The sequence below is a fragment of the Prionailurus viverrinus genome, chromosome A2, assembly GCF_022837055.1.
Source record: "Prionailurus viverrinus isolate Anna chromosome A2, UM_Priviv_1.0, whole genome shotgun sequence".
Taxonomy (NCBI): domain Eukaryota; kingdom Metazoa; phylum Chordata; class Mammalia; order Carnivora; family Felidae; genus Prionailurus; species Prionailurus viverrinus.
In genome coordinates this window covers 166,683,860-166,824,649 of record NC_062562.1, presented here as the reverse complement: position 1 = coordinate 166,824,649, position 140,790 = coordinate 166,683,860, and the positions used below count along the sequence as shown (strand labels likewise).

The window sequence follows — 140,790 nt, the reverse complement described above, 5'->3', positions numbered from 1 at the left end:
AAAAATTTTTTTTAATGTTTATTTTTGAGAGAGACAGAGAGACAGAGCACGAGCAGGGGAGGGAGAGGGGGCGGGGGTGGGGGGAGACACAGAATGCGAAGCAGGCTCCAGGCTCCGAGCTGTCAGCACAGAGCCCGACGTGGGACTCGAACTCACGAACTATGAGATCATGACCTGAGCCGAAGTCGGACGCTTAACCGACTGAGTCACCCAGGCGCCCCTCGACCATATTTTGGGGGACGCTAAGAACCATTGCCCCACTCACCCACCGGTCTCATTTAAAACCACAATTAAATGGACAGAAGAGCCGGGCAGTCAGTTTTGGTCTCAAATGTGGCTCTGAGCTCACCGCCAGGCCCTTGTCTCCAGCCACACTTGCGAAACGTCACGTGGTCTTTCCCAAGATCCTTCCCCTCTTTGACCTTAACATTAGATTGATTAGATTGATTAACATTAGATTACATTAGATTGATTCTAAAATGTAGGGGGGGAATTAAGTCCATGAGACAAAACTTACATTGTCTCAAAGATTCTAACACACTGTATTTGGAGACATCAGTGTAAGTAATGAAGAATGTATTTATTAGTGGCGTGGTTTCCTGCTGATGCTAGAGTCACAACGGGCGTAGTTGTGAACGCCGACTGCGGTCCATCGTGATCCCTGTGACCCGCTGGGGAACGGCTCAGTGCCCAGGGGACCCCACCTGCCTTGAGGAGCAGGAAGGTGAGAGGTGGCCTCTGTACCCACTCTCTCCAGCCCACCTTCTCCAATCTGGGCCCGGACCTCTGTCCCCCTTAAGGTGCCTGGTCAGGGCAGAGGAGACAGGCAGGCTGTCTGATGCCAAACAGGAGGTTTGGTTCGATAACCCTAACCCGAATCCTATCCTGTGTTAGTGTGTTTGGGCTGCCTTAGCAAAGGACCACGGGCTGGGCAGTTTAAACAAATACATTCATTTTCTCACAGTTTTGGAGGCTGGGAGTCGGAGATCACGGTGTGGGTAGGTTGGTCCCTCCTGAGGCCTCTGTCCCTGGCGCGTGGATGCCATCTCCTCCCCGTGTCCTCATGGGGTCGTCCCCCTGTGTGTGTGTCCTGACCTCCCCTTCTTATAGGGACACCAGTCACACTGGACCAGGGCCACCCTCCTGACCTCACTTCACCTTAATCACCTCCACGTACAGCCACATGCTGAGGGCCGGGGGGTTAGGGTTTCACCTATGAACTCTGGGGGGACACGGCCCAGCCCACGACACCCCCAAGTTCAGCTCCAGCAGACCCGACTGGAGAGAAGTTGGAGGGCAGAGCCTGGAGACACTGTCCCATCAAATGCCACCACCCTCAGAGTTTGCCCAGCTGGGTCAGGAGCCAGGACCCTCATCGTTTCTGTTAACAGAAACACCAGGATGGCCAGAGACGACATCTCTGAGCACACAGTACGAGTAAGTGTGAGCTGCTCTGAATGCAAAGGGGGAGACAAAACAGAGAGCTGTTGTGCGGCTGGGTGACCCCGTGGCAGCCAGACACGGGCTACCCACGATGGACGTTGTCCTCCAGGGCCGTGGCACCCTCGGCAGAGAGGGCTCCCCGCATCACTCAGGGGCTGCTCGGGAAGGCGAGCACACCAGCCTCATTGACAGACAGAAGCGCGGACGAGCACGGCCAGCCAGCCCTGGACCGCCGACCGCGGGCCGTGGCGGGGTCACAGGGGACGAAATGCACCCTAGACACCCTGGCTCAATCACCATTTGCATTTTCCAGCATTTCCAACCTAGTCACGGACAACTTTTGGAACTGAAACAGAAGCAGAATAACTCATGAGGTGCCACTTCTTCCACGGTGGGGACAGTGTCTCTCACTCTGGCGCATGCAGAGCGTGTCGCACGACGTATAACGTGCCGTCCGGGAGGCGTTAAGTACGTATCGAATGACAACAGCCACCGGACCTGTTCATCTGACAGAAATATGAATAGCCTCAGTAGGAGACTGAAATGAAAATAATGACGTGTTTCTCCAACGAGGGATACGGAATCCTGGGGGAGCCAAGGAGTTTTTGAGGCCACCAGACAAATGTAGCAGATCTTCCTAAAAGTTTCAAGGAAAGGAACCCTTGTTTTTTTAAAACAGAAGACAAACATTGTAATAATGGATTGCAATGACATTCGCGGGCTCTTTCAGATAGATTGACTGAAAAGTTTACCCGTGGTTCTTTTATTTATTTATTTAATGTTTATTTGAGTGAGAGAGAGAGAGAGAGAGAGAGACTGAGCACGAGTGGGGGAGGGGCAGAGAGAGAGGGAGACACGGAATCTGAAGCAGGTTCCAGGCTGTGAGCGGTCAGTGCAGAGCCCGACGCGGGGCTCGAACTCATGAACTGTGAGATCATGACCTGAGCCGAAGTCGGACGCTCAACTGACTGAGCCACCCAGGCTCCCCTTCCCTTGGTTGTGATGTCCCATCTCTGGGCTCCCCTTGTCTGAGTGTAGCCTTCTCTGCTACGAGGTATTGATGAAATTTTAGAAGCTCGTCCTTTATTATGACACTAGAATCTAATAGCATTTGGTGGTCTCTCTGGTTCCAAGTAATAGTGGGGAAGGTAACTGAAGTGAACAATCCGTATTGTAAAATATCTGTGGGTTGGGTGCCTGGGTGGCTCGGTCACTTAAGCATCTGACTCTTGGTTTCAGTTCAGGTCAAGAGCTCACAGTTCATGGGTTTGAGTCCCACACGAGGCTCTGTGCTGACAGCATGGAACCTGCTTAGGATTCTCTCTCTCTCTCTCTCTCTCTCTGCTCCTTCCTCTCCCTCTGTCTGTCTCTCTCTCTCTCTCAAAAAAAAAAAACTAAAAAGAAATGAAAATATTTGTAGGTTTGGCACTTCAAGTTATAAAAACAGAAGGCAGAAAAACCTAAGAATGTTTCCAAGCAAATTCTTCCATGAACTTGCTTCAATGCATAGATAAGAGGTCTGCACTTAGCATCATCAGCCATGACCCACAGAAGCTGTGCAACATTTCCTCATCTGCTCACATTCTTTGAGTAAAGAATCTTGGCAGTAAACGCAAGACTAAACTTCCAGCCAAGACTGCAAATTCACACAGATTTCCTATTCTTGGTATAATTTATTATATACAAAAGAATACATATATATTTATGATAATAATCAAAGATTATTATGAGATATAGTTTTTGAATTCATGCATTGAAAGAACCAGGGACATAGTGGACCACAGGCACTTTTATTGCCCAAGATCTTTTTAAAGTTTTGTAGAATGGCCTAGGTTTTATATGATCATATAAACACCACACCATCACTTAAATGCCTTGACTCACTTATATAGAGGTGTCAACCTGCCGAGGACCGAGGCCACATTTTACCATATTTCTGCTTTTCTCATTAGTTACTAGTAGTGTTGGCCTCAAAATGGGCATTCACACATCAGTAAAAAATAGCAAATTAACCAACTGTCCCTTTAAAGTGTACGTGTTCGGTAAATATACCTTCACAGTCCTTGGTTATGAGACTAAAAGAAGCCGCCAGCTTCATGACACCTGTTTTCCTCTAACCTCATGATCCAAGGATAAAGGTCTTTGTCCTGCAACATTTGAATAAATTCTGTACAAAGAAACTCCATAGAAAATAAGCAAGTTTGACAGAGTCTACAAAACTAGTCTATTTTTCTATGGTTTGTGCACAGTTGCCTCAGAATGGTGGGAGATATTGGTTTGACTTTTAGCTCCTGTTCCAACTTGATGGGTTGGATTTTAGAATAAACTGGCCTTTGGAACATTCACCTCCTCCAGAGTTCTGTGTGTGTGTGTGTGTGCGCGCATGCACACACACACACACACACACACACATGTGGTTGCCACAAACAAAGCTTTAAAGCCAGTATTCACTGGTCTTACAGTTGTGGCCATGTGCTTTAATAGGTTCAGAGACAATATTTTATGGCCAAACCCTGGGACATACACAATAAGTACTAGGGTATATTTAACAGGACCACAGAATGGAACGTTCGAAATAAGGACTATTCCACAAAACTTGGAATTATGGTTTCCTACCCCTCGGATATCGCAGTATGACTTCTAATTCATCATCTTCCACCCATTCTCTATCTGTCCATGTTGCTTTATTTCCTCCCTCTCATCTTCTATGTCTGACTTCTCTGGGGCAAGGACGATGACCATGCTGGAGTGGATTTGGGGGAGGAAAGGGCACTTTGTGGGCAAAGTCCGTGGCTGGTAGGTGCAGGGAGAGCAAGAACAGGTAAGTTAGATTAATAAGGTCACCAAAACTGTCTGGGAAGACCCACATTCCTGCCTTGGAGCATGGAAGGGAGGGCTAGTTCTGAAGACGACCCCGGAGAACTCCGAGGACTTGCCTCTTCCGTGTAGTACTGGGTATTTATGGGGAAGTAGGTAGAATTGGAAATTTGATTGAGTTACAGGACAGCTCCTTCCTATCCCCAGGCCTCGTGCTCAGTGTTGCTTAGAAAAGAAGTTCTTGAAGGCGCTGTTGTAGTTCTTGTTGAAAGCTGTATAGATCAGGGGGTTAAAGAAGGAGTTGGAGTAGCCAAGCCAAAGGAAGATGCTCTTCCAGATGGTGGGGATGTCGCAGGAACACAGGGGGCTGATGAGCTCCGTGGTGAAGAAAGGGATCCAGCAGAGCGCAAACACCCCAATGAGGATGCCCACCATCAGGGCGGCCTTCTGCTCTTTCTGCTCCCTCCACGTGTCCCCTTCTGTCTGGAAGGTGACGGTGGTGTGGCGGACTGTGAACACCATCTGAGGCTGCTGAGCAGAGGTCTTCGCCTGGAAGAGATAAGCAGAAGCTTCATGAAGAGCCACCTTCTTGTGCCTTCCAGACGCTGGGTCCTGCACATCCACTTGAAGAGAAAGCCCTTGATCATTGCGTGCGGGAGACTGACTGCCTGGGGAGCCCACCCTCAGCCGTGGAAACGTGGTGACAGAGCTGGCATTTGCTTACGTCTTAGAAGTGGAAGGAAAATGGGAACACCCATAATAAACATGATGAAGATGAATTTCCCACTGCTGCCTGTTCAACAACAAACTGAAAAAATAAGCCAGTCACATAGTGCGTGTAATTCGGTGACAAAGGCACATGAGTAATCTAAAGTGCTCCGAATCCTTGTCAAACCCTGGGACAATTAAAGTCTGACTTTCTAAAATCCTCACAACTTTCTGAAATCTTTGTAACTTTCTGTGCTCATGTGAATCCTCCCTCAAGGAATTTTCTAGAACTTTTCTCCTGGTGTCAGTTTCCCAGGACTGTTTGGGACAGTTCGCTCACCAGGACACTTACCTCCCTCGGGGCTTCATGGAAAGCAGGCTTTCATTCCCTAGCGGGTGAGACTACGTGGACGTTCGATATCATTCTTCCCAGCCCAACCCAGCGGATTCAGCATTCTGTGATCCCAGTGCATTTGAAAAGGATGCTCACACAGCTCTCTCTCAATAGCACACAAACTTTTAGGCGAAGGACCAGGTCAGAGGGTCATTCTTGTTAACCTAACCCCCTTGACCAGTTCATGGCTACATCTACAGATTGGGAGTCCAAAGGAATCGATTTATCTGTTCATGGAGCATAACGGAGGTATAAATAAGGACACTATGGTTAAGGTAAGATTAGCTGCTATATGAATTCTTAAATTTGCATGATAGCCTTCTTGTTATTTGCTTGAAGAATAGTGAAGCACCAAGTATTGTGCAATCAAAAAAGAAAATCATAAATATTGGAACAAATAGTCTACAACACCACAACCTGGAAAAACGGACATAAAGTGAGAAGTGAAAACCTCTTTCTAGACCCCAGCCTCACCCCGAGATGTGCCACAGTGACCTTTCATATATTATTAGTGCATATCCGGTAGTGCATTGCAGGGAATTCATTTATGGAAATGCAACACAATATTCAGCTTTATTTTTCCGCACAAATGGGAAAACCGACCAATTTCTTAATAAAACTCAGACCCAAAAATGGCATCAGGGAAGCGATTTTTACCCCTTTTCCAAGGGTGGCAACTTGAAGCAACATTCTGGTCCTGACTTTAAAACCCCTAAAAATTCTCCTCCCTCTCAGCACTTTTTCAGGGGTAGCACTGGCCACTCAGGGTTGTGACTCCCCTGTGACCACCCCTTAATTCTCTACAGCACAACTGATATAAAAGTAGAACACTTAAACTAGACTTTGTCAAAGGCTCTGGTCTAACAGTAGAAATAAATACAGCAACACACAGCCAGATATTCTGGCTTTGGAGATATGGCACTCTTTTGGGAAACAGCCAACCCCTCCCATCTTGACTCCCTGTCTGCCTTCCCTGTGGTCATTAGCCTTTTCAGACTGACTCCAGAAGCCCCCGCGTAGTCCTTTATGCACTCAAATTCCAGTTACAAGACATGATGAGCCTCACAACGAAACTACCAATGGAAGACCAGCCTTCTGTAAGGATGAGATATATCCCCGTGTTGGCACATTATGTTTGTAGGAGTTTCCTGTTGCATAATGGGAAAAAGTAGCAAGGTTTCCAGGCATATGACCTACATTTAAGTGTAGGATTTGAATATTTCTATGGAAATTAGTCTTGGGAAAGGGAGCTGACGTTTTATAGGACACTTTTATGGAAGTTCATCACTTTAGTCGCGGTCCCTGTACAGGAACGTGAAGTGCCGTACGTGCAGGCCTGCTTGTATGAGCATTTGGCAGTCATCCTATAAAACCTGATGTTCTTCCAGTTTACCTGGGTTCCTACAGGTGATGAGCTGTTCCCAGATAAAACGGACATTCGCTGGATCTGCAAGAATCGTCCGCTGTGTAATGGTTCTAATGTTGAATGAAGGGCATTCTTAAAGATATCCCAGGGAGTTTATTCCTAAGTCTGTCTTCAGGAGGACTTTCCCCGTGTCAATAGGGGGGCTCAGCTAAACCGTCGCAGGGGTTACATGCATGTTCTTTCCTCATGGAGTTGTTAGTACAGCAGTGGGGAGCCCACGTCCATAGCCCCTTCCAACAGACTCAAGATTCCTGTTTTAACCATTCTCTTTTATGTCCCATGGGAACCCCTTATGGTTCTGCTTTAGATTCAGATTAAATATTTTCTCTGAATACTATCTTTTTCTGTGAGTCAGGAGTTATTTATAGGTTAGTCCTAGAACCCCACGTGACTCAGAAAAGCACATTTTCTAGGACCTCGATATGAAATGTTGACTGTTTAACTGGGCCCCTCTTCATGCATCCTTCAATACCAACTCACCTGACAGAAGAAAGAGGGCCACGGATTTAAAATGGTTCTTCTGGGACAGCAGAGGCTCCGCTGGAAGGAGGATCTTTGTCGTCTGGGAAGTTTCAGGTTTCTAGTGTCTCATGGCTTTTTGTTGCTCGCCCTGTGGCTTTCTGACTCAGGGACTCCTTAGCTCTTTGCTTTCTGCTAATCAATGATTACAATAAAGCGCCTAATTGAGTCTTGAGAATAGAACTCTATTAATTACTCTATCAATTGCTCAACACGCAATTCACAGAAAAAGAAGTAGGAGGATAAAAAATAAAGTGGACATCCAAGCCAAATTAGACTTTTCTTAATCATCTTTGTAATGCTGTATCATTTGAAGCACACATCTCACAATTTAGGATACACATACAAAATTTTTCTAGGTGAACAATTAGCCTCATCTCTCCAAATAAATGCGTTCTTTGGGGGACGTGTACTTATGTGTCAGGCTTCTCATTTTTCTGAAATCGTTATGTACTAAATAACGATTTACGGGTTAATCATAAACCTAGTAGGTTTCTTTCATTTCCTCTAACCACTCAGCTTCGCCTTCCTATTAATATCACACATAATTGATAGATTACCATCGATGGTAGGTACTGCAGTTCAAGGATGAAGACTGTTACCTTAGAAGTGGTTTTGGGTGGTTTGCAGGTTAGACCAGCCCACTGTCAGAATGGAAGATGGACCGATGAACCAGGATGCTCAAACTAGAAATGGTCTTACACGTTAAGGGAGGGCTCCACACAGGGGAGGGTGAAAACATCGCTTGAACTTCCCAACAAACTTAGGAAGACTGATTGTTCTGTGGCTATGGCAACAAGGAGTCTTGCTGTTTACATATCTTCCACTGACCAGGGACAATCCCCCTCTGTGAATACTCATTTGCAAACCACACAATCCATGTCTGGCCTCGAACGTCAGCCAATTAGGATGGGACTCACCCCCAATAAATGCTCCTCTGAGCACCAATCAATTGACAGCAGTCTCACCGAGGAACCTCGTCTTAGGGGGATGTCAGTTCACTGCTCTGAACTCCACGCTGTCCCCAGTCCCCACAGGTGGTGGGCATTCTGCTCCATTCTGGATACGGTGCTTGACAAGTATAGTTTCTTCTCACTGTAGTAAGCAGTTTGGCATTTATTTCTGTTTCAGATACTGTGTGGTGGTCGTATCATCCTTGGACAGTTCAACAGAGTCCACTGAGATCATTTTGAAGACCCTCCACAGGACGCTTGGACCACAGGTGCGTTCACTGGAGCCCAGACTCCAGGGGCACTCAGAATCTGTAGCCAGCTGTGGTGGTCTCAACAGCTCCAACCAGCTCCAATGGGCTCTTTTTGCTCTCTGAATTTTGTTATCCTAGGACTTGTAACCAAAAGTGTCTTTGGTTAAGGTCTTTAGATTTAGGTCTTTGTACCAGGTAACTAGACCTTTGATTGAGATGTATACTATTTGGTAATTGACTTAGATCTTTGTGCAAGCCAATTATATCTCTCATCCTAGAGGTGTACCATTTGGCAAATATGTTTATGCCATTGACGTACTTATTCTACTGCTACTTGCTTTGCTTTTGCTATTATTTGTCTATATGTGCAAAGTCTGGTTTCATAGGGTAGTTTCGTTTGTTTTTCCTAGAGAGCCTTTCTCTCAGTTGAATATAAAATATAAAAAAAGATTGTTCTGTATGGCATTGGCTTGATAAACTTCTAATCCATTCCAAGCCAGACCTGAGGGCTAATGTTCTGAGGACGGATAGACTTAACACTAATTTGTGGAAAAGCAATTGATCAAACTTTGCTTTCGGTCCTTTACAAAATTTGAGGATATTCCCTGTCCTCTCAATTTGTGAAGGAATATCACTTTGTTTAGTTGGTATTCCAGCTCAATGAGTGTTGGGTTGGTGCTTGTATGGCCCCTTGCTAGCATCTGGTCAGGGATCCTTGGGCACTATTCACAGGCACTGACTGTTGGCCAACCATAGAGTCTTTCTTGTGTGTCATGGTTGGTCTAAACCAAGGACTCAACCTTCTCCTTTAGGAACTTTGACTTCCTATTTTAACTTGCACTATAATCTGAACTCCTGTGCTTTTCTCAACAAATGCCTTTTTAAAAAAACTTTCTTGATAAGGAACTTCTGACAAGTCAAAATCAGTAAATTCACCCAGATAAGAGCCCTAGAAAAATCCGGGGGAAAAAGACCAAACAGTTAACAGCTTCCTTCTTTAATTGGTATGCTAGGGCGTTAAACAAAATCTTAACTCTAAAATAGTCTCGAAGGTTTTGTAACATCCCCACACCCACCTGCCTTGCACATCTAGGTCTTGTATATTTCTACCTAGCTGCACCTGACTTCCTAAATGAACTGTCCTCTCTTCAGGGTTTTCTCAGAAAAAGCAAAGCCATATAGTAAATTTGCCAGATAAGGAGTCAAATCTATAGAATTTCCATTAAAACCCTGGCCTCAAGTTAAGTTAAGGGTTATAATTTAGAATTTTCCTAAACTTCAGAGAGAAAATAAAAATAAAAATGGTTATGGAATTCAGAATTTGGTGAGAGTATTGAACAAAATTCTTATTGTCTTGAACTACAAGTCTGTACCAGTGAGTGAAGTAATTGAAGTCCCCTCAGATGGGGAAAAACAGATCCTTAAAAGTAGAAGGATAAAAAAGAGAAGAGCTATATAATCCAGCTATGAACATTTTAAATATAAAAATATATAAAACTATAAAATGTAAAAATCAGAAGCCCTTCTTTTAAGGAAAGATTGACTAGATGTTCCACATTGTAAACTAAATAAAGATAGAAAATAGACTTCTGGAAATGTTCAAACAGTATTCTGGTATAAACCCAGCATCTGAAGTTTAGAGTCTTGCCCTATCTTTCTATAAGTGGGCTCAAACTTGAATTAGGGAATTGAATAATAAAAAATAATGGAAATGTGAAATTACCAATTTAGAAAATATCCATTAAGGGACTAGACGTTTCCAGATATCCTTAGAAAAATAAATTAGCTAGAAAGCAATACAGGATATGTTTCTCTAGATGAAACATCCCAAAGGACCTCTGTTGTCAAAGGTTTGGGAGTCTAGACAAGGACCCTTGTGAGTATTGCCAGCAGAAAAATCCTTGAAAAAATCAGTGTTCCATACTGGCTACAAGTAAAGATGACAACTATCTAAAATCTGTCCAGTGAAGTCCCTCTGAGGGAGACATTATCACCCAACAAATCCCTGCCCTTCTAAATTTACAAGGGGAGTTGTCTATCATTGTAGATGTACAACAATACAGCTTTCTTATAGGCATCACTATAACTGCCATTATCCCCATAATTATAGAACAACAGATCCTTCAGCCTAAAATTTTACCGTTGTCTGAAAAGGAAACAGCAAATTGACTTGAAATAAGTTAAAAGCAAATGAAGAAAACTAGAGAAAATTTTCTTTAAAAAAGTAATTAGTTATACCAGATGGTGAAAGAAGATCATGAAAGACAAATTTGTGGCTAGAGAGTAAATTTCTAAAGGCTTGAGGGAAAGTGAACTTCATTTGAAAAATTCAAGCAATGAAAATCTTTCATAATTTTGTGTGCCAACTCAAGGCTGGTATTTTAGGATCATTATTAGAAGAATAGTTCTTTAGTTTCTATAACACACCTACAAATTTAAGAAGTAAGATCTGCTTCCAGATGAAATGTACTGCAGCCCTTGTATATTATCAGATTATAGCTGATCTACACATGAAAATACTTACACTCTGTGTAATTCCAGACATTATCAAACACATGGCAATAGGTCTAGAATCCTACGAATAAAGGACACCACAGAGAGAAAGATTAATTGGAATAGAATACATAAAGTCCAGATTGATTCTTCCTAGCTTATCATTAATCTGCCTGTTGTACAAATATGATAATGCTGGGCCATGCTCTAGGTAGATGAATTCAGCAACATGGTGCCTATCAGAGAACTGTTGTCTCTTGAAGGCCAACCCTCAGTTCAGTAATAAAGGTTTTTCCCTTTGTTTCGGAGAAATTACATGACTAAAATTAGTCACCACATTTTAAGACCTTATATTAAGCCTTTAAATCTTGTTATTATACATAGACAATCCCTACTGCTAATCAAAACCACCCACATTTTTCTACTCGTTGATTAATCATGATTCATTTTCACCTTCTCTTTCTCCTATTACCACCCATTGGTTTAACACTAACAATCCGGCGACTGTATAATCCTTAGCCAATGAAGGTAAGTCTCATGATTGTGTTTCTGTAACTGAAGAAGTGTCCTTGCCCCAAGCAGAATTTTTTTCACTCTTGTTTGAAATTACAACTTACTATTCTTTGTTGGTGGGTGTTACACTGAAAATAAAAATAATGTGTAATAATCAATTTGATATGTAATAAGTAGTTCAGTCTTTCTCATAAAACGTAATTTCATATCAGAAGCCAAACTGTTCAATGACTCAACGGTGGCTGCTTCTAGGGCATATAAAATTGCTAAAATAATAGAAGAGGAGGTATAGGAACTAACAACTGGTATGCTTTCCAGATAATTCACTTCTTCAACATGCTATAGAAGCACCTTCTTCAGGCGTTCTTTAAAAATGAACAACAAATGTGAATTACTCGGTTGGTGACTTAATGCTCTCTGAAATTATCCTAAACTGCAGTGTTAGGATTCAGGGAGGATGACCTCAACATTAGCTGCAGACAATGCCCAGAAGTAGAGGGGTAGGCGTTGGCTGCTAATCAAGAAGCTTGACCAAGCAGATGAGTACATGAAGACTGTCTGACAATATACCTATAGCTTCACTGAAGTTGATCACATCTCTTGTACACCTCCAGGGTTCTTTATCCCATACGAAACTCACGCTTTTTCATGTCAATCAAGAAACAAGATTGATTGTTCAGTAGGGCCATCGGTTAGGCCATTTCAAGGACTAACTCTCCAATGCCCTCAATGGATTATATCTCCTTACAAAGAGTCCAAACGGTTACAACTCTTTCAGGGAAACGATTCCTGAGAATACTGACCTCATCCATAGGAGTCAGACAACTTGAAGTTTTCATTTAAAAAAAATGGTTGGCACAATAATGTCTACATTGGCTGACATAGTAAATTGTACAGTCTACGCTCTGGGGGCACAACAAAGCAGTTTAAGTATCTTAACTCAAAAAATATTGACTAATAAAATCACTCCAGATTTGCTTTTGGCCAGCCAAGGAGGAGTCTACCCACTAACACTAAGTAAGACTTCACACTGTACCTAGATTAACACTACAGGTAAGATACAACTATTTTTAAACTAAAAGAAAAGGCAAACTAGCGGTCTTGGGTAGACACAGGGAATCTTTGGGACTGGCTTTGATTAGGACTAGAAAATCCTGAGTCATGACTTGGGAGATCTTCCAGGCCCTTCTTATAATACTTCTACTTGTTTGCCTCAGTTGTTCAATGCTTGGTAGCCAGAGCTTAAATGCTTCTGCACTGCCCTGTCCTGAGAAATGATTGGAAATTACATTGACTGATGTGCAATTTGAGCATCAGATCTCCACAGATGAAACTTCATCTTCTGGGAGAATCACCAACAGTGGTCAATATCTGGTTAGTCCTTGAGGGTTTCTCTCAAAGCTTTGGCTGAATAAGGACCAAGAGTGGGAGCCTGAGAACTAAATGTTCCCACAAACTTAGGACAAGACTGTGTGTTCTATAGCCTAGAGCCAGCTTAAACTTGGTCTATTGATCAGGGGCAATTCAACTCAATGGACTTATTTTACAAGCCAACCTAGCAGTGTCAGTCCCAGGTCAACCTGGGTTGGATTCATTCCAGTAAACCCCTACTGGGATGACAACCAACCAACAAATTTAAGACTCATACAGATGATGTCAGCCTACCTATATCTCTCAAAGCCTCCCAATGTCTGAACTCCAAGCTTTCTAAAAATGCTATTTAAGATCAACATTCTTCTCTGCTCAGAGAGATTGTGCCTGGCCAGCATGGTTCAGCCATACACTAGTAAATAATAAATTCAGCATTATCTTTTTATGCCAGATCTTTGGTAGTGTTTTCATCATCCTTTTTTTGAGGGCAAAGCCCATCTCTTGTGTTGCCAGTTCCCATCTCAGTGTCTGACATAGGTTAGGTTCTCAGTAATATCCTTGGAGAAAACTCAGCAGATACAGAAGGAGGAAGTATTGTGTTTCCCTGGGTAACACAGCTAGTTGGTGGTAGAACTGTATTTAGAAATTTTGGCACCTGCTACCATGGAGAAATCAGGAGACCTGGTTTGTAATTAACCCTTCACAGTAACATGAGGACAGAGGCAGCCCCATATTGTATGTGGAACCCTGGATCATTTGGAGGTCTTGCAAAGCCAAGACAAACCATTTTTTAAAAGTTATCTGGCAGAGAAAGGAGAGAAAATGAAACAGTGCAGACTAGTGTATAAAAGCACAAAGATATCATGATGCTTTGTTTCTGTTGTCTCCAGAGCAGAGCGGTAAAAGCCTGCATCGCCTTGCAGTAAGCCTCACAAGAAAAACGGTGACTGCTTTCCTTTTAAAGCTGTATCTGGTACCAATTGTAAACCATTTACCTGGATAAGCATCCCGGCAGAAGAGAGTCTGTGTAAGGAGGACCCTTGAAGGTGGTCAGTCCTCTTGCTCCTGACCTGGGCTTGGGGTGATTCTCATACACATGGAAGTTCCCGACAGTCTGGTGCTGTGAGCACTCTTAGCCATCAGCACTCCTCATTCAGGTTAGAAATCTAATAGGTCAAGGTTTCCCAAATTTGGCATTACTGTCGTTTTGGCCTGAATTATTTTTTGTGGGGGCTGTCCCGTCCACTGTACAATGTTTAGCCCCACCCCTTGCCTCTAACGCTAGATGCCATTAACACTCTCTCCCAAACTTTGATAATCAGAAATGTCTCCAGACATCCCAAATGGAGGGGGCAAATCACCCCTGGTTGAGACCATTGTTCCAGATAAAAGGATAGGTAGCCTCTGACCCTCTTTTCCTTCTTTCTTCCAGAATGATGCACTTTTTTCTCCATTACCTACACCTCTGGTCCCTCTAAGCTTGATTGACTGGTTATTGTTGGAGTTAGCCTCTGATCAGGAAAACAGAACCACATTACAGCATCCACAGTAGGTGTTTACCTCCCTCACTAGAGGGAACTCTTCATGGGCAAAGATGACGTCTTTCATTGTTTCACTCCTACCACCATCCCCATAGTATGTGCTTGATATGCTTAATTGAATTTATGTGGTTGTCCTAGAGCCCCTGACAGAAAATGGGGCTGTGTCGATTTCTGATCTCACTTAAAAAAGTGAATTAGGCTCAAGGGATCACCTTGGCAATGAGTTGGTCAGGGGGGACGCAATCCCCACACCCCATGGGTTCAGTTGTCATATATTTCCTGAATTGAAATCAGGGTTGGATTATTAAGAGTTAACAAGAAACAGAAAAGTGTGGTGGAGAGAGAACTGGAAGAGAGCCCTCACTGTGGTTGTAACGATTGTCCTACAGAAAATGCCACTTGCAAAGAGCTGGGGAATTGTCTGCCTTAGATTTTTAATCCCTCCCCCCGCCCCGTAGCCTGTCTGGGAAGGCAAACAGGTGATCCTCAGCTATACACAGAAGCCTGACAGGGCTGGGGCTAGACCCAGAGAGCAGCACCACAGGCAACGATGGGACATAACAAATGCAGGCTTGGAGACAGACAAAGATCTGTAATCTCACACCAGGGGAAGAGGACGCTGCAGAACTGCAGAGAGTAATCCAGGAGACCCTGTATTCTGCAAAGCTAGCTGCTTTAATTTGCAAAGAAAAAAAAATAGATTGGGTCGAAACATGAATCTGCTTGGCCTGCTGTTTGGCAATCTTTCTGCCAAGGCACCTCACCATCTGTCCCTTCCTTCCTCATTGAGCAGCTCAGTCCAAATGCAGGAAGCTGCAAGTTTATCTAGTATAGCCCCAGACACCTGCTTCTTCAGCCCTCCTACAGGGTGTGATAGAGTCACAGAATTTTAGAGCCAGATGGGACCCTGTGGAAGAATGTAGTCCAAACCCCTCATTTCCCATATGGGGGGAAAAACCCATCATTGATGGTAAAGACCATTATTGGCTCTGTGATACTGAGCGTGTTGGAGCAAAATCAGCCCCCGAGGGTTTCTTCAGCTACCCCGGTCTACCCCTTCCCCTTTGCCCCCACCCCTCCCCAAGAAAGGAAACTGAAAAGCTCACTTCCTACAAACTTTCAAGTCAGCGTGCTGGAGCTAAAGCCCGTAGGAACGCGAGTGAAGTATTTGCAAGGGTCACTAAAACACCCACCTCCACAGCCTCCGATATGGGTGAGACACTGTTGGTCCTGGAGCCCACGCGGAACCTGGCCGCCTTGTAGATCTTCCAGTACACAAAGAGCACGACGCAGAGGGGCAGGTAGAAGGCGCCCACGGTGGAGAACACGGTGTAGGACGGCTCGCGGCTCACCTGGCACTCCTCGCTGTCCTCAGAGTAGGTCTCCCCCCAGCCGAAGAGCAGCGGGGCCAGGGAGATCACGGCGGAGAGCGCCCAGGTGAGCACTATCATAACGTTGGAGACGCGCTTGCGGGTGCGCAGTGTGTATTGCAGGTGGCGGGTGATGGACCAGTAGCGGTCCAGCGCGATGGCCGTCACGTTCCAGATGCTGGCCGTGCAGCAGAGCACGTCGCATGCGATCCACAGCTGGCACAGTCGCCGGCCCAGCTGCCAGCGGCGCCCGGACAGCTCGTGCACCAGGCTCAGGGGCATGACCAGAGCGGCCACCAGCACATCCGAGATGGCCATGGACGCCACTAAGTTGTGCGGAACCCGGTGGAAGGTGCGCACACGGAGAATGGTCGCCAGCACCAGCAGGTTCCAGGAGAACGTGGCGGCCACCAGAAAGCCCAGAAAGGTCAGGATAAGCACACCGAAGACAGAGAGGAGGGGGCTGGGGCGCGAGTCTTCCGCGCCGAGGCCGCTGCGGTTGGTCTCCAAAGGGGCGGGGGTGGAGAGGGAAAAGTAGGTTAGGTTCACAGGCGAATCCATCTCTGGGTCAGGAGGCCGGACCAGGGTGTGTGCAGGAGGGGAGTTCAGGAAGACGGACGGTGGCCACAGCGTCCAGAGCCACTTCGGATGTTTGCAACCTCTGGCTGGGGCTAGGGTTTCTGGGGATTGCCTATGAAACTGGCCCCAACCTTCTGCCGGCGAGCATCCGTGGGAGACGGCACGGCGGAGAGGAGGGCGCTGGGCTGCGTCTCGCAGCCGGGGCCCGCCTAAGCTGTCACATGCCCAGGCTTTTCACCTCGGCGGAGACAGCAGTCTGGTCGCCCAGAGCCGAGCATCTCCCAGGTCGGGGAGGTGGGGGGGCGGGGAAGCTGGGCGACCCTGGAACGTGTGGGTGCCTCTCCTGCTGGAGAGGATGCTGGTGCGTCAGAGCAGTACTCTCGCAGCCTTGCCTCCGTACCCGCCCCTCTCTCCAGGCAGCGGGCTGCAGCCTCAACTCCATGCCAGGGAAGCCAAGCAGGGACCTGCTTTCGGGGACCTGCCTTCCCCCCGCCACCACCCGTCCCCTAGCCCCACCCCGTCTGGGGCTGCGGCTTTTGGAGAACGAACACTGGCGCGCGCGCATCCAGACCTCCCTTATCAAAGTGGGGATCCAGCCTACGTAAGGCATCAGCTGATAAGGTCGCCTCTCCCCGCCTCTCTCCCCAGCACGCTGGTGCTGTCCATGGTGCTGCTGCCTCTCTCCACCGGGGCGCGGGGCTTGGTGCTGTCCTCGGTACTGGCCCTGCTTTCTGAAATGGGCTTCCCTCATGGATCAAGTTTACCAATGAACTTCCCTTGAGACATTCCTGTAGCCACCCCCTGCCCACGATCCTCTAGGGGTGGTCTGCATACCTTCAGTGGGTTCTCAGATTTCCTCAGGGACTTACATTTTGTAAATGTATTCCAGGTTAAGCGTCTAAAATGGTATCACACTGGCTTTTCAACTACTGAAGATTTCAGTATACTATGGCATTCTTCCTACACAACACCCAGTGCTTCCCTTAAAGGGTAGTTTTCCTTTAAAGAGAAAAGGCAAGATAGTATTTACTGCTGTTCCTAGAGACAGTTGAGGCATTGGAACTCGAATGTTTAAACTATTTCCTCAGAATCACAGAAAAGCTGCAGTCTTTTCAGTGGACCCTATTAGATTTGCTCCCCATGAAGGGAAACATTGGAAACAAGTTATAAAAAACAACAACAACAACAACAACAACACTCCATCTCACTAGAAAAAAAAGAGGGAGCATTTAACTCTTTCCCTGTGCATACACACATAACCATATATTCATTCACAGTAATTGCAAAAATATCAAGAGGCCCTACCCAGAAGTTATGATGTAAAGCACTTTGCAGAGACATGATATACAAAGATAAAATAAACTAAGAAAACCAACATGACAGCAAGGAAAATAAGATGGCATTAAGCATTTTTAAAGTACATACAGTAGGGGGGCGCCTGGGTGGCTCAGTCAGTTAAGCATCCAACTTCGGCTCAGGTCATAATCTCACAGTTTGTGGGTTCGAGCCCCACGTCGGGCTCTGTGCTGCCAGCTCAGAGTCTGGAGCCTGCTTCAGATTCTGTCTCCTTCTCTCTCTGCCCCTCCCCCACTTGTGCTCTGTCTCTCAAAAATAAATAAATGTAAAAAAATTTTTTTCAGTACATATAGTAGGTATTATGAAGTCCCATACATTCACAAGTGGCAGGCCACAAATTTGGCCAAAAGCTTTTTAGCTATTTGAAAATGAGAAATACGTTTTGTTATAAGATTCAGTTTCTAAATGAGTATGATAAGCATCAGGAGACTGCACTGGAAAGAGAGAAACTTCTCCACTGGGGCCCATAAGAGAGAATGCTGTTGGGAAACGTTGATGAGAATATTCTTCATTCACACAAGATTACTCACAGAGCTGCTTCACCAAATATTCCTTAAACACACTGGATGGTGGCTGCCCGTATACAGTGCTTCTGTGTGTGGGTCTAGTCAAGGGAAAACTTGTGCTCATTCAGAGCACATGACTTTCTTGGAGCCATAGAACCAATGGGACTGAGATGCATACCATGAATCTTTCATCTTTGAAACAAATGCTCTGAACAATTCTGCATTCCACTTCAGGGGCCCGTGACCTGGAATAATGGGTGAGCTGCATAACCAGTGGGCAGCAGGCCTTGATGATTGTATCTCTGGATACAGATCTTAAATTTTTTTTTTTCATTTTTTTTTATTTATTTTTGGGACAGAGAGAGACAGAGCATGAACGGGGGAGGGGCAGAGAGAGAGGGAGACACAGAATCGGAAACAGGCTCCAGGCTCTGAGCCATCAGCCCAGAGCCTGACGCGGGGCTCGAACTCACGGACCGCAAGATCGTGACCTGGCTGAAGTCGGACGCTTAACCGACTGCGCCACCCAGGCGCCCCTGGATACAGATCTTAAAAGGCATATGGGATCCAAGCATATTCCCCACTGGTACTGTGTGCTACAGCTAGCTGTCTGTTAAGTGAGACGCTTCAAATAGGAGACCAAGCTGGGCGTAACTGAGGTTTTTTGGTAAAAACTGGAGTGTCATATAGGTAAGAATGAAGTCAAATGCTCTCAAAAAGAAGAAGTCCAATGGAGCATTTCCAGAAAAACCTTTTTTTTAAAAGAAATCCTGATTTATCTTTTAAAGAAACACAAAGAGAAATCAGAAATTTCAGTTTTTTATCTTAGAGCATGGTCATAATTTTAGCTCGAAAAACATGTAAACAGGTCTACAACTCTGCCATAAAGCACCTCTGAAATGCCAGTTTTGAGGAGTGGAATTTCCTGGTTTTCTTCCTGGGGGCTGAATTATGTCCCCTTCTCCCTCAAAATTCTTGTGTTGAAGTGCTCACCTCCAGTACCTCAAAACATGATTGTATTTGGAAATAGGGTTTTTAAAAAGTGATGAAGTTAAACAGAGGCTCCTATGGTGAGTTGTGCTGGTGTCCTCATAGGAAGATGAAAGTCTGACATACAAAAGGACCCCAGAAATGTGCACACACAGAAGGAAACCGTGTGGGAACACAGCAAAAGGGTGACCATCTGTGGGCCAAAGAGAGAGGCCTCAGGAGAAGCCAAACTTGATGACACCTTGATCTTGGAATTCTGGCCTTCAGAACTATGACAGAAAAAAGTAAGTTGCTGTTGTTTAAGCCACTTAGTGGTGGTATTTTGTTACAGCAGCTCTAGCCAATGAATACACCATCCAACAAAAGATACGTATGAAAGATACAACCAAGATGATATACCATGGGGGGGGGGATTTATAAACACAATGACAAATTAAGGGACATCTACTAAAACACATCTTTATAAAATGTGCTTTGTGCTCATCCTAGGAATAACTGGACACAAGTTCTGTTGTCTACTAAAGTTACTTACAACTTGTGATTAAGCCATATCATTGGCATATAGAAAGATGCTTGTTTTACATTTTTTAATAGGAAGGTATGCATCTATTTGATTCAAGTATAAACTAAGATTCTCTTTTTTTTCAGAGAGAGAGAGAGAGAGAGAGAGAGAGAAAGCAAGTGGGGAACAGGATCGCAAGCAGGCTCCGCACCATCAGTGCAGAGACTGTTGCAAAGCTCAATCTCCCAAATCTGAGCTGATGTCAAGAGTCAGATGCTTAACCAACTGAGCCTCCCATGAGCCTCCAAACTAAGATTATTAATTACAAGTTTAAAGTGAGAAAAAATCAAAATGCAGAACATAACCTTATTCCACCCTACTTGCAAGGATGGGAGGGATAAGATTTTTCCTATCCACCAAACCATCACAATTTCATGAGATCAATAAATCATTAAGGCATCACCATTATTACATAAAATCTATATGGCAAACCAGGTGTCAAATGCATATCCCTGTGTGGTCCTACCACAAAAAGAAAATTAAGGAATCCTTATCCCTATTTTATAATTGAGGAAATGGAATCCTGGAGATGAAGGAACTTTCCCAAAACCACAAGATTTATTTAAATGTTTATTTATGAGAGAGAGAGAGAGAGAGAGAGAGCATGAGTAGCGGAAGGGCAGAGAGAGAGGGAGACACAGAATCGGAAGCAGGTTCCAGGCTCTGAGCTGTCAGTACAGAGCCAGACAGGGGGCTCAAACTCACGTACCGTGAGATCGTGACCTGAGCTGAAGTCAGATGCTTAACTGACTGAGCCACCCAGGTGCCCCCCAAGTCTATGCTCTTAATTGGTATGTTTTACTACACAAATAATTAGGATTTCACAACAATTGTAAGCTAAGCCCTTGTCTTCATTGCCTTGGGCTGCTAAAACAAAATACCACAGACTGTGGCTTAAACAACAGACATTGACCTCACAGTTCTGGAGTCTGGCAGTCTGACATCAGAGTCTCAGCATGGGCAGGTTCTGATGAGGGGTCTTTTCATGGCTTGCGGAAAGTTGAAAGAGAGAGAGAGAAAAAAAGAGAGAGAGAGATCAATCTTTCTCTTCTAAGCCCACAGTCCCGTTGGATAAGGGCCCTACCCTCATGAACTCATTTAACCTTCTGAAGACTGTCTCCAGATACTGCCACATTGGGGTTTAGGGTTTCAGCATATGAATGGGGGGCACAATCCCATCCATAGCAGCCTTAAGAGATTATTTAATGGTAAGGGAAAAACCAAAGCAATTTACAGAACTCAATGTGATTCCCAACCATTTTTTCCAAAGGTGAGAGAAAATAAAAATAACCAGAGAAGCCAGTCTGAATGGCCTGAAGGCTTACCTTCTCCATATGCTTAACAATGGCCAAAAAATCTAGGCTTGCTGTTTGGTTAGGAAGAAAATGGCAACGTATTGTGGATGGGATGATAAGTATGTATCTAGCCTATAACTGAAAAGACAGTAGTCCCCACACATTTAAAACAACTGCTTGCCCCTATTTATATACAAAAAAAATCTATTGTTTTGTTCATCTAATCTACTTAACAGTAGAAAACAATCACAGGTCACAATAGACTTAAAGCTAAAGAATAAGGTGCCATCAGCCGGTGGAGATCTTACTTTTCATTCAGGATGTCTCAAGCTCCATACATATCATGCAACCAAAAGAATAAACCTGCTAGTCAAAATCCAGATTATATATGATAGAGTGTATTTGTTTCCTTTTTCAAAGGATAAAAGGGCACAGATAGACATTATTTTCAGCCCAACCCCCCACTGATTGCCTTACACACACCTGGGGGCATGTACCTAGTTTGGAGACCACTAACAATGGGTTATTCTCTGGGTGCATCCTCATAGGGCAATACACACAGACTTTGTCCGGGAGAACATGTATCAAGGATGACAGGTTATCATTCAGAGGAGCTCCAGGGCAATAAGCCATTGCTCAACCCTTTCATCTTGACGACAAACCACTGGCCTGTCCTTCCATGTCTTTCTGGATGAGCTACATGAACGGGTTGACTATCCTAGTCATAGGCAATTCATTAGGCTGAATAATGAATATCTCAAGTCAGACAGCTTGTCTTTATTGTTGTTTTCCTATCACACCCAACAAAGAGCCTAAAATGTATTAGGCTCCATAAATATTTGCTGAAAAAAAAAACAAAATCAGAAAAAAAAATGATCTCCCAAGTAAACTACTGGTGTTTGTGTTTGATGTAGGCACAATTAAGGCTATCTGAGTGGAAACATGCTAATATAAAAATGAAGTTAACTTCTAACCTCAGAGCAGTGACGCTGTACTTTTTTTGAAGCCTAGTTATTTCGAAGAAGGTGAAGTCAGGAATAAGTAGATGCTAAATTGTTATTGAAATCCTATAAAATAATATCAGGACGTGGTTGTGGAAGTTGCACCTCTTGGATAATATGGTGCTCCTCCCATAATTACTGTGACAAACAACAAAGTCATAGGGGCAGGTGGGAGGGGCCAATTTGCAGTGAGCTATGGAGATGGTGAAAAGAACACAGTGAACCTCGAGTCTAGATAGATGGGCAGCTGACCAGAGCACTACATAAGGCATGTGCTTAAAATAAACCAAGCGTGGGTGATGAGGAGGCCGATGATAGTTAGCCTAGTAAAAGAGACACAGTCTTATGCCCAGTCGTCACACCTGAACCACTTCTCAGGCCCAGAACCCATGGACTGAAGGAGAAGAGAAGCCAGGTGCCTATGATGAGTGACCCTACAACACAGTACTATGTGTACTCAGAAATATCCTCAGTCCTTCTCCCAAAGAACTGACAGCTATAATCACAGGTAACTGTGCATGGAGGAAAGGAAGCATCCAGACCTTCCGAGGACTGTTGGACACAGTCTGAATTGACACGGATATTTAGGAATCCAAAGAGCTACTATGGCCTCCTCATTGGAGCAGGAGCGATTGGAGGCCAGCCAACAAATGGAGGCCAAGGTCCAGGTCAGAGTAGATGCACTGGGTCAGTGAACCTTCCCCAGGGGTTATTTCTCCACTTCCCAGAAGATTAGACTGCATTTGTGGTAGTTGGCAGAGCCCCACATCGGTCTGTTGACCTGTGGGGTAAAAGCTATTATGATAGGGAAGGCCAGGAGGGAGACTCCAAAACTCCTCCCACAACCGGCAGCCACGACAGCAAATAACAACAACACAGCTGAAGGGAAATGGCAGAGATTGTCACCTCCCTGTCTTATCCACATGGAAGTCACTACTTAATCCCTATAACATCAGCTGGATCCCGGCAGATGACAGGGATCTACCACAAACTTAATCAAGCATTAGTAGCACAGTTGCACAGCCCATGCAGGTGCAGCTGAATTGGCACGCCGGCTGGAGTGGATTAACACAGCTTTCACTACCCGGTATGCAGCCAGCCACTGGCCTGGTCACTGAGCTGTTTTCCACTCCCATCAGACAGGAGAATCAAAGCAGTTCGAACAGGCACTTGGAACAGCCAACGGCAAACATTTATGCTCTTGTTCTGGAGCTATGTTAACTTTCCCTCTCGTGGTCATAAAATGGACTGAAGGATCCTGGATCCTCTAGGTGAATGGTTTTCAAAGTGTGGGTCCACAAACCCTGAGACGCCCCTCGGGCCCTTCCAGCAGGTCTACGAGGTCAAAGCTATTTTCACAATAACACTAAGACACGGCTTGCTTTTGTCACTGGGTTGACATTTTCACCGAGGGTGCGGAGGCAGTGGTGTGCAAACCTGAGAGCGGGGACTGGAGCGCACATCAGAGCAGTGGGATGAGAGTCCTCGCCGCCATGCACTCGCAGGAGGAAAACTAAAGGAAAAATTGCCAGCTTCACTGAAGAATGTCCTAAGGAAGCATCAATTATATTAAATTATATTACTATAAGCAATAAATTATACGTATAAGTAATACTGTATATAATACTATATAGCATGTTTATACTATAAGTAATTTATTATATCAATAGATTAAACTATATATTATTAATTATATCAAATCCATACCTTTGAGTACACATTTTTTTTTTTTTAAATTTTTTTTTTTCAACGTTTATTTATTTTTGGGACAGAGAGAGACAGAGCATGAATGGGGGAGGGGCAGAGAGAGAGGGAGACACAGAATCGGAAACAGGCTCCAGGCTCTGAGCCATCAGCCCAGAGCCCGACGCGGGGCTCGAACTCACGGACCGCGAGATCGTGACCTGGCTGAAGTCGGACGCTTAACCGACTGCGCCACCCAGGCGCCCCAGTACACATCTTTTTAAAACATTTTTAAACATTTTTATTCATTTTTGAGAGACAGAGAGGATCCGAGTGCTAGCGGGGGAGGGTAAGAGACAGAGGGAGGCACAGACTTCAAAGCAGGCTCCAGGCTCCAAGCTGTCAGCGCAGAACCTGATGAGCCTCACGCAGGGCTTGAACCCACGGACCGTGAGATCATGACCTGAGCTGAAGGTCTATGCTTAACCGATGGAACCACCCAGATGCCCCTGAGTACACATCTTTTTATTTATTTTTAAATTAAAAAAAAAATTTTTTTTTTATGTTTATTTATTCTTGAGACAGAGAGAGACAGAGTATGAACGGGGGAGGGTCAGAGAGAGAGGGAGACACAGAATCTGAAACAGGCTCCAGGCTCTGAGCTGTCAGCACAGAGCCCGACACGGGGCTCGAACTCACGGACCACGAGATCATGACCTGAGCCGAAGTCGGCCGCTGAACTGACTGAGCCACCCAGGCGGCCCAGTACACATCTTTTTAAAAGTCAATGTTACAAGTTGGAAGGTACACATATGGCATTTCTAGGATACACTGAAAGAAGATGGTTGTCTGAAGGAAAAGCACGCGTGTGATCATTTGATTTGAACGAAAAGCGCTTTTTTTTTTTAAGGAAACACCATTTTTACTTGAAGGAACTACTGACAGGTAATAAACTATCATTACTGAGTCTTGGGTATTTGGTAGATATTTTCTCAAGATGAATGAAGTGAGCCTTCACTTCAGGCAAAACAACCGACAGCGTTTGTTGCCTATAATGAAATGTGAGCTTTTGAGCAAAAATTAGAATTTTGGAAAACTCATAACCACCACCGTGAACTTGACAGCTTCCCAATACTTAACGACCTTTCTGATGAGATTGGTGGTGAGATTAACAAATGTGAGTCTTTGACATTATATAATGAAAGGTGTTGACATCTGGAGTATCTGGAGAATTCAGTGAGCCGATGACCAGTGCGCGATGGTGCACAATCAGAGAGGAATAAAAGACCCATTTCAAATGGCAAAATAGACCAACGGGCTTTAACCTAACGGAGTCCAAAAAGGGCACCATAGGACTTCAGATTCCGTATTACAACAAACCTTTAAGAAACTACCACTTACTGAGTTTCAATATACCATCACAAAAACATATCCGTAATTATCTGAAAAGACTATTAAAACACCCTCCACTTTCCAGCTATCTATTTCTATGAGGCTGGATTTTCTTTGTAAACTTAAGCCAAAATAACGTACCACAACAGATGGTGTGCAGCAACAAATACAAGGTTCCAGGTGTCTTGAAAAGATTTGCAAGAATGTTAAACAATGCCACTCAAAATTTTTGTTGGAAAATAGAGTCATTTTTTCCTAAAGCTATGCCATTTATGTAAACATGTCATGGCTTTATTACTTTATTTTTAACAGATTAATACACAGATGTGTTTAAAATTTGTCCATTTAAAACTATATTCCAGGAAACATATATAGATGAAACTCACGTAAACAAAATCTCTCCGGGATACTCGAGAATTCTGAAGAATGTAAAGGAGGCCCTGGGACCCAAATTGAGAATGGCTGTCGTCAGTATTCATCAGAATATCACCTCGGTCCACTGTGTTAATGCAGAATGTTAATAGAATTGGATGGCAATTTGTCAGTCCTTGGTAAAGGATGTGTACCGCATAGGGCAGGAAGTAAGCCCTTTGAAGATCCAGGCAACTGCTATATCAGTGAAGATGTCAGGGGTCCAGTTGTCCGGGACTTGGCAAGACATTCCTTCCAACGTAAAAGAAAGATTACTGCATCTGGGATTTCCCACCACTAAAAGGGAAGCAAACTAACTGCATGGTATTTTGGATGCCACAGGCAGCATACTCTATGCTTGAGAATACTGCTCTGATTCCTACATCCAGTGACACGAAGAGGCTGACAGCTCTGTTTGGGGCTAACAGCAGGAAAGGGATCTGTCCCAGACTCCTGGTGGCAGGGAAAGCAGCCCTTCTGCGTGGCCTCGAGACTCGGCAAACTTTATGGTAGGAGACCTGGGATGGGAGGAGACTCCATGCAGATTGTGTGGTGAACACCAGTAAAAGAGTCACAGTATAAACTGCTCTGATGCAAAATCGTGCCATCTGCACAGAAAGCGTTATTGGGAAAGCAGCTTGTGGTGTGCCAGGGCTTTAGTGGAGTCAGAGCATCCGAGCATGAGACATTAAGTGGCGACAGGACAAGGTATCGCCGTCGTGGTCTGATTCGTGCAGACGCACCTGCGAGATTGGGTGGGCTTGGTAGCAAAGCCGCATAAAAATGGAAACACCAGGAAGCTCCACAAGCAGGTGCCCTAGACCACCCTGTCATCTGTCAGCCCCGTGTGAGCGCCTGCCCCTTAGCGCAAAACCGCGGCCACGTGGCTAGTGGAAGGGGTATGAGAGGAGCCGAGAGTGGCTCACAGACAGGTCACCTTGGCGTTCTGCTCCGGGGGTGGGCTCGTGAGACGGTATATCCCCCAATGGGCAGAGCTCTAGGTGGCGTACCAACCATCCGTTTTGTGTGGAAAGAGAAATGGCCCGAAGTAAGAATATACAAAGACTCACGAGCAGGGTCTAAAGGCCTCGGAGGTGGAAGATTGGGACGAAGTTGGTCTGTGGAAGCAGGCACATGGATGAACCAAAGGGAATAACACACGAAATGGGAACATCTCTCTCTCTCTCTTTAAATTACTTTTCACATGCTCCCGAGGGCAACCCCACAGAGCGAAATACTGATGGCAGAATGGCCCGGCCAGCTGGGGACTGGCTGGGGACTGTCACGGGCCAGCCTAGTGCAGGATAATAGTTGTGTGGGGACGCCATGGCGGAAGGGAAGACAACTCCGTATGGGTAGAACAGTATAGACTCCCTCCCACCAAGCCCCATTTAGTCACTGTCCCCGCCTGATATCCAACCTGCCAATAGCAGAGGCCAATCCTGAGCCCCCAGACCGGCACCATCCCCTGAGGAGATCAACCAGTCCCTCACATAGTGTCTCACACTGATTCCCTTGGAACCACCCACCTGCGGAGGGCACCTATTCATCTGCAAATGTGGACGCGTCCTTCCTGCCTGCAGGGTCTCAGCCAGCACCACTCTCCAAGGACTCACCTGAGCTCTGACCCTCTGATACAGCGGTCCACATACCATCCTGTTGAGCCAGCATAGTTCATAGTCCTGGGCCATAGGACCTTAACTGCGGATAGTTCCGTGGGTGAATTAGCACGTTCACCATGGAATACTACCCAGCACCGGACGAGCAGCCTGTGCTACGTCCTACAACGGGGATGGATCTCACAGACAGAATTTTGAGCCAAGGCTGACAGACACAGAATTCTACTGAATACGGCTTTCCACGTGCACAGTTCTACTAACAGGAAAATGACTCTCGGGCCTCAGAAATCAGGGTGGTTAGCTGTGGTCTGGGGGGACAGTGACGAGAAGGGGCTAGTGTTCTAATTCTTGCTCGTTTCCCAGGTGTGCCCACCTTGTGAAGTTCTTTCAGCTGTACAAGTGTGACTTGTGCATGTTACTTGATCTTATGCTTTGTGGATATATTATGCCTTAATAAAAAAAGAACTCGACGGTAGGAACAGCTCAGTATCTTTCAGTTTAAAATGGTCTCTTCCAGTAGCGCCCAGGCGGCTCAATCGGTTAAGCAGCCAACTCTCGATTTCGGCTCAGGTCACGATTTCTCGTTTTTGTGGGTTCAAGTCCTGAGTCAGGCTCTGTGCTGGCGGCACGGAGTCTGCTTGGGGTTCTCTCTCTCTCCCCCCCTCGCCCTCTGCCCCTCCCCCACTCACGCTGTCTCTGTCTCCCTCAAAATAAATAAGTAAAAAGTTTAATTTAAAAAATTGTCTCTTTGGGCCGCCTGGGTGGCTCAGTCGGTTGGGCGTCCGACTTTGGCTCAGGTCACGAACTCGCAGTTGGTGGGTTCGAGCCCCGCGTCGGGCTCTGTGCTGACAGCTCAGAGCCTGGAGCCTGTTTCAGATTCTGTGTCTCCATCTCTCTCTGAACCTCCCCCATTCATGCTCTGTCTCGCTCTGTCTTTCAATAATAAATATTGAAAAAATGTTTTTAGTTGTCTCTTTCAGATTAATTATGTCCTCCAGCAACAACTGCCTTCAGCAGAATGGAGAGCTCATGATGGTCATGAAACCATTTATTTAAAATTATTTAAAAATAAAGAATATTTATTTTAAAATGTCACACGTTTCACTCCTCTTAGCAATATTAAATCCTGCCGTGCTTCAGTACATTATAATAAAATTTTAAAAGCATAATGCCGTATGCCTATGGCAACCATCTGCTGCTTTGTGTATTATTTTGCAGCCTTAAAAAAATTTTTTTTAATGTTTATTTATTTCTGAGACAGAGAGACAGAGCATGAGTGGGGGAGGGGCGGAGAGAGAGGGGGACACAGAATCTGAAACAGGCTCCAGGCTCTGAGCTGTCAGCACAGAGCCCGGCGTGGGGCTTGAACTCACAGACCGTGAGGTCATGACCTGAGCTGAAGTTGATCGCTCAACCGAGCCACCCAGGTGCCCCTGTTCTTCAGCCTTTTTAAAATTATCATAGGGAACCAAGAAGGTGGTCAGCTACAGGTAACTGAATGCCCAATGAGCAGTGGTTTCAACTGGGGTCATCACATGAGTGGCCCTGGGTTAGAGTCGTGACAGCAATACCAACAAGGACTCAGCTCCGTCTTCGCACCCCGCTGTCCTCCGCAGGCAGGCTTGCCCCCTCGTGTGTTCACACTGCCTGCTGCACATCCAAGCACCTCGCCCATGTACAAGAAGAAAGAAAAGGCTCACAAAGAAGGGCAGGGGCGCCTGGCGGCTCAGTCGGCTAAGTGTCTGACTTGGTTTGGGCTCAGGTCATGATCTCAGGGTTGGTGAGTTCAAGCCCCGAGTCAGGCTCTGTGCTGACAGTGCAGAGCCTGCTTGGATTCTCTCTCTCTCTCTCTCTCTCTCTCTCTCTCTCTCTCTCTCAAAATAAATTAATTAATTAAAAAGAAGAAGGGCAACTTTCTGCTCAGCTCTGCCTGTGCACTCCGTACCTAAACCAGGGAACCAGGAATGCAGATTTTCCCCCAGAACGCCTCCATGGTAGCCTCCTACTTCTGTTTTACTGGCAAGAATTGTAGGACGTGGCCGATGCTTGCTACAAAAGGGGCTGGGAAATTTCATACTTAGCCTTCTGGTCCGTGTAGCAGCGCAAGGAGAGGACAAAGTAGGGTTGCTAATGACAGTTAAATGGGAAAGCTTAAAATCATTGGCGCTCTCTCATGTGATTTTTCCTGCTTTTCAGTGATGACGCTGTATTATAAATCTTGCTTTTTTGCTATATACTCTAGCACTGGTCAGTTCTAGAACTCTCAAAGCTCTAACCCACTAAGATCCACAAAGTTGTGCTGGCAAAGTGGACTCTGTATTCTCAGGGGACAACAGTACCACTCTCACAGGGCAGGGGGGCATTACCCTTTCGCGTTCACATGCTTGACGTCCATCCTGCAGATCAACGAACGGCATCGTCTACAAGAACTGAAGAGGAAACCGCGCATTCAACGGCTGCAGGCATGTGCTTCTAACCATAGCCTGTGCTCCGCAGATAATCAGATGTCTTGTTCAAGCACCAAGATCCACGGTCGTGTTGGAACTCTGAGCAGGTGCAGTTGCCTTCGTCATCATTGTCTTAGGGCCCCAGCTCTCTGCGCCCAATTAAGCTTTATGTGCTGCAGGAGTTTTTAAGCCAATCAATGAATCAAACCTGAGTCTGCTGGGGTCCCACCACTCACTGCGGCTCCCCGAGGCTGTTTGTCTGACTCTAAACCTACCTGACCAGTTGTAGCTACTCATGTTAATCTCCGGGGAGTTACTACACCAACAGCTTCCGAAGAATAACTACTGAGCCCTTTTCAGGTAAAATATAAGTAGATCTTTCTGTAAGAAGCATGTTTTTTGAGGCCCATCATGGTGTTACAAGCAAAAATTCTTGTTTTCTGTTTTTTTTCCCTCCTTAGGTCACAAAACTTCTCTTTGAATGGCCATTTTCCTAGATATGTAAATGCCCTTTAAAAAAATTCTATCCGAAGCCCACGTTGGCTAATGAAGATGTTTGTGAAAAACACTTCCTGACATTTTAGCCCGACTGTGAGATCTGATGGCTGACCTTGGTTCTCTTGTGGCCAGGAAGACTTGCAGGAGTCACTAAAAGGTTTTGGGTCTTGGTGACAATAATTGGGTACAATATGGGTACAATAATTCTGGTAGGCTACATGTAACAGTTTTATGGGTTAACCATACAGGGACTAACAATGCTGTAAAGTCTTCATGGACTACCTACCCCCCCTTGGTTGTGCTTAGAGCAGGGCGGCACTGACCGGCCCTCCTACCCTTGGTCTTGGTGTCCTCGGAGCCACCTGTCCCACTCTGCAACAACAATCTCACTTTCGGATGGCAGTGACAGTCCTCGGGCCACCGATTCAGTTATAAACTCTGACTGGCGGCCCTTTCTCCAATGTGGAGGCAACAGAGACTCTGCTTTATGGACCTTTTGTCTGGATCCATGGAGCCCTCCTTTTGGTTAGTCCTATCTTGGGTCTACCCGGCCTGGTCTTAGCAAGAATCCTGCTAGGTCACCCCACCCACCCTTGACGTCTCATCAAGGTCCTCCTCCCCACCTGGTCTGTCTTCAGCCACATTAGCAAGAGTCCCCTATCCTTGATGCCTCCTCTTAGTAGTTTCCGTACCCTGACCCCTCAGTCTTCTCCTTGGCTAGAAATCCCCAGCTGTCTTTGAGGTGTTCGGAGTTGAGCCCAATCTCTCTCCTCTATTGAAAAACTCTTCCTTACTGTTTTAACAAGGGTCAGGGTAACTTTTTCTCTCACAGAGGTTGGGCAGGCAGTTGTTGGTGACCAACCATCTCAGTTTGCTCCAGTCTGAGGGATTTCCCAGGATGCAGGTCTTTCCGATGGCAAATCGGGACTGCTGGTCACCCCGGAGCATATGTGCAATAACTTGGTGCAAGTGCCCCAAGCAAGTCATAAAGAGAGGCTCGGCTGCTGGAGAAGATCTGCCAAACTTTGGATGATCCTTGGATTTAGCTTGTGGGTGGCACTGGAAGGCAGGTGAATACCAAAGGCTGAGACACCCTACAGATCAGGGACCAGGGAGGCAGGAAGCCAGAAATCAGTGGACACATAGAGTGATGGGTAAAGAAGTCAGGCAGCCCAGGTCTGAGTCTTGGAAAACCCAGAGACGCAAGATATACCCCACCTGCAACTGGAGAGACTACCTTTCTCCCACAATTTATTTTGAAAAATGTGCAAACTTCTGGAAAAGTTGAGGGAATAATGAAATGAGAATCCACATATCATAACCTAGGTTCACCAGCCACACACGTCTTGCTGCCTTTGGCACACACCTGTCTACATGTGAATATATATTATTTGTATATGTATATATCCTCTTTCATACACACAAACACACACACACTTGCCGCCAGAGACATCTTAAGAGGCTTGGATTTGCAAAGCATTCCTGATATAGAACATGAATTAAAAATGAGCATAACTCCTGTGCTAAAAGCAAATTAAGATATGAAGAGGTGACCAGTCTCCCTTGCAGATAGAGAAATGCTATAGTTTACTTTCTTAAATCTTTTTCATTTTTCTAATCTGATGGGTGAAGAATAGCATAACATCTGAAGTGATGGGAGTGCAGGGAAATGAACAATCCTATCCACTGCTGACAGTAATGAAAACTGCTGGTGGAAATATAAGTTACTTTGGGGAGGAAATAACCTAGGGGGACCTACCAAAATTAAGTGTATATTCTGTGATCCAGCAATCCTTCTCTGAGAATCTGTACTCAATTTTTCAGAAATAAAAGCACCAATTCTTAATTGTAGGACAAAGCTGTTTATTGCTGTGTTGTTTGTGGGGGGCAAAAAAACTAGAGCTATCTCTGTAAGTGGGCATTCAGGTTATGGTTCAATTAATTATGGTAGAACCGTGATATGAACTGTATAACTTTTTTTAGGTTAGAAGTATCCATACTAACGTGGAGGCATGCCATGATATATTAAGTGGAAACTAGTTGTGAAATTACCTTTTTTTTTTTAAATAAAAAGGGACAGAAATACTTACGATTATGTTTTGCTTAGCCGTTTAAGTAGAAAAAGGGAGAGAAAATACACTAATCTGTTCGCTGTTATTGTTGCCACAAGAATCCTTTTCCTTTCCCTAAGACAAAACCCCAGTGATGGAGGGGTAATTGTCACCCAGCACTGTAGACACTTGATAGAGGAACAAGAAATTGAGACACCTGCCTATTTTGGAGGTACTGAAAGACTCAAAGCCCCTCTGTCAGCATCATGGTGTAAAGAGAGGATAGGCGTCAACCCAGGTTTGACAAATTCATTGCTCCCTCTGTTGACTTTGAACCTTGAGAGAAGGGTACAGGTATGGAAGACATGGTTGTCTTTTATTTATCCTGGTGCTTGGGTACCACTTGTAGGCTAGCAGGCCGTCTCCCAACTACTTTTCCTCACCTATCGAGAGCCAACTTCATACCTGTCCATGTTCATGCTTGTATCTCTGGTCTTGCAAGTTTTAGCTAGACTCTCCTGCAGCAGCATTTGAACTTGCCATGGTTCACAATCTTTTCTAACTCACACACCACATCCACTGTGAGGTGCTGCTTGTGGTCGCTCAGGGACCCAGGCTAACAGAGAGTTTGGACTTTACAAAGGGTGTTTAAGGGTGCCTGGGTGGCTCAGTTGGTCAGGTGTCTGACTCTTGATCTCAGCTCAGGTTATAATCTCATGGTTTGTGAGTTGGAGCCATGCATCAGGCTCTGTGCTGATGGTGTGGGGCCTGCTTGGGATTCTCTCTCTCAAAATAAATAAAGTTTAAAAAAATAAAAGCATGAGCTTATTTAAAAGCGTTTGGGGGAGCACCTGAGTGGCTCAGTCAGTTAAACACCCAACTCTTGATTTCAGCTAGGTCGTCTCAGTTTGTGGGTTCAATCCCTGTGTTGGGATTCTCTCTCTCGCTCTCTCTGCCCCTCCCCCCCTTGCACTTCCCCCCTCCCTGTCAAATAAACAAATAAGCATTAAAAAAAAAAAGATTTTTGGAAGACCCAATAAAGAGAAGTTGAATATATAAGGGAGAGAAAGAATGAGTGATACACAATTCAGGATGTATGCAGGTGGGATAAGATCCAAAGCTTTAGAGTCAAAAGGAAAGTTTCTCTGTTCTCACCTGAAAAGAGGGCAGGAAGTTGTATATGCACATGAATTTGTATACGACAGACCCTGCATCTAGGTTTAACCAGATAAGCGGAGCAAACGCAAGATAGGATGACGAATTCATCATAGCAACTGAACCTCCCACAGCTGTGGAGTTGATTGAACAGTCTGGGTGAGGCTGTTGCTTCTACAACTGGTCATGTGGTCACGGCTGGAGTTTACAACTTCCTTCTCCCCCTATCCATTGTGTAATTTTTTTGCCCTTAGCAAGCATCTGGGCTAGTCATAGGTTGTCATAGCTCTCCACTGGCTCTAATCACAGGGCGCGGGAGAACAAAGAATCCCCTGCACTCCAGACAGATGTGGAGCTGTAAGTTGTAAGAACAGGGATACTCAAGTCGGGAAGGCAGCAGTAGATGCCCCCAAATTATTATTGGGTGGAATAAGAGAAAAACAGGTCTGGGTGGGAATGCAAGCTGGTGCAGCCACTCTGGAAAACAGTATGGAGGTTCCTCAAAAAACTAAAAATAGAACTACCCTACGACCCAGAAGTTGCATTACTAGGGATACAGGGATGCTGTTTCGAAGGGGCACATGCACCCCCATGTTTATGGCAGCGCTATTGACAATAGCCAAAGTATGAAAAGAGCCCAAAAGCCCATTGACGGATGAATGAATAAAGAAGATATGGTATATATACACAATGGAGTATCACTCAGCAATCAAAAAGAATGACATCTTGCCATTTGCAACCACGTGGATGGAACTGGAGGGTCTTATGCTAAGTGAAATTAGTCAGTCAGAGAAAGACAAAACTCATATGACTTCACTCATATGAGGACTTTACGAGACAAAACAGATGAACATAAGGGAAGGGAAACAAAAATAATATAAAAACAGGGAGGGGGACAAAACAGAAGAGACTCATAAATATGGAGAACAAACAGAGTGTCACTGGAGGGGCTGTGGGAGGGGGGATGGGCTAAATGGGGAAGGGCCATTAAGGAATCTACTGAAATCATTGTTGCACTATATGCTAACTAATTTGGATGTAAATTTAAAAAAATAAAAAATAAAATAAAAAAAAAAAAAACAGGTCCGGGAACTTGATGCAAGGTAATAGAGGCCCATCGAGGGACATTAAGTGGCAATACGAAGAAGCAGGCTTTCTTTTTTCTTTTTTGTTGATAGGAGTGGACATCTGAGCAAATATGTAATTACTACGAATAAAACATTACTGCAAGATGCAAGGTGAGAGAAGTCATGTTCCTCTGGATTTAAACCTTCCTCTGGCACGTTTTACCTTACCGACCCCAACTTCCCCAAATGGCTCCCATCTGAGCACCAAAGAAATGAAGATCACCGATAACACCGAGTCAAGTAAGACAGAAGAGGGGATGGTAGGGCACCAAGGAAGAAAATGAAGACTAGTGTATGGAGCAGGGAAATCTTGACACGGCCCCGCTCAAGTCCCTGTAAAGCCTATTTTACTTGCATTTTTGGATCTTCACTCAGCATCAAGAAGCCTTGAAATTCAATCATTTTATGTCTGAAATGATTCAGGAAATAAGCAACCGTTCCCAGGATGGGTTCCAAGAAGGTGCTGCCCAGAACAGGCTGTGGCAAACTGGCAGACACGGACGGATTGAGTTTCAGGTGCGCTAATCTCTGATGAATCTGTAAATTCCGATGCTAAAGAGGATATAAATGAACCTGCTTTCTCTGATCTAAATGAACCTGCTTTCTCTGATCCTAATGAACATGTAGGCGAATGGAGTAAAATCCATAAATTACAACACTTACAATTCAGTGTTTACGATGTTATAACACACACCCAATACTCTGCAAATTTTCCATAGCAGTGGAATGCGGGACTCAACACCGTCTGCATATTCCTCTCATTTTCTGTACTTCAGTGAAATTCCTTAGAGCTGTCACACATAGGCAAATAGGTTAAGCAAATTCTCCCACTTAGAAACATGTTAGAATTATCCGGAACTCTATTAAATCACTCAGTAATTGAAGAGGGTTCCTGGGCCAAGAATTCTGAAAGTAAATTGCTTTTGTGTTCATGGAGGTGACTCTCTGCTATTCTTCTGTTACAAACGAAATAACAGAAAGTCACTGCCACCCAATTGAAGGACATCAGCTGCTTCTTTCCTGCGATTCTCTTTCTGATTCATCCTCTAGCCTCCATGCTCTGAACTGGTAAGCCACTTCCTGCGGTCTCTGTCTTTGAAGGGGTAGCATGTGTTCAAGGAAAGACGACGAACTGATTTACACGGAGTTCAGAGTTACTTGTAAACCCTGCCTAGGAAACAGAGGAGAGTATTAGAACTTTGATGTCATTGGGTTTTTAGTATCTTAGAAAATGTGTCTGTAGAACTGACCAGGAATAGTTAGTCCATAAACAAAGAGTGATACTTTTTTAGATTCATAGTCCCTAGATTTGCTCTAAGCTTCAGGTCCAAAATACTTGCTCCTGATAGGAAATGGAAAAAAAAAAAAAGGTATTTAACTCACTTAAGGAGCCACATACTTAATTTTGTGACCATTTTCTGTTTGTGAACATGTTGTTCATAAAAACAGTTATCACATGTTGAAATGTCTGGCTTGTATTTGGTAACCAAAATGGTTTTTATTAATATCTTGGGAAAATGTCCCTAAATCCCTATATTTATCTTGACACGGAATTATTTTAACTTCTTTTGATTAGTGCTCTTTTTTTTCTCCACGCACGCCACTAGACAATAGGCATTTATATTCAACACACTATGAACAAATTTCACTAAGACTTTACTCATTTTCACCTGTGCCGTGCTAATAAGTCTCAAACAGCTCGGTCAGGTCTCAGCAGCTGGCATTGTGCCCCACTGAGTATCACAAACCGAAAAATGATTATTTGGGGAGGCTTCATAATTATACTAAGATGAAAATGTTGGCAGCCAGGAGATACATATTTTTCAAGATTCGAGAGAAAATTTAATGAAAGTGCCACAAACATATTACTTAGGATGATGATTTGCACTTAATATGAGGCCCTTTTCTCTCTGGATTTCAAAGTCTGGACTAATTAATTAGCCCTAATCTCCCTGTTTTCCTGATGGTCAAGCATTCAGACAGACCCCGGGAGAGCAGAGAGTTATCAGAGTGAAGCAGAAAGCGTGCAGACTGGGGCTGTGAGGCTGGTGGCTTAGTTCACACCTGTTGGGTGTCAGTCTTTGTTTCTTCCACTTTCAAGTTTGTAACCCTGGAGCCCTGCCCCTCCCCCTGCCCCCACACCCCTAGTCTGCAAACCAAGACCCAAAGGCTAAATCTGGCCCACTGCCTGTTTTGGCAAATAAAGTTCTGTTGAAACACAGCCTTGCTCATTGGTAAGCACACTGTCCATGGTGCTTTCACACTGCAGCAGCCAAGGTAAGAAATCAAAACAGACTTTATGGATCATAAAGCCTGAAATATTTTCTACCTGGCCTTTCACAAAAAAGACTTTGCTGACCCAAGACCTAACCTTTCTGAGCATTTCCCCATCTGTAAAATAAAACCCGACAGCCAGTAACATAGCAACTTCACGAGAAGAGTTAAGTTTTAAATTTGCACAAGGATGACTGTCTTTAATGCTGCCTCAACACCCTTAGCAATGATATTAATTCATTCAAAGTGCAGCCATCTACTCTTTAAATATGTGTCCACTGTCCACTCTTCATCAGGCACCATATCAAACAACGGAGGAAATACACATTAAGGGAAATAAGACTTGTTTCAGTTAGTTGTGGAAGGATTACGTGGGGACGGGGTGTGAGATGATGAAGTATTTCAAAATAAAGTCTTTTTGGTATTTTATATCTAGATATAGGGATGGGGGTAAGCTATCACATTTAGGTTCCCTACCCTGTTGTATTCCTTGCCTTGAAAATGGTTCACAGATGCATCACACCAGCCATTACAACGGGTTGAGGTAAACTCTCTCATATTTGATTAGCTTAGTCATCCTTGATCCATGCCAAAGAGCCTTCACTTACATGATTTGTTTGTAATCATAAATAGAAGGGACAAATATTTCTATCTCAAGGCTTGAGAGATGTTTCAAGAAACGGGCACTTGAGCCTGGCCATGGGAGGAGGAGGTAAGATCTGCATAGGTGTGTAATTGGAGGGGGTCATTCCAGATGGAGAGATGGACAGTCTGTAGAAAGCCATGGAGGTGAGAGTTGTGGCTGTGATTGAAGAAAGTAGTCCAGTTTGGTGGGAAGAGAGCGTGAATGAAGGGGAGTAGCAGATATAAGTCTGGGGTGCTCAGTTCTGGGGAATAAGGATGGGGTGTATGTCAAAGAATAACAGGTGATCGTGGAGCTCATGGAAGGCAGGCTAACGGGACTGAACTTCACTCCACAGGCAACAAGAAGCTACGGTGAGTGTGGGGCCACAGCAGGGGGCGCTGTGCAGCTGGCACTTACGGAGTACTGTAGACCCAGAGTCTACACTGAGCACGGCCAGTATTTTCCAAATGGGATCAAATTAAAGACCAGCTTCTACTGTCTCAGATTTAGCCTTCATAATAGATAGATTCTGATCGATGATAAATATGGGCAATTATTGTTACTTCCTACACAGTGTGCCCTGAAGGTCTTCAATGTTCTGCTTGCTGCTGCCTTTCAGAGGTCCGCCACACCATCGTCCTCACTTCCGGAGTTGCCAGGCCAAACGCCATGTTGCTTCCGGGCCTGGCCTCTGCTGAGGCCTGCTGCTCCCAGCAGGATGGACGTCTTCGTCCTCTTCCTATTACCCTTCGGGCCCTCTACCAGGCTCTCCCTAATCATCCCAGTCTCTATAGCATCTCCCCGCTGTGAATTCGGTCACTCTACACAACTCATGTTGGCATTGCTTCTAGAACGGAACCCAGTCGTTCTATGGGTGTGTCTGGACTGCTGAGCAAGTCCTCGCTGCAACGCACCTGAGGGCTCAACTGAAGCTAATTTCCTATGATCAGACCACTTCGTTCTACTAAATATGTTAGGTGTGCGTTTAAACCTGCACCACCACCCAAGCTTTCCTCATGTCACCTCTTGTGGGTCTGGGCTTTTCACAGGTAGTGGTGGTGCTATGTGCAAGTGGCAATGAAGAGGCATGGAGAAATGAGCAGCTGCCTCCCGTCTCCATTAGTCTCTGCACAGCAGAGGACAGATTACCCAAATCTGCCTTAGACTGTACTTCCAAAGTGGGCAAAGAAAAATTCAGCCATTGTATGGATAGGGCCTCGTTTGTGTTCTTCATTGTATATTACTTCTTTCAAACGTTGTTGTCCACAAATTGCTTATATCTATACATAGGAACAGGCCTGTGTGATTTCCACAAGCCATGTGGATATTAGACTATGATTTTACTATGTCTTCCCAAATGCCATTGAGGTTGTCCATTAACAAAGTCTGAGGAAAATCTGAATATTTTAGTGTTTCATTTATATGGGTGGCAATTTCTGAAAATCTCCTTTTCATTGTAATTATCTAGCATTATCCAAAACTTCATGATTATTTTATTGTCATGAACTAGGGCTATGTCTTATAAAATCCTATGTTCCAGGATATCTTTGAAATAAAGGATATAGCCACTCAGAGTTGATAGCAATTATGGAATCCCGACCCAAGTTTTTCCGTGCACCATGTTTCAAAACAAGTGGGAAACGGCCCTTGCGTGTACCTGATAGGTCACCTGAAGTCCCCTTCAGCCTGTCCTGTTCCTGCTGCTGATCAGCAAGCAGTAAGTGTAAAACTTGGCAATATTCCCTCTTGTCATAAGCTTTCCAATTATTGAAAATTGAGTAACTCCCAATAGGGGAGAAATCATTAAATATATAGTAAATAATGAGGTTAATTAATTTAACCCCTTCTAATTAGGAAACTAATTAAATCAGAAAATTAAAACTGACACAAGACATTAAAATCAGGAAGTTTTGGACTTAGATGTAACAACCATCTCTTCATCTTCAGCCGACTCCAGAGGAGGAATAGATATTAGCTGCAAAAAATGTATCGGTGGACTATTTTAAATCAATGCCAAGCTCAGTTTTCCATCCCATAAATGGTATTTTTAGAGGTTACCTTTCTTCTACTTCGATTATATGTGAAGTTAAACCTTGTTCCTTTTAATTTTTAAAAGAATGAATTAAAGTCCAAGAAGACGGATTTAGCCCAAGTTCTGCTAGTAACTGGTCATGGGACAGTTGCTTCAGTTCTCTGGGCCTCAGGTTTCTCATGCTCAGAGTATTCTATTCAAGAGGTGAGACGGAGTCACAGTATCTTGGAGATGAAAATAGGTCTAAGTAGAAGGAACAAGTCAGGAAGTTACAGCCAGCTTGTGGCAATCTTTGTCAGTGTGACAGAGCACAGGACCAGGTCCTCAGAGTCTTTATTACGCAGTTGGTGAACCGTGAGATGGACACAACTCTCCCTACAACATTAGACCGTCATGCCAGTCAACACGAGCTTTGGTTATACATTTGTAACCTAGGGAAAGTCTCTGGGTAACAACAGCGTGGAGAGTAAGGTCGTGGTGCTCAGGTGTCATTGGCAGTGCTGTAAAAATATCTAAGCAGGTATCCCGTTGAAAGGCTTTGGACTCTCCGCCCATTATTCTCATACTGCATGCAGTTGCCAAGAGCATGGGGCACTGCGGTCGAGGCCCTCTTGTGGGACCCGCTCTGGGGAGGTAAGCCAATACAGATTCCCAAAAGCCAGTACCCCAAATCGTCCTGACGAAGAGGGCTTCGATAGACACTTGATCTCACCTACAGACAGGCGCGTGGCCCCAATTTGCGGGGGATCTTCCAAATTTCAGGGCGCTTTTGCTTCCGTGTGTCCTTCCTGCTGCTGGTACCTGTGAACACTGACAGGAATGAAGTCAAGCCAATACGATCAAGGTGGCTGTCACAAAGTGCTAGTGGCTGCTGAGAGCTCACAACTTCTTCCCTCCAAATGTGAATGTTTAACTCGTTCATTTTAACTGCTATGAATGGGGGTGTTCTAATTTCTTGGTGGGTTAATGCTGTTCACTGCTTCACGTCAATGGTCAACGCTATTCAGGACAGTTTTATTTCCACACACTTCAAAGGCCACGAATGAAGCAACAGTTAATCCTACAGCCAGCCTGTCCCAGAGTACTTAACTCTGAATAATTAGTAAGCTGTTTTGTCCTATTACCACAGCTACAGGATTATTCTATACCTCGAATTCAACAATCTGCTCTGGTTGGGGGGGGGGGGGGGTGGTGGGGGTGGGGATCCAGGCTCTTCGTATACTGAACATAGCCTATTTGTTTTGTATTGTTCCGCATTTTTCCTTGTATCAAATAATTGAGAACTTATTATCTAAAATGTGCAACTTTGTACCCAGAAATGCCAGCATTCTGACCTCACATGCCTTGTCGGTGATTTCCCCCTCCGAGAATCACTTCTTTCTTATCCACTCCATCCAAGGAGGTTTCCCCAGGTATCCTGGCACATGAGCCCCTCTTCCCTAAATCTCTGCTGCATTTACCCTTAATTCCACTAGCGCCAGGCTCGCGTATCCCAACTATCTTCAGGTTTTTTAGGGCAGATGTAATCTCTTATTTGAAGGAAAACAATTTGCAACGTCCCCATCAGGTTTTCCTGTCTGTTGTATCAGCCAGGGTTGCAACTCAAGGCGCACACCCAAATTAGGACTATCTGGGAAAGTTAGTTTGTAAAGGCACTACTCACGAAGGTGCAGGCAGGATAGATGGATAATGGAAGAGCCTAGGCCCAAAGGGATGAGGAGAAGGCCAAGTGGCCAGAACCCGGAAGGAGAGAATTGTACAGAACAGGTTCCTTTGCGAGCTCAAGCCAACCTGATGCAGAACTTGGAAAATAAACGGCCTAGTCTTCTGCCTTCCCTCCCCTCAACTCTGTTGGGTTTCCCTGTTCACCAAGATCACCTGGAGGGGCAGAGGACGAGGGAGACTATACAGTCCAGTCAGGTCAGCGTCCTGGGACCGAGAACGAGGTGAAGGGTGGAACGTAGATCTGAGGGTGGGCGTAAGATGACACAAGACACCCAGCGTGTCCACGCAGGCCTTCAACAAATACCTGATTGCTTTTTTAAAAGAACACTATTCATCCTTTCCATAAATAGTCAAGAACCCTATTCAACAAATACCTATTGAGTAGCTATGTGCAAACATGTTTTTTTTTTAATATCTAACAATTTCTGTTTTTTAAAGTTTATTTTGAGAGAAAGAGAGCGAGAGAGAGAGAGAGCGCGCTCACTCAAGTTGGGAGGGGTGGAGAGAGAGAGAGAATCCCACGCAGGCTTCACACCATCAGCACAGAGCCCAACGCAGGGCTTGAACTCATGAACCTGTGAGATCGTGACCTGAGCCAAAATCAAGAGTCGTAAACTTAACCAACAGAGCCATCCAGCCGCCCCTGTTTGATGTTGTATCACCTTCCTTAATCTTAATTTGTAGACTTTTTTTTTTTTGAAAACTAAAAATGGTAGAAGTTGGCAAGATGCCAACAATCCCATTTCCTTTTCCTGGATGCATAGAAGACAACATTTCCCAGCCTCCCTTGCAGTTTAGATTGGGGTCACAAGACTAGGTTTTGGCCAATGGAAGTAGTTGGATGCAGAAGTATGCTGCTCTTTCCAGGCCTGGCCATAGAACCTTCTGCGTGATGTTCTCCGTGCTTTCTCCCGGTGTGTATAGCTAAAAGGAAATGGCTCTCAGACAGCAAAGCCACATGATGACAGAGGTCCTGGGTGCCCATCTGGAAGAAAGCTGTTTGAGCAAGCCACCAAGTTGTGTGCAAGAAAATTTCAAGGTGTTAGTTCGGTGGAATGTGATTTGCTACATCATCTTAAACTGTATTTCTCTACAGCAGTGCTGCTGACATTTTGCACGGTTTATCTTCTGTTGTGGGGGCTGTCCTCTGCATTCTGAGATGTTTAGCAGCTCCCTGGCCTCTACCCACAGGATGCCACTAGTACCGACCTCTAGTCATGAAAATCAAAAATGTCTCCAGATGTTGCTAAGTGCCCCCTGGGGGGCAAAACTGCCCATAGTCGAGAACAACTGACCCAAGTCCTCTTGACTAATACACCCACTGTGTGCGAGGCACTGTGCTCAGAGAGATGGGGAACAGGTCTGGACCACAGTTTCTGACTTAAGAGCATGGAACTGTATATAGTACATTACACATGCATGCATGTTTTAAGATGACTGCTTCACTGGAGCACTGTAATTGTTAAATTGGAAACAAAGCACAATACAGAATTGATTAAATTCAAGTACACTAAAAAACAGAGTATGGTTAGGGCGCCTGGGTGGCTCAGTTGGTTAAGTGTCTGCCTTTGGATCAGGTCATGATATTGTGATTTGTGAGTTTGAGTCCCACATCAGGGTCTGTGCTGAGAGCTCAGAGACTGGAGCCTGCTTCGGACTCTGTGTCTCGTCTGCCCCTCCCCTGCTTGTACTCTCTCTCTCAAAAACAAGTAAACATTAAAAATTTTATTTAAAAAAACAGTATGGTGTATCCATCAAATAATGCAGATCTATTATTTATTGACAAGGAGGTACAATTCCTTTTTTAAGTGGCAACAGAAGAGTACTACGGTATACTTTTTTTTAAGGATGGGACAGTGCAAGGATTTCAAGTGTTGCTTCTGGGGATGGGATTTGGGATAATTTGTTTTTTTACTTGTTTTCTAATTTTTTAAGTTTATTTTGAGAGAGAGAGAGAGAGAGAAAGAGAGAGCACAAGTGGAGGAGGGGCAGAGAGAAAGAGAGAGAGAGAGAGAGAGAGAGAGAGAGAGAGAAAGAATCCTAGGCAGGCTCCACACTGTCAGCACAGAACCCAATTTGGGGCTTGAACTCACCAACTCTAAGATCACGACCTGAGCCGATATCAAGAGTTGGACACTTAACTGAGCCACCCAGGTGCCCCTGTGTTTTCTAGTTTTTATCTACTAAACAGCTGGATGACTGCTGGTGGCAACTGTGCTGGGTTGACTGCACCTTTCCCATAAAGAAGTAACATCGGGGTCCCAGGTTTCCCTGTGACAAAATGGCTCCTTTGTGCCTCTGACTTAAGCGTTTCCTTTCATGAAAAAGGTTAAATGCTGTAGTCTATAAGCCCAAATGAAAGGTTTGCTAAACATTGCTAACGTCTAACTTTAAGGGGTGTGTGACCAGTTTAACAAAATACGACAACGGGACTGAGATTGTTGTACCCAACATAGAGATGCATTTTTAAAAAGCCACTTGGAGATACTTTTCTAAATAATGCCTCAAATTCCCACCAGTAGGTACAGTTTAAGTATTCCCAACTCTACTTTTGCTTTTTCAATTTCACATTTCATTTTTTTGTAGCCTCAGGTTATTTAACTTGCAAAATAGAAAATGAGAAATGTTACCCTATTTCCAAATTAGCATCAGTCTGTTTATCCTCCTAAGACTTCATCAGCAAAATGACCGTGCTTTGAAGTTAGTTGGGAGAAGCGTAAAAACATATTTTTTTAAAGTTTATTTTGAGAGAGAGCACGCACGCGAGAGCACACTAGCAGAGGAGGGACGGAGAGGGAGAGGGAGAATGTCAAGCAGGCTCCGTGCTGTCAGCACAGAGCCCAATTCTGGGGTTTGAACTCATGAACTGTGGGATGAAATCATGAGCTGGACACTCAACCGACTGAGCCACCCAGGCGCCTAAGTGTAAAAATAATGCTCAGTGTCATATTCGAGGCTAGTACCTGCATCCAAGTTAAAGAAATGTGTCTCTTTAATGAATAGATACTGTTAGTAACCTGAACAGTCTTCTCCTAAGTGCCACAGAAATTAATGAGAAGTATCTATTTGTGAAGAAAATACAGCGGTCTCAACATGGTATTTTTATTCCATAACTTTGTACACGAACATCTTATAGACAGGAAACTTTTGTGAAAATCATTTTTATGTTTTAGTGCTAATTTTCTTTTAATTTTTTTTTAAATGTTGTATTTAGTTTTGGGAGAGACAGAACAACAGCGGGGGAGGGGCGGAGGGAGAGGGAGACACAGAATTCGAAGCACCTCCAGGCTCCGAGCTGTCAGCACGGAGCCGGACACAGGGCTTGAACTCACCGACCGCGAGATCATGACCTGAGCCGCGGTTGGACGCTCAACCGACTGAGCCACCCAGGCGCCCCTTTAATGCTAATTTTCAAATTGAATTGCCACTTGGTCTTTTCGGCAGACGGATTCGCCTTGATGACTTCAGATGCCGGTCTTGTAGACTTCCTCGGAACATCCACCACCCACACCAAATCAGATTTCCTCCAAAGGTCTTTATTTTTCCTTACTGGCAATACAACTCTAGAAATACACCCTTTTGTGTGCTGCTGACCCCGGGCCGTGCTGTGAGGCCCACACGCGTGCACGGACCGGGACTTGGCACAGTTCACCCGGGATGCCTTGCAGTTTTGACAGGCTGACGAGATTTTAAACAATGCAGATTTAGACTAAATAGCTTACTTCCATAATCTGCCTTATTGAATCATTGAGGCCCCAGCAGGGTCAATTTCTCCTGCTAAATGTTGCAAGTTCGTTTCTAACTTCGAAAATAAAATACCTGTTTGCTTTAAGTCTTTTAAAAAATTACGTGCTTGGTTGGGTGTTTTAACGAAAGAAGGAGAGAGCTAAGGAAAGAAGGAAAGTCTTCTCACACAACAAGAGGGCGTGCGAATTCTGGTTCCGTGTGGACTCATTTATTGCGCCCACAGTTGACAGCGAACCTACAACGCTATCACGACCGACAACGCACACACCGTCGGGCGTGCACCGGAGGAGGAAGAGGAAGAGGAGGAGGAAGTGGATTATTTCTGTAACAGCGCTGGACCGCAGCGCGGGAAGGCGGGAACGCGCCCGCGAGCCGCGCACCGCGGAGCCCAGCCCCCCCCACCCCCCGACGGAGCCCGACGGAACACAGGCCGGTCACGCCTGCCTCCTCGGCCGCGGGAACTCTCACAACCCCCCGGGCTTTCAGAACCCCAATTTCACCAACACGGACTCGAAAACGCCTAGTACTCAGCGGCTGACGCAGCAGTGGGTGGCGGCCTCGGCCTCCTCCGGGTCCCATTCCCGACCGCCTCCGGACGAGGCCCCAGCGCGGCTGCCGCCACAGCGCCCGCCCCGGGCCGCCGGTCACACTCATCGATCAGCCGCGCCCGCACGCTCCCGCCGGCTCCGCGGCGCCGCCAGGTGACGTCAGAGCGCACGTCACGGCGGCGCCGCCAGGATGACGTCAGAGAGCGCACGTCACGGAGGGACGCCGTCGGAGGCTAGAGGGGGAGGGGAGCCGGGCCTCTGTCGGCGGAAGTGGGGTTCGGGTGCCAAGGGGAGAAGCCCCCCGGCGGGGCCTGGGGCCCTCGGCTCGCCCGTGGCGCTCGGTCCCGAACGTGGTCCGGCGTCCGCCCCTCAGCTGGGACCCGGCACCCGAGACCCGGCCTCTCTCGGCCCCAGGCGCTGAGGCGTTACCTCGGGTCCCGTCTGGCAGCAGCCGGCGACGTGAGCTCCCCTGTGGCCCGAGGCCGGCTCGCGCCGCCATCGCCTCCGCCGGCCGGCGGCAAGCCCCGCCCCCTCCGCCGCGCGCGTGCGCCGCCCGGGCGTCCGCGCGTGTTGACGGGAGGGGCCTCCGCGTTCCCTTCTTTCCCGGGACCGGCCCACTCGGGCCGCGCCAAGGGGGGGGGCGCGTTTCTGCGCGTCCCCAGGGCCCCCTTGTGAGGAGGCGGCGGCCACGGGCTCCGGGTCTGCGGACCGGGCTGTGCGGTGCCAGTGCCCTCGGAGCCGCGGGCCGCCGCGGAGCCGCAGGGCGGCGCCGGCTGTCAGCCGGCTGCTCGGCGCTCCCCCTCGGCGGCCGGCGGGATGGTGCGTCCCGCAGGGCGCGCGCGGCTCCCGCGCTTGGGCCGCTCGGCGCGGGCGGGGGCGCAGAGGGCGGGGGAGCGGGCCCGACTCGCAGGACCGGGCCCCGGCCGCGCCGTTGGGGAGCGGGCCCCGCGGGGCGGGGCGGGAGCCGCCGCGGAGCCTTCCGGCAGCCGCGACCATGTCGGACCCGGCGCCCAAAGTTCCCGATGAGATGTTCCGAGAGGTCAAGTACTACGCGGTGGGCGACATCGACCCGCAGGTACCGCGCCGCCCCCGCCCGCCGCTCTCCGCGTCCCCGGCCCGTCCCCGCTCCCGCCGCGGGCGCGCGCCCGGGCGCAAAACGTCTGGGCCCCGCCGCCCGGGCCCCGCCGAGCCCGCCGGCCTGGCTGCGCGGAGGCTGGGCCACCTGTGCCGAGCAGGCCCGGGGCCGGCGAGCTTGGCGGGGGATAGGGGACCTGGTGGGGGGGGGGGGTCTGCGGTACTCTCGGGAGGGGATCTGGAGAGGAGACCTGGGGTTGGTCTGCGGGACTTTCTGGAGGAGACCCGGGGAGGGGAGGCAGGAGACCTGGGAGTGGGGGTTCTGCGGGACCTGCGCCCGGCGGGGAGCAGAGGAGAGAGAGGGGATGTGGGGGTGGTTTGCGAGACCCGCGGCCGGGAGGCTGGAGGGGAGGGGGGGTCTTAAGGACCCACGATTGGGGGAGATGGGGGGAGGGTCGCAGATCTGTGTCGTGCTCTACTAGGACCTTTGGCCAGGAGGGCATCTGGAGGGTGAGCTCAGGGAGGAGAGAGACCTGGAGAGGAGGGTACTTACTAACCAGGGAGGAGGGGAGGAGGGTCCATGCCTCGGGCCTAGGACGGAATGTCACTGCCCTACGCCTGGTGGGGGACCGGCCTCTGTCGCGTGTGGTAAGTTCCCCCTGAAGCCTGCCACCTCAGCCAACTGCCACTTTGCTCCTTTCTGGGGCAAATTTGGACTGGGAGCATCCTTCCTGCTGCCCACCGCGTGTGTCTGGGCTCCCAGAACAGTAGGTCCCAGAGTGTGGACAGGAGGAAGGTGATGGAGCTCAGCCAGGAACCCCACGTCCAGGCTGCTGGGGCTTAGTGAACGTGGCCCCTGGTGTGGCCGGCCACCGGAGTGCACACGTCTGGGCTGTGCAGCCCCAGTAAGCGTGAGAAGCGCTCACTTTGCCACCAGTGAAGTCCTGTTGTTTGATTTTCCTGATTGGGGGAATTAAACAGGAAATGTGGGAAATAGCCAGGGAGTACCATCACTCTAGGCACTTAATTTTTCGTAGTTTGGGCTCACCCCTAAGGATATCGTGGGTTTTCTGAGTGATACATGTGGTGAAATGCCAGAGTGTTCCTCTTCCACGGTGGAAATGAGCCTTGGTTGGATATCCTTTCAGGTGCATTCTCACAATATCCCCTTTATTGAAGTTGATGTGGTTAAAGTTGTCTCGGGCGTCCTTTGCTGTGACTGCCAAGCTGGGAGTGGATGCAGAGCCAGATGATCGGACCTTAAGGCCTCAAGAGTGGAGACTGGTGTTTAAGAAGTAAATTTGGTTGGCGTAAAAGGAATTGTGGAAGGCTGATTGGTCTTGGCCTTCTGGAGGCTGGTCTGTGGGTGTCTTAGTAACTAAATTCTGTCGCGCGGCACGGTCCCCAAGGTGGATCCTTTTTCTACTTTATGGGGTGAAGAGACTTAGCCTTGAGTTTGAAGGTAAACAGGTGTTGAACCCAGAGTGATCACAATGAGTGCCTGTAACAGTGGGACCTTTTTCCCCGTGTTGATAATTTTCCTTTCTTTTAGTATCCATCAGTCTTCTCTCCCACTTCCTTGCTACTCTCTTTATTTTGTTTTAGGGTTTTGACTTTATCTTGCAAGGGACTTGAACCAAATATTACTGAAAACCTGGAACAAGCTGAGTTGGAACCATATCTGCTCAACCATGACTCAAATCTAAGTGCTTCAAAATGTCCTTGGCAAACCACTTTGATCTGGAACAGGATATTTTGTAAATGATTTACAGCCAAACCATTGATTCCCTGAATCTTACAAACACGGATTCAGAAAGTCCATGCGTATTGAGCACGTAGTACCTGTTAAGGCGTTGGCCTAGATAGCAGATGTAAGAGAGAAGCGGAACCTGATTCGTATCCTTGAGGACCCCCTCTTGGTAGGGAGTGGGGGGCCCACCTGAAGACCTTGTGGTGTAGGGTGGTTGGTGTGGCAACAGCAGACTTCTGTGTTGGGCGCCCCTGAACTTTTCCAAAGTCGGCGTCTTTGCAGTTGGCCGTTGAGATACGCAGAAGTTAAGAAGAGAGTGAAGTGAGGCCTTTCATGTGGAACGCGTGTGCTGAGGAACGGAGGCCTTAATATACTTGGGATACGTCAGGACGATCAGGACACTTGGTGCAGGGTGATGGGAGATCAAGCTAGTAAGGCAGCTTCAGTTTTGTGGAGCCTGGAAAGAAGCCAGTGGTCTGGGTATCCTCAAGGTCCATGAAGATTCAGTGTTTCCGTAGAGTTCTAGAAAAGGCAGGCGGCAGTGGGTGAAGAGTGAACAGGGAGTGAGGCAGTGAACACAGGTTGGACCGTCGTTCCAAGCGGTTTGTCACAAAGAGGAAGCAGAGAAGGGCCCCGGACGTGTGTGCGTGCGCGTGTTAGGACCAGTGGGGGGGGGGAGGGGGGGATGGAAATCTCAACACCCCTAAAACAGGTAGTGGGGTCAGGAGTGCACGTGAAGGCTGCATAAGAGGGTGTCGTTTTCTGTGGGACAACTGAGTGGACGTGGATGCTTGGAGGCCAGGGAGGGAAGTGGGGGTGATTGGTCGCTACCACCGTTGTTTGGTCACGTGTGAACCAAATACTTAGCATCGGCCCCAGTTGCTATCTCTGGATGGTGAGTGAAATGTTCTGAAAAAGTCCGACTTGTGGGTCAATCGAGCCGTGTGGGCGCCGGATCACCTTCATAGGTGGTGCCCACCGGGGCCACTCGGGCTCTGCGCCCCCTTCCCCTGTCCCTGGCGGGTGAGTAGGGTCCGGTTCACTCACCCCTCGGCAGCTGGGGATCTCGGTCACCCTCAGAACTTTGGCCACCACCGTGTCGCTGACGTGCTGATGACTCCCCACCCGCTGGGGGCCCAGGTCTCCCCAAGGACCACTGATGTCTTTTCCTAGACCTTCCATGTGGCACCCAGAGGATGTGCCCAGACCAAAGCACTTTTCTTCCTGCTTCCCCACCTCTGCGAGATCAGAACACATTCCTCAGTGACTGCTACTGCTGTGTCCCCTGCACTTTCTCTCTTGCACTGTCCCCCCTCCCAGGCACTACGTGTCGCTTGTTCTCCCGCACCTTCCTTCTTCCTATCCCTGGGACAGTCCCTCAGGTCAGTACCTGCCGCTTTCCCCCGGGCGCTTGCAGGTGCCTCACACTCCCTCCATTCTTGCCCTGACCGCACTCTTTGGGTGAAATCTGGTCATGCCGTTTCCCTGCCTAAAACCCTTGTGTCGCTCCAGAAGACGCTTGTGTTTTATTTCAGGATAAAGTACAAGTGTTTTTGCGTAGGAGGTCAGGCCGGTTGTGGTCTGGCCCGGTGTCCCGTCCCGTGTGTCGAATGCTGTGCTCCGTCGGTGCCTGCATTTTTGTGTGGCCAACTCCTTAAGTTCATCGGGATTCTGCTCAAGTGGCTCTTCTTCCAGAAGCTTTCCTGGTTTTGGTGAAACCGCCTGTCCCTAAGCGCTTTGAGTTTGGGCCTGGGTACTGTTGCCACTGTCTGTCAGACCAAGATACTACCTAGTACCTGGCTCGCAGCCTCTGTGCTTACCTGGTCAGTGGGTCAAGATTTGCTGCTTTTCACTGTCCTCAAATGTTGGATTGCGTATGACTCAGAGTCAGTTATTAACTTGATGTGGTGGACACGGCGTGTGTTTATTAGACTTTTCATTGTTCACAATAATTTGTGTAAATCAGGTATGAAACGGGGGCGCCTGGGTGGCTCAGTCAGTTAAGCGTCCGACTTCGGCTCAGGTCATGATCTCGTGGTTCGTGGGTTCGAGCCCCGTGTCGGGCTGTGTGCTGACAGCTCAGAGCCTGGAGCCGGCTTCGGGTTCTGTGTCTCCCCCTCTCTCTGCCCCTCCCCTGCTTGCACTCTGTCTCTCTCAAAAATAAACGCTAAAAAAAAAAGAAGAATGAAATGTGTTTTTCCATTTTAATTTGTGTGTTTTTTTAAAAGGTTATTCAGCTTCTGAAAGCTGGGAAAGCGAAGGAAGTGTCCTACAACGCGCTAGCCTCACACATAATTTCAGAAGACGGGGACAATCCTGAGGTTGGAGAAGCTCGGGAAGTCTTTGACTTACCTGTCGTTAAGGTCGGTAGTAAATCGAATTGATTTTATGTATCTCATTGTGTATCTTGAAAGTAATACGTTCAAGACTTTGTGGAACTCTTCTCAGAGTGTTTGCTTTGTAGAGGAAGCTGCCGGATGAACAAAGCTCTTTGGACAGCTCGTAACCCACCACGGCAGAAGGCCCTTTCCCTTAGGTCTAGATTGGTCAGCGGATGCACCTGCCGTGGGGTGGCCCCATCTCGACTCTGTCTGGAGCTCTCTACGCCAAGGACCTGTGCCTTGGAAGGGGGTGTGTCATCAGCGGGCACTGGGGACTCGGGAGAAAGTGCTCAGTCTCAGGGGCAGACAGAGTCCTGACAGGAGGTAACTCCTGGAGCAGGGTCACAATCCATCCCCGCCGTGTCAGGTGGCCTTAACTTCCAGCCAGCCATGTTGGAGGGAGTCCCGACCCCCCTTTGCCGTGCTGTTCAACTGCTCCCCGACAGTGGTCGCGATGACCATGTGTCACGCTGTCCACCTGGTGGCCGTCACTGGTACCGCTACGTAGCTGATGTTGGCTAGTTTATTTTAGAAAGTGGGGGCCATGGGGCGCCTGGGTGGCGCAGTCGGTTAAGCGTCCGACTTCAGCCAGGTCACGATCTCGCGGTCCCTGAGTTCGAGCCCTGCGTCAGGCTCTGGGCTGATGGCTCAGAGCCTGGAGCCTGTTTCCGATTCTGTTGTCTCCCTCTCTCTCTGCCCCTCCCCCATTCATGCTCTGTCTCTCTCTGTCCCAAAAATAAATAAACGTTGAAAAAAAAAAAAAAAAGAAAGAAAGTGGGGGCCTCAGCTGGGTGGGTGAGTTGTTCAGAGTTTGCTGATTACACACTGTGCTCTTCTCTTGCTGCCCGTAGTTGAGTTGACTGATGTTAAATGTAATTGTATAGTTTTAGTCCTTCAGTTTTTTTCTAATCAGAGGTATTGTATATTTGTCCTAAAATAGTTTAATTCCACTATCATATTTTTTTTCTTCTTTATGCCATCAAACACTTTGCTTTAAAATCAGTCTAAAAGTTGTTGTGGTATAGTAACAAGAGAGGCTAGAATCAGGAAGGATTGCCATTAAGTGAGGCTGGGATACAGAGAAGCCGGCCTGGCCCTGGGAGGTCTGCACCTCATCAGTGTCCAGGCTCTGAAACTGCCTTTCAGGCTTAGAAATCTGATTTTTGAAAATAAACCTGAGACTAGATCTGTGTCTCAGGAGAAGCCTTTCAGAGACCAGACTCTCAGGAGACGGCTATAGAAGTCCGAGCTACTGTTCATTCGCAGCAGTGAAATACAGTGGTCACGTCCCTGCACTAGACGGTGCGTTTCAGCCTGGCCAGGCCCTTCGTGAGGACGGAGTATCCGCACCTTTCCTGCTCCGTCCACCTGACCCCACCTCTCAAGACACACAGACTTGCGACAGGCCCTGGGCCGTGGGCTCGGGCACCTCCCTCCCTCGGGTCCTGCTTTTGTCTCTGGTTTGTTTCCATTCTTCGTTAGCTGTGGGGACCGTGCCTCTGGCCCCTTTCCCTGCACACCTTCTTTTTCTCGGTAGCGTGGAGCCTGTTGTCTTGTGACAGTGACTTCACATGGATTGTGTAGGTTTCAGAGTGAACCTTAAGAGGGCCCCCGTATTAACCAGTGCTGGGGGCTGAGGTCATTTAGAGCAGTGGGTCTTAAATCTGGTGACGGTCAAATCCCTTCTTGCGCTTTGTAATACCCCCTTTATTATCCCCCTACTTGTACCTAGAGGAGCGTCCCACAATTTAAAACACGTATACACAAACGTGTACTTGTGTTGACATGGAAGTACCCCGAAGTGAAATGTAAAGGGGGAAAAAGGGAAAGTGAAGATCACGTATTCGCTACAGAAATACTGGGCACAACCCCCTGGAGGCGGAGGTCACCTGCTGCCGTAGGTGGAGGCGCTGTGACGTGACTCCTGAAAGGTAGACCTGTCCCCGTCTCTGCAGGCAGAGTCTCCAGCTGCGAGGTCACGGTTCTGAGTGGCGATCAGTCCCTGCACAGTTCTGGGATAAAAAGGCAGTCTTCTTTATTTTACACGTCGTGTTTCTGGAAGAGTCGGGCTGTACTAAGGCCGCATAAAGTGCCTGTTAGCCAGCTTCTGTGACTCTCACCATTTTGCCAGTCTGGCTTAGTACGCCCCTGGCCCACCCGTCCCCTTTTGGCTGTAGTTTGGCACGAGCCCCCAGGCACACCGTTAGCACTCCTGGCGCTCCTGTCTCCAGCGCCCCGGTCTACTTGCCGTTGGTGGCCGCGCCTGTCCTGTCCAGGGACTGTGGTGCCACATGCCAGGGTGATGGAGCTCGTCAGAGCTGGCCCAGCAGTCTGTGTCCCCCCGCCACGATGACACCAGTAGACCCTCAAGTTCTTAGTCTGAGCTCAGCCGACTGAGGCAGAGGCCTGGCTCCATAAGCCCAGATCCCTTGGCCTTTAACGTACTGAATTTGACAAGTGCATTTTAAAAACGAGGCGTCCTTATACCCGGCGACAGATTGTCATTTACATATTTGAATTGCGTAGATCTTTAAAACTTGCATCTTTAGGCACCAAAACTTTTGGAATAACTTTTTTAACGGACATATTTTTATTTTTCTCAGTGCCCTTAGGGCATCGTTGGAAATGTTAACGCTGACCCGCAGTGGGCTTATTTTTATGCGGTGTTACTTGCCTTTGGGATAAAGAGCTCCTTATTACGATGCTTTTCCGGTTCTCCGGTTCTCCGTTTCTGCTTTATTGTTACTGGTGTGTCCTAGACTCATGTGAATGAGGGCCTGGGGGTGATTCTGCTCTGCGTGGACTTGGTGGTGGCTGGCCCTCAACCCTCAAGTGGGAATACCCGTGCTTCCCCCGCCCCCCAGTTCCCCAAGGGACACCGCCCAGGGTGTATGCCGCACGATAGTCGGAAGGGGTACCTGTCCCAGTGTCCTTGGGAAGAGTCACACCTTCACCGGCCCAGGTCCTGTCACAGCGCATCGCCCCGGGCTCTGGGAACCCTCCACGCCATGCCATGGGATGACTAGAAATGCTGCTCTCTCGAAAGCCGCCCTGGTGCGCAGCCGTGCAAGCAGGGCTCCGCGGGGCTCTGGGTGCTACCGTGGACCGTGAAGCTTGGCTCACGTGACGCCGCCCACTATAGAAGAGTCCAAGCCAGTGTCGGCTACCGGCGCTGGCCAGCTCCCTTAAACTGAACTGGAGTTTCCCCGGGATTATCAGAGAATGTGAAGGCCCGCTGGGTGAAGTGCTGGGCAGAAGCATAAGTGCTCGCTTTCAGCCTGGTGCGCTTTTTCCAATAAGTTACTTAAAATGCGTGGTAAAATGATCACATCTTCATGAAATAATTATTCCAAGCGGAGCCAATCTTTATTTTATAAAACGGTCAGTATTCCTACACCCTGTTCACAGAAGACACACTTTTATAAACTTAGGCTGAAAAATTGTTGATGTTACCCGAAAAACGACAGGGGTATTTTGTTTTCTGAAGTTCTTTTTTTTTTTTTTTTAAATGTTTATTAACTTAGAGAGAGAGAGAGAGAGAGAGACAGCACACGAGCAGGGGAGGGGCAGAGAGAGAGGGAGACACAGAACTTGAAGAGGGCTCCAGGCTCTGACCTGTCGGCACAGAGCCTGACATGGGGCTCGAACCCACGAGCAGTGAGATCATGACCTGAGCCGAAGTCGGATGCTTACCTGACCGAGACTCCCAGGTGTCCCTCTGCAGTTCTTAGTACGTGCCAAAACTAGTTTGGAGATCATTAGGTTGGAATATAGGTTGCATGAGAGTAAAGACCGCATACCTGTTCTTTGTTATTATATCCCCAGTGCCTTGTACCATCTCTGGGACAAAACATTCTCAATAAGTACTTGAATAAATTAATGCACGAATAATAAGTCTGTGTGTATGTTTCAGCTGGTTGAAATTTCTGAAAGTTTCAGCTGGCTAAATGGGGTAGTATGTAGGTGAATGTAATGTTAAAAATGTGGAAATACAAATTTTCAAAAATACAAGTTACCCAAAAAGGTAGTAATTAAACTAAGGTTTTATAATTAATCTGAATTATGGAATTCATAAAAAATTACCAGACAGAAATACTTCTCATGATTTACCAGCATTTGTATATACTGGAGATTACTAAAAATACTCATGAACTTAGACTTGGTTGGGTTCGGGATTGAAGAGGGAAGCCAGGGAGGGCCCAGTGTGCCTGGGATGGGGAGGGGGTAGGCCTGGCTGTCAGACCCCAGCCCTTCGGGTCTGAGGACAGTTCCCAGCTAACCTCGACGCTTAAGCATTAATAGTGTGTGTGCCTAGAATTTACATTTATAGGCATAATAGTTTTTAAAATATGTGGTAGTGCTTTGTTCTGTAATTGAGCTTTTTCGCTTGGGCAATAATAACTAATCTTTGATATTTTTACCACTTGAATACTCATAATCTGGGTGCTTTGTGATCAGTTATAACAAAGCCTTTAATTTCTAGGAGCAGGGCTGGTGAAATGTCATCTTGATTGTAAATTGAAAGCATTTTTTGATTTGAGTTCATATTTTCTTTTTCAGCCGTCTTGGGTGATATTGTCCGTTCAGTGTGGAGCTCTTCTGCCGTATCCTTTTTGGGGAAGGGGCGAGGGAAAGGACAACTCTGGGTTTAAGATTGAAATGGTAACTGAGTGGGTTCGTTAGTTTGGGCCTGTGTGTGTGTGTGTGTGTGTGTGTGTGTGTGTGTGTGTGTGTCCGTGTCCTCTGTTCCTTGTGTTTTCCATTCTGATTCGGATTTTCTGTACCTGATCCTTGTCTCACCCCCACCTCCACCCCCACCCCCGGAGGGAGGGCTGCCCGCTGCGGGACCGGGCTCCAGTTCCAGGACAGGGCTTTCTGATCTCGGGCAGGCCTCCTCTCTAGACCTCAGCTTCTCGTCTCTGGAACAGTTTTTGTGATGTCTAGTTAGGTGGACTATTTCCAAACTCGTAAGTCTGCGTGGGCCAAATCATGAGTTACTTGAAGAACGGATAGGGGAAGAGAACATCAGAACGTTTCTAGTTTCGTTGATATGCGCTGTCATTCTTTTTGATTACGTCGGGTAAAAGGTTTCTTTAACACACGTGCTGGCATCTGCTATGGGCTGGGCACCAAAACTAAAGGGGTCGACAAGGTGTCCTTGCTGCCCTCAGGGAGCTCCCTCCCACGCATGGTCCCCTGCTTCTGCATGTCCTGAGTGTGGCTTTAGAGCACGGTCCTCCCTGCCTTGGGTGAGATGTCGGGCTGCCCTCTCGTGTTCTGAGCCTCGTGGCTTCTGTTTCGCCCTGGCCGTGTGCAGCTTCCCTGGAGGGTCACTCCACGCTTAACCTAATCATGGAGGTGCTCCTTTTCAGGGTACCTGGTACCCTGATGCTAAAATTGCAGATGATGATGTCTTTCATCCAGTTTTGTCTTGCAGCTCGGCCAGGTGGGTCCTGGGAATGCATTTTTACTTTATTGAACTGATGCAGACAGAGGAAATCTTTGTGTATTAAATATAGGTGGCCTCAAATCAACACAACATCCCTCTATAAGCAGTTCTTGGAGGATGTGCAGAACTCTAGCAACTCCAACTCAAAACTTCTAAGGCTTTTCATCCATAATCTGAAGAGTTAAAGGGAAATCAGTTCGTGTTTTGTTTTAGTTTTCATCCCATTTTGCTGTTTTGGGAGTCTTTGTTTTCTAAGTACAGGTGAAAAAAAAAAAGACTGGGAGACAGAGGGATAATTTTGAAGACGAGAGGTTAATTCTTCCTGTTGTGGATCACTTATTCTCTGCACGAGATTCCTTAAGAAGCTGTCCTCCCCTTGAGTTCTTATCTGTCTGTCCAAGCGCAGCTCAAAGGGACATAAAAGGATCCCCAAGACTCTTGGACGGCACAATCTAGATTTGCCTTTGTTCATGTTTCCCCAAGGCTTTGGAAGGAGAAAATGCGTGAGCTACAGGTAGGAGCGTGGAAACCGATCTTGGATAATGGGGCTGAAGGCATGACGTTGGGGTCTGCAGAGGTTAGTCAGACAGGCAGGCTCCCGTCAATTATGAGATCTCTCAGCAGGGCTGGTGGGAGACTTCCAGGTTACAGTAGGATTTTCAGTTTGATCTGTTTTTCTTCACTTACTTGCCTCAGTAGCTATACTTTATTCCTGTTGAGAAAACAGGGCAATACTTTAATAACCCATGTTGAATTGTGGACACTCTAGATTCTTCAAAAAAAGTCCTCGTGTTGGCTTTGAGTAGGCTGTATGTTACTGGCGCCCTGAGGTCATGTCTCCTTGGGTAGAGCCATATGCCCAATGTCTGGCACACAGCTCTTTTGCATGAATTTTAAAAATCTGAGTGTTAGAGCCGGGAGAGTTGGGAATCATGTATATTCTAACTCTTGTTTTAGTAAAGGAAAACCGAAGCTTAGAGTTGGTCTTGCCCAGCTTCGTAAAGTTAGCAGCGGTAGCAAGACTAGAACCCAAGTTCTTTTATGGAAGATTCTCTCTGTCGTAGCCCAGAAGTTCCGTTAACATTTCCTTCTAAAATAAACTCTAGACTTTGGAATGTGCTGTTAAAGTAATTGCTGTGCCGTGTGTGTATATAGGTATGTGTGTGCGTGTGTGTGTGTGTGTACGTGTGTGTGGAGTGAGCCAGCCCTTGGAGGTCAGATGTTTTCCCCTGCGAGTGTACTGGGCCCGTTTTCTTGATGTTGGTGGAGGCGCTGAGTTAGAAAGCACTTCACGGAACCTCCTGTTGTCTCTGTGCTGTCCGCTGCTCCTTCTCGAGGCTCCTCTACTGTTTGGCCAGTCTGAGTCTCTTTGCTCCGTGGACTGAGTGGGAGGGCGGGGGTGGGGTGGATCACGTCCCGGTGGGCAAATAGCACGTCTTCGTGAAATGCAGGTTGCACTAATCTCATTTCAGTGGAATCTTAATAACTATAAAACAGAGTGAATGGTTTTTCTCCAGAGTCGTGTCAGATCTTTTTTGGAATCACTGCCTGCCTCTCCCAGGTAAGCATGGTTACAGTCCGTCTTGTGTTGTTTACACATAGCAGTTCTGAGTTTTTACACTTTCAGATTTATGACCTGTTTGTAAACCAGTTTTAAAGAAGCCCTCTACTAAGCTGCATGTTCAGTGTGACCTTATGATACGTTTATAATTATTTAAACTTTCCTGCTTAGACTTAAAGATTTAAAGTTTTAATGGGCGAAATGGTCTTTCTAACGTAAAGAATTACAAAGGTGTAAGATTTGAATGTGAAAAAATAAGTGAAAATGAAATTATTTAAGATGGCAAAAATTCACTCCTAAAGGCAAAGAAAAATAAAACCTCAGTAGATAAGGCAAAAAAATGAGTTTACGACTTTTTGTAAAGAGGAATCGCAAATAGCAGGACGTAACATTTGACACACTTTGCCATCAGGACACGAACATTTATTAGCACGGGCGGAAGAACTTCAGTTCTCGCGCTTGACCCTGCGCGCCTGGCCGCGTGCGCAGGCCTGACTCCGCAGGCCTGACTCCGCGTGTGTGCCGTGCCGGTGCACCTGCGGACGCGCTCCCCTCCTCCCCTCGCCGCTGGCGGGGATGCAGTGCAGCACAGCTGCTTTCTACGCAAGTTGGGGAGTGGCGGGAGCCCTAAAATAACTCCTTTTGTTTTCCCCTGCGGTTCTCTTAGGTTTAGAAACGTATCCCAAGTTGGCAGAAATAAGGGCAGGTTGATAGATAAAGGCGCTCCGCAGAGCATCGTGTAGAATATCTAGGGTAAAATGGGAAAAAAATCAGGTCACCCTCTTGTTGGAAATGGTTCAGAAACCTGTTGTGTGCAGTTGCACGGCAGTGCAAGTACATAGCCAGTGTCGGTGGTGCTTTATGAAAGCACGGAAAGAGGAGGACAGTGCTTTGAGGGGGGGTGGGGAGGAGGCCATGACGTAGGTATGTGCATGTTCCGTTAGCCAAGGAATATATACGAGAAATGTCTGAAGGGAGGGACCCAACGTTAGCCATGGTAAATTCTAGGTAGTGAGGAAAGTGGATATTCAGTGTTTTTAAATTGTGTTCTGTGCCCTCCACCCCCAGCTAAAAACCCTCAAACTATAAAAAAAAAAAAAAAAACAAAAAAACATTGTAACAAGTCCAGCTGGTGTTACTTGAACTCATTTTGAAATTGCGTAGAATAATCTGTTCAGCACGAGCACAGGAAGAGGTGTGGTTGACCGTGGCCTTGCCCCATGCCCTCACAGACCCATCGCAATGACTTGGGTGAGGAGCAGGGTGGCGCCCATCCCTGTGGAAGCCTCAAGGAGGGGCCTTCGAAGCCCTGGGTGACCCGGGAGGGTGTCGCTCACAGCCATGCGCCTCTGTGGTCGGGAGTCACCCAGCCAGGCTGGCCAGGCTCCCCCTTCGTTCTGGCGGTCTCCCTGCCACAGTTTGACCCCTTCCCTGTCCGCACAGTAGGCAAGCTCAGTTAGGGTCACTTTTTTGTGTTTGCATCTGGTTAATTCCTGAAGTCCTTTAAAGTTATGAAATTCTCTCTTTTTGTCTTTGCTACCTTCATTTAATAGGGATCCTTATTAACTACGGGTTTAGCAACAGAGAAGACTTTTAGTCTTAGAAAACACTAGTGGTTACATTTCACAAAGGTTGAAAAGTGGTTACATTTCACAAAGGTAACAGATTATCAGACCTACAACACTAAGGTTAAGGCACACACAACACCTGCTGTATGATGGGCTAGATCAGGTGGCCTGGTGTCGGTGCGTAAGATCACAAGAGCAGTCACCCGTGTGGACGACCTGGTCAGGAAGCCTGGGGGAGGGGAGATGTCAGACCTGAGGGGCCCCAAAGAATGGGCAGAATTAGAGCAAAAGTGGGACAGGGGAGTGCGTTCCTGGCAGAGCAACATGGAAGGACGGACGAGGGCGCCAAGGCTGGCTGCTGACGGAAGGTGTGCGCTCGGAGTGCAGAGGAAAGAGAGCGTTTGGGAGGGTGGGGGCGGAGAGCACGGGAACGGACCCAGATGTTGGAGTTTGAGCTTCCTGGAGTGGCCAGTAGGATGCTCCTTCCTTTTTTCTTAAGTATTTAATTTAGGATTACAAATATTTACAGGAGGACATTTGAAAAACGCAGACAAGCAGACGAAAATCCTTGCAGTTTGGCAGGTGCAGCTGGTCTGGGGGCTGTAGCAGGACACGGGGCCGGGGTGGGGATGGGAATTTGGGCCAGAGGGAGGGCGTGATCTTGGACTTGAGGCAGAGGTTTGGATTCGGGATGGCGCTGTGGATCCAAGGCCCGGACGGGAATTGGCAGGGCCTGGTGATGTGGCCACACTTGGGACGAAGGAGGAGAAGGCAGCGCCCCGGGGCGCCCGTGTGGCAGGTCCTGGAGCTGCCTCCGCAGTGAATTGTGGGTCCGAGCAGGCCGGGAGCCTGGGGGAAGTGCCAGCATCACTCACTGCTGGAGGGGGGAAACGGGAGCCTGGTTCCTCAGGGAAGCCGGGGAAGCTGGTTTGAAGCACGTTGAGTTTGGGGTGTCGATTAGCTATCCAGATGTGGGGATGTGGGGGGGTGTGACGGGCAGAGAATTTGCTTCTTCCAGAGGAACGTAGGAGGTAGGTAGCCAGGAGCAGAGCCTTGGGTAGCATGCAGTAAAGGGGCTCTGCAGAGAAGAAATCTGAGCGTAGAGATGCTATTGGAGGAGAGGGAATTGTTTTTAGAAACCAGGCATGAAATCAGACTCAGTTTTTACTGCTGGGAAGCAGCAGCACCCCAAGTAAAGGAAGGGAGCGCTGATTTGTAGCGGATAGTTGTGCACGGCTCCGGGTGTCCCCTCAGTCCTGCCTGTGACTCAGGAGAGGAGGAGAGTAAGAATGCTGGGCAGGGACACAGGACTGCTGATTGGTCTGGTGGCCATCGTGCAGGCCTAGTGGTCCATGCGGACCTCAGGGTCTGGGCTGAGAAGACAGCAGAGGGGCAGGGAGGGGGAGAATGGGGAGCCCATGGAAGAAGCCACAACTAGGTGGTAGGGAGCACGGGCAGAGGTGAACAAGGGTCCCTTGGCCATGTGGTCTGGGAAGCGGTCCAGCCCGTAGAGTTTTATCTCAGTGTGAAATACGTTGCCGGGGGGTGGCTGGGTCTGTGGTGGGCAGGCAACTGAATTTAGAAGGACCTGTGACAGTCTTTTTCTATCCTTTTAGCAAACTCATTAGGTAGTAAAACTCAGAGTCTGGAGTTAGTTTCATCTTCATGGATCACTTGCTACGCCATCCATCACTTAGGATGATGGATCGGAATCCCCAGTGTGTGATGGGATCACATGGTAAAAAGCTCTGCTTTTGAGTGCAGAAAGCTCGATCAGATAAGGGTGAGAGCAGCTCACCTGCTGACACCCCAGTTGAGAAGAGTGCACCGCGGACACTGATGTTTTCTGGTTGCTAAAAAATGTTAATTCAGCTTAAGGTGTGTTAACAGACCACGTGCACAGCGTGTAGCTAAGGGACTTTGGTTTAACAAATACCAGATGAGTCCTTTTGTGACGGGAGCAATGCCGACGGGGGGTGTAAAATAAGCTAAGATAGGATGTCTCCCCTCAGCGAACGCACCGTCCACAAGGGAGGACGCGCTTGTGAACCAGCCGCGTGTCGTAGCACACACAAGCGTGTAAAAGTGGGTGCGAGGTGTGGAAACTGTACCCGGAGGGAGCCGTCTCGACGGTGGATCCGCACCACGCAGAGACTCTTCGGGCGTCCACACCGTTTGCCGAACTTTGGCGCACCTGCCCGCACACGCGCCCACCAGGCAGGACCCCGCCTTTGCGAAAGGACCGTTTGCTCGGTGGCTCTCAGTGACCTCTGTCTTTTCCCCGTCAGGGTGTTGATACAGGCTGGAGCTCTTTGTTGGAGTCTTCCAGAACTCTCCCAAGGAGAGGTAGGGAAGGCAGCTTGTGCCCGCAGACGTTGAGAAGCACACACACCATCTGCCTTCTCCCGAGCCGGTATTGATGCAGGCTGGGCCTCCGTTGTGATGTGCTGGGTAGGTTTCGGGGGACAGGCCAAGAGTGCGACGGAGAGCCTGGCCAGGGTTGTGGTTTCAGCCTTGAAGGCTGAAGATAAAAGCCGTTTCGTTCCGTATCTCCATCAACAGGTATTTCTTGACTGCCTGCCCATGTGCCTCGCGCTGTACTGGGTCCTGTGAGAGAGGTCAGAGAGGTCGAGGGGGTGAATCCTAGCGAGACCTCCATCTTTAACTGTGCCTTCAGATTGTAGTTTTTTTCAGGAGGGGACGAGGACAGATTTGGGGGCTAGAACCAAGGAGTGTCCTACTTGTACCGGGAAGGGAAGGAGGCATTTATTCGGGGGGGGGGGGGGGGGGGGAGTGGACGAGGTGACCGCCCTCTGCTCCACGTCCTTAGAGGACAGGATAGTGGGGAGGGCGAGCATGTGGTTTCGGAGCGTGGCCAGCACGAGGGTGTGTGTGCAGCCTGCCGTGGGGTCCAGGGCCAGTGGTAGCTGAGTGGGCGTTGAGGCTGGGCAGGACCCGGAGCCAGAGCCTGGCGTGTCGGAGGCGTGTCCCTGAGACGCGGCGGTGCTGTGGGACGCGTGTGTGGGGGCCGCACCTGACTCACCACTCAAGCGTTTGGGTTTTTGGTCTTAGGGTATTGAGGTCACGTCCGAGCTTCGTTGGCCAGGATGACAAGATCTGTAGTTTGCGTAGGTTGCTTTAAAAAAAAAAAACAAAAAACCCTTTTCCCTTTTCCCCAGTTAGAAAAATTAATGCTTTTGAAAATCTGGAAAATACAGAAAAGTAGAAAAATGACAACAAAAATGTCCCCATAATTCCATCCCCGCTAAGGCACTGTTGTTAACATTTTGGTGTGCAAAGAGACTCATGACACACGTGAGCTGGTGTGGCTGTTTGAAGTCGCTTGGCCCAGACGTGCACTGATGCAGGAACTGGTTCGTGGAAGGTCTCCGGGTGGCCCGGAGCTCGTCTTTGGAGACCCTGTGTCAGCTCCAGGTCTCCCTCCCCCCCACCTGATGTTCGTTCCCCAGCAATAGGCTCGTCCCTGTTGAGACCCGGGCCTGTGGCGCCGGCCCGGGGCCTGGCTCGCCGCGGTCGGCACAGCCCAGGCTGCACGTGCTTCCCTGTAGGCACGGCTTCCCGAGGAAGGCACAGAGAGGGGCTGCTCTTTGAACTTCAGTTCTAACAGGGGATGTAGTGCTCTCTTGGAGCGGTCTGGATTATCACGTGAGTCAGTCTCACCTCTCCAAATGCTGCAGGAGAGCCATGTTTTTGCGAAAGCCTCTAGGAAAAAAATAACGGTTTTCTGGTCCAGTCTTCGGAAATGCGACAGTGGCTAACCACGTTAAAGAGATACAAAGTAGTGACTTTCCAAGGTGATTTTAGGAGATTAGTGTGTTCTTGTTAGTATCCACAGAGTAGTGAGTGTGCAGTGCAGAATAAGTTCTGGAAACATTTGTAAAACGGACGGAAGTAGATGTAAGAGAGTGGAGTTCTGGCAAGCTGAATAATGGCGGTTTTTAAAAACATGCTATTTGTAACACAGAACTAACCTGAGGACTAACGGAATTCTTAACCATAACCCCGAATTTATAATAAATTATTAAGGAAAAAAATTGGCCCGGTTAAATGATTACGTCAGAATTAATTCACACACCTTTATTTTTCTTACTTCTTTTGTCTTTCAGACTCTAAAATTTTCTTTTTTAGCAATTGTTTTGGGGAGTAATTGCCCTTAGAGAAGTTACAGAACAGCAGGAAGATGTAGGCAGGCCTGGGGTTAGACACACCTGTGTTTTAAAAGCCAGCTTTTCCGATGATTAGCTGTAATTTTGGCAGGTTTGTTTCCTGATCTGTGCGGGGGGCTTCATGGTTGCCACTTTGCATGGCGGTCATAGGGGTTAGGAATGCGTGCGAAGCATTTGGCACAGTTCCTGGCACATGGGAGGCAGGCAGTAAACGGGGAGCCGTTTCTGTTGTTCCAGTCAAAGCCTCTTTTCCAACACGAGCCACTCTGCCTGGAGTTGACTTCATCAGTTACGCAAAGCATAAGAATGGTCCCTTTCACGCTTGCCTTATTTCCTTTGATGTGGTAGATAATACTTAGGATTTTCCCTGAGCTCCAAGTAACTGTTGTTGTCTCTTGAATTCCTCCATTTCTTAATTAGTATTTAGCCCTCAATGGTGAAGGGGCTCCTTAGTGACGTGGGTGCTGCCGTTGCCCGCAGACATTTTCGAGCCTCTGGTTGTCAGACGCGGTGACGCACTCCCTCCTTCTGCTTGCTTCCCCGTCACGTGAGTTGCAAGAATCCTCCATTCGTTTTTTGGAGCGTGGATATGTGTTTTCCATTCATCTGGCGACGGGGTGAAAAAAAATCACGTCTACGAAGCAGTCACGATAGGGATTGAAAGTTTGTCATGACAAGCAGATACCTGAGCGCTCACGTGTTCCCCCGTGAGTCCCGCTACTCGAGTTCCTTTGACGAGGGAGGCCAGTAGGTGCAGCAGAACTGCTAAGATGCCACCTTGTACTTTGACGATGAGCACGCTTGCACGGACTGAAATGTGTGACGGAAGCCCGGTGTCCCTTCCTTTCCCAGGTGTCGTCTGAAGACAGGAGCGCCCTGTGGGCTTTGCTCACTTTCTATGGGGGGACCTGCCAGCTGCACCTCAACAAGAAATGCACGCATCTGGTGGTCCCCGAACCAAAGGGGGTAAGCATTTCACGTACATTTTCCTCTTCGCGCATCCCTTCAGTACTTCCGGTGCCGAGTGACGGTTGTGAGCTTCTCTTGGATTAATTGCTAGATTCCATTTACAAAAGCCGGTTCAGTTCATTTACCTGACTTAGACCTGGCTTCATTCCGCAGACGATGCGAGATGATTATCGTTTCTACTCTGAGCCAGATGTGACCTCTAAATGCGAAGAAATTTGGGTTTATTTTGTGGAGAAAATGGGAAAGTTTTTTCAGTCTCTAGAGTTTCCTTTCAAACTCAGTAAAAGTTTAGTTCATTTTTATTTGTGAAAGTATGTATTTTTAGTCTTCTTCACAATTTTTAAAAAGGCGTTGTGCTGAGTAAAACTTTGTAAACGTGTGTTTGGCGAAGTTTCCAACGCCATTTCCTTTTTAATGATCTAGAATAGATCCAAGTACGTTTATCTCGATAATCGTGGGGTTCTTGTCTCTAAGCACTGGTGGGGCCACAGAGTTTTGGTTTCCCAAGTGGGGCCCCCCGGGCAGCAGCACCCGCCTCCCCTGTGCATCTGTGAGAAGCCCAGACTGTGGCCCGCCCCACACCTCGTGAACCGGGACCCGGGGAGGGCAGGTGCAGAGCCCGGTAACCTGGGTGAGGCCCTCCCGGTGGTGCTGATGCGCACGAGAGTTTGAGGACCATCGCTTTCTGGAAACCAGACTTTGCTCCTCCCGGGAACGATGGTTTATGACTCTGAGAGTCAAGAGGAGTGTGTTTATGGCAACTTGACTTTCCACGTGCCGGTATCCTGTTTTTTTCTTAACTGCTTCTGAATCCGTGCTGCCATCCTGTTCTTCCCACGGGTACCCTGGCTGGGAGTGGGGGGTGGGGGGGGGCAGGGGTGGCGTGTGAGGTTCCTCTTTCACAGAGGCTTTGACATTGAGCAGAGGCGATCTGGAAACGTGTGCCGTGGCCACGCTGGTTTCCTGACAAGAGCCATGTTGAGCCAGTGGGTGTGGTTGTAACTTAGCCACGCGGTCCGAGAAGAAGCGTTTCTGTGAAAATGTAAGAGGTGACTCTTAAGTCTCTCGAAGTAAAAAATCACGTTTTGTGTAACACTCTAAGAAATATAGTATGTTTTGGTGAAACGGTGTAACGGTTCTTTTCATATTAATATCTTATAATTTATGGCTAAGAGCAAATCATTTGATTGTAGGTGGCTAGCTTGAAGGGAAAAAAAGTATAGCTTTTGTAAAGATGAGCAAATACTTGTGAAGAGTCGTTGTCATTGAAGAGGCAATGCGTGAATGTCAGACTCAAAAATAAACGGCATCTCTTCAAATCCTTTTTTTTTTTTTTTTTTTTTTTTTTTTTTTTTTTTGCATTTTTACGAACAAAGAACATGTTTAAACGGCAGAGCGAAACCACCTTTCATATTCCTGGATTTTTAAGATGTTCAGTCAAGTGGAGAAGAAAGAAAGGGATTTAAGAACAGAATCGGCAGAACAACAGGAGTGTGCTTGTTGGTGGGAAGGGCTGGTCTCTGGCAGCTGCAGACCTCGCGGGCGACCGTGCCTGCTGTGGCCGGAGGACCCGCCGGCCCCCCGCCACTGGCCACGACCCGGACCCTGTGGGCCGCACTGTTGGCTCCCGAGTCTGTGCATTTAGATTTTTTTTTTTTTAATGTTCGTTTATTTTTGAGAAAGAGAGAGAGAGAGAGTGTGAGTGGGGGAGGGACAGAGAGAGAGGGAGACAGAATCCGAAACAGGCTCCAGGCTCTGAGTTGTTAGCACAGACCCTGACACGGGGCTCGAACCCACGAACCGTGAGATCACGACCTGAGCCGAAGTCAGACGCTCAACCGAGTGAGCCACCCAGGCACCCCTGAGTCCGTGCATTTAGTAACTTGTACGTGTGAGGGTTCGAGAATTGGAATGACTTAGCTGGGAAGTCGGCTCAGGCAAAGGCATCTGACATTGCTTTGTTCTTAGGTCACCTTTGTTCAGCAGTAACTGTCTTTCAGTGACAAAAACTCCCTGTTGGGGAGAAGGGAGAGGACGCGTGAGTGACGGTGTCGTGCGTCAGTTGCCTAGGACACAGTCAGGTCCCTCCTGAAATGAGTGCCGGCCCGGCGTGCAGACGACGACTCCGGCCGACCACGGCGGCTGCCAGCGCGAAGCGTGGAGTTTCTCCGTGGTGTCCGAGATGCTCAGCGACTGCACCGCGTGGCACCAGTTCTACTTCTGCTATTTGTTAACAGTTTAAAAAAAAAATGTCACGTTTTATTATTTTCAGCAAACCATCTTCCTACCTTGGAAAATAACGTAGAAATCTCAGATTTGTTACCTGGTCGTATTTGTGTAGCTCATAAATACTTCGGTGTGTGTCCAGACTTGTTTTCCTAGGACAGCCCTGTGGCTCGTCTGGGACAGGCGGTCAGGAAGTTGCAAGTCTCTAGTCTGCTACAGAGGGTTCTCATCTGTAGCGACGTGGGAGGGTTGGTTTCGCATTTCATGGTTAAATATTTCGGGATGATTTTGGGGATAAAGAAGGGGATTTTTAAAAATTCTTTTGAAGCTTTTATTTCAATTCCGTGATTTAGTGAGCGGACGGTGGTGTGTTAGTCTCAGGCGTGCACTGTCATGATCGAGCACTTCTGCACAGCACCCGGGCTCAGCTTAGTTTCCGTGGTTAGTGCACGCTGTGGTGTGACTGAGTTCAGCATTCCGTATTCCCACGTGCTGCTCGACACCTAGGTTTCAAAACGTTTCCATCTTAATAAAACGCATGACCTAAATCATGCTTTACACACAGCATGGTTTCAAGGAGTTCAAGCACACGGCCAGGAATAAAACAGGGTATTATCAGGCGTGTGGGTCAGTTGATAGAGTCGTTCGTAGTTGGTGGCACAGCCTTTTAGGAGGGGGTGTAGTTAGAGGTCAGGAGCCTAAAAGTGCTTTCCATACTCTGATACCAGAACCCAGGAGTTCATCTCAGACCCAGCGATTCAGTATATGTGTGTCGAGAATTAACTTCAGGTTTTCATGGTAACAAAACCCCAGACGTTAGAGACTACTAGAATGAATGATGTGAGAAATAACTAAGCAGTGATCCGGGGGACGGGGGATTGCCTGAAATCACTGTGCAACAGAATGGCGTGCTGGGGTTAAAACGAGTTACGCCTGGGTGTGAGGGGGCCCCCCAGCTGAGTGGGGGTCACGGTGGCGGGGGTCGTCAGAGATGCAGCGTCACAGAGGAGACAGGTGAAGCGGGATGGCGGACGGTTGCCAGCTACCGGAGCTGGGTGACGGGTGCAGGGGTTTATTACACGGGCGTCTCCGCTTTTGGAGTTTGTTGGAAAGTGTACCCCGGAAAGTTAGGAGCAGAAGGGCCGGCCTAGAAGCACACGTTGACGTGGGAGGTTGTTGGCGACGTATGAAGCGAAAAGCACATTCTAGAGTGTTTGCGCCCCGGGACACCGTGGTGCCCCCTCCACCTTTTAAACACACGTACATCTGCATTTATAACAAAGATGGTTGGAGCCGTGCCCTCAGATGGGGACGGTGGAAGGGTCTCAGCAGTATGGCGGTGATCCCATCCGCTTCTCTTCTGGCCTCACATGTCATTCACGCGTGTCCTCCCGTGACTGCGTTTCCAGAAGGTTCGAAGCAGAGCGTCCTCAGAAGCAACAGCGTGAACTCCCTGAGGCTCGTGGAGGGGTCTCACTCTTTCCCAGGAGGTGGGTCCCGGCTTCCTCTGCCGTTGTGGCCAGCGCCGGCCTGAGGGCGGTCGTCTGCGTGGTCACCCTTGCCCTGACCGTGAACAGCGAGTGCCACCTTCGGTCTCCTTGCCAGGAAACGCATTTTAATGTGGGGGCTCCAGCATGTTTGCCAGAGACCTGCTGTTACCCTAGGCTTTGGAAGGGTGGGGGGGGGGGGGGAGATTCTGTTAGTTAAGCAAACCATAGTTACAAACTCGCTCATTTATTCTTTTTAGTTTATTTACTTACTTTGAGAGTGGGAGTGGGGAAGGAGGGAGAGGGAGAGAGCATATCCCAAGCCAACTCCACACTGTCAGTACCGAGCCCGATGAGGGGCTCGAACTCAGGAACCGTGAATGAGATCATGACCAGAGCCGAGATCAGGAGTCGGACACTTAACTGACTGAGCCACCCAGGTGCCCCTCAGACTTGTTTATTTTAAAGCTCCTGTATCACGTGACTCTTTCATTGATGTCTTTTGTCCTTTGCTATCTGTTCCGTTCTACACCCTGACTTGCGAGGGGTCCCCTGCCTGTGAGCACACCTTTTCCATGCGCCCTGCGTTTTTTGCTCAGTGCCCGTGCCTGCTGTCACGCCCCTGCCCGGCCTCACCTTGCAGCAGAGGCCTTCCCTGAGTCGTGTGGCTCACACTGATGGGAGCCTTCTGTACTTGTGCCCGCCTCGCTCAGCAGTGGCTGCACATTGTATTCCTGTTCGTGGTCACGTTCTCTCCAGAGCAAAGTTGTAAATCTCATGAGGTCAGAGACGTGCTGCACCCTCTGTGTCTCCCGTGGAGCGAGCTCGATTAACACTAGGCGCCTCGTTGAGGAAGCCTCCCCACGGAAAGTTGGCCACCCTCCCTGACCGTGCCCGATGTCCTGAAGGAGCTCTTTCCCTATTGCGGCTTTGTACAGATTGTCAGTGGGTAAAAACTAAGCGAGGTGGCGATTATTTATTTCGTTCGTAAGAGAATTTTCCGTGGGATTGCTAGCTGTACTTTTTTCTAAAATACCATCTGTAGAGGTTAACTTTAAACAAAATCTTGTAAGGGGTGCCTGGGTGGCTCAGTTAAGCCTCCGACTTCGGCTCAGGTCGTGATCTCGCGGTTTGTGAGTTCAAGACCCACCTCGGGCTCTGTGCTGACAGTTCAGAGCCCGGGGCTGCTTCGGATTCTGTGTCTCCGTCTCTCTCTGCCCCTCCCCCACTTACACTCTGTCTTTCTCTGTCTCTCAAAAATAAGTGATCTTTGAAAAAAAATTTTTTTACATAAAATAAAATCTTGTAAGACCACTGTTGCAGGTGAGGCCGTCCCGAGTTCATAGACCGATGGTTCATTTTGGCTCTAGTCGTGCGTCTGGAAGGAGTTTAAGCTTTTCCGTGTCTAAGACGGCAGTCACAAGTACCGACCGTTTCAGCTGCATCCCTGTCCTGCCGTTTTCAGTACACGGTTCTAGGAGATTCGGTAAAACTTACAGCTGTGTTTATGTGTTTGTTCTTTACTTGCAGGAGAAATACGAATGTGCTTTAAAGAGAGCAAGTATTAAAATTGTTACCCCCGACTGGGTCCTGGATTGCATATCTGAAAAAACCAAAAAGGATGAAGCATTTTACCATCCTCGCCTCGTTATTTATGAAGAGGAAGAAGAGGAAGAAGAGGAGGAGGAGGAGGAGGTAGAAAATGAGGAGCAGGATTCCCCCAACGAGGGTAGTACCGACGAGAAATCGAGCCCTGCCAGTTCTCGAGAAGGATCCCCTTCAGGTGCCCAGCAGTTCTCGCCCAAGTCAAACACCGAAAAACCCAAAGGGGAGTTGATGTTTGACGACTCTTCGGATTCATCGCCTGAGAAACAGGAGCGAAACTTAAACTGGACCCCAGCCGAAGTGCCACAGTTAGCCGCGGCCAAACGCAGACTGCCCCCGGGAAAGGAGCCGGGCCTGATTAACTTATGTGCCAGCGTGCCACCCGTTCCGGGCAGCGTCTTACCCCCCGACGTCCGGGGCAGCGTAATGGCTTCGGGACAGAACCTGCAGAGTTCTGAAAGATCAGAAATGATCGCTTCTTGGAGTCCGGCGGTGCGGACGCTGAGAAACATTACGAATAATGCTGACATTCAGCAGATCGGCCGACCGCCAAATGTGGCACACGTAAGTCACTCTGTAACGAGCGGGAACTTAAGTAACGGATTTTAGGGCTGGATTTTACAGATGGTTTCGATACAGGTTAGTATTTCCCGCTTCTTCAGGACAGTTAACTTACAAGCAGTATTTATTTGTGTGAGAATTGTTCCACAGGGGTGTGTGTGTGTGTGTGTGTGTGTGTGTGTGTGTGTGTGTTGTCGAGCGTCTCTTCAACTCCAGCAGGTACCGGTGACGGGAGTGCTTGCCCCTCAAGGACGTTTCTGCTCTTAATTAGCCTAAATTCAGCAGTGGCTTGAAGTTGACTGCGTGTTCGTATTTGCTTATAATGAACTTCACGGTGGATAAATGACATAATACGAACTCTTCGTTCGTTTACAGAAGTCGTAATCTCAGTTGATAGGATTCCAATTGGAGTTTGTTGATGTGGAATGGACTTGGAAAGTTTCAGCAGATGTCCTTCAATTTAGGACCAAAAGAAAGTAGTCACGGTGGTGTATTGGCCACTGTGTGCATTTCTCTGGGTCGTGGAGACAAGGTGGCGAAGGAGAAAGACCAGTTTCCCGCCTTCATTTCAGGTGTGGAAGACAGACACGTACAAACAAAAGGGCTCCTGTGGGTTCAGGGTCTGGGCGTTTTGAAGACAGTTCAATAAGGGGTCCTATAATAGCCGACAGAGGAAGGAGGCCATTTAGAAGAGGTGGTTAGGGAGGGCCTCAAGAAAGAGGCATGAATGACAGAGGCTGGGGAAGGACAGGGTGGGGGTGGAGGGTTCCCAGAGGAAGGAACAGCGACTGAAGCCCCAGAGGCAGGCGTGAATTCGCTGTGCCAGAAGGGAAGAAAATCTGTGAGACTGAGGCTGTGGGGAGAGCTGGAGGCCTCCGCAGGGGTCTTTCCCCCAGGGCCTGGACCATTCTCCCTGAGGAACGAGGCCACCTTCTGAGCAAGCCACTGGGGCTCTGGGAAGGGTCTGTTTCTTGTAGATCGCAGTGTCACTGATGAGTCTACTGGTGGTGCTTCAAGTCTTTTGATTTGAGGTGCATGTTAAAAGTGTTCTCATTTTTCTTTTCCTGTCCTCCCTTCCTGACTTAGCAGAGAGTTAGACAGTACATGGTTGAGACACCAGAATAAGGTGGAAGAAAAGAAAACATTCTGTAGACATCTGAAGGAAGAAAATTAAGGTGGCACGAGGCGATGGGTGGAGGGGAAGAGAGACATAATTGGGTTTGAGGAGAATGGAAGATTCTGGAATAGGTGATACAGGGATCCTGGGAAGACAGTATTGTTGGATGTGGTCAGGACCCTGGTTAGGTTGGTGACCACACATTAGGAGCTGAGGAAGAGTGAGTGAGATGCAGTTCACCAAGAGGCGGGCTGTGGAGGCTGAGGAGATGATGGACAGACGGAAGGACAGGCAGACGTGGGGGGGGTGGAGGCCAAGGAGATGATGGACAGATGGAAGGACAGGCGGACACGGGGGGTGTCGGTGGCCGAGCAGATGACAGACGGACCGACGGACAAGAGGACGGGGGTGGGTGGTGGTGGCCGAGCAGATGATGGAAGGACGGAAGGACAGGTGGATGCGGGGGTGGGGGGGTGGTGGTGGAGGCCGAGCAGATGACGGACAGACGGAAGGACAGGCAGACACGGGGGGGTGTTGGTGGCCGAGCAGATGAGGGAAGGATGGAAGGACAGGTGGATGCGGGGGGTGATGGAGGCCGAGGAGATGACGGACGGACCGAAGGACAGGTGGACGTGGGGTGTGGTAGAGGCCGAGCAGATGACGGACGGACCGAAGGACAGGTGCAGGCAGTAGAGCGTGGCAGCCGAGTTGGCGATGCCGGAGGGGCGGTGGCTTGGGAAGATGAGAGACGGAGGGGGCCCAGGTTACACGCCAGCAACCAGTGCGACCTTCTGCCTGGCGTGTTCATCTTGGGGCAAAGAAGATTGTGGGTTTTTTTGCCAAAATCGTGGGATCGTCCACAAAAGCGGGATTTGTGGCATTTCCCGCAAGGTGGGTGAGCCGGTATTTTGCAGCCTGAACGGTGACAGTGCGTGGTGGCCGAGCGGCAGACTCCCCTTTCGCGGCGAGGCGCCTTCCGTGGGCTCCCCCCACCGCCATACTTGGACTTCCCATCGCGGTCCTGTACCTGCCGGGCCGGGAGGACTTTGAGTCGGCGGGACACCGTTCTGGAGGGTGGTGGCGAGTGAGGAGGACCTGAGGGGAGGGGGGGCGGCCCTGAGCGGAGGTGGGGGGAGAGGACAGAATGCTCTGTCCATTGGGGCCCACGCTCACATGGGGTCCCTGCAGGTGGGGGGGAGGACGGAACGCAGAGAACGGCTCCGATGGGGAGTGGGTGCTAAAGCCACGAGGTCCTGGGCCCAGCACCAGAGGGCTGTGAGGGGAGCAGAGCTGACGGTCAGAAAGAACCAACCGGAAAGCCAGGAGCTTGAGGCCGGTGGAAAAGGCAGCCGGAGGACAGCCCGGAGGCAGCGGTGGTGTGACCGGGGCGTGCACGGGGAGGCCCGGTGGCCCCTGGGCGTGCAGCTGGAGCGCGCACGGACCCCTCCTGTGGTCTGGGGCCCGGGGTCCCCCTGCTGTCCTCCCTGCTGTCCGTCCGTCGGCTCACCGCTGCCCCTGCCGCCGCCCTGTGCTGCTCCCATGTCCACTTCGATCCCACGCTCCCTGAATTCACGTTTGGATGGAATCTGCTCCTGTGGGGTGGAAATGGGTGCCTGCATCAGGGAGTGGGGTGCGCCCCGCAGGAGGGCCGTCGGGAGAAGCGGGCCCCAGGCTCTGGTGCGCTGCGAGGCCCCGCGAAGCCCCGCCCGGGCCCCAGGGAGAGCGGCTGCCCAGAGGCGTTGCGCGTGGTTTTGGTTTGCAGGGACATTTTGCTGCTAGAAGTGAAGAAAATGAAGTTTTGAAATGTTACAGCTAGAGGACAGATTTAGTTTAAAAACAGATTGGGGATGAGGAGAACACAGCCAATCATCAAAATTTGTATAGGCTGAGAATTGGTAGTGGCTAGAGCCAAGTTGTTTGTGTCGAAATTCTTTATATATTGGGGCACTTGGTAGGAAGCAATTTAAATAAAGAAAGCGATAGCGTCACATGAAGGAAGAATCCAGACTTGACGTTCGTTAAGAACTGTTGTTTGTGGAATGGCAGATTATGCAACCAAGCAGCCAGGAATCCCGCTTGTTTGATTGCTCGAGACTAGCGCGTGTTTTCCACAAGAGGCACATCAGAGGGTTGAAAAGCCCGGCTTTCCAGCCCGGTGTCCGTCTTACCCCAGGCCAGGGCTCTCGTCCTGACCCCTGTCTGCTCAGAGCCACCCTGTGCTCACAGCCTGCACCCACCCCACCCACTCCCAGCTTCTCCTTGCTCCAGGCCTGGAGCACCAGCCCCCCCCCCCCCCCCCCACCGGATGGAAGGGGAACAGCCTCGGGCTCCAGGCCTTCAGCCACTCCTGGTCTTTTCACCCTTTGTACGGAGGGTCCTTCAGACCTTCCGGAGCTGCCCCGTGATCTGGGGTTGGGGTGCAGGGGCGGGGGAGGCAGCCTGAGGCACCCCACTGGTTTGACCCGGCCCATCGTGGCGGACAGGCCTTTATTCCTTATTCCCAGTCAAGCTCATGTGGGTTGTGACTTCTGAGAGTAAAAAAGTACATGTGTACAAAACTTTAAAAAATTCAGGTGGCACCAGAGGGTATAAAGTGGCAAACTCCCTCCTGCCCTTAACTCCTGTGTCCTCTCCAGAAGCAGCCACTGTTACTGGCCCGCGGCGCTGACAGGCTCAGGACTGATCCGCAGAAGTCCTAGCAGCTGTCCGCCACCCGCCCCTCACGGCTTTTGTGGACGTGTGAGCATCCCAGTTGCTGTCCTGCTGTCTGGGTGTGGTACGCGCTGAGGTCCATTTCCCTCCGCTTTACGCGGTACTTTTTAGTACTTTTAAGCATAGGAATAAATCGTTACCCTGCCGGTTATGAGTTTGTTAAAAAAATTTTCTGGTTAGAGCTCTACTGAGGAGTTTCTGAAGTGTGGAGAGAACTCCTTATGGAGAGAGAGGTCTTACCTGTAAGTGATTTCAAAGACAGATCGTGCAAGCCTCGAGTTTGGCCTTCGTTTTTTGTTCCTGTTTTTTTTTTTTGTTTGTTTTGTTTTTTAACGTTTGCCTATGTTTGAGAGAGAGCGAGCATGAGCCGGGGAGGGGCAGAGAGAGAGGGAGACAGAGTCCCTGCTCTCTGCTGAGAACAGAGCCCGACGTGGAAGTTGATCTGATGATCCCTGAGGTCATGACCCGAGCTGAAGTTGGATGCTCACCTGACTGAGCCCCCCGGGCGCCAGGCCTCCATCAGTTTTAGAGGCAGCTGTTTGGCCACGAAATCCAGAGTCTGCCACCCTTGCAAATTATGTGGCCTTTACGTTCTGGAGTCTGTTTAAGTGGAAGATACATTTTAAGAACATACTTGAGGTTTTCGATTTACTCATGGCTTACGTTGCAACTGGATTTTAGAGTTTTGTTTAAATGGCAAGTGTGTTTTCAATTGGGAAAAAATTCATTGTAGGACACAACATTCAGTGCTGTGCAGGATGATACAATAACGTGCCATCTGGTGCTCTGGCCTCTCCCGACTCCTGGCCCTGTCCCCTCCCTCCCCTCGGCTTGCGGGCGGCTCTGTGCTTACGCCTGTCGTCGTGAAGGAGGAACTAGAAGGGAACGGTCTGGGCGGTTGGATTTTCTCTGACTCGAAACACTTTGCTCTTTCTGAAGAGCCCCCCCCCCCCCCGTCCTTTTGGGGAAGGTTGACTCACCAGCTGTGCTGAGGATTTCTCAGTTGAGGGACCGTTTGCCATTAAACAGACCTACCGTTGGTGTCTTTACCAGCCCCCGTTTACAGAGCTGCCAGGGCGCAGGGCAGGGTAACCACAGAAGAGGGGGGTGGGGGTGCTTTCACTGGGGGGTGGTCTTCACATCCGCCTCTTACGGGGCCCCTTTCGTTGTTGGAAAATGGCAGGTGCGGAGAGGAGCTTGGGCCAGGCCGAGTGGTTGCAGGGTCCACTTTTTCCCTGGAGCATCCCTGGGTTAGGAGAAGTCTGGAGCTTGGCAGGGGGACAGGGGGTGCCGGTGAGGCGCTGTGCCCGCAGCACATTGCGGGGGGGCGCACAGACCCCTGCGAGGAAGCAGGGTGCCTCTCTTTTCTCCTCCCCGGCCCCCCTTTTTTTTTTGTAGCCCCGTGACTGTGCTCTGTCGAACACATCAGCCGTGTGAGTTTACACGTGTGTCAATTTTAAGGCATTAGCTCGTTCCATGTTACTTACTTCCAAATTCTGAATTCCGGTGAATTCGTTCGCTTTATCGAAGTTGGTGACGCTTGCCGTTTGGTGCCTCCGTGTCGGGCGGTGCTGAAGAGATGGCAGGGTCCGCTCGCGTTCTCCCGCTTGGAGGACGTTGGTCCGTTTCCCTGTCGCTAATGACTTCGCCTCATTTTTGTTTTCTAGATCCTACAGTCCCTTTCAGCGCCCACGAAAACCTTAGAGCATCAGGTGAACCACAGCCAGCAGGGCCACGCGAACGCCGGTGCCGTGCTGTTCGGCCAAGTGAAGGTGGCCCCGGAGCCACACCTGCCGCAGCCGCCGCCCCCGCCCCCGCCGCCGCACCCGGTCCTGCACCTTCCGCCCCAGCAGATCCTGCAGCTCCAGCCGCAGCCACAGATCCCGCAGCAGCCCTACGCCCCGCCGCAGCCACACCCCTTCCCGCAGCCGCCGCCGCCCCGCCCGCAGCCGCCCCTGCAGCCGCAGCACCCGCAGCCGCCGCAGCACCTGCAGCAGCAGCTACAGCAGCACCTGCAGCAGCAGCAGCAGCTGGCCCAGCTGCAGCGCCTGCACCTGCAGCAGCACATGCACGCGCCCGCCGCGCCCCCGCCGCCCCAGGCCCTGCCGCCCCAGGCCCCGCCCCCGCCGCAGCCGCAGCCGCCACCGCCCCCGCACCCGCACCAGCACCCGCACCAGCACCCGCACCAGCTGTTTGGACACGACCCCGCAGTGGAGAGTTAGTAACGCGCGCGGTCTCTCTCTCCCCTAAAGTCTTGTCGGGAGGCCCGAGGGTGGGGTGAGGGGCTGAGGGTTCCCGTCGGGAGGGTCCTCACGGAGGGGAACGGGTCCGGTGCCCAGCGCGGGCCCCACTTGTCAGGGTGGGTCGTCCTGGCCCCTGAAGGCAGCACCGGGGCCCCTCACGGGGCTCCACACACTCGTCTGTGCGCACACAGTGTCTGATCACTTCGTGTGCACCGTCAAGCCCGCGGACCTGTGTTTTGAACGTACCGCTCAGGCTGCGAGCGTCCCGGTGGAGAGCGACCGGCTTCAGAAATGCAGAATGAACGCAGCAAAGTGAATGCCTCTGTTTTTTGCACACACGTACTCAGGGGGTTTATTTTCCTCGTGTGATTCCGTTCCAGTTCCCGAAGAAGGGTTCCTCCTGGGCTGTGTGTTCGCGATTGCGGATTATCCCGAGCAGATGTCTGATAAACAGCTCCTGGCCACCTGGAAGAGGGTGAGTTGTGCCTGAAGAAACACAGCTCGGTCTTGAGGACTTGCGGAATGCAGACTGGCCTTCCGTCCGTTTGGCTGCCCTCAGTGACCTACGCGTTGTTGTGTTGGGAATGTATTATGGGCATTTTATGTTGACACTCTGTGACCTTGGGCAGATAGATCACTTTTCTGGGCTTCGTGATTCTTGAGGTTCTTCCAGCTCTGAAACTCTCAGGGCCACAGGTTGTTTGTGTATAACTGGGGATGTGAGAATGAGATCAGGTGTTTGGTGCCCTGGGAGAGGGACCATCATCCTCTGTGTGCCTTAATCCTTTCTGTCTCCAGAGGCGAGTGCCGGACAATCTTGGACTCTCCAGCTGGGAAGGGACCTCCCAGAGTCTCTAGTCTGTAGTGGAACCGTGGTGCTCGTATTTATTATTTTGTATGTTGGCCTTTAAGGAAAAGGAGAAGTAAACGCTTTTCCCGTTAGTGCCGCAAATCAAAACTGACTCTAATTAAAAAAAAAAAAAAGACTGTAAGTATGCTTCGGGCAGGTCTTAAATGCGCTTCCCCGAAAGCATTCCTGTTGTTGAAACACTGTCCGTGTGAGACACGATACTGGGAATGCACGAGGGGGAGAAAACCGCACGTGAGTCGGAGAAACAGCCACCTGTGATGAGCAGGAGGCAGGACGGCAGGTGCAGCGAGAGCCGTGAGAAAACACAGCCCGCTGGGTGGGGGCGAGGGCCTTGAGAGAGGCCTGTGGGGACACGTGGTTCCTGCACTCAGTCTTAGGACAAACAGGAGGGAGCATGGAGGGTGTCCCGGTGAGAAACCCTCGGTGTAGATGGGGAGGGGGTGGCAGGAAGGCACGGGCTCCCGGCCAGGCCACCCCTTCGACGACCTTCTTCCTGTGCCACGTTACAGAAGTCGGATTTTCTCCCTGTAGTTATTAAAGCATGTAGAAAAAGGAGAGACGTACATTCCAAACCATGAAACGTTGAGTTACGGGAGTGCAGGCAGGTGACCAGGCCAGTTGGGAGATGCTGGTAACCTGACCTGGGGCAGGAGGCAGAGAGAGGAGGGGAGAGGCCCGTCTGAGAATCACGGCAGCAGGAAATTCTCTAAAAATCACAGAAGTGTTGGAAGGTGATGTGTAGAAACTGGCCTCAAAACAAAGATATCTTTGTAACTCAAAGACACAAAAGATAGAGACGAGTCTGCTTCTGTTTGAAGCTCCGGGATTGGTCCAGGAGGGCGCGTAGCAAGGGACAGGCGTGCCAGTGCAGACGAAGCACGGGCAGGAGCACGTGGAGAGGGACGGATGGGCACCGTCGCCGCAAGTTCGGGGTACAGAGGGAGGGCTGCCCGGAGCTGCGCCCCAGGGACGGCTCTGAGAAGCAGCAGTCGGGAGGCATCACGGAGCAGCCGGCGGCATCTCCGGAGCCCCGAGGAAGAGTGGCTCCTGGCTTCGAATGTCGCGGCCTGTCTGCCCGTGACGCACCGCTGTGGTGACAGCGTCCTCAGGTGGCCACGGTTGGGCGCCCCCTCCCACGGAGATGGGAGAGGAATTCTCTAGGTGAGGGTGGAGGGCAGTCGTGGAGATGAGTGGAGGGAGGCGCCGGCCTCAGTTGGAGCGGGAGGAGCGGTCCCCGAGGGGCAGCTGACACGCGCTCTGATGGGACCTGATGTGCCTTATCTGTCCGGGCGGGAAGAGCTACACCGTGCCCTCTGCTGTGTAACGAGTCCTCCGCAACATGGTGACTCCCAGTAGGGAACACGTGTCACCTGGAGGGTGCTTCGTGAGTGGAGACCCTGCCGTGGCTCAGTAGGGTGGCTGTGGCCGAGGCGCTCTGCTCACGTGTGGTCGGGGGGAGCCGGGCGACAGGAGCCACGGGGCCTTCCGTGGGGCTGGGGCAGCGCTGGCCTCCGCCGGGGCAGGTGACCTGAGGTGGAGCAGGGAGGAAGCCACAGCGTCTCCTGTCTAGGAAGCCGCATGCGGTCGCTGCACCGTATCCTGTTTGTCCAGCCCGTACCAAGCGAAGAGGCCGAGCTCTGCTCTGGAGGGAGGCGCGTCCAGGGATTTGTGGGCACAGATACCACCACGGACGGTAGTTGTGTTTTGAAGAGTTTGGGAATGACGTAGTGAAAGGTGCATAGAAAACTAACAAAGGCAGGCGGGAGGGAGGCAATATGGCTCTTAACTGCAGGAGATGTGCGAGCCAGGGTAAGCCCCGCAGGAGGAGGTCAGGAGGCGGGGATTCGTGAGAACATACCCAGAATTATCGGAAGACACGCGAAGAGCTGACTGTGCTTGCTGCAGGGGGATGAGAACCAGTGGTGTAGAAACCACTGGTTTGCTCACATGCCTTAGTAAGCCATGTTTGTGAACTGCTGAAACAAAAATCGGTAAATTCTGTTTTTGTTTTTTTCCAGAGAAAGAGCGTGAGTGGGGGAAGGACAGCAGGGGAGAGAGAATCCCCAGGAGGCTCCACACCATCAGTTCGGAGCCTGACCCAGGGCTCGATCTCACGACTCTTGAGGTCCTGACCCGATCCAAAATCAAGAGTCGGATGCTCGACCGAATGAGCCACCCAGGCGCCCCGATCAAAATCAGATTTAAAAAGTAAATGGCACCTGGGTGGCTCAGTCAGTTGAGCGTCCAACTTTGGCTCAGGTCACGATCCTGCGGTCCGTGGGTTTGTGCCCCCCACGTCGGGCTCTGTGCTGACAGCTGGGAGCCTGGAGCCTGCTTCAGACTCTGTCTCTCTCTCTCTCTCTCTCTCTCTCTCTCTCTCTGCCCCTCCCCTGCTCATGCTCTGTCTCACTCAGGGATAAATAAACATTAAAAAAAATTTTTTTTTAAATGTAAATGAAGCAAGGAGTGCCTGACTGGTTCAGTCGGTTAAGTGTCCGAATTCAGCTCAGGTCACGATCTCGCAGTTTGTGAGCTCGAGTCCCACGTCGAGCTCTGTGCTGACAGCTCGGAGCCTGGAGCCTGCTTCGGATTCTGTGTCTCCCTCTCTCTCTCTCTGCCCCTCCCCTGCTCACTCTCTGTCTCTCAAAAATAAACATTAAAAAAAAGTAAATGAAGCAGAACCGTTTTGTGGGGCAGATGTTTTTTTTAACAGACCACGAAAGTCCCTCCCTTCTGGTGCGCGGTTCTTTGGACTTTCACAAATGCTGCCAGCACCATGCAATGCCACAGAATAGTTCCCTTAGCCCTAAGACAGATCTGTTGTTAAAGATAAATTTTGGGGTTTGCTAACTTCCTGCTATTTATTTATTTATTTATTTATTTATTATAATGGCTCTTAGCCAGGGTGGCTCTGCCCCCCAGGGACGTTTGGCAATGTCTGAAATGTCATGACACCAGGGCAGGTAGTAGGCGTCCATTGGGTGCAGGTCAGGGGAGCATAGGACGGCCTCCGCCACGCGGTGCTGGCTGGTCTAGAACGTGAGCAGTGCGAGGTGGAGGGAACTGTGTTACCAAAAGAGAACGTTCGTTTCTCTTGTCTTTCCCTCTGGAAATTCAAGTTAAATGAACGTTGGAGCTCATTTTCGCTTAACGGTGCTGAGTGGAGAACCTGTAAATATAACCCATACGTATGTCGTATATGTTCTGGTGAAATATACTATAAAAATAGACGATGGGCTCTTTAATAGTCTAATTGGAAACCGTACCCTGTCCTCCTGAGCACACGAGGTTGATTATGACATTGGCTCTCCTGTGTGTCTAGATAATCCAGGCGCACGGCGGCACCGTGGACCCGACGTTCTCGAGCCGGTGCACACATCTCCTCTGCGAGAGTCAGGTCAGCGGGATGTACGCACAGGTGAGTAGGGCAGCGTCCCCTGTGACTGGGATGAAGTCTGGCCCGTTTTGTGGACCATCTTAGGATTCTGGTGATGGCTGTGTTTGGAAAGGACCTTTTGCTGCCTCTGAAGATAGCAGAGTCCCTTCTTTTCACCAGCCTTTGCTGGGACAGATAACCTTGTGGACCCTGGCCTTTACGTCTTTGAGCGCGGTGTGCCAAGGACGCGTAACCCCTTCTCTCAGTCCAGGGCAGCCCCGTGACCAAGTGGGGGGCGGAAGCGGGACTTGCGCCCTTGGGGGCCTTCGTGCGCGGGGCTGGACGGAGCCTCTGTAAACTCCTGCGGGGCGTGGGCTGGCGTGGTGTCCCCTCGTCTGTGGCCTCAAGTTCGTGTCTTCTCTTCTAACAGTGTTCTTACTTGTGGACAGAACCCTGTTAATACGTGTGTGATAAACAACCGCCCCGAAACTGCTCTTCAACACTGTAGCCTTTTTCTGGATCCACTTTCCATCTAAAAGTGTAGAAATGCCTGTGAGGTTTTTTTTCCCTCCGTGGCTGATTTTAGGTAGGCGGTGACGTCTTCTCGGAGCCTGTTCTTTTGGGGGCCCTCCGTGTTCTTGCAGGGGCATTTTCATTGAATTTTGATGATCATCGGTGTGATCTCCTTCCGTGATTATTTTTAAGGTGGTTACAAAGCGTGTTGCCTTTGCCCCGGTTGCAGGCTCCCGTTCGCGTGTGGGTCGTCACGTTCTCAATCGTGACGTTTGTCCCTTTGGTAAATCGAGGGCTAGATGTCGTGACATCCCCGCGAGGGCTTCCTGATCCCGGGAAGGTGTCGTCGTAGCTGTCCAGGCTTGCGGTTTTGTGCGTGACCCTGCAGCCACAAAGCCCCAAGCACAACAGACCCGTGATTCTGTGTTTGGTAGGCGATCAGGGAGAGGAAGAGATGTGTCACAGCGCACTGGCTAAACACCGTCCTGAAGAAGAGGAAGATGGTGCCGCCCCACCGTGCCCTTCACTTCCCGGTGGCTTTCCCCCCCGGAGGGAAGCCGTGTTCTCAGCACGTAAGGGACTCGGCTTTGTTCTGTGTTCGTCCTCCTCCGGCAGAGTAGGTCCTGCGCTGCTTTCTGCCTCCCGCGCGGGCTCCCTCTGGCCCGGCGCCCGAGGGCCCAGGCGGGGCGGGCACCTCCCCTCCCGTGCGCCTGGCGGCACAGGCTCCTGCACGTAGGAGAGTCTATAACCGGGTCTCCAGCGTCTCAGACGCGACTTAAGGTCCCGGAGTAAAGCGGGGGTCTTGTGCCGGAGTGGCCACCGCCGGGCAGGCCCCTGTCGGTACCTGTGGGCTCTCTCACTCCGACGACCTCAGAACTGGGATGGGCGGGGAGGGTGCAGAACTCGCCCGTTCGTATTTACACGCTTAGTAGGACGGCTTTGTTAAAGTGACGTCAGCAGCGTCCTCCCGACACAGAAGAACTTCCCCGGGTCTGGTGTCTCGGTCGTCTCCCCCGTCGGCTACAGACGTAGCCTGCGTCCCGTGAATAGGATGCTGCTTTCGACACTGTCGGGAGCGGCGTTCCCAGCTGCCCGCGGGAACACCACGTGCACAGAACAGGCCCGGAGAAGGAAGTGGCCACGGGTTAAATCGTCACTGCGTCTTGGCCTTATTTGCTCTCTTTGTGCTTAGATTATTTCTGTGACTGGATTTGTCGACAGTGACAGGGACGACCTGAAGCTCATGGCTTACCTGGCAGGCGCCAAGTACACGGGCTACCTGTGCCGCAGCAACACGGTGCTCATCTGTAAAGAGTAAGCACGCCTCTGACGCCACGTGGGCTCCCAAGTCCGCTTACGACTTGGCGGGTGTGTCAGCAGTTCGGTGTTGGTCGCCGCGTCGCGTTCCGTGGTGGGAGCCCGAAAATCGGTCTGTGGGAGTAACAGCAGTGAAGTTTGGACGTTCGCAGAGGCGTCCGTAAAGCACTGCGGTGAACTGGAATCTCAAATTCGCGGGCTTGGAGTCAGCTGAGTCGGGTCCGGGGAGTAAGGCAGACGCGGGGCTCGCGGGCGATGTGGGACCGCGGCGTGAGCCTGGACGCACCCTGGGATCGCGATCGCCAGCCGGGGGCTGCCGTCGCCTTGGCTCAGGCAGCCCTGCTAGGTCTCTGATACCAGATGCGAAAGAAGCACTGCTTTGAACGGTAGACGCTTCTAGCGTTTAACGAAGTGTGTTTTTCCTCAAAACCAAAAAGGCCTGCCGGTCTGAAGTACGAAAAGGCCAAGGAGTGGAGAATACCGTGCGTGAACGCCCAGTGGCTTGGCGACATTCTCCTGGGGAACTTCGAAGCGCTGAGACAGGCCCACTGCGGCCGCTACACGACGTTCAGTCTGCAGGAGCCCTTTGCCCCTACCCCGCACTTGGTTTTCAGTCTCCTGGGTAAGTGCAGTTTCACGGGTCAGGTTCATCAGTGCGGGAGCTAGACGTGCGTCCACCGCCTCTCGCTTGCCCGAGGCACCGACCGCTGTGCGCCAGCTTCCTCTTAGTCTCTTCCCCCCACCCTGCCCAGGGGCTCTAGCCGGTTTGGTGTTCCCGTCTGCCTTTTTAGTAGATGCCGGGGATGGAAGGAGCACTCCGCTTTTCGGTCTGGTCTCCCCAGCCAGCCCCTGCTGGTCTCCCGTGCCCGCCTGCGCTCCGTCGGCTGTAGGCCAGCACCTGTGGTCTCCCCTCTGTCCTTGCCAGCTGCTCGTCCTGGGCCACACGGACCGCCGCCCTGCGGGTCACGCTCTGACACTCAGCTGAATGCGCCCCAGAAAATGCCCGTTCAAGCTCGGCCTTGATAGGCTCCGTTTTCAAAATGCTCATTAAGTCTGGTTTTCCGGTGGCTTTAACCGTGGCTCTTGAGTTTGGTGTTTGGATGGCTCTTCGTTTTAAGCCACAGTCTGCTTCCCTGGGACGTATCTGCCCATTTGACTTCAGTTCTGGGAGCTTTACCGAGACCTGTGGTCGGTCCTTGAAGCAGTCAGCACGGCCATCGTGTAGGGAGGTGTGCTGGTCCCTCGGCCACCCTGACGTGCCGCGGTCCTCCGTGTGGGCCTCCCGTTGTCACGGGTGGTTGTGGTTCCCGGGAACGGCTTCCGGAGTGACGCCAGGGTGGGCTGGGGGGCGGCTCCGCTCTGGACACCTGTGCCGTGCTGCGTTTCTTCGTGTCCCTCACCTGGAGAACCCTCGGTACGGGTCACGCGAGCACGTCCCGCGGCTGCTCTGCCCTTAACGTTGTACTGAAAACGTTTTTCAGCATAAGCGTGGTGCTTGCGTTTATCCTTAATGAATGTCCACTGAGCCACCGACGTGTCTGACGTAACGTTACCGGCCCCAGAAAAGGGCTTTACAAACGGGCTTTTCTGCTTGAACAGTATGCTGTTGTAAATGTAACTCGTTTCTCTCTAGATGCCTGGAGGGTCCCGCTGAAGGTGTCGGCAGAACTGCTGATGGTACGTCCAGTCAGCGGCCCAGTCACTTGGGCTGTCCCTGTCTTACAGGAACGCGGTAGGCACAGACCTGTGTTTGTACGTTCGAAACTCTTTAAGTGATGTGTCAGCACGACGTCATAGAATGTTCAGCACACCCGGGGTCTTCGCTCCCCCTCAGTCGGTGCTTTTGTCATTGCCCGTATGTGTGCACGGGGGAGCACTGCTCGAGGAGCTGCAGCGAGAGGGGAGGCACGAGCACTCACAGGGCAGGAGCCCTGGGACAGCGCTGGCCGCTCTGACTCGCGTCGGGCTGCCCGTGGTACAGGACGGGGACCCCCTCACTGTGGGCCGGGCCCCCCCGGTGGGTGAGGCCGCCGGCTCGGGACGCGAGGAGGTCGGATGCCGGTGGCTGTTGGCTCGGAAGCAGGGACGGGCGGCCTTCCTGCAGGGGCCGTGCAGCCACATCTCCCTCGTGTGATGCTGGGACGTCGGGTCCTGTTTTCCGTGTCACGCTGCGGTAACCACGCCGTGTAATCCCTGGATGCCGGGTGGCCGTGTGATGTAGGGGTTAGGGTTACGCCCGGGTCACCATGTGTATTCACTTGTCTGTTCATATTAAGGGACTTGAGTCACGTGCCCGCTGATTTTCAGCACATCCCTCAGCACTACAGAGTTAATTGGGGGGTTGGGTCCCCGTAAACAATGAACTGAGGGGAACCCTCCGGTCAGGGTCACCCAGTGACACCCCGGCCTGTGTTCTGTGATGGTCTGCCCTGCTTGTTTTCCGAATCTAACCTGGGAGCTGCCGAGAATCGTCCGGAGTCTGTCAAGGAGCCCGTAGGCTAATGATAATGTGGTCCTGTGTTTTTTCTTTGCTTAAACTAGTAGTTATGATTTGTAAGACACGACTGGCTCTGACACACCAGCAAAAGCAAATATTCTCCTGACTCGCCCGGCTGGCAGAGATGTTCCGTGGCCTTCGGGATGAAGGCGGGAACGCGGTCACGTTCTCCCCCGCTCGGCCCCAGGGGCCTGGACGGTGGCTTGTCCCGCGGCTTCGTGTGGTGGTCACAGAGCCGCGCGTCTCAGAGACTCGGGGGCCAGTTTACCTTGTTCCTCATTGCCCCCGACGTGTGGAGTTTGGAGACTAAGGAGCTGAGGGTTGTGTTCTCAGGGCAAAGGTCAGAGAAGGAGAGCCTGGCCCTGTGCCTGACGGGCTAGGAGGTCTCGCGTGTTTTCTGGAGATGCGCCCACTTTCTTTTCGGTCGTGTGGATACAGCCGGGGTGTTTAGAAAACGCGAAGGTAAATGCCCGAGATGGAGAGGCAGTGGCTTCACGCAGTAAAACAAGTGACCCGCGTAGCCCCCGGCAGCGCGGCGGTCCGTCCGGGGACGGCTTTCGTGAGCCGCCACACGCCAGATTTCTGTTGCGGGAACAGCCATGTTTTAGGGGCGAGATTGCAGGGAGTGTGTTTTCCAAATCCCACGTCGGGACAGCAGACGACGCGGGAACGAACGCTGTCGTGTGGCGGCGGGGGCGGAGGACCGCGCGTGCAGCTGGGCCGGGAAGGGCCAGCCGGCGGGCAGGTGCCAGGCACGCGGGCCCCTCCAGAAAGCCCGCTGGCCCCTGGCCGGCGTCCTCCTCGCTGCCATCCAGGCGCGGCTGGCTTCCGAGTGGCGGAGGGACGCTTCTCTGACGCGGGTGTGTGGGCAGCTGCTGTGTTTTGTGCGCAGTCGACTGACGTGGACACCGGTGTGATTACAGGGTGTGAGGCTCCCTCCCAAACTGAAGCAGAACGAAGTGACCAACGTCCAGCCTTCTTCCAAAAGAGCCAGGTACGGACAGCCCCTTCCCGCCGCTACGGTTGGGGTTCTCAGCAGGCCTGTGTTAGAAATGCTCACAGTTGGGGAGATTCCGGGACGTTTTCATAGAAAACAGGATCTTCTGACTTTCTCTCGGTTTATAACCTCATGGTGCTGGGTCTCGTGGCCGGGCCCAGAAGGGGGACAGACACGTGTGTCTTTCTCTTTTGTTAAAAAAAAAAAAGTTGAATCTTTTTGGTTTTATAAGTTTTATATCTTTTAAGTGTATTCATTTTTGAGGGAGAGACAGAGTGTGAACAGGGGAGGGACAGAGCGAGAGGGAGACACAGAATCTGAAGCAGGTTCCAGGCTCTGAGCTGTCGTCACAGAGCCCGACGCGGGGCTCGACCCTGAGCCGAAGTCGGACACCCAACCGGCTGAGCCACGCAGGCGCCCTGCATCTTTTTAAGCAAAACTGTGTCCCACCGCAGTCGATAAAGCGGCAGGCGGGAAGGGCTGGCGGGCCGCACTGCAGGAGCAAGTGTGGGATTGCGTCCCCGAGGTGAGCCCCGCGGCCCAGGCGGGCAGGGGCCGAGAGCCCCGTGGAAGGACGTGTGCGGAGGCGGTGGTCTCGCCTGCCAAAGAGCTGGCTGGCCGGTGTGGGTCATGTGATTCGTAAGGCAGGGCTGGTGCAGGGTGAGCGGGGACCTTTCTCCTTTCGTGAGTGTGGAAAAGCCGTTACTTCCAAGGCGGACTCGATGAGGCTGTCCTCCGCAGTCACCAGCTTCCCTCGCCTCTCCCCTGCTCTGCATCAGGCCCATTGCACCCCCACATCACAGTCCATGTTCCAGAAGCGTTCAGGAACGTCTCGGTCCTGTGATGACGCGTTTTTTAAGTTGTCATCAAAATGCCACCAACAAACCTTAAGAAATTATTTTACCTAAATGGCCTCAACCGTCAGCTACGTGAGACTGAGGTTTCATTTAAAATGCGTGCCTAAGTCAGATCGCTTGCTTTGTGCTTCTGGTGTAAGACGGGGCAGCGGACAGGGGCCTGGCGCCTGCCAGAGGTGCGGCTCCGGGGACGCCCCTGTCGCTGCCTGGCCGGCGTGGACGCCCCCCACTGCCTGGCCCGTGAGGGACGCTTCCACTGGCACAGCCGGCTAAAGCCCCCACTTTCTTTTTAAAGCCCGTGGAGACCTTTGTGTGTGTGTGGGGGGGGGGGGGGGGGGGGAGGGTGGTGAGGAAGAGACGGCGTTCGCCTGAGCCGGAGCGCGTCGGTCTCGGGGGTGACCGCGTCCAAGGCGGGGAGGCCCTCGCTCTTGCCCCTCACCGAGGAACCCCGCACACTCGGAGCGCTGAAGGCTTGTGCAAGTGTTAGAATCTGTCGTGTGCTAAACAACATGTTTATTTTCTTTCACAGAATTGAAGATCTACCCCCTCCCACCAAAAAGTTGACACCAGAGTTGACCCCTTTTGTGCTTTTCACTGGATTTGAGCCCGTGCAAGTTCAACAGTATGTTAAGGTGAAATTCCATTCTGCGTTCTGGGAGGAGTTTTAGCACCGTTCCTTTTGTACACGTGGCTTTAGGCTAGCAGTGTGTCAAAGTAACATTTAATCGGAACGTCTTGCTACAGCAGAGTTTTTGCCTTATAAATCAGTTGTAGTCGTTTTTACAGTAAAAGTAGCCATTAAGTCGTAAGTGACGTCTCACCTTGTTCTGTGGTTTTTATAGTTTTATGCTTAGACCCTTGCTCTCTTAATAGTAGAAAATACAACTCGGGTGAGTAGACAAGACCCACATTTATGGTCCTGCTTGAACGTGCTCGTGCCAGAAGCACCCCCGGCGTCGGGGAAGCCGCGGGCCACCGGAGGCCGGTTCTCCTGGGTGGGGACCAGGGCGGCCGCGTGCTTGCGCTCGGACAGGAAGTGGGAACGCAGCCTTCGGCGTGCTGTCGGAAGTCGCAGCACAACGGAGGGGGCATCTCGCCTGGCTGCTGTTTCGGGGGCGGCGGTTCAGAGGCCGTAAGTCGGCCTGTTACCACGTGGGCTTCGTTCATCGTACCGCTCAGGTTCTGAAGGAGAAGAAACCGTCCTAAGTGCCGTATCAATTTTTTTCACTTTTAAAATTGAGCCTAGTTACGGAGATCTTTCCTGGATGTTCACGTCTTCTCAGTCACTTCTCTAATTTTTATGAACAGGGTCTGTCTGTTAATGTGCCTCATCAACACCCATTTCAGCTTAGAAAGTCTGGGCATGTTCGCGCCTTTTCGTGCAACGCGCCGCCTTGTTCTCCGGGCATCGTGTCTGTGGGGTGTGATACTGGGGCCCTCGGGGAATCGCTGGTTTTAGCTCAAGGCGCGGGGTCGACTCCGGACACGTCCATGTGCGTTGCTGTGCTCGCCGTCTCCCAGCTCTCAGGCCAGCGCGGTGTGCCTCGCTCAGGTGCGGCCCCGCGCTCACCTCCGCTCTGTGCCCCTCCCTCCAGAAGCTCTACATCCTTGGGGGCGAGGTCGCCGAGTCTGCGCAGAAATGCACACACCTCATCGCCAGCAAAGTGACGCGCACGGTGAAGTTCCTGACGGCCATCTCCGTGGTGAAGCACATCGTGACGCCGGACTGGCTGGAAGAGTGTTTCAAGTGTCAGACGTTTATCGGTACGTAGCGTCCACAGCTCCGTTGCTGATGTGGAAAACCGACACGTGTTTTTCTCGACTTTATCTCTGCTTTCGTCCCAGCAAACGCCTCATTTGCTTTCTCACTCTTGATAACTCACCATTAAATTCATAAATGTCTGCCACGTCCCAGTGAGTCACTTGATACTTTTGCCTTGTACCGGGAAATAGGAAGGCTTCGGCGTTTGGACGTTGGGGGGAATAAGGCCTCAGCCTCCGCCTCCTGATCCTTCCCGATCCCGATGCGTGTGTTCGGTTCGGATGCTGGCGGTGCGGTGCGATCTCGCGTGCAGCACAGGGTACGGGGATGGCGTCCAGGGGTGTCCGGGCACAGCTCCGATTGCAGGCTCCGTCAGAGGGCTGGTCGTCCGCCCCTCCTCATCTGCCCCGCGTCGTTCAGGGCACCAGGAGCGAAGTCCTTCTAGGTGGTTGTGCTTAGAGACGGCAGAGAAAGCATAGGTTTTGTTACACGGATCAGTGGACCGAAATGCTTTTAGTGGAAGCAGCAGCAGTGTGACCCACCCCCCCCCCCCCCCAACCCGTGTGGTGCTCCCAGCCCACATGACCCCCACGCGCACATCCTGAGCCCTCACCTGGCCACTGGTGCAGGTGGAGCGGGAGAGCAGGTGCGTGGCCCGGACAAGCTTCACTGTGATCCCGCAGTGGTGCTGAGTCTTACCTCCCTTGTGGGCCCCGGCCCCCCCCCCCCCCCCCCCCGCCCCCCCACATCATGTGTCATCGACAGCAGTGACCGGCCCCCTGTCAGGACGCACCCACTCTCCTATTTCTCCGCAGCCACCTGCCCTGGGCCCAGGGCTCTCCTCCCACTATCTCGGCTGTGCCCGCTCGTTCTGCCCCTGGGGCAGGGGGACACCGTGGATGCCCCAGGCCAGCAGAGACCTTCCCATCCTCACTGCCCTCACGCTCTAACCTGACTTCTCCCTGACGGGGACATGTCATATTGCAGATCTGTGTCGTTTTCTGAGCCACTCGTGTTAAAGTCTGATTGTCTTTACTGTAAAAAAATTAGTAAAAAGCACGCATATTTTGAAGTTCATGTAGTCTAACATACAGATGAGAAAGTATGATCCGGAAAAATAACTTGTTTGCAGACACTTAGGTTTGTTGTTTATAGCAAAGCTAAACCAAACTTAAAATTCCATGATGTTCTATCCCAGTCATAGGAAAGAATCATTTACGTGAAAATCAGTAATAATGAAAAAACCTGAATTCTCAACGACAGTAATATAGTCGATCCCTGTCATTCCTGGTGTTATGTCCTACAGAGTAGCCCACAGACACGGGTTCCTGAGCACTGAACCATCGCCCCCAGAGGAAGCAGGGCTGGGCTCCTGTGAGCCCCTGGTCCTGTCCTCATCAGCCGATCCATACGTACCCTCGTGTGTATCTGGAAAACATCACGTACGTGTGCACTGTGTCAAAGAGCCCGTGTTAACACCTGCTCTTGGCCCCCTCGCACCGAGCGCCTGGCCAGCTGCATGTAACCGACACCGAAGGAGGCCACCGGGTCTCCTGCGGCCCCTTCCCTGGGAGCACGGCCGCGCTCTGCGCTGGCACTTTTGAGACCAGTCACCAGCAGAAAGCATAAACGTGTGGGAAAATTAGCACTAAATAGACCACAGAAAGGAAACCTGTTTGTGGCATAAACTGGATGAAGGCCCAGCATTGCCTTGTTCAGCCCCCACTGGGAACGTGCGCGTCTGGTCCTCGGGTTTGTCGCTGCTCTGCGCATGTCCGCGAGCGATGCAGAAGTTTACAAGTAAATTGTAGCAAGTAGGCAGACTCACAAGTGCAGAATCCGCAAGTAACGAGGATAACTGTAGAGACTCTTTCGATTGAAATTAATGTTTTTGTTCTTAAAAGCTATTAATGAAATAAGTGCAGGCAAAAGAAAACATTTGTAGAAACAATTACTATAAACATACAGATTAGCTCCCAAGTTTTTGTAACAGTTGTAAAATTTAGAATGAGATGGGCTGTTCCTTAATGGAAATTTGACTTAGTGTACCAAGTTTGCCAGTTTGTGACACGTGATTCTTTTATCTTTTTATAAAGTTTACGGCATTTCCTGTGTCACAGAAGTTCTGATTGACTCATTTGTTTCTGGTATAACTGTTGATGTCTGAGGGTTAGAAGGTGGTTTAGTCGTAGTATAAATGTTTACTATTTAATAGTAACTGTTCAGACGTTTCATATCTGATCCCCTAAATTTCCAGACATAAGAGAGTGTTTCCACTTTATAATCATTGCCTTTTCTAGACGTCCTGCAGTTGGACTCCTACAGCACGTATCCTTTCCAGAGTGGCCTTCTTTCACTTTGTGATATGCACGTAAGCCTCCTCCCTGTCTCCTCACTTCATAGCTCGTTCCTGTTTGGCGCCGAACGGTTCTCCATTGTCTGCACGGACCACAGTTAATCTCTTCACCTGCTGAAGGTCAGAACTTTCAAGTCCCGACCATGACGGATAGAGCCACTGCCGTCATTCGTGTATAGCTTGCGCACGGATATAAATTTTCAACTCCTTGAGCCAATACCAAGGGGTGGGGTTGCTGGATTGTATGGTAAAAGTATGTTTAGTTCTGTTAAGAAGCCACCGAGCTGCCTTCCCAGCTGGCCGCCCCGTCTTGCGCTCCCGCCAGCAGGGAGGGTTCCTGTTGCTCCACATCCTTGCTTGCACTTGCTGTTGTCAGTGTTCGCGGTTTCCACCGTTTTCACCGCTGTAGGAGGGCGATCTTACGGTTGGTTTAATCTGCGCTTCGGTAATGACACACCACGTGGAGTATCTTTGCCATCGCTGATTCTTCTGTGATGCCATGTCTGTTCAGATGTTTTGCCCATTTCTTAACTGGGTTGTCTTCTTATTGAATCTTAAGAGGTCTTGGTGTATTTTATATAGCAGTCCTTTATCAAGTGTGTTTTTTGCAAATATTTTCTCCGAGTTCATGGCTTGTCTTCTCATTTTTTTGACATTTTCTTTCACAGAGCAGAAGTTTTTATTTTTAAATTTTTTCTAATGTTTATTTTTGAGAGAGAGAGAGACAGAGCATGAGCAGGGGAGGGGCAGAGAGAGAGAGACACACACAGAATCCGAAGCAACCCTCAGGCTCTGAGCTGTCAGCACAGAACCCAACGCAGGGCTCAAACCCACAAACCGTGAGATCATGACCTGAGCCGAAGTTGGATGCTCAACGACTGAGCCACCCAGGCGCCCCAGAAGTTTTCAATTTTAACGGAGTCCAGATTATCACATTTCTTCCGTGGATCGTGCCTTTGGTGTTGTAGCTAAAGTCATTGCCATATTCAGGGTCATCTCGATTTTTCTTCAGTGTTCTAGAAGATTTATGGTTTTGTGTTTTACACTTAGGTCAGTGATGCATTTTGAGTTGAGAAGGATGTACAGTCTGTGTCTGGATTCAGTTTCTTGCGTGTGGATGTCCAGTTGTTAAATGATTTTTGCTCAGATTGCCTTTGCACCTTTGTTAAAAACCAAGGTGATTGTTTCTTGGCTCTGTCTCTCGGCTTCTCTCCATTGATCTGTTTGGCCAGTGCCACATGGTCTTGTTGCTGGAGCGCTGAGGTCCGTCAGTGGCGGCCCCCATCTTTGTTCCTGTCCTTCAGTGTCGAGCTGGCTGCTTTGTGTCTTTGCTTTCCGTGTGAACTTTAGGGTCAGTTTGTTGGTGTGTTTGGTTTTTAATACATATTTAAAGACCTTCTGTTTTGCCAGAAGCTTTAAGTTTCTCAAGAATATGGACCTTAGGTTATCTGGAGTCATTAATATCTGAATCGTTGCTTTCAGGTTCACGTCTTTTACTCATCTGTTAGCGTTTGATGGGTCTTTAAAGAACACGTTTGGCTTTTGAAATCAAATCTCTCTCACCTTTTTTTAAACAATCCCCAAGTTCGCAAACAGTTGCAGTTAGCAAACAGTACAGATCGCTGCTTTCTCCTGAACCGTGAACGAGTACGCTCCCAAAATGACGCGCCATCATCCCTGATGTCGTGTGTCACCTACAGAAGAGGATGCTCTGCCAGACGGCCACGGCACAGCCGCCAAAAGCAGGATCTGCTGCTACTGTCTCGGTTGCAGACCTCATTCGGCTCTGCCTGGTTGTCCCCGTGATGTCCTTCCTTGAAAGCCACAGGGTAGCTCAGAAGCACACGTGGTTGTCCTGTCTCCTTGTGGGTTTGCCCACCGCTTCCCCCGATGGAGTGCGGGAACTCCGGTGGGCGCCGTGCCCTCGTGCGGCTCCTGCCGGGGTGGCGTGGTTCTGACTTGCCGTGTCACTGGAGGGGGTCACGGCGACCCCTGGGTGCAGGCGATGCCTGCTGGCCGCCTCCGCCGTAGTAAGTCTGGGGAAGTACTGGGAAGTATGCCATTGCCACCGTTCCTTTGATGTACTTGTTTATCTCCTTGTGTGCAGCCCTTTTTCTCTTGCATTCCGTGGGTTGCTACCATGCTGTCCTTGATGCCTAGACTGTCCCGACTTGGACAGTGAGAGCCATTCTGGCTTCAGGGCCCCTCAGGCTGTCTCCTCTCTGTGTTTGAACACTTCTGGCTTTCGCGCAGGAAAGTTCTAGGCTTTTCTGCTCTTGCGTTTGTAAATCCGTTCTCCCGTGGTGAGCAGCCTGGCTTCCAGAACACTACGCGTGTTTACTTACCTCGTTCCCGCGCGTGACCCATGTCCCAGCATCGCCAGCACCGCCTTGTGGGTGCAGGACCCCCTCTCTGCCTGCACCGGCTCCCTCGGCTGGGGTTCTGGCACCCCACGTGGGCCCGATAGCTTTCATCGTGTGCTAGGGGTGTGGTTTTGTAATTTTGTGTTTGCCTCTGATTTATAGAGATCGAGACACTACTTTTACAGACCGTCTCTTTCTGGGGTGCTCATTTCCGCTGTGCGGCTGTGAAAAGCTTAGCTTTCAGGTTGACTCCTCCTAAGGGTGACGCAGCTCTGTTCCTGCCTGAAATCTCCCCGTAAATGGGGTCGTCAGAGCCGCTGTTCCTCCGGGGACCGTTCTCTCCATCCAAGCCCCTGACCGCCGCGTGGGGCTCTTCACCAGCTCCTGAGAAGGCAGATCAGCCTCGCGTTTTGCCCTAGAACTTACATGTCAGACATTTTCCGTGTGACTGAACTGCTTGTTTTCACTTCTCCCACTTTCGGACAGTCCTACCTTTTCCCACCGAAATCCGCAGAGCCGCTTTCTCGGATTGGCTGATCACTTGACCTCGTATCTCTAGCAGTTCGTCATTCGTCATTTCAGGGTCTCTTTACTGATTGGCTTGCTTTGCTCCGTGTCGGCAAACTGTGGCCCGTGAGCTAGGACTGGATTTTACATTTTTAAAGCATCCCTGTAAGGACGTGTGGCTGAAGGAGCACGTGTCCCCGGCCTGAGCCACCGTGTCGGGGAGCAGCGTGCCGTCTGGCTAGAGCGCTGTGATGCTACCGGGCTACTCTTAGAAAACGAGGAAAGGAAGAAATGCTTCTCTGATCGTGAGACGTTTATGAGAAGCTTAAGACATTTTGTGATCTTTAACTTTTCTTGTAACTCTGAAAACCAATTAAAATTGCCCAAAGGCTTCTAAGTCGGGTGAAACCATTCTTTCTAAGGTGCTATACGCCGTCCGGTATTTAAACGGAATATGTTTTTGTCAGATCTATAAAGATTCGTTGGTCATCAGATCATAGAGTCGAGACCTGTGGTGTTTCACACACACACTGGGTGTGATGCCCATTCTGAGCTGGTCGTTTGGGGCCTGGGGTTCTTGACCTCCCCGTGAGCTCCCTGAAACAGTGCAGAGCGGCGGCCGGGAGGGGCCCTTCCTCTCAGTCCACTGTCTCCCGCGAGCTTATAACCTCAGAAGGTGAAGACGCACTGTCCTTCACCTGCTCTGGCTGCTTCCGGGGCAGAGCGAGCGACATTGTCAGACACACAGCTGACATTTCAGGATTCAGAGCTTTCCCAGGGAAGCGTGAGCCTCGAGCGGCGTGCCCTTGACCGGCGGCACGACCTCCGGGGTGCACGGCCCGTGTCCCCTGAGTCTGCACTTTGTTGAGCGGGCGGCTCTTGTCTTCCAGATGAGCAGAACTACCTCCTCCGAGACGCTGAGGCCGAAGTGCTGTTCTCTTTCAGTCTGGAAGAGTCCTTGAAGAGGGCACACGCTTCTCCACTCTTCAAGGTACACTTTAAAGGGAAAGGTCCCCACGGAGTTACAGATGGCACGGTTGGAGGTGACACGCGCCTGGCAGGGGGGTGGGGGGGGAGCCCGGTGCTCCTCCCGGGACATGTTACTGGAGGTCTTGGCCGAGGAGACCCAGTGCGCCTCCGGAGCCCCGCGCCCTGCTGGCTGTTGGGAGCGCGCGGTGTACCTGGGCCTTCAGAGCGCGTGGCCAGGGATAACTTAATCGGTGCGAGGCATTTAAGTTGGTTTTTCTGCTTTTAACAAATCTTTGCTACTTAACGCTCTTCTCATTAAACGCACACGCAGCTGGAGAAAGAAGATTCTTGGCCAAACGTGAATTGAATGTATGCCTGAGTAACTCAAGGCTGAAGATGTTTAAACATTTGTTAGAGAAGCTCCTTGGACACACACAAAAAAACGTTCAGGCTGCTCTGTTTTTACACCTAAGGAACCAGCTGAGGCACGAGAATGCCGTTAGGGTGTATCTCCCTCGAAACAGCAGAGTTTTCCAAACGTTAGTTCTTTTCCTGCAAGCAGTTTAACACCGTGCTTTATGGAACACTTGAAAACAAAGGCGTTAGGAAACTGAAACTTAACCATCAGAATCATTTCCTAGTCGGAGCGCCAACCAGGCCCGGGTAACGAAGAGAACGCAGGCGCTGTGCCTGCCTCGCGCTTGACAGACGGAGGGGGATGATCTAATGCCCATTTAGAATTCTATGGAAATTGTGGAAAATGTTTACACTGTTCCTCCCGATCCCACAGAATTCTTCGTGTCTTTTAGGAACGTCAGTTCCGGTCACTTGCACTCCTCACAGCTCACACCTGACATAAGGACAGGCTTGTTTTTTCCACACTTACCTCCCGGCTTCCTCCAGGCCCGTCTCAGGCTGGGGACTCGCGGCGGGGTGGCACTTCCGGAACTCCCCGAGACGACACATTTTGTCCAAACTCTCAGGGTAGGATTTATGAAGACTGACGTACCCTAACGATTCAAAGTGCACGTATTTTCGTTTCATTTTTAGGCAAAATATTTTTACATCACGCCTGGAATCTGCCCGAGCCTGTCAACCATGAAGGCGATCGTGGAATGTGCAGGGGGACGAGTACTGTCTAAACAGCCGTCTTTCCGGAAACTTGTGGAGCACAAGCAAAATAAGGTGGATAGAAGGGAAGCAGCCGACTCCTCGCCGTCCCAGACGAGATTCACTGTTCGGTGACCGATAAACTCCCTTTCTTTTCCTTAGAGCTTATCAGAGATCATCTTAATATCCTGCGAGAACGACCTGCACTTATGTCGGGAGTATTTCGCACGGGGCATAGGTACGGTGTGTTGCCGTGTTTGTGGGCGCGAGCGCACAGCAGCGCGTCCGTCCTCACGGTCCGCCCCTCTCTTTCAGACGTCCATAACGCAGAGTTCGTGCTCACCGGGGTGCTCACGCAGACACTGGACTATGAATCATATCCTTTTTCTGAAGGCGGCTCGGTGCAGGGCCCCCCTCCCCACTGGGATCAGAACTGCACGCATCCGTGTGGCGAGAGGCCGGCTGGATCGCTGCAGGTGCCCTGCCGTCAGCTGGAAGCATCCGTCTTCATACGATTCGTACTCTTACGTCTTTCCCGGATTTTTAGACGTTTGTGAATGTCTAGTCTGTGCCACCTTGACTTTCAGAAAGAACTGCTTTGGAAGTCATCTGGGTGATGTGGGGGTGTCCTCTCAGGGGCCTCGTGTCCTGTCTAGAGACAGAACGGAGCCTGCGTGGAGAGCTGCCGGGGAGGGGTGGGGGGGGTGGGGGGGTCCTGTGCGGGGCCCCAGGGGCGGCTGCCTGGGCTCTGCCTTGTGGCCGAAAGGGGCATCCGCCTTGATGCGGCCTCGGCTTTGCCGCCTCCGCGGGGTGGCCGCGCTGGCTCTTCACGGGCGCTGGTCCCAGGCCCCGCCGCAGAGAGGCTGGGGTACGCGGGCCGTGGCAGTCCGTGCGGGGCACGTGGAAAGCCGCCCCTGATCCGGGTTGCCTGGTTTCAGTGGGTACGAGGAACGCGGTCCAGGGTCTCAGACGGGCCCTGACGCTGGTTAACCAGACTTGGGGGCCCGTAGGGATGTAAGCTTGCCTCGTGTTCGAAGCGTGTTTTCCTCAACAAACCTACGTATAAATTTAACTGATGGCATCCGCACCGCGACTGGAGTCCTGGGCACGGGCCCGGCCGCGGCCACCGTCGGGTGGACGGACCCGCTTCCTGCAGAGGCCCGCGTTTGCCAGCTGCTTTGGGAGGCAGGCGCTCTAGAGCAGGAAAACCAATAGGATACATATGCTGCATCTTTTTAAGATGTGTAATTTTATTCTGAGGAAACATAAATTATGTTTTGTATTATATGAATTTATGAGCCCACATTAGGTTTTATGATTCATTTGCCAGGTTTTTAAATGTTTTCACAACACTGTTAACAGAACTTCAACTACAAATAAAATGGTGTAAATAAAGACCTTGCTATCTCTAAATTATGATGTTAAAGATTTGAAATGTTTTGTACTTTGATTATTTTTATTTCTTATACTCTTTTCTTTTATATTGATATCTTGCCCACATTTTAAATAAATGTACTTTTGAACTTAGAGTTTATTCTGTATTTTTTTTTTTTTGGCATCATTTATGTGACGTGCATCAAACTGGATCACATCTTAAGTCATTCCAAGACAAAATATATTCTAAGTTTTTCCCAAAGAAATCATTTCTGGAAGGCAGCCATTCTCTGCCAATGTAATAAGCTCCCAAGCAGAGGGGTACCCAGAACGTTCAGCAACCCCTGCGATGCAGACACCGACCAGTCGGAACCTCGGACACCACATATCCGTCCTGCTCCCGCCCCACACGTGGCTCTCACACACTTCCTGGTGGATTGTGGGTACCATCAAATAACGAGAGGCCACTGTCTCAGCAGGTAGGTCAGTCCTGACACATTTCTTACGCTGTCCTGTTCAGTACAGGAGCGTATTTAAGCAATACCACCACAGAGGTGCTCTTACCGTGGTCATCTGGCGTGTTCAGAGTTTGCTTCCATAACGATTCCCGAAATGCCTTCCTAGAAACAGACGTCTTCCTTGAAACGGTTGTGACCCACTTGATGGGTTATTCTTTAACCGCACAGCCTCTACAGTTTAACTCTTGAACTTGGTTTAGGCGGAACACCTGCATTAAAAACATGAACACAGAACGAATTGAATTCCATGTTGGGAATTCTTAGTGTTCCTGTAGGGCTCCGGTGACGATCACACGCTCAGGACAGTTTCTTCAGGTGTTCAGCTCTGCTGGGGTGGGACCACGTGGAGTTCTTTCTACAGGCGGAAGGGACATCACCACACACTTCGTAATTTTAAGGTACGGGTCAGTGTCTTCAAGTGATTCTCCCCTGTCTAACCCTTGACCTTCTGTGTGTTTCCCAGTGACCTGCCCGATTACCGTGTGGGCACATCCTCAGTCTTAGCGTGACTGACACGTATTTATTGTTGTCGGCTACTGGGAGTATTTATCTTGAGCTCTTTGAGTATGTGTTACGAACAGTGCATATTCTGGCATTTACTTGTATTTTTAACAAAACGTGCCTGCTTAGAAGCTAATAATTTTGCACCTAAGCAGACTTAGGAACACTCACCTGCAGAGGCGCCTGGGTGGCCCGGTTGACGGTCAAGTGTCTGACTTGACTTTGTCTCACGTTGGTTCAGGGACTCAAGCCCCGCCTTGGACTCTGTGCCGACAGTGTGGAGGCTGCTTGGGATTCTCTCTCTCCCCCTCTCAGAATAAACAAACAAAAAAATCCCCTGCAGAATTGGAATTAGTGTCGCTACCAACGTAGATCCCGCAAGATCCTGAAAGGGAAGCAGAGTTTCCCAACCGAGAACACGATTTCGATTCAGAATGCCACCCCACTGCTTCCGTGCTCGAAAGCGAAGGCGCGGACGCAGAGCCCCGCATCTGTTCAGTCTGCGGCGGAGACGGGGCGTCTGCTTAACCAACACGCGAGGATGACTGATTTGATTAACCTTTCAATTAGTGTTTTTTTCCAAAAGCTGCCAAGAAATCATCCTTAAGCACTCCAGGAGCTGTCTGCAGCCAGCTGGCTCACGCAGCTGTCGAGCACGGATTTGGCGGCTCCGGGGAAGCTCCAGAGGAACACGTAAGAATAGAGACTTCAGGTAAACGCTTCTCACGGAAGTTGATGAGAGGAGTTCTTTTCTCTTAAGAAAACGAAGTCTTCATCCCGTGTTGTCTGGCTCAGGGTTGTTCAGCAGAAGTAGGCACTACATGTGCGATTTAAAAATTCCTAGTAGCCACACGAAAATTTAAACAACCTTTAAGTGTTTGCAATTTTATTTAACGCCACGCCAGCGTATCTAAAATATCGTCCCAGTGACAGATCATCAATATCAGATTACCGCGACGGTGGTGGTTTTCTCGGTGCCGTCTTTAAATAATCTATTGTGTATTTTACGCTTAGAGCGCATCTCGAGTCTGACAATAAATTTTCATTAGAAATGGTTTCTCTGTATTTAGATTTCATGCCACTTACAGTTTAAAAAGGTGTACGTGCCCAAGCTATTCTAAGCAGGACTGTTTCCCAGCAACAAAATTCGTGGCCGTTTTTAAGTTAAAGCTGATCCTCAATAAGATGAAAACCAGCTCCTTACCTGCATGAGGCTCGCTTCCGTGCTCGGGGACCCGGTGTGGCCGTGTCGTGTCTGCAGGGCCGGCGGCCACCCGTGCGGGCTCCCTTTGGCACCACGAGTGCCGGTGAGGAGGTGGACGGTCCATCTGAGAAGCTCCAAGACCGCAGTCCCCGGAATTCCGCCCCCTGCCACAGACGGGTGGCAAAAGGGGTGTCCATCTGCAGCGGGAGGCGCAGCGTGTCGAGAGGAGAGTGGGAGAAATCATGCGTGTCCCCGCGGTCACCGGGAAAGGTTGGACGTGTTGTGATCCACCCCTGGGGACTGCAGAAGGAACGGTTGAGTGGGACCGGCCACCCGACGCCACGTTCTTCAAACCCTGTGGCTTGCGAGCGAGCAAGGCCCCGGAGACGGCCCGCAGGCAGGAGGCAAAGCCCCTCAACCCAGGCACCCGCGCTCTCGGCGAGCCCTCCCGAGTCCCCGATGTCTGCTCGGTTAAAAAGCAAGTGTGCAGTTAAGGAAGGTCTGCATCCGCGGGAACCTAGCTGCCTCTGCACACCCACCGGTGACTGCACTCCCACGTCTGTCGCATCAGCCGCCGCGCACCCGGCAGGCCCCATCGCCCCGCCCCCGTCTCGTCACACCCGATGGCCGCCTCCGAGCTGCCGCGGCTGGCACGTCCCCCGGCTCTCCCCCGCCTCACCGCCTGTCCACACGTCCCCTCGCTCCGTCAGCTCACCTGCACAGATGGTCGCGTCTGTCCGTCCCCATTCCCGCCAGGCTCATCTTGCCTCCTGTCTCTTCCCCTCCCTGCCGCCCTCCGTACTGTCCCACGGTCCTGCTAAGAAGGTACCCAGGCTGTGCGGCCTGAAGTCCCAATGCCTTGGGACGTCCCCACCCAGCCCCTCGGTCCTGTCAGCCACACGCACCGCTTCCTGCCGCTCCGTCCGGCAGCCTCTCCTGCTCACTGCCCCAGAAAGCCTTTCCTGCTTCCCTCTGGTCCTGTGTAAAAAACGCCTTTGAGGCATGCGCTTACTTGTCTGCACAAGCAACAGAGCGAAAACAGGTAAATCGGACATCAAAATTCAAGCCTGTTCCGTATCAACAGACACCACCAGCAGTGAAAAGACAAGCTACTGAATGAGAGAAAACATTTGCCAATCCTGTATCACATAAGGAGCTCAGGTCTAGAGTACATAAAGACTCCAACTCCACCACAAGAAAAAAGCCTGGTTTTAAAATAGGCAAAGGACTCCACAGCTGTGTCTCCAAAGGTGAATGGCCAGTAAGGTGCTCAGTATCCTCATCGTCAGGGAAACGGAGATCACAGCCACAGTGAACCACCACCTCCCACCCATCAGGACGGCTGCTGTCAAAAAAAAGAAAAACCAGGAGGTAGAGAAACGACCCCTCGTGCACCGCCGGTGGGAATGTCAACCGGTGCGGCCGCTCCGGAAAGCGGTGTGGAGGGTCCTCGACGTGTAAAAGTAAAGCGCCCTGAGACCCAGCGATTCCACTCCTGGGTCTTTACCCGAAAGGTTTGAAAGCAGGCTCTTCGTGAGACATTTACACACCCCCGTTCGTAAGCAGTGGGGAACAACCCGAGTGTCTGTCTGCTGATGAACGGAGAAGCCAAAGGTAGCCCGTGGGCCTGACGCAACACTCAGTCTTGAGATCCTGACACCTGCTACAACATGGGTCAACCCCGGGGACGTTGTGCTCAAATAAGGGAGTCACAAGGGACAAATACTGCATGAGTCCACTTCTGGGGGGGGGGGGGGTCCCTAGAGCCGTCAAATCCATAGAGACCGTGGGCGGTGGGCACCGGGGGCTGGGTAAGGGATGGGGAGTTCGTGTTCCATGGGGACAGAGTCTCAGTTGGGGACAGTGAAGTTCTGGAGAGGACGGGGGTGACGGTTACAGAACGAGGCAGATACACTCGTTGCCACTTAATTGGACACTTAGAAATGACGGACGTCGTCAATTCTGTGTGTTTCGCCGGCTTTTAAGAAAGAAGGAAATGAAGACCAGTTAAACCAGCGAGTAGCAGAGTGGAGGTTGGGGAGAACTTCTTGCGAGTTCACCGCCTGCTCTTCCACAGACTTGAACTGAACCCTCTCAAACCCAGTGGCCAGAACCCCGAATCCACGTGTAGAGTTACACGCAAATGCATCCGTGTGCGTGCGTGCACGTGTCTGCGTATCTTTCTCTGGCGCCCGTCACATCTGAAAAGGCATCCGACCCAGGAAGGATTAAAGACTCACTGTTAGAAACAAGACAAAACCAGCAGACGGGGAGGTACTTCCAGAATGACAGAACAAGGGTCCGTGAACATCTCCTTCTCCGCCGTACGGAGAACAGACACAAATGGGCATCGCCACTATGTCAGGCCATGGGAGGCTGAGCCCTTCTGCCCCCTGAGCCACGCAGGGTTTTGGGTTCAGGTTTCAGAGCTCCCGAGCTGCTAAGTTACGCCGTCCGTGGCATTTTGGCCAGGGTGGCCCTGGAGGTCTTTCTTCGGGGCTGGGGAACCGCGGGCTGGGCAGGCGGAGCAGGGACCGCGCCCAGAAGCCCGGCTTCCCCTTCTGTTCACCAGATCGGGAACGGAAGCCCTGCCTGGCACGGGGCAGGGGCAGGGTGCCCGGGGTTTACGACTGGAAAACCATCCACAAAGTTAGGTCCACTGACCCCAGGAAGGGAGGACGTGGGGTCTGGAGGCCAGGGAGTAGAGATGGTATTTTCTGGGCTGAGAAGCAAGAGCGATCCCCTCCCGTGGGAACGTTAGCTTTAAGCGAGCGCCGGATGACGCGGCCCCAGCGGGGAGGCGAGGTGATGTCTGCTCAGGAACACGCACAGCCAAAGCCCTGAGATCGGTCCCGACCCGCCGCCTGCCGGGGAGTCATGCCCAGCGCACATCCACCCCTCACGGCGCGGGCGGGGGCGACGTGGCTTCCCCGGCTGCACACAGGGACGGCTCCCGCCGCAGGACTTGTCCTCCTGGGGCTGGCGTCCCGCCGCAGCCCGTCCGTGCTGGGCTGGGCTCAGGGACTCCCTTCTGCTGTCAGCCCGAGAGACGGGACTCTACCCGCTGGTCCCGGACAAGGACAGAGAAGGTCATGCCCTTCCCTGAGGACTGCAGCACCTACGGGAGCAGAGGGACTCAGTGCACCGGACGGGGCCGCCCTTCCCGGCGCCTAGGAGGTTACTTTTACCACCGGCAACCCGACGTAACAGAAACCGCGTCCTGTTAACGCTGCACCTGCGCAGGCTGATGTGACGGGCAGAGGGCTGCCGACCCTGACACCGAGCAGAAGTACCGATGGCCACCGGGGCAGAGTCGACTCCTCGGCCCGGAATGCCGCGCGCGTCTGGTTTTACGTGGCGAGGGGAAGCAGGGGAAGGCGCGGCCTTCACCCCCTGCTTCTCACCTCAGGGACCTGGTGCCCTCCCCCCGCCCCCCCAAGGCAGTGTGCACCATGCGCCGGGCTCGGCTGCAGCCCCGGGGCGTGAGCCCCGAGCACCCCAAGGGGTCCCATCCCAGAAGCAAGAAGGTGCGGGCAGAGCTGAGCGGAAAGAGCCAGCGCTGGCCAAGCAGGAGGGAGAATTCGGAGAAAATGCGGGCAGCTGCCCTGATGTGTGAGATGCTGGCAAAGACGGGATTTTCAGAGGTCCTGGGTGTGGGTTCCCTTGGACATTTTATAACCTCTTTAATGGAGACTCACGGATCCACTTTGAGAACGGCAGTGAAAAATGGCACCTTGGCTTTGGGCGGCCACCGTGCCGTCAGGAGACAGCGGGTGTACCCCCTGGGTTACATCTGGAGCATGGACCCTCTAGGAATTTGGACCTAAACTCCCCGTGATCAGCCGCACTGCCCACCAACCCACGATGAACACGACCGTCTGCCTTGTGCTGCCGTGTACCCTGCCTGGCCTCCGTCCCCAGAGGGGCAACATGGCAGGTTTCTCAGTGACGGACCAGCTTCCTAACAGGTGCGCCCGGAGATACGGGGTGCAGTTTACGGTGATACGGATGTGCCGCTGTTAAGATTTTAGTTTAGAACTCTCTGTACACTTTCTCCTACACACTTTCCTGAGCAACATTTTGTATTTTTCAGAGGGGATTTCATCGCAGCCCCCGACACCAGGAGCCGCAGTTGTGAGCGGAGCACGTAGCACTTGCTCCGAACTTTTCTTCACGATCCCAGTTGTCCTGATTCTTTTTCAGCCATGATTTCTCACTCATAAGCTTTGTTTTGCAAGTGCATGCAAATGACTTGGTTTTCGTTTCAGTTTATGCCTATTTTCAGATTTTCCCCAATACAGAATTGATGTATGTTCATCACCATCGTCATCCTCTGGGATCGTTAGATAACAGAACGATGAGGACTCCAGTTTTGGATGACGTGTGATACTTTGATAAAGGAAATTTCCGACTTTTAACGTTCGTGGGCCCTGTTCCTAGGCTCCCAGGGAAGCTATACTTGAACATTTACCAAGGTCAAAAGGACTCAGCAAAACCTCCAAGCGTGGGCTCTATTTCTTTGCCGTGCACACACAGTACATCTGCTTTGTTAAATAATAATAATGATAATAACAATAATAACCAAAAAGGAACGTTCCAGACATAAAGAAAGAAACCTCCATGCTTTCCTGAAGATTAAAGTCATATAGTCTCATGCACACTAAAAACATAAGATAAAGCCTGTCACTTTCCGGAATGCCCTTCCTCTGGATTCTCTCTGTAACTCTGTGTATTCTGTGTATAATCCTGCAGCCCATGTTCCTTCCCCGGAGCAACCTTTGTGAAGACTGTGTATCCTGGGTGGTGGCCCCAACTTGGGCTCGAATAAGATTCTTTTTCTTTCTCTTTATTTTTTGGGGGGAGGGGCAGGGAGAGGGAGAGAGAGAATCCCAAGCAGGCTCCACACTGTCAGGGCAGAGCCCGAGGTGGGGCTCGAATCCATGAACTGTGAGATCGTGACCTGAGCTGAAATCAAGAATTGGATGCTCAACCTGCTGAGCCACCCAGGAGCCCCTCTCTTTAATATTTTAAGGCAGGTTTGTTCTGTCTCAACCTTTCTTGGGGGAGTCGGCAGTGTGTCAGAGCAATGCCCCTGAACACAGCTGGGGGTCGTGTGGAACTCGGCGCTCCGTCCCATCACGAGCCCTGTGTGCCCTCCGACTTCTCACGGGTGTACTGGTGACTCCTGCTATCCAACCCCCTCAATTTGAATCGACAGCCCTCATACTCAAGCTGTTGAGGGCTGCCTGTGACGTTCTCCGGGCGGGAATAACCTACAGGGGTTGGTTGTTTTCGTTGAGCATTATCATCATCGATGCTATTAACGGAAGGCTGGGGTAAACTTTCTGGCTACAAACACGAGACACTGAATCACTCAGCTTGGAAGAGAAGGGACACTTGCTCCTTCGGGCCAAATGGTGCCTTCGGGTGACCGAGAGCCTCGCAGAAGCGTCTGTGGCTATTCGTGACACGTGGCGGTCCCAGAGGAACTTCCCACCTCATGAGGTAACTAATGCTTGGCTCGTCTGGGGACGCACACATAGGATTGATCATCCGGTGCTCAATGGTCTCAGACCTCACGGGGAGAAACCGTGACACGTAAGAGAGCGTATCCCAGCTCCTGGGAAGGGATCTGAGCAGCACGGACTGGCCCACCACACTTAACATCTTTAGATCTCCTTCGAGCCTTACTCGAAAAATAAAACCACGACAAGAGGAATGGGGAACCGTGCTTCGAGAGCTGAAAGCTCCCGGAAAACCACCCACCACCCACGGGAGCTCCGGCAGGCTCTGTGCACAACACATAGGGAACCTCTATTCGCAATGCTTACTTAACTGGGAAAATCGAAGTCTCGGATGGCCCAAATGGGGTTCTTTCCACACGTCTCAATTCGTTTTCTCGTGCACACAGAGAAAGCGACCGGAAACTAGGAAGCCGTTTGGTTCAATCAGTGCTCACGGAGGTCCTCTGGGCTACATATGGCTTGTGTTTGCTGTTGTGGCTTTTGGCATCTTTGGGCAAAATTGGCTGTGTTCTGACTGGAAAATGGAAAAAAAAAAAACAACTAATTGATGGACCCATAAATTATAATGTCATCTTGCAGTTAGATTTGTTTTGATAGTCGGAAATCGGGTCTTTGATGTCTTCTCCACAAATATTAGTGAAACAAAGGCTATGTATTGCTTGCATCTTGTCTATACGTCCATGTGTAATAACGGAGATCTTTTCTCCACTTCCAGATGGTGTTGCCAAAATTAATTTGTAAGAGAGCTCTATTTAATTGGTTTAGGGGCCATCGCTTCTAAAACTCAGAAAGATAAAAACTAACCCAAATGTTTTCCAAGTTTACGTGATCTGGGATGAAATTCCCTACATTCAGGCTTTTGGGGTTACTCCGTAATAAAGACGCCCCATGTCAACCGATGGTCCAGAGAGACGAGGATGGGCACAAACCCAAGACCCCCAACGCCCTTCTCAAAAGTCAGAAAGATGAGGAAGAGGAGGAGGAAAACAGGCACTGGAAGTCCTAAACCCACCTCCCCAAACAGAAGCACCAGAACTGACGCCCCGTCCACTGCCTCCAGTCCTGCCTCCTCCAGACGGCTGAGAACAACCAGAGAGAAAGCCCGTCTTGCAGGAGGGAGAGACAGGAGATGGAAATGGAGAGATGTTAGTCCCAACCTTGAATCTGCCTCTGGCCCGGCCGGCAGCACCCCACCCACCTCTACGGCCCCCCTTCCTGTTCCCACACAACCACCACTGGGGCACTCGCACAGCCGGCCCCCACACCACCCTCAGCACCTCTGGCACCACCGGCCCCTCCTACCCTCACCTCCGAGGACCGGAAGCTGTCAGGCCACCTCCTGATGAGGTTCAAACGGGAGCATGTCCCAAATCAGCATGAAGGGGCCCAAGGGCTCCCCTGGACTCAAACCGCTCATTTCGGCTTTCCCCCCAGGAGCCCCGGCTAAAGTTGACGGCAGGGAGCAAATTGACTAATGTCGTGGTGGACACATGTGCAACACACTCGGTACTAACGCTGGTTCCAAGCCATTGATTTAATGAAAATAGACATGTTTTTGGAACTATCAACGTCAAGTATAATACACATAATCAGCTTTTACTCTACCTGAAGGTATCAGATTCACGTTGAAACTCTTGTAATCTGTCAGCAAAAATGACTTAAAATAATGGCTGATTTGGTCTCAAGGTTTCATGGGTAATTGTTAAGTCAGTTTTTTTTATTTTTATTTTTTTAATGTTTAGTTTTGAGAGAGAGAGAAACAGAGCATGAGCAGGGTAGGGACAGAGAGAGACACACACACAGAATCCCTAGTAGGCTCCAGACTCTGAGCTGTCAGCACAGAGCCTGATGCGGGGCTCGAACTCATGGACGGCGAGATCATGACCTGAGCTGAAGTCAGACACCTAATCAACTGAGCCACCCAGGTGCCCCAGAGCTAGTCAGTTTTATAGAAAATGTTTGTGAACTTTTATTTTTTTTAAATTATTTTTTTTACAACGTTTATTCATTTTTGGGACAGAGAGAGAGCATGAATGTGGGAGGGGGCAGAGAGAGAGGGAGACACAGAATCGGAAACAGGCTCCAGGCTCTGAGCCGTCAGCCCAGAGCCTGACGCGGGGCTCGAACTCACGGACCACGAGATCGTGACCTGGCTGAAGTCGGACGCTTAACCGACTGCGCCACCCAGGTGCCCCGAACTTTTAAAAAGCTTCCAAGATCTTTAAACCATAAACCACTGGAGTCTTGCTAGACTGAATGACACATTGGGTTGAATTCACTGGATATCTAACTTTTTTCCAAATAAGATAAAATACTGAAGCCTTAATTACTAAACATTAGGTTTATCTGCTTTTGCCTTCTTATTACAGAGAATCTAAAGATACTTGGGTCTCCTGGTAAACATGTTTTGTGCTTTATTGAAAGTTGCACTGTGGAAAAACACACGTGTCTAGAAGTCATAAAATATATTCATAAATTTCCCACTCTAAAGAATTCTGGTGTAATAGTTCACAATTGGTAACTAAGTTTTCACTGGACACTGTGGTAGCCAAGAGTTAAAATTGTGCTAAATGTAAAAAAAAAATATGCTAAATGTAAAAAGAAAAGAAAAATTCTGCTAAATGTAATTATACTGCTGGAAATGATAAAGAAGCCAACTCTATGCATGGCCAAAGTAGGAAATATGTAAGAAAGGCATAAAGAATAAGAATAAGTTTTTGTTGAGAGAAAAAAAGTAATTTTATCCTGAAATGAGACTGGTGATTTAGAGAGGGAGAATTTACAACAAAGTCTAAATGAAAAAAGAAAAAAGTAGAAAATTTGTGAAGGGGAATCTTTGGAAAGAATTTTATGTGTGGTCAGGATGGCTAGGATCAGAACAGATGAATTTTAAAGGTACACTTGTATAGGATGTGAGGGGGAAGGTGGCCCCCCAACCCAGCCTAGATACACAGACACCTGCGGGAACCAGGGCAGCACCTACACTCTCCACCTGGCTGGCTAACAGGGTGCCCTGCCCCCACACACTTCTTCGGACCCGCCCCTCCATCCCTGCCTCAGTGGGAGTTTTCCTGGGTTGCTGCAGATCTCTTCCTAAGTACCAGCCACTTTGCTGGCACCGCGAGTGCTCCACATCCTCCTGTGGACCTGCCCCCTCCAATACCCCTTGGGCCAGAACCTGTCCAAAGTGGTACCACAAGCCTGGCAGTGTGCGAGCAGCCCCAACAGGGGCCGGCACTACTCCAGAGTGACTCCCACTGCAGGGAGAGGGAAAGATAACCACACACACACACCAGTCAGACTATGGCCTCAGCAGTGGACTGGGGGCAGAGAGCTGTTCTGACTATAGCCAACCCCCACCCCCCCACCACCAAGGAAACCTTCTCAGGGGACAACACAGGGAAAGCACCCTGCAGTTTGATGCTACCGCATGATACAAATGCCTGGTCTGACTCAGCTCAAGCCTAAAGTGGCCCCAGACTCGCCCACTAACAGCACAGGGACTAAACTCTTCCCACAACAGGCAAAGAGAGCCACTGAAGATGGCTGGACTAAGGGAAAAAGAGTCTCAGCCATGAGAGCAGAGCACTTGCAACATAACAGGAGACACCCCTGAAGCACCGGGTTCTGGTGAACGGGGCGCACAGCACTGCGGGGCGCTACAGGGCTTCTTCAGAAGGCCATTACTTTCGAGAGCAAGAGACACAGCTGACTGTCCTAACACGCAGAAACAGACACGGAGAGTTAGATAAAATGAGACAGAGGAATATGTCCCAAATGAAAGAATGGGACAAAAATCACAGCAAGAGACCTAAGCAAAATGGAGATAAGTAGTATGGCTGATAGAGAATTTAAAGTAATGGTCATAAAGATACTTGAGAAAAGACTGGAGGACATCAGTGAGATGCTCAGCAAAGAGAGATAAAATACCAAAAAGAACTAACCTAATCAGAGATGAAGAATACAATAGGTGAACCTAAAAAATTAAAAATACACTAGAGAGAATAAATAGTAGACTAGAGGAAGCGGAAGAATAGATCAGCAACCTGTAGGATAGAGTAATGGAAAGCAATCAAGCTGAACAGGAGAGAGAAAAAAAATAACAAAAAATGAAAATAGACTAAGGGAACATGGAGACACCATCAAATATAATAACATTTGCATTATAGGGATCCCAAAAGGAGAAGAGCAAGAAGGGGGCAGAAAATTTATTTAAAGCAATAATAGCTGAAAACTTCCTGAATCTGGGGAAGGAAACAGAAATCCAGATCTAGGAGGCACAGAGAGTCCACAAAAAAAATCAATCCAAGGAGGTCCACACCAAGAAACATATTAATTAAAATGGCAAAAGAAGTGATACAGAGAATTTTAAAAACAGAATGAGACCAAAAAGAAGGTTACCTACAAGGGAAACCCCATAAGGCTATCAGTTGAGTTTTCAGCAGAAACTTTGCAGGCCAGAAGGGAGTGGCATGATGTATTCAAAGTGCTGAAAGAAAAAACAAAAAACCAAAAAACTTCCAGCCAAGAATACTGTATCCAGCAAAGTTATCATTCAGAATAGAAAGAGAAGGAGTTTCCCACACAAACAAAAGTTAAAGGAATTCATCACCACTAAGACAGCCTTAAAAGAAATGTTAAAGAAGACTCTTTTGAGTGAAAATGAGAGACCATAAGCAGGAGTAAGAAAAGTAGGAAACACAAAAGCAGCAAAATTAAGTATATCTACAAAAGTGACTCAAGGACTCACAAAATAAAAGAATGTAAAGTATGACATCATATACTTAAAATGTGTGTATGTGGTGGGGGTGAGGAGTAGACATTTAGTGCTTCTAGAACGGGTCTAAACTGAAGCATCCATCAAATTAATATGGGATTCTATATGCATAAGATATTATATACAAACCGAATGGTAACCACAAATGAAAAACCAGTAATAGCCATGCAAAAAAATAAAGAGAAAGGAATATAAGAATATCACTAAAGAAAGCCAACACATCATGAAAGAAGAGACCAAGGAAGGAACAAAAATAACTACTGAAACAAGTAACAAAATGGTAATACGTACATATCTGTCAATAATTACTTGGAATATAAATGGACCAAACCCTCCAATCAAAAGACACAGGGTGACAGAATGGATTAAAAGCAAGATCCATCTTTATGGTACCCGCAAGAGACTCATTTGAGACCTAAAGACATATGCATATTGAAAAAGTATTTATTATGAAAATAGAAGCGAAAAGAAACCTGGGGTGGCAAAGGATTGGACAAAACAGACTTTAAAGCAAGACCGCAATAAGAGACAAAGAAGGACACTACATAATCATAAAGAGAACAACCCAACAAGATAGAACAATTGTATATATTTACGCACCTAACATGGAAACACCCAAATACATAAGGCAGCTAATAACAAACATAAAGGAAATAATCCATAGTGACACAATAATAGGGAAGTTTAACAGCCCACTTAGATAAATGGAACAACCATCCAAAAAGAAAATCAACAAGGAAAGAGTGCCTTAAAATGACACATTAGACCAGATGGACTTAAGAGATATATTCTGAACATTCCATCCTAAAACAGCAGAATACACATTATTTTCGAGTGCACATGGAACATTCTCCAGAATAGACCATGTATGAGGTCACAAAACAACTGTCAACAAATTTAAAAAGACCAAAGTCGGGGCGCCTGGGTGGCACAGTCGGTTAAGCGTCCAACTTCAGCCAGGTCACGATCTCGCGGTCCATGAGTTCAAGCCCCGCGTCGGGCTCTGGGCTGATGGCTCAGAGCCTGGAGCCTGTTTCCGATTCTGTGTCTCCCTCTCTCTCTGCCCCTCCCCCGTTCATGCTCTGTCTCTCTCTGTCCCAAAAATAAATAAACATTGAAAAAAAAATTAAAAAAAAAAGACCAAAGTCATACCATGAATCTTTTCTGACCACAACACTATGAAAGTAGAAATCAAGCACAAGAAAAAAAATCTGGAAAGACCCTAAATACTGGAGGTTAAATAGCATCTACTAAACAATAAATGGTTCAACCAAGAAATAAAAGATGAAATCAAAAAATACATGCAGACAAATGAAAATTTAAACACAATGGTCCAAAAATCTTTGGCATGCAGCAAAAGCTGTTCTAAGAGGGAAATTTATAGCAGTACAGGCCTACCTCAGAAAGAAAAAAAATCTCAAAAAACCAACTTAGCCATATGCCTAAAGGAGCTATGGAAAAAAAAGAACAAACAAAACCCTAAATCAGTAGAAGGAAGGAAATAATAAATATTAGAGCAGAAATAATCAAAATAGAAACTAAAAAAACAAAACAAAACAAAAACAAAATACAAAAACAATAGAACTGGTCCATGAAACCAAGAGCAGGTCCTTTGATAAAACACAAAATTTGATGAATTTTCAGCCAGATTCATCAAAAACAGAGAGGGGGGGAGGGAGGGACAGGGAGGCAAGGGGCTCAAATGAACAAAATCAGAAGTGACAGAGGAGAAATAACCACCGACACCACAGAAATACAAAGGAGTGTAAGAGATTATGAAAAGTTATGTGCCAACAAATTGTACAACTTAGCAGAAATGGATAAATTCTTAGAAACTTACAGCCTCCTCCAAAAACTGAACAAAGAAGAAATAGAAAATTTGAACAGGCTGATTAACAGCAATAAAACTGAACTTGTAATAAAAAAAACTCCCACCAAACAAAAGCCCAGGATGAGATGGCTTCACAGGAAAATTCTATGTAAGTTTTAAAGAAGAGTTAATATCTATTCTTTTGAAACTATTCCAAAAAATAAAAGAGGAAGGAAAGCTTCCAAATTCATTCTATGAGGCCGGCATTACCCTGATACAAAACCAGATAAAGACACCACAAAAAAAGAACTACAGGCCAATCATCTCTGATGAATACAGATACAAAAATCATCAACAAAATATTAGCAAACCAAATCCAACAATACATTAAAAAAATCATTCACCATGATCAAGTGGGATTTAGTCCTAGGATACAAGAGTGGTTCAATGTTCACAAATCAATCAACATGGTACATCACATCAATAAGAGAAACGATAAAAGCCATGTGATCATTTCAACAGATGCAGAAAAATCATCTGACAAAATACAACATCCATTCCAGATAAAAACCCTCAACGAAGTAGGTTTAGAGGGAACATACCTCACCATGTATGAAAAACTCACAGCCAATATCATAATCAATGGGGAAAAACCAAGAGCCTCTCCTCTAAGGTTAGGAACAAGACAAGGATGTCCACTCTCACCACTTGTATTCAACACAGTACTGCAAGTCCTAGCCACAGCTATCAGACAAGAAAAAGAAATAAAAGGCATCTAAATTGGTAAGGAAGAAGCAAAATTTTCGCCATTTTCTGATGACATGATACCGTACGTAGAAAACACAAGAGACGCCACCAAAAACCTACCAGAACTGATAAATTAATTCAGCGAAGTCACAGGATACAAAATCAATGCACAGAAATCCATTGCATTTCTACACACTAATAATGAAGCTGCAGAAGAGAAATTAAGAAAACGATCCCATTTACAATAGCACTCAAAATAATAAAATACCCAGGAATTCACTTAACCGAGGAGGTGAAAGACCTGTTCTCTGAAATCCACAAAACACTGATGAAAGAAATCAAAGATGGCACAAAGAAATGGAAAGATATTCCATGTTCACGGACTGGGAGGTGCGGGAAACTCACGGCCACAATGGCTCATGTAGAGGCCCTCTTAGTGTCTGTTGCTCTATGGGCCACACACAGGATCACCAGAGACATCTGAACTACGAACCAGAAAAATCCATCAGATTGCTGCCGCCTGCCCCCACTCCGCCTGAGGATGCTTGAAGCCTGTCATACAGATATCTCACTGGCAGCATCCAGGACTCAGACACTGGGTTTATAATTTGCTCCAACCATTACCTGTGTTTTCCTTTTGTTTCCATAGAAATGCCTCTCATTAATTAACCTTATTGCCTGCTGAACAAGGCAGAGTGTATACAAAAGCCAACACCACTTGCCGCACCTAGATGAACTCCTGGGAAGTAAGGACCCAGATAATCAGGCAGCGAGTCACATGGGTACAAGAGGCCCCTGCCCCCCACCTCCTTTTTTAAGGTGGCAGAGACTGGCTTACTGGTCCATTCTCTTGGATACCCACTGGGATCAGATCAACTTTCGAGACTCCCACCCCTGACTACACCGTTATGATTGCTTGGAATACACTTGGGAATGAACTTAACGTCACGTAGTGCCAAACTATGTAGAAAAATATAACTACCTCTGATGCCCCCTCAATTAGCACAAGGGACCAAAAGTTACAAGTAGGTCAAACCCTTCTGTTTCAAAGCCCCGACCACACCCTAAATCGGCTGAAGCTGTAACAGAAGACAGAGCTCCGCTCACGCTCCATAGAAATGGAACGAAGGACTCACGACGGGAAATTCTAACCGGAAAAGTCTCCACATGTCTGACACCGTGTTGCTTCTGTTTCCCTTGCTGCAGTGACCTACAGGTTAGAACTTCCTGCTTAGCCCTGCGTGTAGGCACGTTACAGCTAAGGTTTACCAAAACTGCTCTTTACCCAACACCTACCTCACCCGAGGAGACAAGGAAGTAGCCAAAGCACCATCACCCCCAATTCTTCACGATTGAGGAAAAGTCGTAACTCAGGGAGGAATTGAATCCATTCCCCATAGGGTTGATGAGGTAGAAATTACCAGAAAACTGAAAGCCTGCTTTTCAGAGAAGTGCTTCTCCCTAACTGGCTATAACTGGCTATTATGTCTCCCAGTCCCCACCAACAAACCCGCTGGCTGTCCCTGCAGCAGCCTGGACTCATCGGGTTCCTGCCTGGTAACAGGCAAGGCTCCGCTTTCCTTATGTGAGATAAGGAGAGACCCCATCCAGGTTATCCCAGCCCTCAGAGTGCGCCCACAGCCCCCTCTCCTGGTCCTGAGATAACCTCCTGATGGGGGGACTGAATTTCGTGAAGTCTCGGCCCCAGAGTCACCATGGAACGTATGTTACGCGTATGTTTCCTCAGTGGGACCATGTTCTAGCTTCCCTCTTGAATGATCAAGAATTTTCCCACCTTTTAATCAAGACTCTTTGGATTTTTCTCCTGCCTAAGTCGATTCCAACATCACATTGGTTCCTTCAAGTTGTACTTACTAGAATTCTTTTTCTGTCCACGAGTCATTGTTTTAAATGTTTTACCAAACGCAAAAACAGTCTAAGCCAAGCACGCATACTGTTTGCTCACCGGTTGGACTTTATAGAGAACATGTTATCACTTTTAAGCTTCCCACCGGTTCTGTTACAGTAAGTCCCCAACAAGGAACTAGGGGTGAAAAAATACATTATGTTCATACCTAGCAACAGGGACTTGATGGGCCCTGGACAGACAAGCCAGGCACCCTGGCACCGAGGGACCGGAAAACATAAGGTTGATCGTCAGTGCTTTCTGAGGAAAGATTACTGATCAAAAAGAGGAAATGATAAAGGAAAATTTCAACTTTTGATGTTTGTGGGTCCTGCTCCTGGGCTCCCAGGGAAGCTAGACTTGAACATTTACCAAGGTCAGAACGACTCAGCAAAACCTCCGAGGGTGGGCTCTAATTTCTGTCCCGTGAACACAGTGTACATCTGCTTTGTTAAAAAATAAATAAATCACCAAAAGGAGCATTGCAGACATAAAAAGAAAATCTCCCTGGTTCCCGTAAGATTAAATTCATACAGCCTTGCACACACTAAAAACATAAAATAGATTAAAAAATAAAAACATAGGGGCGCCTGGGTGGCTCAGTCGGTTGAGCGTCCGACTTCGCTCAGGTCACGATCTCAGGGTCCGTGAGTTCGAGCCCCGCATCAGGCTCTGTGCTGACAGCTCAGAGCCTGGAGCCTGCTTCAGATTCTGTGTCTCCCTCTCTCTCTGGCCCTCCCCCCGTTCATGCTCTGTCTCTCTCTGTCTCAAAAATAAATAAATGTTAAAAAATAAATAAATAAAAAAAATAAAAACATAAAACAAAGTCTGTAACTGTTTGGAATGTCCTTTGTCATGACGATTTGTAACTCTTTGTGAAAAGGAAAAAACACAAACGTATAACCCTGTACCGCATGACCCTTCCCCAGAGGACTCTCTTCTTTGTGAAGACAGGTACCCTGGGCAGCTGTCCTAACTTGGGCTCGAGGAAGACTCTTTTCCTCTTTAAAATTAAACAAATTTTCTTTTAAATGTATTATTTTTTGAGAGAGAGAGAGAGAGAGAGCGCGCGCTCAAGTGAGTGAGAGAGAGTAGGGGAGGGGCAGAGAGAAAGGGAGACACAGAATCCGAAGCAGGCTCCAGGCTTCAGGCTGTCAGCACAGAGCCCCACGCGGGGCTCGAACCCACAGACTGCAAGATCATGACCTGAGCTGAAGTCGGACGCTTAACCGACTAAGCCAGCCCCTCTCTTTAAAATTTTTTAAATTTTTTGTTTAATATAGCGAATTGTCAGATTGGCTTCCATACAACACCCACTGCTCATCCCAACAAGTGCCTCCTCAGTGCCCGTCACCCATTTTCCCCTCTCCCCCACCCCCATCCACCCTCACTTTGTTCTCTGTATTTAAGGGTCTCTTATGGTTTGCCTCCCTCCCTCTCTGTTCCTAACGATTTTTCCCCTCCCCCTCCCCCATGGTCTTCTGTTAAGTTTCTCAAGATCCACGTATGAGTGAAAACACATATCTGTCCTCCTCTGCCTTTGTTCATTTTGCATTGACAACTTCTCTTCCTTAGAATGACAATTTTGGGGGGGGGCACCTAGGTGGCTTAGTTGGTGAAGGTCTGACTTCGTGTCAGGTCATGATCTCAGCAGTTCATGGGTTTGAGCCCCGTGACTCGGAGCCTGGAGCCTGCTTCGGATTCTGTGTCTCCCTCTCTCTCTGTCCCTCCCCCGCACGTGCGAGATCTCTCTCCCAAAAACAAATAAACGTTAAAAAAAAAAAAAAAAAAGAGTGACGACTTTTTGTACGGAATTTAAAGAAGGAATGACAGCAGATTAATTATGCTTGTATCTTTGCACACACACAGACACACACACACACAACACAGAGGCACACATTTCCCCAGAAAAACGTTTGAACTTTTGAAAAGTCTCTACTTGTATTAATAAGAAACAAAGCTATTTTCCGGGTTTGGATACAACCGTAGCAGAACTTAGGAGCTGGGTACGAGACTCCATAATTCATAGCTAAACTCCAAATACCTCCTACAGATGCAAAATCGCTCATTTTAACCGCTCATCAGGGCAGCGCCGGAAACCAAAGCCGCCTCTTGGGAATAATACCTTAGCAGGCTGCACGGAGGAGACGGTACACGGCACCCACGCCCCAAACAATGACGTCACAGAGTCTCAGCACAGATGGACGCACTTACAGGTGCGAGTTAAATGCTCAATTAACAGCCCCAGTTAGACTCCCCGGAGCACCTGTGGGCACCCTGCTAGTTCTGGAAGGCAGCGCCCAACTGCAGGGAAGGACAGATGCAAACTATCAGTGAACTTGGAACCAGCAGACCCGGGGTGAGGGCTGTAGGGGTCCTTCTGAACGCCCCAAGTTCAGGGCTTCGCAGAAAAGCCCTCATAGGGGGACAGTCTCCCTGAAGTCCACATTACCTGATGTTTCCGAGATGGCTAATTGGTGGAGGTTGGGCGGTGGTCGGGTGTTCTGGGGATCGAGTCTCCAGCAAGGCTGGGATCCGCGTCTAGAAACCCCCCAAGGGTTCTCCGGGACCGTGGGCATTCGCCAGCCGGGTCTAGGAGTGAGTCAAGGCACACCTGAAAACAAGGGACACGCAGCCCGGGCAGGGAGAGCCAACGTGCCCTTATGCGATCGTGAGCATTCTCCCGAGCGCCGGATTCTGAGTCTCCAAGCAGGCCTATGAGGGGACTCAACCGGTGACCGCGGGGCCGCGGGGTCTCAGCCCCTGCCCGCCGTCCCCGAGCAAGTCCTCGAGGAGTAGGGCATCTCCCCGCCCGGCCTGCTGCACCTGGCGGCCTGTCTGCCTCCCAGGCCTCGCCGGGCCCCCTGCCCTGGGGGGTGGGGGCCCGGGCACCGCCTCTGGCTGTTTCTGGCCCCGGCGTCAGCTTGGGCTCCGGACGCGAGGAGGCCGCTGGAAGGAGCCGGGCGGCACCGGTTCCCAGAGCTGCATTCAGGCCCTGGCCGCCCTGGCCGCAGCTCTCGGATGTGCGGACTCCTGTCCCTTCCGCGGCTGCCGCTGCCCCTGCTCGCGACAGCCCGCCCTTCTGAGCTGGGCCAGTGCCGCCTGCGCTGGAGGGGGTGGGGGGGGTGGGCGCGGGCTGTGTCACCTCCCGCCGGGGCTCCCGGGCTGCCACCGCGGCCGCCGCGCCGCCTGCCAGGCCCCGGCCCCCCGCGTGCCACTTACCCGAGCGTCGCCGTTGGGCGGGCGGCCCAGCGCCGTGCCTCTGCTGCCCTCTGCGGGCGGCGTCCACGCGCGACCTGAGCCGGCGGGGAGGAGCCCTGCCCCCCGCCTGGTGCCGGCCTGGGGTGGGGGCTGCTGCGGGGGCGAGGGTCGACTGGGGGCGGGGCTGGCGGGGGTAAGGGGGTAGGGGGACTGGCCTGGGGGGGGCGGGGAAGAGTGGAGGTTGACCGGGGGGGCGGGGCTGGCGGGGGTAAGGGGGTAGGGGGACTGGCCTGGGGGGGGCGGGGAAGAGTGGAGGTTGACTGGGGGGGCGGGGCTGAGCGAGGGGGCGGGGCTGGACTGGAGGTCGCGGAAGTCGACTGGGGGCGAGGCTGGCGGCAGGTGGTGGGGGGGCTGGGCTGGGGGGCGGGGGACGGGGGGTCGACTGGAGGAGCGGGATCGATTGGTGGGGGCGGGGATCGCCGGCAGGGTCCTTCAGCGGCGGGCCGAGCTGCGGGGGGGCGGGGCTGGCTGGGAGAGCCCTGCCCTCCGCTCTCGGGACGCCGGCCTTGGTCCCGCCCCTCGGTGCCCGCGGCTGTGCGCAGGTCGCACCTGCCGCGGGAGACGCTCCCCGAGGCCTGCGGGCTGGACGTGGCCCGGCCCTGCTCGCCTGGCGGGAAGCAGAGAGACCAGCACGATGAGGGGCTCGCACACGTTGACCGAGCGCGCGTTTCACAGGACCGGAGCCCCTGGGGACCCTCAGGCGGCCGTCACGTTGCGCATTGACTGGAGCCCCAAAGTTCACGTGGCCTGTGCGTGGGCACCGAGCTGTTTCCTGTTCTTGCCAGTGCCTGGAAACCCGTTCCCCAAATATTTTTCAGGATGCAGTTCAAATGCGAATTGTCAGGCGTTTTTCATACTGTTTTGGTTAAAGATAAAAAAAAAAACAACAAAAACCCAATTCTAGACATTCCGAACAATATTAGCTCCACTTTATTGACTGCCGGCCAAGCACGACTTTAGGAATTTCCATCCATAGCTCACATCATTGTCCCCTCTGAGCGCCTGTCTCTGTTCCACCAGGGAGAAAAGTTAGGCTCTGAGAGGTTAGGACACTTGGCCCAGGACACACAGCGGCAGCAGAGACCTAGAGAGTAGCCCGCTCATGGGACTCCACGTTCGTGTTCTGCACACCAGCGCCACCTGTTGGTCCTCACGGCCTCCCCTCACTGCAGCTGTCCTTTCTGCGGGGCAGGTGACCGGCCCTCGCACCCGGCCTGGTGGCCCCCCCAACCCCTCTAACCGCCCTCCCACCCCCGCGAAGCAGCTCCCGGGACGCCGGGCACAAGCATCGCTCCCGCTCACGGAGGACAGAACTGCATCCGTCCAGCTGTCCTGGCAGCTGGCGGACTGGCCCTGAGTGAGTGTGGGGGATGGGAAATGGGGTGGGTAAGCCACCAAACGCAGTGGTTTGCCATCACATTCCTGGCTACCTATCAGTGGCCACCTGGTGCCCAGCGTGGTGAGGCCCTGACGCAACGTGGCACAAAGCCGGCAGGCGCCCCCCGCCCCCCCCCCCGCCCCCCCCCCCACCCCCCGTCTTCCCCTTTCTCCGCGGGAACCATAGAAAACCGCAGGCAAAAAAAGCACCATTACTAGCCGATGTCACAGAGAGCTGACTGGGGACTCCCTGCAGAGTCAGAGCTGGACGACACGACACGGAGCAGGGCAGCGGCGGGGGGGGGGGGGGGGGCTGCGTTTCTCTGGCCGCCTCCGGCTGCCGCGGGCCCAGCCGGTGGCTTCACTCGGCTGGTTGCTCAGACCCAATTGTGTGCTGTCGCTTGCCCTGTCCTGCTTGTCATGAGGGTGCATTTTGCGACTTTCTAAAGTGGAAAGGCCTTCAGTTTCGTGTGTGAAGACCCGGGAGAAGTTCCCCGGGGGCCGGAGGGAGGGCGGGGGCCTCCTGCACGGGGCACTCCGCTAAGGCCTGTCGGAACCTTCGGAAGCATCTGGATTGTCCTGCTCCTGAGCGCACCTTCATGGACGGGAGGAATTTTCATTTTAGCAGGGGGCCTGCCTGCCTCACGACCAGCCCCCGGCACTCATGGGGCCAGCGAGGCGTCCAGACAGATGGCTTCCTCATGTGTCAGGGGCTCAGATGACGAGCGTTTGGGATCATATGGGCTGCCCATGCTGTGTAACAAATAACCCACCATTTACCGACTAAAACCCACAAGAATTTATCGTCTGGATTCTGAGGGTCGGGCATGCGGCTGCGGTTTGGCTGGACACTCTGGTTCACGTTCACAGCCCAGCTCTCAGCCGGGAAGCAGCCCGAGTCGGGGAATCCGCTGGCCGGGGGGAGGGGGGGGGTCTGTTCCTCCCCTCCTGCTCCTCCCCTCCTGCCACCCCTTAGGGCTGCCCGAGGGTCCTCACGTGTGGCACCGAGTTCCCCAGACTGTGATGAGATGGGGAGGGGGGAGGGGGGGTCACTGTCAGGCGGTGGACGAGTTCACGGAGCGCAGTGGCTGAATGTTTGAAGGAATGTTTGTGACGTCTGTGCTCAAGTGCCGACAGCTGTGGTGCATCGTGACGTTGGTGGAGCCGGTGCTGCGCTGTGAGGCTTATTCCCGGCTGTCCGCTCCTCCCCGGGGCCCCCGGACGGTCCGCTGCTGGCTCCTGAAGGAGGACAATCAGTGTGGCCTCTTTCCGTCCCCCGCATCATGGGGAGGTCATCCCCGCCTCTTCCCAGCCGCCGTGCGCCCCGTCTCTACCCACTCTGTCTGACACAGAAGAAAGAAAGACTCCCCCTGTCCCCAGACGGCCTGACATCAGGTGGCAAGATGCTGGGTCCATCTGTGGAAGATCACCGCCCCCCCCCCCCTCCCCAAAGCCACTGAGGACACCACGGCCAGGATGGAGCGTGTGGTTTTGTGACCCGGCCAGAAGCTTCTCCCAGTGCAAGCATCCTCTGGCCCGTCTAGGGGCCCCGCCCCCTCCCTTCCCACGGTGGCCCCAGATGTGAAGGGTCCGCGGCCAGAGAAGCTCGCCGCTCCTCACAGAAGGTGTTGCAAGAAGGAATCCTGCCCGTCGCGGTCCAGCTCTGTTTTCAGGGATGTTAGGTTGACCCTCTGAAATTGGCGGCAATAGAAGTATTTACGGCACAGAAATCCGCAAACGCTACAGACGGGCGCTTGTAACGGTTTTCTCCCGGAGACGCGCTTTCCCAGCACACGGCCGAGACGGTCATCTATGTCCAGCTCAACGGGCTGTCTTCTTCGTCTGAGCGCAGGAATAGCTCATTCAACAAATCATTATTCTGACTTGTAGACAATAGTAAGATGCCTGTAAAAAATGGTTATTTAGAAACTATACGTTTCTTAACATAATCGGAGGCATAAAAGTCCAACAATCTGCTTGCGTTCAAAAGCAGAATTTGGGGACACTGGGGCATTTTTAGTCAATGAGTTTGCTATATATATTTGGTTTTAAGGTGCCCCCTCCCCATAAGGAATACGGGCAGCGAAATCTACTTGACCCATGACAGTAGAGACCCCAAGCTCCCCTGGGGTCTCATGGATGGCAGTGATTTATATGTCACTGGCTCCTCCCACTGCTGTCTTAATTTGGGACATTCGCCTTCTGAGAACACCCTTCCAAGAGTGCCTGGGAGAGAGCCCAGCACAGACACCAGCACAGGGCTTCCGTGGGAACGGCAGGACAGATGCCCCACCCCGCTTGTGTGTGTGGCCTGTCCAGACATACGGGGCAGCGTGTCCCCTCTGGAGCCCTTCACGACCCTGGGTCCGGCCACGTCGACCAGCAGAGCACGGGCTGCAGACCCTGGGCTGCCAGGGTGGCCCCGGATCCCCCGGAGGAGTCACTGGATGGATGCTCTGTGGGTCCCCGCTGAAGTGGGGAGAATGCCCACCTCCCAAGCTCCTCACCTGCCTCTCTCCCGGGAAATGGGCCCGTCAGCTCTGGCTTGAGCTCCTGTCACAGAGTTAGAGCCTTCCAGTCACTTTCTCTCCGGGCGCCTGGGCAGAAGGCCCCTCCTGTCCTCTTTCCCCCCAAAACAAACCAATCGGGACCACCCAAACCAAAACCAAACCTATTATTCAAGTGCTTGGTGGTCACAATGGGTCACAGGTCACCTGTGCCCAGATAGGGCTAAACTCTGGCTTAGGACCCAGTGAGAGCTCCCTTTGGAGGGGAGCTCCGTGGTGGCAGGGTCCTCATTCTGGCAGCCAGCCATCTTCCTTCACCTGGGCCGGGGCCCGCACCTCTCTGTTCCTTCTCTTTCCTGGTCTGCGACATGCAGCCAAGAACACAGCATCACAGGGCGTTGTAGATCGATGTGTGAACTGTGTCAGGATTGTACGTGGATCCACGTGGCGTGCACAGAACCGTGCCTGGAACCAAGCAAGCTTTCGATAAATGTTCTTCAAGATCGTTGCCGCGGCCCTTGCTCTGTGCAGAGTGAACGGCTGTGATGTCGTCTGCCTTTGCCCAACACGAGGGCTTTGTTGTCTGGAATAGCCAGCCCTTACAAAAACATTCTGCAGCACCCGTTAGAGGTTTGAGCTGTGCTCGCAGCGATGTGTGGGAGCCACGTCACGGACGGGTGTCTGCTTGGCCCTGAGGGAACAGAGAGGACGGTGAGGGGACACGGTGGTCACCTGTGGCCTCTTAAGGTGGGATGGTGGGAGCCGCCTCTTGGCATTTGCACGTGCATTTCAGCGGCCAGAGGTTAGTCAAAGGAGGCCGGAAGTTGTGTTTCTTTCCTCTGCATGTCCACAGGCCCAGCTAAAACTTGGGGGCCCATTTCTAAGGAAGAGGGAGACAAGAACGAGGGTGCCTAGTAGAAAGTGTCTGTGGGAATTCTGCCACCGGCCTGCTCCCCCCTACCTGGCAACGTCTCCTGATTGAGCAGGTGTCTGATGCCTGGGGCCACTCCCTTAGCCAGACCGGGGTGGGGGGGGCGGGGAGTCTGCTGCATCTATGGGGCATCCCGTGCGTCCCCAGCTTCTTGCATAGCTAACGGGAAGGGGGACGGTCAGGGTTATATTATCGGACACCATGTAACAAATTACTCCAAACTCAGTGGCGGGAACAGTTATGCTCATTTATCAGCTCCGTTTCTAAGGGTTGGAAACTCGAGAGTGGCCTGCCTGGCAGATTCCGGCCACCAGCCTCCATAGGACTGATGGGGCAGGAGGACTTACTTCCAAAGCGGTGCCCTCGTGCGTCCTGGGTGTTGTGGGGGGAGACCTCAGCTCCTCACCTGGGGCTGCTTGAGCGTCCTCACAGCCTGATCCCAGAGACGAGGCAGAAGCTTCAGTACCTGTAACGGCCCAGCCTGGAGAGGCCCGCGGTCGCCTCGGCAGTCTTCTTTGGTCACGGGAGTCAGGCCTCAGGAGTCCCAGCAGAAGCAGAGCCCTCCCAGGGCTTCAGATCTAGCAAACAGATATTTGACGAGTCAGAATAAACTCTCTATGGGCATAGAGCTCTCGACACCCTCCAGAACAGAAGCGAGGGAAGGCTTTGTGCACTAAGGTTGGGCCCTAAGACGAGGCAGGTAAGACACGTAGGCTGTGAGGTCCAAGGCGATGCCGCCTCCCAGGGTTGGGCAAGTGCAGAGTTGTTCAATTAGCCCGTGAACCTGGCCTCGCATCTAAACAGATCTGACTCTCAACTGGGGTGATGTTGTTCCCCACGGGACATGGGGCGATGTTGGGGGACATATTTGACTGTCATGGTAAATAGTGCATCTGGTAAATACAGGGCAGTGAGCAGCTAAGCTCCCTGCCTGCACAGGATGGCCGCCGCTGAAAGAATGATCCAGGCCGGGGTGTCCGAGTGGCTGGGGATCGTTGGGAAAGGGGAAGTCGCGCTAAAGGCAGCTAGCGCGTGTAGGGGCAGCGGCGTGTGGGGTTCGTGCAGGGAGAGGAGAGCCTGTCCGCGTGGCCGGGCCGTGTGTGCAGGGTAGTCAGGGGAGGGGAAGTCTGTGAGATAAACTGGGCCTGGGGGTTGGGGGCGCTGTAAGGTATGATTCAGGAGTTCGGACACGGGCCCACAGGAAATGGGAAGCCTCTGTGAGGTGGTTGGTTCTGGGTTCAAGGGGACCAGCCGGAGCCGCGGCGTTCAGCGTGGTGCCTCTCAAGTGCGGACGGGTGCACACGGGCGCGTCGGTGTCCTGGGCTTCCGGTCTACTTTGCAGAGCGCCGTCGCGGGTTCTGGTGAGCACCACAGCTCGAGGGCCGCACTGTGAGGGTGCGGCTGACTGGGGCCGCTCCGCTCCCCTGTGTCGCTCCAGATCCCAGCTCAGGAAACAAAACGCCAGAACTGCCACTGCTGATGCAACGCGAGACTTCCTAGCAAGGAGGCCCCACCTGGGGTTTGCTCGGAACCCAGACGTTGACACCCGTTTTCACCGAGGCCGGCTCCGTGTTGGCCGGGGGCTTGGGCCCCCAGAGCTGGCGGGGCCGAGAGCCCCAGCGGCGCCCGTGAGGCTCAGGAACCTGGCCTTTGGAGCTTCTCCCCACGAGAAAACAGTGAGGGGAAGAAGCACCTAGTGCTGCTGCCTTTCCGGGTTGGGGGGCAGCCGCCTTGCCTCCCCTGGGCTCTAGCTCCCTGATCCGATCCGTGCAGTGAGTGATGGGGCTCGGGGGCCGATGGCAGCGTTGCAGCTTGTGGTTTGCAGGAGGGCCCATCCCGACTCTCTAGGGAGCCCTGCTCGGAGGCAGTATCCCCGGGGTTGGACCCCCTCCCTCCCTCTCTCCCCTCGTGCCCCTGTCCCTCTCCCTTCCTCCCCCTCCTTCCCTCCTCCTGACCCCCAGGGCTCCCACCCACTCCTCAGCAACTCCTCTCCAACACCCGTTTTCTGCCAGCCGGAAACTAAACAAAGAGCACCTGCCAGGGACGGAATGTTTGTATCCTCCCCAAATTCGTAGGTTGGGATCTTACCCCCAGGGTGGTGGTTTTACAAGGTGGGGTAATTGGGAGGAAGTTAGGCTTAGATGAGGTCATGAGGGTGGGACCCCATGGTGGGGTTAGCGCCCCGATAGGAAGAGAGAGCGCCCTCCCCCACCCGGCCCCTCCCTCTCTGCCCTGTGAGGACGCAGCCAGATGGCGGCGGCCGTCTATGAACCGGGAGGATAGCTCTCACCAGGCACGGGATCAGCCGGCACCTTGATCTTGGACTTCCAGCCTCCAGACTGTGAGAAGTACATTCCTATTGTGTGAGTGCCCCGTCTGTGGGGTTTTCTCACGGCAGCCTGAGCGGACTAAGACACCACCAGCGTGAGAGAGAGCAGGGCCGCGAGCTCCCAGCCGGCTGGAGTGCGGAGCTCCGGGGCTCAGTCACCATCACTTGTGCTGGGGCGGGGGGGGGGGAGGGACTCCGAGCTGGCAGAGGGGAGCCGCACCGTGGAAAAGGGGGTCAGGTGCGCCCCGCTGGGGGCCGTGGGCGTGGGGAAGTCAGGAGGGCTGACCAGAAGCAGGATCCTAGGCGGTTGGTTGGGGGGGCATATTTGGCTTTCCCCGTCAGTCCTAAGTTGGAGGTGGGGGCGAGAGCGAGGGAAGCTGGCGGGTGTTGATCAAGGCCTGGCCGTTTGGGGCTGGTGGCTGCAGACCGCGGCTTGGCTTCCCCGACTGGTGGCTGTGGGTTGGGGGTCAGAGCTCTGTGTCTACATATGATCTGGGGACATCCTCCGTCTGCGTATCCAGTATCTCACCAGGCTTCCCGGTGTCTCCTGTGATTATCCTAAAAACTCACACCACGTGCTAATGGAAGACGGCCAGAGGAGGCCTGAAATGCCTTTCCAGTCCCTCTGTGACACTGGGGCTTTAACGGGGCTTCCAGAAGGCAATCAAGCCTTCACAAAATCATCGTTCGGATGCTGCTAAGTCAGGCAGGAGAGGGAGGGGCGTGTTTTCAGGCCAGTGAGGATAGAGCTCCGCCCCCCACCCCCGCGTGCACACCTCTGAGAGCGAGGCAGCCCGTGTGCCAGGGAATGCCACCGAGATGGAGGCTTTCCTAGTTTTCTAGCGGGCAATGCTGCGGTCTCGACTGAGAGCCAGGTTTGCTCTTAGTGTTAGGGAGTATCTCTGTGTCCTCACCCTAAAACTTTAAAGACATGACTGAAATTCATTTTCTCTGGTTGGTTTGGGACTTTTGACATATTTGAGTGCTCCTGTCCTTCCGTGCGTACCCCACTGTGACAGGTGCGGTTTTTATTTGCCGCCCACCAGGCTCTTGGGGACAGGCATCCATGGTTGGGGCTCAGTAAGTACCTTGAGACACGTGACGCTTTGCACACTTCCTAAGCAGAGATGGTGGAGGATAAGCAAGGAAAGAGCTATCCGAGTGGTAAAATAATGTTTTATTCCATGGATGAACAAACGCTAGTATGCCACATGCTCACTCCCCTCCTGCCAGATCTCGCGGCCACAGCTGGCTTCCCCTGTCGGACCTAGTCGGCTTTGCAGTCGGTCAAGCCCGCTGAGAATAGCGAAAGCACGGTCACGTAGCACTCACAGCGGTCCGGCTGCTCACGCGTCGGGTCCTTTTCGCAAGTGACGACGTCTCACCCGAAAAAATCCGGTGACGGAGACCCTCCAATGGCGCTAACTGCAACTGGCATTGCAAACTCACGGAGACGAGACCCACGCCCTCAAACACCGAAAAGCGACGCGGACAAATCTCTGCCGACGGCATGTCAAGGACCCCCCGGCAGGACCGGACGCTGGAGAGATCAGTACTGCCGTTCAGGTGGTCGACGAGCTCCGAGGGAAACAAGAGTGATCGGTGCATTTCCGACTGGCACTGGTGGGGAGTGCGGGTCAGCCACAGAGCGGCGGCATGCAGGCGAAATGAGCTGGTGGAGGGCCGGGGCCCGATCCTGTCTTTATATACAACGAAATGAAATAGACACCGGGAGCACCGGGGGTTCGTCCCGTCGGAGGGTGTGTGACACGTGGACAGGCTGCTGGCGCACGGTGGCGGGGCCACCGAGCCGTCCCCGGGGCGGGAGGCCACCGCCCTCGCCCACGCTTCCCAGGCCTGTCCCCTGAACACGCGCACAGACCTGGGGATGGAGTCCACCCTTAGTCTTTACCTTTTTTTAACCAAATGCCATCTGAAAAGCCTTGACAAGGTATCAGGGGGAAAAAGGCTACAAGACATACGTGGATAGTGCGAGTCTGAGCCAAATCCCAATGCAGCTTCGTGGGAAAGAAGTTTTATTTAGGATTTTTTTTTTTTTTTTTTTTTTTTTAGTATAGTACTGGATGTTCGTTCCCCTCAGGTTTTTGAAATTTCTGCACAAAGTCTCAAGACAATCTTGAGGAGAGAGCAGTTCGTTGCTTCTGATGTGTTTCTTTATCCAAACAAGTGCAAAGCCTACACGGGGACCGAAGAACAGAAAGCAAAGCCAAGAAAGAACACAAAGAAGGAGAGACACAAAGAAGGAGAGACAGCCCGTGACCCGAGACAGTGCCAGGTAAAAACCATAGAAAAATACGAATTAATTCCGTAAGGTTAACCATTAGCGAAGCTACGGGAACACCGGGTTCAGCCCTGACAATGCCGGATCTCCGAATTACAGAAAGGAGCGAGCCGATCTATGAACAAGTACTGCTAAAATAATTGTGCTATAGTCGTTTCCATGGTGTGGGTGTATCAGACAGGGTGGAAAACTGCTCATGTGGACGCGGCCGCTGGCCAGGGCGGGTCTTTGCGCTACTGCGGGAGAGCTGGGATTTAAGGGCCGATTTCTGCATTGCTGTCCGTCCTTCGTTCCTTGGGGAGGGGCCGGGGGATGCACCGGTCACCCTGGGGCCAGGAGGAGGCGATGCTGCTGCGGCGGTGGCGGCGGCGATGATGCGTCTCGGCCTGGGAAGGAGCTGGTTTCTGAAGCAAAACCGCCTTCGGGACACATGCTATGGAAATCACACTTGCTGCCCCGGCCCCGGCCTCTGCGGGAGAGGGGGGCGGGGTCCCGGCCGCACACTGTTCCAGGGGGAGCCCCCGCCGTGCTCAGGGCTGGCTCTGGCTCCGGCTCCCGGGTTAGTCCTCCTCCTCCTCCTCTTTCGCTGTGGCTGCGGGGAGTTTGTCCTGAATCCGGAAGCACTCCACAAAGAAGTTGATGATGGACCGGTACAGGTGCTGGTGCAGGGAGGCGCTGTGGAAGTAATGGCTTTCGTCGGGGTAGATCTGCGGGGAAGGCGGGGACAGGTTACTCGCCGCTGGGGTGGTCGCCCCCCACCCCCCCCAAACTCAGCACGGCCCGGGCACCACATGCGGCTTGGAGTCGGCCCGAGCAATGGGTTTCCTCAACCCCTCCAGTGCTGGCGTCAGGGCACTCAGGGCACCGGGTGCCTAAATTAGACCACGCTTTGGTCACCAGACTCGGTGCCGTCTGTGCCGTCCGTCTGGTTTGCATTTGCAGCAAGGACGGATCCGAGGTCCGGGACCACAGAGGCTCCGGCCCAGGGCCCCAGGGCCCAGGATCCCCAAAGACATGGGAAGCTTTCTGTGCTCTCTCTACAACCCTCACAGGCCGGATCCTGCTGCTGTGTTCTGGGGCCCGGCCACCCGCGTTTGGCTCGCCCTCTGACCGTGGGCAGGTAACCTTCCTGGGCCTCAGTTTCCTGCTGTGTTACGTGGAGATGATTACCGTGACCGAATCCGGCTCATTTCGTTTTGTGGGAATTAACCGTTATGCTCCCTGAAGCATTTAGAACGAGGCCAGGACACGGGGAACGCGAAGAAGACGATGTGAATGGCCGTCCCCATATCCTAGAGGCGCCACACCATTTCCACGCAAAGGCACCTGTTCCGGCAGGGACTCAAAGCCAAGTCTCGCTGACCTGGAAGCCCACTTTCTTCCCGTGACACCTGCTGCCTCCCGCATTCTGAATCCTGTCTTCCTCTGTGTCTCTGGAGGCGGGCATTCACCGTTACTTTCGAGTAGTTATTACTGATGGGAGTGAGCTATTATGTATACGGTAGAATGTCTGTGGTACAGAAGGACACAGAGCAGGAGGCACGTCTCTTCCTACCCGGGTCCCTTGTCCCTGTGCCCTTTTCTGGAGTTGCTTACTGTTGCAAATTCACTGAGGATCTGTGAAAACCTCTGCTGTGCCTGCAGGCCCGGTGCTGGGCGTGGATCCCTTTCGCTGTCTCGAGTGTGGTCTACAATGCATATTGCTCAAAAGCTTGCCGATTTCGCTTAGTCTGCCTCTTGGGCGAGCGATCCACACCCGCACACGGAGACTGACCCTGTAACCCACCATGGCTGCGCTAGGTGCATAAAATGTATTTACACCCTGGCAGCTATCAAACTCACTACGATCTGAACACTTGCAAAGTGAGCTCAGAGGTCACATTAACCAAGTCCTCTCTTCCCCCTTCAGCAGCTCAGGCCAAGCCCCCTCCTTGCAGGGACACACGCGTCCCCCCAACAAGACAGCGATGCCAGAAGGCCAGGGGCTTGAAGACAGAAGGCAGGCAGCGGTCGGTGCTGGGGCCGGTGCTGTCTGAGGGCTGATGGGTGCTTAGGGGAGGAAATCTCCCATTGATCCCTGGATGTGAAAAGACCATCGGGGTCTTTTTTGCCAAAGGGAACCCCTGGTCGAGAAGGAAACGGAAGATGTTTCCAGAAGCAGCACTGTGCATTGCTGGAAAAAGGCCAGCCTTGAGCTGCTGGGCCACTACTGGATGCCAGGGAAAACGAGGCTGTGAGTACGTTTCATGGAAGGGTAGCACTCTAACGGCTGCTCAGCCACAGATGATTCTGGAACATTCCTCCAGAATTTAGTTAACATGTGGTACTGTCCGGCAGGAGGCCAGTGAGAGAAGCTTCAGGACCTGCACGTGTAAAGCCCCCCAAGGCCCCCAGGATGCTGCTCTGGTCAACACTGGGACAACAGTCCCACTGTCACCCGCCAGGGACACCACCAGCCTCACCGTGGCGGTGTGGTGGCTGTCCTGACCTTGCTCACCGAGGGACTGGGTGGGGAGGGGGGGTGCTACAGGGGTTTTGCACACAGCTCGAGTGTAGAACCGAGCCATCAGCATCAATTAGTGGAGAAAATAAGCACGCGCTAACTCGTCTGGCCCGACGTGTCCCGGCCTGTCTCTGACAGCCGCGACACGGGTGCGTCTGCAGACACGGGATGAACAGAATACCAATCAGTTCCTTTTCCACGAGAAGAATGTGTCTCTCCAAGCGTGGAACAGAGTGGGTGTGCGAATACTGTACCTGTAAGCTGTAATTAGCCTTCCCCTTAATTAGCTGTGTAATGAGTTCCGCCGTGTGCTGGAAATGGATTTTTTCTGTTAAAGAAAACAAAAAAGAGGACAGTACGGGTTAAACCCAGCACACCATCAGGGGCGATGCAGGGAATGAGCGTCCCCGATCCTCACCGTCAGCGGTTGCATGAATGATTAGAAACTGCTGCTCTTCCAGGGCTGACACTCGATGAGCCACCTTGGTCATCTGCACGGGCAGGGCAAGGGGACAGAGTTAGCGGGCCTCACCGCAGCCAGCGAGGTGTTCGTCCCGGGAGAAGCGGGGGCTTCGCAGGGGAGGGGAGCGCACAGAGCGTCCCAGAAGCCTCCCTGCATGAGCTCCTCTTAGGAGGAGGAAGGGGTGGAAGAGAAGAGGGCACAGGAGAGCTCCCTTCCGCCCACGGCAGGTGGCCCCAGAGGGCCACCAATCTCAGCCGGTGCCACTGGGAGATGACACCCCGGCCAGAGAGTCCCGTGGTCCATGCGCAAATCCCAGCTTTGAAGCCAGGTCCTCCGGGCAACAGAAGTCCGGCCTCCCCCTCATGCCCCCCTCACCCCGCTGAAGAAACACCCAGGTGACACCTGCACTGAGTCACTTCGGTGGCTATGGCCTGGCAGGTGGTATTGGAGAACTTTTCTGTAGCCCAACCAGGGGTTTATCTCCCCAAAGCAGAACCAGCCTTGGATGAGGGGACCGGCAGTCACCCGTGCCGACGACCGTGGATCCCGGGACAGACCCTCTGTCCGTCCGAAGACTTTCCTAACCCCCCTCCTTGCCTCTCGGGTGCCAGAAAGGGAAAGCGGACAGACCCGGGAGAGGCCCTGCTCACCAGCGTTCACGGCCCGGTGGAAGGTTTTCTCAGAGCGAGTTTGGTGGGGGAGAGGGGGAGCCCAGCAGGCCCGGGCAGGGGGCGTGGGTCCCAGAACTGGGCCGGGGGCCAGGGGGGCGCGAGAGAGGATTTCCGGAGGGGCGGCCCGAGCTCGCCCGATTCCCCATCCTGCCCACATGTACCTCGTATGCCCTATTGTCAAGTCCGTGGAGGCCCAGGTACCTCTCGGAGAACGCAGACGCTGGAAACGAGAAGAGGGGGGCAGGGTTACCCGAGGGGAGCCGGTACCGAGCCCCCCGATGCGGGGACGCCCTTGGCAGGGGGCTGGGGCAGGGAGGGTGGGCTCACCCACACTTTCAGGGCAAACGTTTGTTTCTAAAACACCGCCTCAGCCTGCGGGGCTTCACGCAGTTAATAAGACAGCACCCCGGTAACATTCGAGTGTCTTAGAGTTGGTGGCCGGCTTTTAAGCAATACAGCAAAACCTCAACCGTGTGAAACAGTGACTCTGAAACCCCGTGAGCAGGATAACCCCTCACTTTGTTTCAAATACAGGCAAGGCTACAGATCCCAAAGAGCAGACTGCCATCAGGATTTGCTCTTTTTCTGTTTTTGTTTTGTTTGGTTTTAAACACTAGGCATGTCTGCGTCCGGTCCTGGGCGAGGGTCTGACGTCTGCCTGTCGGCAAAGTCAGGCTGGAGGAAGCACCAAACACTTCTGCAGGGGGCAGGGGGGATCTTTCATTTTCTTTTTAATGTTCACTTGACGGTGTTGTTTCTTTACTGTTTGTTTATTTTTGAGAGAAAGAATGTGTATGAGTGGGGGAGGGGCAGAGAGAGAGGGAGACACAGAATCCGAAACGGGCTCCAGGCTCTGAGCTGTCGGCACAGAGCCCGACGCGGGGCTCGAACCCACAAACAGTGAGATCGTGACCTGAGCCGAAGTCGGACGCTTCACCGACTGAGCCACCCAGGCGTCACAGGGACACCCTTAATTAAGTGGAGACGGCACTGGAGGATCCCCCCACCTGGGGCTGTGACCTAATCAAGGTGCAGGATGGTACATTTATGTGCATCCGAGTCAGGCACCTTTGAACCCGCATGATTAAAAAAATTAAGAAAGTCTGAGTTGAAAAAAATCTGAAATACGTTACATGTATTCCCATGGGAAAACGAATTTTAAATTATTACGTGTTTGAAGGAGGGGGGGCAGTGCTGGGACTACAAGTTCAAGTCGGCATTAGAGCACCTTGTCAACGTGTCTTTTGTGAGCCTTTCGGCTGCAGGAGTCAGAGGTCCTCACAGTCCACGGGGTCCCGGGTGCTGAGATGGGGCACCGGGGAGGGGTCGGCCAGGGGACCCCTGGGTGGGTCTCGAGCTCCTGGTCTCGTGTGTCAGGAACGTGACTTACGGGTCTCGGGGGGTTGACCGGTTTCATCCAAACAAGTGACTGGAAGCCCTCCCTCCCCTTCCCAGGCTTCTGTCCAGGTTTCTCATTAGCCCGGGTCGCCTCCCACCCACCGCGGGTGCACGAAGCAAGGGAGGCAGGGGAAGTGTGGCGGGACGGGAGGCATGGGGCCGTGCGGGGGCCTCGTCGCGTCAAGACCATTACCGTAGAGCTTGAAGTCTGTTATTGGAGAGAGAGCAGAGCCACAGGTGAAAAGCGGACCCTGGTTTTCACCCTTCGCTGGGAGTATGTAAGTGCTCAGGTACCCGCCGTAGTCCTGCGAGAGACAGAAAGGGGGACAAGTGGGCAACGTGTCGAGGATTCCGTCACGACAACAGCCTCCGACGTAGGTCAGCGACTCAGCGGCCACTGTCATGTAGTTTCTGCCAAAAAGCAAAAAAGGATGAGAGGCAAACACCTTGCCAGTTAGATATTGCATGAGGCACTCCTCCCGTCTGTGGGCCTGGGGTTGTGGGAGCCACGTGACGGGAGCTGCGGTCGCGGGTCAGGAGCTGCGCGTGAGGTTCTCGTCAGGCCCCTTCCGAACCAGCATATTCCTGCAGTGCCTCGTGCTGCCTTCCCGACTCCAGCGGACCCAGCCACGTGAGGTGACCGTCAGGGGCCAACAAGGAGCCTGTGTCAAAGGGCCCGGGGGCTGGTCGGCCAGAGTGCCTGGCTCAGGGCCGACAGGGGGCACGGCAGGTCCTTCTCAACCTTGGGGCTGGCACGCCAGGCCCCTGCTTGAACGCGGGCCTTCCAGGGAGAGTGAAACGTCACAGGCTATCTGCCACGGGCACCTTCAAAGCTGCTTGGTTCAGATGTGCTCTGTCTCCAGATCCCAGAGGAGCGGGACACAGATGAGATGCTGTGATGAGCGGCGGTGGGAAGGGACAGGGGCGCGGGCTCGAGACAGCCAGGTATGTTAAGGATATGGGGGCTGCTAACGGTGTTGTGTGGGCGTGTGTGTGTGTGTGTGTGTGTGTAGGGAGTATGTGTGTGTGAGTCTGTGTATGTGCGTGACTGTGTGTGCATGAGTGTGCACATAAGTGTACACGGGGGGGGTCTGTGTGTTCTGTATGGGAAGGCATGTGTGTGGGGGTGTGGGTGTATGTGTTGTGCATGTGGGTGTGTGGGTGTATCAATGTGTGTGTGTTGGGTGGGAGGATCGAGTGTGAAGGAGCCATACACCTGACGGAGACTCTGTGTGTAGCCCGTGCTGTGCCAAAGTCACTGTAGAATTAACCGTTATGACCCATACGCTCGTTACATTATAACTTAATAGCGTTCCTTCAACACAACACGAATGTCTTATCTTAATGACAGTAAAAGTGTCTTTTTGGTTTCTGGTTAATAATTTTCATTGTCAGTGGAATCTGGAAGTCCTTAAAGTCATTCTGCCATCTGTTTTCAAAAAAAGTGTGGACTGACAACACCAAATGCTGGTGAGGACGTGGAACAGGGAACCTTCACTCACTGCCGGCTGGGATGCCGCACAGGGCAGCCACTTTAGAAGGCAGCGTGGGGATTGCTTACGACACTAAACACACTTTTTACCCTGTGACCCAGCAATCGTGCTCCTTGGTATTTATTCAGAGGAGGGGAAAACTTTTATCCGCACAAAAACCTGCACGTGGAGGGTTCCCTGAGCTTCATTCATAATTGCCAAAACTTGCAAGTCGGTGAACGGACCAATGGGCTGTGGTACGTGGCTATTACTCCGTGCAGAGAAGTAACGAGCTATGGAGCCCTGAGAAGAGCCTTAAACACATACTGCTCAGTGAAAGAAGCCCGTCTCAAGAGGCTGTGTGAGTGTTTGAGGAGGGGCAAGCACTGAACAGAGACAGGCCCAGGCCGGGGGCCGTGACCCGGCAGGCAGTCCGTAGGGCAGCAACTTTCCCAGGTGGGTGCGGGTGGGTGATAGATGCCGACGCCCAGAGTTACGCTTACAGATGATCCTACTGGCTCTGAGCCCCTCTCGGGCAGTGAGTGGGTCTCCGCCAGCATGGAATGAAGCTCCAGAATGCTGCGCCTGAGAGAGAAGCCCCTGGGCCCTCCCCTTTACCGCCTCACCTCTGGTGGTGCCAGCAGGGGTGTGGGAGGGGTGTCTGGGGTCACCCGCCCAGTGGTGCCACGTCTCAACTGTACACTGGCCCCACAGAACGCTGGGCACGGAAGGTCCGGAGGCGAGGACATTAGAGGTAGTCCTGTGATTCCCGATTACCGCTCGAGTCTCCACCTGCACTGCGGTCACTGAGGGGCTCCCCGAGGGCCTGTGCTCTGAGTGTCCCCTTGGAGGGGCGATGGATCTGTGTCTATCCATCTGTGCCTGTGCCTTGCGAAGTCTAAGGCTCATGGATCCAGGCTGTCTAAGAATGGGGGGGGGGCGTGTGCCCAGGTGATACTAGGTGGCCCCCCACAGACCTGCACAGCACCAGCTGGGCCACCCTGAGGAACGTGAACTGCCTACTCTTTCCATGTCAGCTAACCTGACTAGTGCACATAAAGATACGCGGAAATAAAGGCTCCTGCGTTCCCTCGTTTCCTGGGGCACCACATCAGGCACCATGGCGGGCTTGCATAAGAAAAGTAACTAGGAACCGAATGAATCTGGCTTCTTTTTCTTTCCTTCTAGATAACAGAGAGAATGAAACTCTAATAAATAAGCTGGCCGAATGGTGGCTCCCCTTGCTGGAATCGCTAAGCGTCCAACCTCTCGCTCTCAAAAAAACGTAACTGCTCTTATAGCACCGGCCGAGAGACGTTCTGAGCAAATCACACTGGGCCTGGGTGATGGCAGTGCTCTCGATGGGATGGGTGCTGGGCACAGGCTCACCTTCCCAAACACGGCCACACGCGCCTTATCGATGTACTGTTCCTTCAGCATCATCCTGCAAGGCCAAAGAAGAGAGGGCTGAGTGACTGTGCACCTGCATGGTGGCCCAGAGCCGTGCTTTCCCACCATTTCAGGCACGAAGACCCCCCCATGTAAATCAAAGGAAGTACTGGAATTCGAAGGTAATTGTTGCTTTTCTCTATTCAGCGCACAGGTAGCTTGCCCATGTTAGAAACCTCAAAGTGCCCTCACAGGAGCTGTCCGGGTGTGTAAAACTGGCCGACCGAGAGCCAGGAATGCAAAGCAGCTGATGCCGATCCGGAGACCAGGCCCTGCGGGGTCCCTGTCCTCTGCTCCAGTCTGCCCCTCGCTTGGACCATGTGGCTTCTAGCCACCCCAGACTCTGGGCGCGTCCTGCGGGGTTGGCCTGGAGAACAGACACTCTGGTTCTGTGCTTGGAGTCACAGTGCCGGGTTCCCAATCCACCTGCAATGTCCTTTGTCCCCAACTCCCGGGTGGGGGTCACTGTCTTGCACCTGCTTGGTGGCAGACTCAGCCCTGCCTTGTGCTTCCTGCCTTGCCCGGCGCTGTCCGGGTCCTGCCTTGCCCTTGCCAGAGTCTCACTGCTCTCCCCGGTCACCCTTTTCCCCACAAAATGACAGGAATCTTTCTGGTTTCCGGGCCCTAATTCAGCAGCGGGAGTCCTGCTACCTGCTGGCACGTGACCGGCTGCTTTCCGGATCTCTGCAAGTTGCTTCCTTCCACACATACACCCCGCTGCCAGAGCCCCTCCCTGCACTGCTCCTTCTGTTTTCTATCTGCTTCTTGAGGATTATTCCTTTGTTTCTGTTTTCTGTGTTCTGCTGGCAGGCTGGAGCCACCCCATCCCTGATAACTGCCCTTCTCAGCCTGAAGGGTGTCTAAAACTCTGGGTACCAGCCCTCAGAGACAATTTTTTTCCTTAAGATGACTCCCCCACCCCGCGTCCCAGGACAAGGCCAGTCCTCCGTGGTCAGCACCACGCTTCCATGGCCAACGTCCAAGGTAAATGGACACAAGTTCCTGGGGGCTGAGGGCCCAGCTTGAAGCAGCAATGTCCCCGACTTTTCTGACAGAGGAAGGTGGCGAAAACAGCTGAAGCTGGTCCTTGAGACGACCAGCCCCACAGGAGCAGAAAAGAGTAGAAAACCGGAGTGGACAGGTTACGAATGTGTCTCGGCATTTGAACAGAAATACTAACAGCGTGAGCAGGATCTGGAAACAAGGGACAGATGCGACAAGTAGGTCCACAGAAAGTTACTCAAGCGAGAGAAAAGGCAACACACCTCAACTGTGATGCTCCAGCCCTGGGGACTAACAGCACTTTAATAAACTTGTTTTTGAAAAATGTTGTGCGGGCGTCATACGGTAGCCCCATAGACCTCCAATCACCTCTGCCAGACTCGGGATGTGGAGGTCCACATGTGCGGGTGGACACACACACACACACACACACACACACACTGGGTCGTGGGCTGCAGAGTTCTGCCCACGTATCTGGACCCAGCAGGGGCATTTCTGCAAGTTCCCTGACTTCCTCCTGGAGACCCAAACCCTGGATTTTCAGACGTGCATTTGGGCACACGTGAGATGCTCTGGCTCAGCCAGCTTTCACAACCAGCCCGCCGGGGGGCCCCACGAGGATGCTGCCCCATGGCTGGACGTCCAGATCACACTTGCTGGGATCCACGTGGCAGTCTGTGGGGACCACGGAGTGTGGTGTGGGCGATGTGCACCACAAAGGGCTCCATTCCAACTTGGAAAACACCTTGGATTTCCTTTCTCAGCTCTGCTTCCAAGTCCACAGGCGGCCCAGGGTCTGGAAATCCCTTCACCTAATTACCTGGCCGCTCACTTCTTGATCTAAATGCCAGAAACCTTGGTAATGAGCCTCATTTTTCTGGAGTCTTCCAAGAGTGGTTGTTTTTCCAATACCAAATATTTTTATTATCTTGTGCTTCTATTTTCACTAACCAACCGAGCAAATCCCATGTGATGATTTTTTTATGGTGAATAGTAGAACTGCAAATTAAGGAGAGCCCGATTTCACATGCAGGTAGCGCTTTTTTTATTACTGGGGTTGTCTGAGGCCTCGTGAAAAGCAGAGGCAGAACCCATCAGGGTGCTTTCTTTTTTAAAAAAAAAAATTTAACATTTATTTATTTCTGAGAGACAGAGAGAGAGAGGGAGACACAGAACCTGAAGCAGGCTCCAGGCTCTGGCTGTCCGCACAGAGTCAGATGCGGGGCTCGAACTCACAAATGGCGAGATCATGACGTGAGCCGAAGTGGGACGCTTAACCGACTGAGCCACCCAGGCGCCCCATGGGTGTCTTTCTTAATGGAGCGTGTTCTGAGTCTGGTTCCTTGCTGATTTGCAGAGGCCCAGGGGGGATGGGCTCCAGCCCTCAAGATGCATCATCTCCTGGGGGAGGGCGGACTAACACGGTGACAAGGCAGCAGCACTGATGATATGGCATGATGGGACGTACGTCCGTTGTGTGGTGTGGTCACTGCTGAAGGAGCCTAGCGCAGCGAGGGGGACCCGAGGGGGAGCCGTGCGCTGGTCAGGGTGGGTGGGAACCGTGTGGACGGGAGAACACCTGGGAGATGGCGGCACGGGGTCCTGGGTGAGCGGGGCTGTTTGTGGGGTGGTGTGGAACTTCGGGGTGGGGGGGACAGGGTACAAGTTTGCACCCTGCATGCCGTCCCTCCTCCCTTGAGAGAAGCAGCCCTGAGGGGGCTGCCGACCACCGGCGGTCACATCTTCTGACCCTCCGTGGCGTCCACAGCATCCCAACCCGGGGACTGAGTGCGGCAGGGGCCCTACGGCCACGCCCGGTTGCCTGGCATGGGATCCTGCCCTGTCTCGGCGATGGGCTCCCGCCATGCTGGCAGGGACTCTCAGAGCCTCGCTGCCACCGGAAGCCCCTGTACCCGCTTTGTCCTCCAAGCCCCTCCCCTTTCCACGGTGTCAGACTCCACTGCAGTCTGGTGGCCACCCCGGCATCCTTCGCAAACAGCCTGGCCGACACCGTCTGCTAAGTCCACGCTGGCACCCTTCTTGGGGACCCCAACTGACACAGGTGCCACGGTCCACACGGCTGCCTCAGAGTGGGGGAAGCCCCCAGCCAGAGCCTGGATCTGGCAAGAAAGAGGGGGCAACGGTGGCGGAAGGGGGGAGAAACATGGCCAGCGCCTTCTTCCAGCTCGGTGCAACAGGCGGGGGCTCCTGACTCCGGCTCCGAGGCAGGGCACCCTGCCTACCTCCGCGTGCACTCGCTGACCAGCCTGGGGACTCTGCCTCGAAACGCCTCCCAGGCGCACCCCACCTTGCCACCTGGCGGTCCCCAAAGCACCCACTCACAGACGCCGTGGTCCTGCCCAGTCGGCTGGGACCGTGCCCTCCTGGTGGGTCTGTCCTTGACCCCCCGTGGGCCACAGCTTGGGCACTGATAGCCAGGGGCAGTCGCCCCACCTGCTGGGCTGGTCTCTGGGGGCCACGAGGCCACACCCACGTAGCAGCCAGGGCTGGGGAAGGTTCCTCGGCTCCCCACCCTCTTCCTTCTTCGTCCCCACGGGCGTCTCCTCCTTTCCGCTTCCCCTCGCTCACTGTCCACGGGGCTCCGCTGAGCTCGGTGCCTCCGAGGATGAGCCCTAGGAACAGCCACAATGGCTCCCGTGTCCTCTGGCGTCTAGTGGGTTCTGCCAGTGGAGGGGGAGGGGGCGGGCAGGGGGCACGGCCCCCGTCAGGTGCCCCCTCCCCGTGGCCGAGGTTCTCTCCCGGGCCGGTAGCTGCTCCTGCTGTGGCTACCGCAGCCTCACTGGCTGTCCCTGACCCTGCCCGCGCCCCCGCAAACTGCACGGTGACCCGTTTGCCCCCCGTAACGACTCAGTTTGAGCGCCAGGACGCTGACCCGCGCGACTTGCTGCACCACTGCCAGAGTCACGGTTCCGAACAACAAAGCTGACCCTGCCACCTCCTTGCTGAAAACCCCTCTTGCGGAACTGCTCCTACAGGGCAAGCAGCAGCTCCTCAGGACCACGTGGGAGGGATCTCACAATCCAGCCCTGTCCTACCTCCCCCACGGCCCACGCACACGGTGGTGTTCCGGTGCTCAGCGTGCCCCGAACAGCAGTGCCTTTGCATTGCCTCGGGCCTTCGCTCACGATGTGTTCTCCGCTGGGAATGTGTATCTCCCGCGTTCGGCCTGACAGATCCCTAGTAATCCTTTGAGGTCTTGCCCACAGGCCACCTCCTCCCAGAAGCCCCCGAGGCAGGGCTGTTTGCTTCTGTAGCCTGTGCCGTGAGCGTGAGTGTGGTTCCGCCCTGTGCCGCATGGCTGCCCTCTCCCCTAACGCAGCGGCCGGGCCTGGGAGGGGATCCGCTCGCGTCGGCTGCGAGGACAGCTGCTGACCCAGTGGGGCTCCAGGACAAGACACGAGGTGGACGAAGACGGGAGAACACAGAAGGGGTGGGCCAGCCTCAGGGTCTCTCAGACTTCTGATACCACGGGGTGATTGCTCTCTGAAATGAAAATACAGACCCGGACCGCACACAGGGCTTGCAGAGTTCTCCCTGGCGTGGGCGAACCCTGGGCCTCGGCTTCCTGCGTGTCTTAAGGTGGCTGTAAGGTTTTCATCAGTTCGTGTATTCTGGTGCTGGGAAGCTTGGTCTGTCGGTTGACATGCTGTCTTTCTGGAACCGGTTCTGCCTTGGTTTTTGAACAGATGGCTGGATCATTTCCTTACTTTTGAAAACGCCTAGGGTGTGAAACAGCCTTTTTGCTCTCTGGTCCCTGTGCTCAGAGGGGAGAGGCTAGACACGGCCAGGCGCCTGCAGGGGTGCGGGCCGCGGGTGCGCCTGAAGGACACTGCGTCCTTCCTTCCGGGGCCCCTGGAGCCAGAGGCCCTGCTACCATCCGAGAGGGCTGCTGACAAAGTCCCGCCGCGCCCCTTCCCTTTTCCGGAGGGGCCTCCCTCGGTGGACACCTGCTGGCTGGCCCCGCCCCCATTGCTCCGCCCCTCCCGCACAGAATCCACGTGGCTGTCCACCCTCCTTCCCCCGCCAGCAGGGATGGGGGGACCCTTTAGGTCTCAGGGTGACGGCCCACACCTCTCTCTCGCCGGTGACGGGTTCTGGGGCAGGGGCACGTAAGGAGAGGTTGGCTGGGGGCTTCTGGGGAGGCTCCTCCCTTCCTTTCTGGAAATTTCTGGAGGTGGCTCGCTCCCCAACCTCTTGGAGGCGAACGGAGAGGCCCGGAATGAGGTGCTCCTGGTAGCCATGCTGTAGGCATGAGGAGAGTCACTCCAGGTGATGCCCTCCCGGCCAGCTGAGCAGGGGGACGGGGAGAGCCGGGCTTTGAGTGGCATGGCCAGGTCTGTGTGTCCATCCGTCCCGAGGCCACCATCACTCTAGATTTCAGAGCCAATACAGTTCCTTATTTTTTTTAATTAAAAAAAATTTTTTTTTTACTGTTTATTTTTGAGGGACAGAGCACGAGCAGAGGAGGGGCAGAGAGAAGAAGACGCAGATTCCGAAGCAGGCGCCAGGCTCCGAGCTGTCAGCACAGAGCCCGACGCGTAGCTCGAACCCATGAACTGCAAGATCATGACCCAAGCTGAAGTCCGACCCCACTGAGCCCCCAGGGGCCCCTAATGGCTCTTTATTTTTAAAGCTCGGTGGCCATGGTGTGCCTGCTCCCTGGCAAAAACATCCCGGAGGCGACCTCAGAAGCTTCCCCCTCTCTGCATTTTCCATGGGGCACTTACAGGGCTTTGGACATATCACGTCCTCAGCCAGGGGGCGTCCTCACCCGCCCCTAGCAGGGGGCACCACTCACTCATCACTCACGTCCCAGTCACTCAAAAGTGATCCGACTGCCCCCCCGCCACGGGCCACCAGCCTTCTCAGAACCTAGAGAGATCCGAGATCCGTCTGGAAGAGTCTGGAAAGTGAACTGTCCAGACCGCGGAGCAC

General features: G+C 51.1%; 3 protein-coding genes and 2 long non-coding RNA genes across 14 annotated transcripts in view; 1 reads left to right on the top strand and 4 right to left on the bottom strand.

Annotated features, from left to right (window-relative positions):
• Positions 1 to 3,246: 3,246 nt before the first annotated feature.
• On the bottom strand, positions 3,247 to 16,360 carry HTR5A (5-hydroxytryptamine receptor 5A). Its single transcript, XM_047832977.1, has 2 exons — positions 15,623 to 16,360; positions 3,247 to 4,809 (listed from the first exon to the last, which is right to left on the bottom strand). The coding sequence occupies exons 1-2, from the start codon at positions 16,358 to 16,360 to the stop codon at positions 4,477 to 4,479; spliced, it is 1,071 nt and encodes a 356-aa protein (XP_047688933.1). The 3' UTR covers positions 3,247 to 4,476.
• A 29,920-nt stretch (positions 16,361 to 46,280) lies between these two features.
• PAXIP1 (PAX interacting protein 1) lies at positions 46,281 to 97,336 on the top strand. 5 transcript variants are annotated; one of them, XM_047832941.1, is made up of 21 exons: positions 46,287 to 46,497; positions 50,475 to 50,609; positions 55,188 to 55,231; positions 57,574 to 57,637; positions 64,245 to 64,358; positions 69,605 to 70,243; positions 75,737 to 76,286; positions 76,693 to 76,787; positions 80,506 to 80,601; positions 81,507 to 81,644; positions 82,265 to 82,386; positions 82,827 to 83,011; positions 84,023 to 84,066; positions 85,810 to 85,880; positions 87,270 to 87,372; positions 88,336 to 88,504; positions 94,619 to 94,719; positions 95,748 to 95,882; positions 95,970 to 96,045; positions 96,123 to 96,183; positions 96,868 to 97,336. In XM_047832941.1, exons 1-21 carry the CDS (start codon positions 46,417 to 46,419, stop codon positions 96,881 to 96,883), a joined length of 3,039 nt encoding a protein of 1,012 aa, XP_047688897.1. In that variant the 5' UTR covers positions 46,287 to 46,416; the 3' UTR covers positions 96,884 to 97,336. The 5 variants fall into 5 exon arrangements, 3 of the variants coding, with proteins under 3 accessions (XP_047688921.1, XP_047688897.1, XP_047688911.1); XR_007146888.1 differs by lacking the exon at positions 95,970 to 96,045 and having other exon boundaries at positions 46,285 to 46,497; positions 95,748 to 95,938; XM_047832955.1 differs by lacking the exon at positions 64,245 to 64,358.
• Positions 87,240 to 117,537, bottom strand: LOC125151661 (uncharacterized). 6 transcript variants are annotated; one of them, XR_007146914.1, is made up of 8 exons: positions 116,622 to 117,346; positions 105,236 to 105,443; positions 100,310 to 100,382; positions 99,405 to 99,704; positions 98,372 to 99,040; positions 97,746 to 97,908; positions 89,454 to 89,537; positions 87,240 to 88,956 (listed from the first exon to the last, which is right to left on the bottom strand). It is a non-coding gene; the product is annotated as an uncharacterized LOC125151661 (long non-coding RNA). The 6 variants fall into 6 exon arrangements; XR_007146901.1 differs by lacking the exon at positions 89,454 to 89,537; XR_007146915.1 differs by lacking the exons at positions 87,240 to 88,956; positions 116,622 to 117,346 and adding an exon at positions 117,392 to 117,537 and having other exon boundaries at positions 89,285 to 89,537.
• Positions 117,538 to 119,762: 2,225 nt separating this feature from the next.
• LOC125161157 (uncharacterized) lies at positions 119,763 to 121,414 on the bottom strand. The gene is made up of 3 exons (XR_007150483.1): positions 121,315 to 121,414; positions 120,428 to 120,712; positions 119,763 to 120,046 (listed from the first exon to the last, which is right to left on the bottom strand). It is a non-coding gene; the product is annotated as an uncharacterized LOC125161157 (long non-coding RNA).
• A 5,891-nt stretch (positions 121,415 to 127,305) lies between these two features.
• Positions 127,306 to 140,790, bottom strand: part of DPP6 (dipeptidyl peptidase like 6) — a 713,986-nt gene continuing 700,501 nt past the window's right edge. The window contains exons 21-26 of the mRNA XM_047850332.1: positions 134,773 to 134,827; positions 132,105 to 132,216; positions 130,675 to 130,733; positions 129,798 to 129,870; positions 129,634 to 129,707; positions 127,306 to 127,583 (exon numbers count right to left, since the gene is read on the bottom strand). Of these exons, the coding sequence (XP_047706288.1) occupies positions 127,437 to 127,583; positions 129,634 to 129,707; positions 129,798 to 129,870; positions 130,675 to 130,733; positions 132,105 to 132,216; positions 134,773 to 134,827 (520 nt within the window). The 3' untranslated portion in view covers positions 127,306 to 127,436. The remainder of the gene's footprint in view (positions 127,584 to 129,633; positions 129,708 to 129,797; positions 129,871 to 130,674; positions 130,734 to 132,104; positions 132,217 to 134,772; positions 134,828 to 140,790) is intronic.

Excerpts from the sequence above, each read along its gene's own strand:
- HTR5A (XM_047832977.1), bottom strand. The coding sequence starts at position 16,360 with ATGGATTCGCCTGTGAACCTAACCTACTTTTCCCTCTCCACCCCCGCC. Across the intron at positions 4,810-15,622 it reads CCATATCGGAGGCTGTGGAG|GCGAAGACCTCTGCTCAGCA; the intron begins GTGGGTGTTTTA and ends TATCTCTTCCAG.
- PAXIP1 (XM_047832941.1), top strand. The coding sequence starts at position 46,417 with ATGTCGGACCCGGCGCCCAAAGTTCCCGATGAGATGTTCCGAGAGGTC. Across the intron at positions 50,610-55,187 it reads TTGACTTACCTGTCGTTAAG|CCGTCTTGGGTGATATTGTC; the intron begins GTCGGTAGTAAA and ends TTTCTTTTTCAG. Across the intron at positions 64,359-69,604 it reads TGGTCCCCGAACCAAAGGGG|GAGAAATACGAATGTGCTTT; the intron begins GTAAGCATTTCA and ends CTTTACTTGCAG.